This window comes from Drosophila pseudoobscura, chromosome 4 (assembly GCF_009870125.1).
Source record: "Drosophila pseudoobscura strain MV-25-SWS-2005 chromosome 4, UCI_Dpse_MV25, whole genome shotgun sequence".
In the NCBI taxonomy this organism is placed as follows: Eukaryota; Metazoa; Arthropoda; class Insecta; order Diptera; family Drosophilidae; genus Drosophila; species Drosophila pseudoobscura.
In genome coordinates this window covers 9,343,877-9,481,937 of record NC_046681.1, presented here as the reverse complement: position 1 = coordinate 9,481,937, position 138,061 = coordinate 9,343,877, and the positions used below count along the sequence as shown (strand labels likewise).

General features: G+C 42.3%; 5 protein-coding genes across 7 annotated transcripts in view; 3 read left to right on the top strand and 2 right to left on the bottom strand.

The window, feature by feature from the left end:
- LOC6902442 (uncharacterized) overlaps positions 1 to 169 on the top strand; it is a 593-nt gene extending 424 nt beyond the window's left edge. The window contains exon 1 of the mRNA XM_002132951.3: positions 1 to 169. This exon is cut by the window's left edge and continues 424 nt beyond it. Coding sequence (XP_002132987.1) covers positions 1 to 19 — 19 coding nt within the window. The 3' untranslated portion in view covers positions 20 to 169.
- Positions 170 to 3,222: 3,053 nt separating this feature from the next.
- Positions 3,223 to 4,462, top strand: LOC4816269 (putative gustatory receptor 36a). Its single transcript, XM_001355842.3, has 2 exons — positions 3,223 to 4,248; positions 4,310 to 4,462. Exons 1-2 carry the CDS (start codon positions 3,223 to 3,225, stop codon positions 4,460 to 4,462), a joined length of 1,179 nt encoding a protein of 392 aa, XP_001355878.2.
- A 117-nt stretch (positions 4,463 to 4,579) lies between these two features.
- Grl36a (Gustatory receptor-like 36a) lies at positions 4,580 to 5,890 on the top strand. Its single transcript, XM_001355844.3, has 2 exons — positions 4,580 to 5,632; positions 5,696 to 5,890. Exons 1-2 carry the CDS (start codon positions 4,580 to 4,582, stop codon positions 5,888 to 5,890), a joined length of 1,248 nt encoding a protein of 415 aa, XP_001355880.3.
- An 11,053-nt stretch (positions 5,891 to 16,943) lies between these two features.
- On the bottom strand, positions 16,944 to 103,320 carry beat-IIIc (beaten path IIIc). 3 transcript variants are annotated; one of them, XM_015181010.2, is made up of 7 exons: positions 102,663 to 103,320; positions 91,049 to 91,142; positions 24,448 to 24,656; positions 21,261 to 21,396; positions 17,692 to 17,957; positions 17,481 to 17,616; positions 16,944 to 17,417 (listed from the first exon to the last, which is right to left on the bottom strand). In XM_015181010.2, exons 2-7 carry the CDS (start codon positions 91,101 to 91,103, stop codon positions 17,098 to 17,100), a joined length of 1,122 nt encoding a protein of 373 aa, XP_015036496.2. In that variant the 5' UTR covers positions 91,104 to 91,142; positions 102,663 to 103,320; the 3' UTR covers positions 16,944 to 17,097. The 3 variants fall into 3 exon arrangements, with proteins under 3 accessions (XP_015036496.2, XP_015036495.2, XP_015036497.2); XM_015181009.2 differs by having other exon boundaries at positions 16,944 to 17,616; XM_015181011.2 differs by having other exon boundaries at positions 16,944 to 17,616; positions 102,667 to 103,320.
- A 31,918-nt stretch (positions 103,321 to 135,238) lies between these two features.
- On the bottom strand, positions 135,239 to 136,239 carry LOC4816360 (protein phosphatase inhibitor 2-like). The gene has a single exon (XM_001355847.3). The coding sequence runs from the start codon at positions 136,121 to 136,123 to the stop codon at positions 135,335 to 135,337; it is 789 nt and encodes a 262-aa protein (XP_001355883.2). The 5' UTR covers positions 136,124 to 136,239; the 3' UTR covers positions 135,239 to 135,334.
- Between the last annotated feature and the right edge of the window lie 1,822 nt (positions 136,240 to 138,061).

Genomic DNA, 138,061 nt, shown 5'->3' with positions numbered 1-138,061 from the left:
TATCTTTCACTGCTTCTAAATTCAACAGTATCTTTGACAAACATAGGTCTTTTCTACAGTCTATTTAGTGCTTTTGGTGGAGGCATAAATAGATTTATTAAACTCTTTTTTTGGACAAATGACTGGAAGAAAATAATTAACAATATAATAAAATGTTCCCAACTGCAGAGTAATTATTTTTTTGGGCCTTACATCCAGGAAGGACTCTCATTCAATCAAGGGCTATTCGAAATTCAAAAATAATAAAGAAAATGTGCGTGTGAGCAAGTCGCAGTCTTTGACACATGGCCAAAAAGGCCTTTGTTAATATGGAATGTGTAATATTCATTACAAAATAAGTCCCTAAATATAGTCTTACTCCACTTTAAGGTAGAGAGGATGTTGTGCCATCTCTAGACAGGGCCACACTTCGTTGGGAAGGGGAAACTCCCTGCCTGCCACATGGAAATCATTCAAAAACCATAAAGACTCTTGTCCCCCCTACGAAAAACCCTCACATTATCAACACTTGTGCGCATTATGCAAAAATCTATTGCGGAAACATTTGGCCATTGAATGACTTATGGGAGAGGACCCTAAGGCCTGCAGCAGGGCGGGGGGGAAGGCTGTACAGCCGGCTGTAAGGTTGTTGTAATATGTTTCAAATTAATTTTATATGTACGAGTATGTCCCAGGGCAACGCTTTAACAGAAACGGGAAAGCACTTGGCTCGTAAATTGGTAATGTTCGTAGGCCCGGTTTTATGGGTGGGGGCCCAGTCTGTTTACCATAATTACCTGTTTATAATTAATTAAAATGCAATAAGCGTACGCTTGATAAAAGTGCCACGCACATGCTTACGCTGCAGCCTCCCCCCCGCTCCCACCCACCCACTGGCGAGCGTGTCAGCAGTTTTTTAGCCAGCACTGTGCTCGCTAAATGAAATTAAATTGATAAACTAAATTACAATCGCATAGATAAAGCGTAATAAAGCGCCACCGGAATGAATCCATAAATTATGCAATGGCCCAGAAGCCCTTTTTCCTTGCCCTTTTTCCTTGAAAACGTGAAAATGCATTGCATTAATGGAATAACAACAGAGACTACCGGGAGGTCTGTTGGTTTTGTACCCTGTAGTATATTTTCTGAACCTTTAAACATGGTCTTTCCTTTGGTTTTGGTGGTTTTAAGATCGGGTAAGGGCGCTATTCCTGTTCGTATTTAGGGAACTGGAAGGTCTGCTTTTCAATGCCTGTAGATCGTAGGAGTATCGTAATACTCCAGATGGTGGCATAAACAGATGATATGTGCCCTCTCTGGCGTTGTTTTTATACCCTGTATTATATTTTCCGATCCCATAAAGTTTGAACAAGGTCTTTTCTTTGAGACACGATTTTTTCAGGGGTTTTTTGACAGCAAGTCCAAGATCATGTATGGGCGCTACTCCTAATCGTATTTAGGGAACTGTAAGGTCAGCTTTTCAATGACTGTAGGTCGTAGGAGTATCGTAATACTCCAGATGGTGGCATAAACAGATGATATGTGCCCTGTCTGGCGTTGTTTTTATACCCTATATTATATTTTCCGACCCCATAAACTTTAACCATAGTCTTTTTTCTTTGGTTCACAATTTTTTCAGGGGGTTTTTTGGCAGTGACTCCAAGATCATTTGTGGGTGCTACTCCTAATCGTATTTAGGGAACTGGAAGGTCTGCTTTTTAATGCCTGTAGATCGTAGGAATATCCTACTGCTCAAGATCGGGGCATAGACAGATGATATGTGCCCTCTCTGGCGTTGTTTTTATACCCTATATTATATTTTCCGAACCCATAAATATTAAACATAGTCTTTTTTCTTTGGTTCACGATTTTTTCAGGGGGTTTTTTGGCAGTAACTCCAAGATCATGTATGGGCGCTACTCTTATTCATATTTATGCATCTGGAAGGTCTGCTTTTCAATGGCTGTAGATCGTAGGAATGATATGTGCCCTGTCTATAGTTTTTGTCACTGAAAGTCTTCCACGTTTCGATTGGAAAAGTAAAACCGCTTCGAACAAAGAACTAAACTTTTACTGAATATCGAAGTTGACTTTCGTGAGCTGTCACTCTCCCTCGTGGAGCCACGCTCATTGACCGTGAATACCTAACTGAAATGCACTGCTCCCTCCCCCCCTCAATCGATGATTCATTGTCCGTGTCTCTCTGTGTCTGTTCGTGTGTGGAAAGTTCCTTCGTGTGGAGTTTAATTGCGGCGACATTTTGATTTATGACGACAAAAGCGAAAGCTGAATGACGCATCCACCGATTGGGGAGGTGTTTGCCTTGGGGCAATACATTTCAGTAATGGATTTCACAAAATTGATTACTAATTGGCATTGGCAATTGAATTTCAATTTATTCCAGCGATGTTTCCGAGGTGTTATGGTGGATGCCACAAGCGAAAGTTGAAGGACGTCTCGAAGGGAAAGTTCTGCTGGTGGCTTTGTTACTGGAGGCGTTCAAGCGTGCTTTTGGGAAAGTTGTTATCGCTTCACTTGAACTTGAAAGGAAGCCTGGAAGCCTGTTGTAGAGCTACAGTAAATCTATTTAGAGACAAAACAAAGCGTAGATATTGTGGACTGTAGATTGAATGCTTCAAGAGTTCCCAATTAATGTGAAGGAACGAAGCTGAAAGCTGCCGAATCTTTCTCTCTTTTCATCGAAGAGCAGCAGTCCGAACAGAGGTACAGCGCTGTTAATGCCCCAAGTTAACAGTCTGTTAAAGCTTCCGGCTACCACTCGCCGTTAACAGGCTGTTACCGATCGGTGTAACGGCCCGCTGTTACGACTGCTGAGAGCGCTCGGGGCAGCAGTCCCCACTCGACTCTTGGCACGACTCTTGGCACGACTCTTGGCACGACTCTTCCCCCGAAATTCCAAGCAATATACCATATAGAATCTATATATAATTAACTGCCAAGGCCTATAAGTAGAACTCTGGTTTGAGAAGTAGATTCAGTAAAAAAGGGTGGAGTTTGAGCTATCAAAACCCGTCCAATACTCCTCTTCACTCAATCGAAACCACCCAGAAGGTCAGCCTCTACCAAACCCCTTCAGTTCAGGGCTTTATTAACTGCCCAGATACTGCCCCAAATCCCTATCTAATCGAAAATCGTGGTTTGGGCGGCGCATTAGGATAATGATTATGGCCTTCCGTGCGCTCGGAGGCCGAGCCGCTTGGCGTTGGCTTTCAGTTCGACAAAATGGTCGATTGGGCCGGTCTCGTCCTGAAATGCTCGTACTACTATGGCCATGTGATAGGCCTGACCAATTTCGAGTTCGACTGGGCAACGGGTCGGGTGTACACCAGCCAAAGGAGCACCGTGTATGCGATGTGCATGGGCGTAATATATCCAGTGCTACTGGTTTGCCGCTGGGTAGGCCGGGCCAGGATTAATTTGATGTTCGAGAAGGCCAACATGTTGCACGAGTACGTGATGGTGCTCGTGGGAGGCCTGAGGATCGTGGCCGGGCTGTCAACGCTGATCGGTCGATGGCAGAAGCGACGTCGCGTGATGGGGCTAACCCGCTCCGTTTTTCGCCTATTCCGGGAACGGCCTGAGGTGCTGCTGATGTGCCGACGCGGAATTCTGGTCAAGGTCTTCATTGGAGTCGTCACCGACAGCCTCCACGTGTTGTTCAGCGTGGACACCATGGGCAGTCACATGGACACCGGCCTGCTGATCGGCCAGTTTCTGATGTACTCCCTGACGAGCATTGTCAACTTGGCCGTGGCCCAGCACAGCCTCACCATGCTCTTCCTGCGGGCCCGCTACCAGCTGCTCAACCGGGAGCTCCGCCAGGTGATCGACGAGTCGTCTGGCCTCAGCCACAGGCCGCCGCGCCGGGGGGTCTTCATCTGCCGGTGCTGCTGCCTGGCCGACAGGCTGGACGCCATAGCCAGCCAGCAGGGGAAGCTCCAGGCGATGGTCGTGCAAATCGGCCAGGTATTCGCCATTCAGGGCCTGCTGGTCTACTCGGGCTACTACCTCTCCACGGTGGCCGTGGGCTATCTCACGTACAGCATCTTCAAGAATGGCCCCGAGGCTCTGGGCATTACCCCTATGGGACTAGTTCTGATTGCCGTTTGGTGCTGTTTCTACTACACGGATGCCATGCTCAATCTTTTCGTGATGCTGAACATCCTGGAGGAGCACAAGGCGACGGCCAGGCTGTTGGAGGAGCGAACCCTGTTCGCCTCGGGTCTGGATGTTCGCCTGGAACAAGCCGTGGGTATCTTTCTATTGGTTCCAGTTCCAGTGATTCTATTGGCCATTGATTCTCCTCTAGTTCGAGAGCCTGCAGCTGCAGTTGATACGGAACCCCCTGGAGCTGAATATCATGCAGATCTTTCCCGTCACCCGCGGCTCCACGACTGCCATGTTCGGATCCGTGCTGACCCACTGTATATTTCTAATTCAATACGATATGGAGCACTTTTAATGGCCTTGGGTCGTTCAGTAAAGTGCTCCCAATAATGACAGCCATTAATCCTTCTGCTATCCCCTTCCCAACCCCCAACCCCCAACGCTGGCCAGGCTTCGGTTAGTCCTTCAGAGAATGCCTGGAGAGGGGCACAACTGGCGCACACCGCTCCTCCGATGGACTGTCCTGGGCATCGGCTGGAGTCTGTACCTCTTCTGCCGTGGCTGTGTGATTGGCCAGATGAAGTACGATCCCCGGCAGCGACGGCTGATCATTCGGGCGCGCGGCATCCTGACCAAACGCCTGGCACTGGTCATCAAGCTCTTCGTGCTCCTTTCGGACTACTTTGGCCTCATCTATATCTTGCTGGCGGTCTTCCCCCTTCTGGGGGACACCGAGGACAGCAGGCGGAAGGGCAGGCAGATCTTCCAGAGCCTGGTGACGCTGGTGGGCATGGCCCTGGCCTACTGGAACATCGGTCGCCTGCTGTACTGGCTGAGCAGCCTCGGCCACAATCGATCCATTGTCCGGGTGGTCAACGAGGTCATCCGGCTGCACGGCCTCATCGATCGCCGCTTCGGGCCGCTGCTCCTGGCCGACCTGCACATCCTGATCGTGTTCGTGGCGGAGCTCCACATGACCGTCCTGCACCTGTTCAACTGCCTCCGCTTCCAGATGATCCTGTTCCTGTACAACATCGTGCTGCTGGAGGTGTTCTTCGGCGCCTACATGGCCTACCAGCTGCTGCTGCTCTCCTGGCTGTCCAGCTTCAGTCGCTTCCTGCAGGGCTACCATCGCGGCGAGCGCTCGAGGCTGCGGCGCCTGTTCGGCCTCTACGCGCGGGTCAGCAACGGCCACCAGGCGATTATGGAGCTCTGGCTGCCGGTGGCCAGTATGCTCTTCTCCAGCATCGTGGTCATGGTCGTCGACTGCGCCAGCATCATCCACTGCATTCTGTTCAAGCACAGCCTGGACATGAGGCAAAAGTGGCACGAGGTCCTCAACCACTTGGGCGGCTGTCTGGCTCCGCTGCTGCGGATGCTCCTCATCGGCCTGTGCAACGATCGTCTCACACGGCTGGAGCATCTTCTAAGTCTCCAGCTGCTGGGCATCGATCTGGGCCTAGAAGATCACCAAAAGAAGGACCCTGAACAGGAGAGGAGCTCTGCCAGGCAGTGGAGGCATTTGGTAAGGCCAAAGCCTTGAACTTTGACCCACTCTTTGCATCTGTTTTGGTTTTTTCGTTGGCAGCAAATCTGCTTCGAGCTGCAGACACGCGCCCAGCCCATCAGAAACCACATCATGAGCGTCCACCAGACCTGCGGCGGCCCCTTCGTCCTGGAGTTCTTCTTCTGCACTTTGGTCAACTCCTTCAGCTGTGTCCAGTATGTCCTTAGCATGGGCACGCAGTCCGAGAAGTTTCAGGGCTTTTTTTATTCCCGTTAAGGATTTTTTGAGATTTTTTTCCTGCTGGAAAGCCAAGGATTTCGTTCAAAAAATGCTAGAATCCAGTGGATCTGCCTATAAAAAGCTTTATAATTGTCTTTAGGGATTAAAAAAAATATATTTATGAAAAAAGCCCAATAAAAATCATATAAAAACCCACCAAAAATCAATTTCCAAGTCAATAAATTTTCTAAAACAATTTTTCGTACTGGAAACCCAAGGATTTCGTTAAAAAAAATTCTAGAATCCAGTGGATCTGCCTGTAAAAATCTTAAAATTCGTTTTTAGGGATTTGAAAAAATATATTCCAAACTTAAAACCCAATAAAAATCAAATAAAAACACACCAAAATTGTATTTCCAAGTCAATAAATTTTCTAAAATAATTTTTAGTACTGGAAACCCAAGGATTTCGTTTAAAAAATGCTAGAATCCAGCGGATCCTCTACTGAAAATTTAAAAATTCGTCTTTTTAGGGATTAAAAAGAATATTCCAAAAATAAAACCCAATAAAAATCATATAAAAATCCACCAAAATTGTATTTCCAAGTCAATAAATTTTCTAAAATTAAAATTGCTAAATTAAAAATCAAAAAATCAAATGAAATTTGTATTGCGTCAAATATGTCTTTTTTATGGCCTGAAATTGGTTTTTAATTTAAAATTGATTTATTTTTCGATTGGACGCTGGACAAAACCGAGAAAATGACAGTTGAAATATATTTAATTTTCGGGGAATTATTAAATGCCGGAGAAAGTTTTCCATTTCGCAGGACCCTTTTGTCGAATTTTGTTTGTTTTTTGGATGCAGGGCACATAAATTTCAATTAACATAAATTTAATGCCGGCCAACAAAAGTTGGCCAACAAAAGTCGAGGTCCACACACACACACACGCGCACACACGCACACATACATACATCTGCAGACTGGCGGATTGGCAGCATTTTCAATTATTGTCTAGTGCAGAAAAGTTTTGCCCTCCTCCCCCCCTCGCCACTCCGAGTGCACTTGACTCCGAGGGGGGGGGGGGGGCTGGACTGGAGACGACTTTAAGCCGCATATAGCAAATGGTCGGAGGCAAAGCAAATTGCTGAAAGGCGCTTATGCAAAGCGATCAAAATGCGGGCCGAAACTGCAAAAAGAACGAATGAAATGGAAGGGGAATGGGGGGAACGGGGGGGCACGTTGGATTGGCAGTGAAATCCCAACCCCAAGGCCATAAAACCAATTTGAAATTGTTATTTTAAGCGAAAGTAAATCGCCAAGAAAGGGTTGACTCTGGACAAGGCAAGGGGGGTGGGAGGGCAAAGGGGTAGGGGGGGTCGTAAAAAATCAAATATCGGTTGTGCTTGGTTGTATCCACCATTTGTGGCAAGATAAGGTGGGGTCGCATTGTTTAGATATATGAAAATTGCCACAACACATTCCACATGCCACATGCCACACTCCCACTCCCCCACCCTGCCCTTTGCTAGACCATAAAATTTCCAGGTAACAAAATGTATTTTCTGATGAAATCAGCAAAAACCAGGGGGGGGGGTAGCCCTAGTCCGAGTTGGAAATCTTTAAGAGCTCATAAAATTGGCCAACATAAGGGGAAAGGGAAGGAGATTTCGTTGGAGGATTTAACCCAAATATAAGTGGGGAAACCAGTGCCAAGGGTGGAGGGATACTGGCCGTAGGAGACTGAAAAAAAAACTGGTTTGAGAGCGGCTTGATAGTGGCACGAAGTCTGTGGGCCTCTCCACCTTATTTCCACTGCAATTTTCGTATAATGAGGGGATGTGTTGACACTATCACGAAATGTGCTGACATCCCCCCCCCCCCCCACCCTTCTCCCCGAAAAAACACGTAACTGCAATGACATGAAATCATTTCCATTTTCCATTTGGCATTTCCACGCCCAAAATGCCGCCATTTTTTGGGCCCGTAATTCCGCAAATGTTGTCCAGAATCTATATAATTTACGGCTCCCTTCGAATGTGCCAGAAATTGCAGACAGAACCCCAAAAAATAAGCCAAAAAGAGAGACTTCTCTGGGTGGCAGCAATTTTTTATTTATTTTTATGAGTAATTCTGTTACTTGCCACGCATTTTTATGGCACTACGAGAATTATGATTGCGGCCATTGGACTTGCTTCTATGTTTATTTATGCCGGGTCCAAGGGGTCCAAGGGGTCCAAGGGGTCCACGGGGTCCACGGGGTCCACGGGTGTCCTGCCATCTCCAGGGGGCTCTGGGAAAGGAACGGGTGGGGACTGCAGGGAAAAGGGGGCCTCGATAAGGGATAAACCCTGAAGGATAAACATCGGCAAACCCAGAGGTATTTTCCATATGAATTTTCATTGATTTTGGTGTAGATTTTGGGCTCCCCGCCGCCGCCCGATCCGCACCTGGACATGCGTAAAAAAGAAGCCAAAGAGAAGCAACCAAAATAAACAAAAGGCAATGCAATTACGTGACAGTGGCAAGGACAATGGCATCCATGGCCATAGAAGAATAGAAGGAGCAGTGCGGCAGTGGCAGTGGCAGTGGCAGTGTGAGAGCTCCGTCTGTTGAAGTGGCACGTAATCTAGCAATGGGGCGTGGCCAATGGACAGTGGCAGACACTTTTATTGCAAATCATTTCAAATGCTGCAAATGATAACAACAAAACAAAACGGCCAAGAGCAAGCAGACATGACATGCCCCATGACCCCCATGACCCCCCATCTCATCGCACTTTCTGTTGTCTGTTGCATGGAAATCGATTCAAGGTGCAATCATGATGTCTATCCGTCTGTCTGTTTTTGATAATTCAAGCGAATCAGGTAATGGATAAACAATGTGGACAGCCAGGGAAGAGATTGGGGCAAAGAATATTCACTTAGGAAGATGGGGCAGGGACACAACTCAAGGTTGGGGCACTTCGAGTCCATATTTGGGTTTGATTTGGAATTTTTGGTTAACTTAGGGAAGGTTTTTCAAAGGTTCTACCTTTCAAGAGGATTTTGACTAAGAGAAAGAACAGGGCCAGGACATTTCACTCCATAAAAGCACTAGAAGAAAGATAGAATATAGCAGAAATGATGGAAAGATCTTAAGAGCCAATAGAGGCCGCTGCTCCGAACCCATTTGTGACTCATTTGAAGGCACCAAAGGCCTACTTTCCGAGCAGCAGACTCCTTGAGCTCCACGCTGACGAATCTTGAGCTCGTGCACTACAATCCATGAATAATTCCATTAACTTAATGCTCAAATAAACCTTCGAAATGTACCCTTTTTGCTGCTCTACAGAACCCCGTCCATAATGGCACACTCATTCCGATTGAACGAGCTCAATTAAACTTTTGGGCATATCGGCATATCACCCCGCCCCGCCCTGCCCCGCCCTGCCCCTTCACCACTTGAGCAACTTTCCGCCCCAGGCACGAGGGCTGGGGCTGAGGGGGGCATCAAAAAGTTTACCTGTGCCGCAAATTGATGCCTTCTTATCTGTGCGAAATCAAACATGAAACTTTTAAGCCTCACACAATTGAGCTTAATATGCTGAAAGTATCTAGCAGATACAGATACGAGGCACCCATACGCGGGGCTTAAGAGAGATCCCTGTGGCTGGACTCTTGTTTTCATTAGATGACAAATCTGATTTATGTGGCATTTGATAGCTGGCCTTGCCCCGCGCAGGTGGCAGCTCATTTGTGGCCATTTGTTGGCCGGCAAATAAATCTGTGGAGTCATCTCTGGTCATCCCTCGGTGTATCCCAGGCACTTATAATTTGTTTGGCTTTGTCCTCGGTATTTATCAAATGTCCTTATTTCGTTGGCAGCTTATTAGTGGAGTCCAGCAGCAGGTCCTCCTCCTCCCTAGGTCCCTCCTCGTTCTATCCCCCACCTTGGGTGCCGACTTAGGGATAAGTCTGCAGATATTTTGTGTTTATTTTTGCTGTTGTTGTTCTTTTTTCTGTGTGTTTTTGGGGATTGCTGTGAGATGTTCGTACTTTGCCAGGGGATAAGAAGGCACGGAATGAAGGGAAATTGCTGGGACTAAGGAGATTCCTTGTGATCCCAAAGATTTCCCTGATTGGGTTCAGGAAATATACACAAATAATTTATATTTTTAGCAGTATTTTGTAGAGAAAGTGCTCATCCTATTTATTTAAATATATTTCAAAAATAAGTTTAAGGCCAAGCCCCTGGCTCACTCGCCACCCCAAAACTTTTAATTTAATAGAGAGATATTTAAATGAATTTAATATTAATATTTAAAATATTTAGACGGAATATAGTTCCTACAAAATTAATATATTATGTAAATTTATTTATTTTTTTTGGGTATTCAGAAAAAATCAAATCAAATTATTATTAATTTCACTATTTTTGTATTTTAAAACGGATTATTTAATTTTGTTATAAGTGTGTTTCCCTTACTATGTAATTTTTCTCCCGGTGTACGCGCAGATATTGGTCTTAATCAACGAAGTTCTTCTCTGATATATTCCACTAGTGATTTGAGGAGAAAACCCCTCATTAATGGTTTCTCTAGAAACCTTTTTCTTGGGCTTTTAGAAGGAAGATACGCCGAAATAGCCTCGGAGCCACCTGGCCGTCGGATAGTCTTGGCGCTAGATCGCGGTACACTCCATGTAGGTCGAAGCTACCCAGAAACTACCCCCTGGGTGGCAGGGGCCCAAGGGAATATTTTCGGAATTTAATTTTCTGGATAACATTGACCGCACACCGCACACCGCACGACGACTTCGAAGCTACGACAAAACCGCGACAAAACCGCACCGAAACCGCAAACGAAACGCGCGAAAATAAGTTCTAATAAGAGCATAAATTGTAGGCAAATTAATTTAAGGTGAACCACTCAAAAAAATAAACAAAACAGAGTCAGATCAGCACTATTGCAAATGCCTCACCCTGCCGTGAACTTCGCTTGGAACGAGAGAACTCTCTCCTTTTTGATTCTCTTCTTCACTGCCTCCCGCTACTCTGAGGAATGGGAGTGGGAGAGGGACAAAACTTGACGAATTTTCAAGCACGCACACACACACACACAGACACACACGTTGCTGGAACTCAGGTGATCGAATGAAAAAAAGCCAGACAAATTAAATATAAAACCTTTTAGGTTTTCACACATGAAAAAAAAACAAATTATGCAAAAAATAATATATGTATTTATCTACAAATATATCAAATATATAGCGATATTTCACCAATTGCCGCACTTTTCCTTCGTCGAGCTGCATTTTTGCCGCCATTTTCACAATTTCTGTGCCCCTGCCACATTTTCTTGAATTAAAACAACTTTTTATGCACATTTATGTCCGATCACTACACCACTACACTGCACATCACTTCACACACCTGCGTGACATTTTTCCCGATGGAATTTTCACCATTTTCCGCATTTTCACGGATAAAAACGCGGAGCCGACTTCCCAACGCGCGCTTTGACCGGCTGAAAAAATGAAAGTGAGAGCGGTGCAAATGCGTTCATTCTATGCTCTCCTTCTCATCTTCCCATTTGCTCTCTCTCCCGCGCTACTTTCGCCTATGCCTACCTCAACTTCTTGTATTTGGCCTCTGCCACTGCAAAGAGAGATCAACTAATTTATTTGAATTGAGTAATTTCCCCATGCGCTGCACTGTAAGTCACTCACCAGTCTCTCCATCTCACTCTCACTCCCGCACTCTTTGCAGTAACAGTGGAAGAAGAGTTCTGATTTTGCTTTCTCGTCAAAATTGGTGCCAAGGCGCTCTCCGTGATGCTGAGACCCGAAAAAGAGTTAGCAGACCACCTAATTTCATCATGGCCGCTCATAAATCCTCTCAGCAAACGTGCGCTCTTAACTCTTCGCCCCCGCTTTAGGTCGTTGCTCTGACAACACGTGAAGTAAGAAGAGAGGATTAAGTGGAATGGGAATAGTCTTGAATGCTTAAAATATCATGCACGCACTCCCCACCTCCCCATACCACCCCCACAGAGCATAGACAATGAAAATTATACGGTAGAGACAACAACAACCACAAACGCACTCACATTGCAAAAGCAAAGACGCTCTTTTCTTTTCTCTCAGCTTCGAGTCATTGCACTGCTCAAAAATGAGCAGAGAGGAAATGCCATGGAATGCCATTGCCGGCTTGAGATTCTCTCAGCGATATTACAGGGCATTGTTAGTTATTAGTCCGCCCCCCACCCGCGCTGCTAGTCTTTAAATTAATTTACCTTTTCAATGCGCTGCCCATCTCCCCCCACCACCCGTCTAGAGCATAAGCTAAAGCAACTCCACACACAAATACACTTTGCAAAAGCAAAAAAGAGAGCGTTAATGCTCTCACCTATTACGGTTCGTTCACCTACAAACGACCGAATGCTCTGTCAAATTTGAGTGGGAGAGTGAGCAAATAGGCAGAAGAGCAGGAGATCAAAGAACAAACGCATTTGCACCGCTCTCACTTTCATTTTTTCAACCGGCCCAAGCGCGCGTTCGGATGTCAGCTCCGCGTTTTTACCCGTGAAAATGCGGAAAATGGTGAAAAGTCTATCTGGAAAATTGTGGTGCATGTGTGTGAAGTGATGAGCAGTGTAGTGGTGCAGTAAAAAATGTGTTTTATGCAAGAATAAAGGCCTGGGCGCAATAAGAGGCAAAATGGCGGCAAAAGTGCAGCTCGACGAAGGAAAAGTGCGAAAATTTGTGATATATTGATATATATTCAATATATATGCAGTTTAACATATTTTTTTTGCATAATTTCTTTTTTTTCATGTGTGAAAACTTAAAAGGTGTTATTTTTCCGTCGTCTCCCGTTTTTTTCGTTTCGTTTTCGCAAAAGTAGCTGAAAAAAGCGTGGGAGAGAGAGCAAATAGGAATAGAAGGAGAGCATAGAATGAACTCATTTGCGCCGCTCTCACTTTCATTTTTTCAACCGGCCAAAGCGCGCGCTTGGAAGTCGGCTCCGCGTTTCTATCCGTGAAAATGCGGAAAATGGTGAAAAATCCATCGGTAAAAATGTCACGCAGGTGTGTGCAGTGTAGTGGTGCAGTGATCAGACATAAATGTGGAAAAAAAAGTGTGAAATAAAGGCCGGGGGGCGCAACAAGAGGCAGAATGGCGACAAAAGTGCAGCTCAACGAAGGAAAATTGCGGCAATTTTTTGATACGTGATATATTTGTCGGGAAACAAATTTGCTTAAATTGTTTTTTTTTTGCATGTGTAAAAATTAAAAATGTGTTACAGTTCCGTTTTCTCTGTTTTTTCGTTTCGTTTTTCGTTTTCGCAAAAGTAGCTGAAGAGAGAGTGCGTGGGAGAGCAATTAGGAACAGAAGCAGGAGATCAAAGAATGAACGTATTTGCGCTGCTCTCTCTTTCATTTTTGCCGTCGGTCAAAGCGCGCGTTCGGAAGTCAGCTCCGCGTTTCTACCTGTGAAAATGCAGAAAATGGTGAAAAATCCAATGGACAAAATGTGGTGCATGTGTGTGAAGCGAAAAAAGTGTTTAAGTGGAAAAAAATGTGTTTGGCCCAGGGCAGAGGCGCAGAAAGAGGCAATAAGAGGCAAACTGGCGGCATAAATGCAGCTCGAGGAACGAAAAAAAGCGGCAATTGATGATATATCTACATATATCTATTTGATATATATGTAAGTAAACATATTTTTGTTGCATAATTTCTTTTTTCAGGTGTAAACACCTAAAAGGTGTTATATTTCATTTGTCGTCCTTTTTTTGCATTTGATCACGAGAGTTTCAGCAATGTGTGTGTCTGTGTGTATGCGTGCTTGAAAATTCGTCAAGTTTTGTCGCTCTCCCACTCCCATTCCCCTGAGTAGCGGGAGGCAGTGAAGAAGAGAATCGAAAAGGAGAGAGTGCTCTCGTTCCAAGTGAAGTTGTGAGCTCTCAGCGCAGACGCACTCTCACCAAATGCAGTGGAAAGAGAGGATCAAAGTACGAAATCTTTTTCTATGCCAATGAAGTCATCAATGCATTGCCCATCTCCCCCCACCCCTCCCTGAGCATAAGCTCAAGCTTTAACACACACTCAATCAAAGATAAAACTTTTAAAAGAAAAAGCAAAAGCAAAGGCGCTGTTAAGTTTTTACCGCCGCTTCAGTTCAGTGCAGTGGGAAGAGTGTGGAAGGGGCGGCGGCTCGGGGGAAATTGCATTTAAAAGTGTATCAATAGGCAGTCATTCCATCCTTTTCGAACCGCGGCAGTAATTCCTGCAGATCAGAGCCAATTCGCGCCGCAAAAAAAATGATTGCCGATACAGGACCAGGGCGGGATCTGAATATTATTGTAGCCAGAATGGAGAAATCAATTTGCAGTGGATATGGAACGCCATCCAAGCGCAAAATCATTCTCTACCTCTCTCCCTCTCTCCCTACCGAGTGAGTTTCGGGTGTAAATGTGGGGTAGCGGCAGTAACTCCGACTCCCTCCCCCCACTCCTCTCCACTTTTTTTTTTTTTACTGCTAAACGTTTTGGCCTCGTCGAAGGTTGTTGTCACGTTCGTTGGAAACATTTTCACGTATTTGAAATATTTTCTTAAAATTACCCAATTTTCTTTGTGTTGCATCCAGCCAGAGAATAAAAAATAAAATAAAATAAACACAGAAATACAGAGAGAATGTATCGGACAGGTTAACTTCCTGGCTTTCTCATATAATTGAAGCTGGTTTAATGCGGGGAGGCAACAGCAATTTCCTACGGTGGAGATTTATGTGGGAGATTTTCGGGACAGCCACCGAAAATTGCTGGAAAAGACAAACTTAAAGAAGAGTTTCAAAAATACGACTAAAGAATATACATACATAAGGGAATAAACAGGCAGAATAATTTCCAACAAATATTAATATGTATATATTTTTAGTAGTATTTTTTTAATTCTTATAAAATTACCCATAATTAAAAACACCATTTAATAGTTTGATTTTGAAACAAGTATGTTTTATTAATGAATTTCCACGATTCTCCCTCACAATTCGTTCGTTCGTTCTGGGGGCGGGGCGTGGCGGGGCGGGGCTTGGAGGCTTAGAGATATTTACAGAGCTATAGAGACGTCGTGGACGTCCACCGACCACCGACTGATCCACCGACTGATCCACCGACTGATCCACTCGCTGGCAGCTAAATTCAGTTGAAATTACTTTATGGCATTTGATTCGAGTTGAGTTTTTTTTTGTTTTGTTTTGTTTTGTTTTTGTAAATAATTCGTATTCGTATCTGTTTTATGCAGCGTGTCCTTAGGTTTTGAATTGTTTACTGATTCACATAGATTTTATCGTATAGATTCGAATGCATTATTTTGGGTTTTCGTTAATTCATTTTCATTATTTTCTTTTCGTTTTTTTTTATACATCTAAAAGTTGTTGTTATTTAAATACACAAATAATTTACACTTACAATTAGCACACATTTATATTTTTGTTTTTCTTCATTTCATTTTAATCTTTATGCCATTTATAGTTTGTTTTAAATGGTATTTTTTTTTGCTGTAGTTTTTAGTAATTTTTTTTTTATTTAAATTGCAGTTAATGGCTTCGATATTAAATAAGACTTAAAAAACAGTTACAGTTGACAACAATGCAGATTTATATATGTGTATTCGTATTCGTATGTGTGTGTGTGTGTGTGTGTGTGTGAGTACATATATTTGTAAATCTATGGCTAGGGGGCACTGCAATTGCCATTTAAATCCATATTTAAATTTAATGTGAAATTTATTGTTAATTTCTCGTTTTGTCGTTTATTCATTTTTTTTATTAAAATTGGCTGCCATTGACATCTTAATTCTAATTTAGTTAGCTCATAATCATATTTACACACACAATTGATGCAAGGGGGGTGGGAAGGGGCAGGGGGGGGGAAACATTTCTATTTACATACGGAAAATCATTTGATTTTGGTTTTTTGCTTTTCGCTTGATTTGATTTTCGAATCACAATCATTTTGTTTGCTATTGTTTCGATTGGTTAGTTTTGCTCTGCTCTTTGACCTGTGACCTCTTGCCTAAAATTTGGCTAACTAAATTGTTTACACTTTCTCTGTTTTGGATGGTATTGGAGCTCGGAATGTTACTAGTTTTATACAGTGGACACACACTCACACACTTAAATACATACGGTAGACACTCACACTCACACACTCACACACTCACATGGCGTTTATAGGGAGGAGGAAAATGTGGAAGCTTTCCATTCGGTTTAATACCCATTAAGACTTTGGCAATTCATATAAATGTACGATATGTTTTTGTTTAGTTTTAAGACCTTTTTCCAACAGTCACCAAGTTTTAATTTCTAAATTTGATTAGTTTTCTTTCCCTCTCTTTTCTTTTCCTTTAATTAATATTTGTTTAAAATTAAGTGATTTTTTTTGGTTTGATTTTTTCTTACATTAAAAATTTGTTTCTTTTTTTTAATTTAATTACAGGTTTCTGTTATTCCAAACCAAAAGAAGAAATATATATGGGTATGTGTATATATTTCTAGTGGCTGTACAGTGCGTTACAAAACTATAGATCAGCCTATGGTTTTGTTACGCACTGTACGCCAAACTTTGTTTTCGCTAACATATTCTTACATATATTTTGCTATATATATATTTTGTATTAAACTCGTAATTTGCCGTGACCAACTTTGGTTGGAGGATTGGATTCATTTGCTCATTATAATTATCCTTTTTCATTTTCCTTTCTATGATATTTGTATATGTATTTGTTGTGGATTTCGTTTATCTACTGTTTCGTTTTTTTTTTCTTTCGGCTTTTCTGTGTGTGAGTGAGCTTAAAAGTTAAATAACATACAATACAGTTATATAAATATACATATATATTTGTATATATATATATATTAAACATTTACTATTTACAATGGGTTTTTTGTTTTTGTTTTGTTTTTTCGATTTTGGGGGCTTAACAGTTTCCGCCACACGACATACAATTAATTTTTAAGTAATTTTAATTTTAAATTTATGTGCTAGATATTTTCTGTTTCACTTTTTACAAATTAAATTCATGAAAGCTTTTTTTTTCTTGTTTGTTAACGGCATAAATAAATAAGCTGCTTTTCGGGTTTCTTTGTTTTCTTTTTTCTCTGTTTTCTTTTTTTGATTTTTTGTTGTGTTTTTTTTGTTTTCTATGCAAAGCGAAGACGGAAAAATCGGTGAAAACGTTGAACGGTAGGGGGGGAGGGGGAGGGGGCGCCCCTTAATGCAGCTACCGTGCAGTCACCGTTAGTCCTCGATGCTGCCGCCGCGTCGCAGAGCTTTGGCACGCGCTCTTCCCCTCGAAATCCGCCAGCAACTCACTCGCCAAAAGCTCCGAAAGCTCCACGCCACTCACTCGCTCATTCAAGTTTTTCTCAAGCTTTCGCTGTTTCTTTCGCTCTTTCTCATCTTCTTGATGATCTTTATTTTTGGACTGGCTTTTCTGAGGGACAGAGATGCCACCGCCAGCCAGGGCTGCCACCGCGGCCAGGGCCACTAGCAGCAGGGCACTGGGCGCACGGGCCAACAGAAGCGAATCCGATTTGCTGGCTGCATTTGTTTGAATGAAAAGCGATAAGATTTTGGTAACAAATAATTCCCGGTATGACATACCTTGGACGGGATCGGCGCGTGAGTTGCTGGCGTAGACGGTCTCGCGCGACTCGAGGACGGGCGCCTTCTGCGGGCGATCGCCCTCGACCGACTCCTCGTTACTCCGCCAATACAAGGTCGACAGCGAGGCCACGCACTGCAAATGGGACTCGGGTTAGACTGGACTCTCTCTCTATCTCTATCGCTAGAGGTGGGGGGCTTCAGGACTCACCTTCAACTTCATGTCGCCGTTGCGGAAATGCTTCTGCTCCACCCGAAACTGGAGGCCCAGCACAGAGGTCTCCAGACCCTCGCGTCCGGACACGATGGAGTCGTATTTGCGCAGCTTCTGCGGCTCGACGGCCTCGCCGTTGACGAACCACGACAGATCCACGGCGGGCTTCGAGCGTCCGGCCGTGCAGTTGATGCGCACCCAGTCGCCAGTCTGGTAGCGGGGCCGGCCACCACTTATCTTCGGTGGTCCCTGGTCCGGCAGAGCTGCAACGGAAACAACAACATCAGTTTGGGGGGCAGAGAGGAGGAGCTGGTAACGAAGTTGGGCGAAAGCTAAATTTCATTTACAGCCGCAGACCTTTGGCGGGGGCGGGGGCCTGGGTTTTAGAATTTCGTAATAAACCTAAGCCGGGTCCGACCACCGAGCACGGAGCAGCGGAGGAACAACAAAGTCAGCGAAGCGCAGCCGGAAATTCAATAAAAGTTCCAGCCGCTGATGCACTGACGGATGTCTGATAAAATTGCCAACAAAAAATACATCAAAATACCAGAAAAAAAAGAGCGCAGGAAATGTGTCAAGAGGAATTTTCAATACTCTAACTAAAGGGTAGCGAAAAGTGCTCGAAACAGAGTAAATTTTGAATATTCCACTCATCCGAAAGTGATGATTTGTGCCAAGGATTGGTTAGAACCTCTTCTAAATGGGTTTTCCCGGGCCAGCCTCATCAACCAGTTGGTGTACCCATCAGCAAGGATCTGTTGCGGGTTCCTGCGGGATCCATCCGCGCCAAACTGGACTCTGCCAACGGAAACGGAAATGGTTTTGCTTTGCTGTGTTTGTTTTTGTTTGCCAAAGGGCTCCGAAAAGGAGAAAAAAAAAACCATCTGGGAGCTGGGCGGCATATGCGTTGGTTTCGTTGTTGAGGCTTTTAAAAACTTTGATTGAAAGCCAAACAGAAGCAGAGGCCGGGACCGCAGCACCAACAAAAGGAAGGGAAAACAAAAGCACAGCAAAGGCAAAGACATGGGAAGGGCGAGGGATAACAATAAAGGGAGACAGCCATAGAGACAGAGACAGAGACAGAGGGGAGAGACACGCCCACGCAAAAGTTTTATAATTGAACAAACGAAATGTCAACGCCAGTTCAAAGTGCTCCACACTCCACAATCCACAATCCACCATCCACACTCCACAATCCACGTGTATTAGTAGGCTTGGGGGGGGGGCTGCCACGGCCATCCTCACACTTTAAAGCTGCTTCCGAGATACTATTTGTTGTTGTTTTGTGGATTGCGCGGCGTCGTCTTTGGCAATATTTTTGGCATTGCCCTGCAGGAGATCTGCTGGAGACAGGGCCATGGCCAGGGACAGGGCTTCCAAAATCGAGTTAAACCGTTAAGCTTTGGCAAGTTTTGCCTTGGGGGGTGGCGTCGGGGTCCACTAAGCTTGTTCGGCATTAGAAGCTGGGAATCAAATGAAGCCTGTCAAATGCAGTTCAAATGCTTTTTGACTAAGCAAACACAATTTCGATTGAATAAAGCTGATTGGGTCCAGGTCGGCGAAAGTAAATTAACGCTTAGCCAAGGGTAAACTAAAATGAAGGCAAGAAGGCTTCTAGCTTTGGAAGGAATAAACTAGATTTGTCGTGATAGTTTAAGACGGATCGAAGGCTTAATATAGTGGAAAAATATGGCATAATGCAACTGAAGGATATTAATCCTACCCTTAAAGGAAAGAGCCCCGAGAGGCGAATACTGTTTTCGCTTGGATTTAAATACTTTTGCCATTTTCTGGGCACCGAGAGTGGCAGTGTTTTCAATTAATTTAATTTAATGTTTGAAATTAATTATTTGCATATTTAAAATGATATATTTTAAAATTGAATTTAAGTATTTTTATATTTAAAACTAAATATTTAAATCCAAATATTTTCATATTTAAAATTATATATATATTTTCATAATTAAAATTAAATTTTTGCATATTCAAAATGAAATATTTGCATGTTTTAAATAAAATATTTCCATATTTTCAATTAAATATTTTTACATTGCATTTAGATATTTGTATATTTAAAACGATTTAAATCCAATTATATTCATATTTAAAATGGAATATATTTTCCAAATTAAATTTTAATATTTGCATATTTAAATAAAAATATTATCAAATTTAAAATTAAATTTTATCATATTTAAAATGAAATATTTTCATATTAAATTTTAAATATTTTCATAAATAATTGCAAATTTAAAATTAAACATTTTCTTATTACAAATGAAATATTTTCGTGGTTAAAGGTAAATATTTGTATATTTAAAATACAAAATTTAAAGCAAAATATTTTCATATTTAAAATTAAATATTCGCTTGTTTATAATGAAATATTTTCATATTTGAATTAAATATTTATACATATATTTAAAATGAAATATTTTCATACTCCAAAATAAAATATTTCCATGTTTAAAATGAAACATTTTCATATTTAAAACTAAATATTGGCATATTTAAATTGAAATATTTATATGCTTAAAATTGAATGTTAGAATTTATTATTAATTCAATTTTATAAATATTTTGTATTCAATTTGTAGGATATTTGTTAAATTTCAATTTGAAAATATTTAAATTTAGATATTTGCATATTTTTAAATTACATACATACTTTTATATATAAAATTAGATATTTTTATATTTTAAATTAAATATTTTGATATATAAAATAAAATATTTTCATATTCAAATTAAATAAATCTCCTACAAATTTAAGATAATAAATTAATTTTTAAGTTTCTTTTTTTTTAGATATTTAACCTCATTTACAAGGTGCATTAAAAAGTGTTTATGTTTTTAATTTTATTATGAAATCAAAGTAAATTCTATTGCTCTCTCGATGTAAATGTATAGGGGCTCAATTTGTATTCCTGGTGATTAGGAACAGATTATTCCTGCTGCTCAGAGATCTGTCTATATAGCTGTGAAAAATGCTTGGGCATGGCTAATGGCCATAATGGCAAATAACTCTCAATTAACTCCATCTAGTATTCTTCAGTAGGTATTATAGCGAGGCCCCTGAAGACTGGGGGATCCCTCAGGCGAAATAGTAAAAAGAGCATTTCGTTGGTAGCAGGAAAACCAGGAAAACTTTAATGAAATTGTAGAGAGAAAGTGAGAGAGAGAGGGAGAGAGAGAGGGGGAAAGCGCTGTCCTGTTGTTATCCACTTTTCATGTGGCAACACCTTCCACATCAAAGTCCTCGTCGCCGCGTGGCCTGACATTCAATCAAGAGGAGCTTAAACACTTCATTCCACCCGCTCTCCCGCTCTCCCGCCCACCCTTGGCTCCGTCCTGTGGCTTTAAAGCGGGGCAACACCATTCCGGTGACAAGTTTCAAGAGTAAAAGTCAAAGTCAGACGCAGGGCCCGCCCCCCCGCCGCGGGGCGGCAGCCAGCAGTCAACGCCAAATGGCCGCAATTTCTAATTAGAGTTATAAGTTTTCGCCTTTCAGAAGGTCCTTTATAAAGGGGGGGCTGGGGTGTGGGGGTGGGGGGATATATACTTACACACAACAACCATATCGCCGTGTTCGGTGACCGTTTGGAAGGATGGCGCCTCACCGGAGACCTCGCAACGGAAGCGTCCCGCCGACTGTAGATTGACGTCGCGCAGCGTAACAATCGCGTCGCTCGAGTTGTGCAACTGCAATTAAAAATGGCAGAGAGACAGAGACAAAGATAGGGAGAGAGAGAAAGAGAGAGAGAAAGAGAGAGAAGAGAATGAATAAAATTGCTGAATGATGGCGGCGAGCGAGATGGAAGATGGTTAAAATTAATGTTACGAAAAGTTGTTGCAGGGCCCAACCCCCCACCCCCCTTTGGTTGTCATTGGCAGTTGTGGCAGGGGGGGGGGGGGGGTGGGGCAGGGGGCGACATGCAGCCACTTTGGACGTTAATGTAACGTAATTGCTTTTGAAAACTGCCGCAGTTTCCGCATGTTTTTCCAGCCGTTTCTTTTACTTTGTGGCGCCTTTTGCCTCGCCTGGTGGTACCCTGCAACAGGCAGGGGGGGGCCCTGTTGAAGGTTTAACCCTTGTCCTGAACAGAGGCCCATTTTTGCCCCGAATAAGATTTCCTTTTTCTAGAAATTCTTCTTTTTTTCCGACTGCGGGGTATCTTTAAGTCGTAGTTTGGTCCCCCAGCCCCAGTTGTTTGGAGGAGCCCTCACACCCTCCCCCCTCGCCCCCCCCAGAGAGGGTCCGTGTTGAATGTCTGACCAAAAAAGGGTTAGGCAAATATTTCACTTGAACTTTAAGCCATTAAATCCCGGCTCTATGTCGGTGTGGGATCAGTTTCTTGCTCGTCCGTCCCTCTCCCCTCTCCCCCCACCACCCCCCTCCCCCCCGCTACCCTTTCCCTTTGGCCTGCTATCTGGCGGAGCAGAAAACTGCACTTTGTTATCTTTTATTGCGCATTCCTTTGGCCCACCGCCCCTGCCCCCCGTGCCTGCCGCCGTGCCTTGGTGTTGTTTTAACCTAATTTATAGTTTACCACACGGACAGCAGCGAGCCAGGGCCCAGGTAGACCCCACGTCTAAGCAGCAGCAACAAAGCAAACAGCAACAAACTATTCCCCAACTGCAATAAAACAAAACCGAAACCGAAACCGCAGAAGAAGCAGAAGCAGGTCCTCCTCCTCGGCCCCCCTTCTCCGTCTACGCCTCTGTCTCCGCCCCCTTCCGAAGTCACTCAAATCGATTATGCTAAAACAATATCCAGTAAAATGGAGCTGCCCCCCTCCCCCACTCCCCCCACACACACATACATCCGCATCAATTGGTTATCGCCAACTGGCATCTTCTGCGGGGCTCTGCCCCTCCCCTGCCCCAGCCCCAACATCAAAAAGTTTACCGCTAAGCAGCGAAAAGAACAAAAGAGGGACAGTGGGCTGAAGGCAGGGATTAAGTGGGCAAAATGTGCTCCAAGGGGGGACGGGGGGAAGCTGTGGAATATCTTACGACTTTAGGGATTAAAAACTAGAATAGAATCTTAAGGGAAGCCGACTTTTAGTTTGAAAATTTTAGGAATTTGTTTTAAGAAATTATGAAAAATATTTCCAAAATCAAACGAGGGGAAATATTGAGCTCTAAGAGCCTTTTTGGGTCTCTTATGGGCCTCTCTATAGTCTCTTCTAGTCTCCAATAGCCTCCTGTGCCCTCTTAAGCCCTCTCATAGCCCCCAATAGCCTCCTGTGCCCTCTTTTAGCCTCCAATAGCCTCTAAAACCCTCGTAAACCCTTCCATCCCCTTCCATTCCCCGCCTGATCCCAAAGAATCCCTTCAGCTATGATTCTTTGTGCCCCGGATTGCCGTTTTGCCCCACTGTGCCGCAACGGAAATCGTTTTGCGGTAATGCGGTATGGTGTTGCTTTTTGCTATAACGCGCTTTATGGACACACTCGGCCACGCCCACAACCGCCACAGAAACGCAGAAAAGCGCAACTTGAAATATTTATTGCACTTAAAGGAGGGAGGGAGAACGCTATAGAGAGAGAGAGGCACTCACGGACGGATGGACGGACGGATTCATGGGAAAACAGATTTCACTTTTTCGGTAGCCGATTAGTGGGCCAGAGAGAGAAAGAGAGAGGGAGAGAGAGTGGCATGGGGCATGGCATGTCGAATGTTGCCCATCAACCAGGGTCCGATTGTCTGCTCACGTGCTTATCTGCCAATGCCCCACCAGCCCCCCGCCAGCACCCCTGCCATGCCGGAATCGGAATGGGAATCGGAGATGGAGGCGGAGGTGGAGGTGGAGCGTCTAGTGCATTGTTACGTGCCAAAGTTTTAGTGGCAAAAATAATGGAGCGACGCCATTCTAAGTGCTCTACAGCCATCCTTTACAGGCACCCCGCTTCGCTCCTCTCCGCTCCGCTTCGGTTCGGTTCCGACGGACTATTAAACAGTTCGATCTATGCACACGGCATGCCCATTGGATGTATCTACTTGGAGAACTCTTGAAGAAGCTCCAAGGACAAAGAAAAACCCAAGAGCCATAAAGTAGGAAACTTTTGCAAGCCAAAAACGGGCTAAAATCTGTGATAATACCTTAGTTTTCGGTTTTAACTTTACGATTTTGAAGTAATTTAAAGTAAAATGTATCTTAAGGAACAACTTTTTTGGAACCTTTTGTATTTTCGATGATATATACAAGATATATGCTTCAGATCTGATCAAAATCAGTTCAGCGGATCCCTAGATCTGCGTTGGACAGGCTTTTGGTCTTCACACGACATGTAATTTGTTTTTTTTTTCCATTCAAGAGCTTTTTCCCTTTGAAGCACTCGCTTCCAGCATTAATTTGGTGCATCATGCACACGACATGTATGTTGTTTTAGACAAAATCGAGCTCTTGGCCGCCCGAATGTAATGGGGAAAATTCTAATAAATTATATATTTATGTATAGCCCTTTCCAATCATCTTAAGCAGGTCTTGTGGCCAGTCTGTGGCCCCAACTAATTTTTAGAGGGCCACCCGTTGGAGTCTAGTAGTTCTTTTGTGCCACCGTCTGGCCTCAAAGGTAGCGCAGTGCATTGTCTGTGCACCCCATTCACAGTAGCGATAAACGCGCACAAAAGAAGAGGAGCACAAAGGAGGAGGACATGCCCCCAGTGCCCCCACTGCCCCACCGCAAAAAGTATGCGGCGTTGTTCTGTAATGTTTAGGCAGGGACAGGGACTGTGGACTGTACTCACATCGACTTTAACACCTGGCAGGAGGAAGGTCTGTGCCGGCGGCATATCCCTCGGCACATAGCGATAGAACTCGTTGCCGTCCTTATACCATTTCACCGAGTACAGGGCCTCGCCGTCCAGATCGTAGAGGCATTCCAGCTGCGCCGCGGAGCCCTTAATCACGTAATTCGGTATCCGGACCTCGACCAGTCGCAGGCCCGTAATGAAATCTGCAATGCGTAAAGAAATATTTTTATTTTTTTTTAACAGATGATTTAAATCATTAATTGTGGGGGGGGGGGGATGATTGATTTATGCGGCTGGAGATTTTAATTAATTACAAAAGTTTTTATTTTTTATTTTTACCCCCGCCCCCTCGCCCCTTGTGTCAACCCCTGAGTGATGGGCTTGGGTCAGGCCTTTAATGTATATTTTATATAATTTATAAAAACATCAAACTCGTTTTTTTCCCCCTTTTAATTTGCAAAAGTGCTGCACTGCGAGAAACCTTTAGTTTTGCCCGTTTTTTGGGGTAGATTGTGGGGGGAATATTTCGGGCAGTGTATCGGCGATATATATGGCATTTATTTGATATACGATTAATAAGTCATTGAGCGATGACAGCGATGGAGTGCCTGACGGCGAGTCCTCAACTTTTGCCATCTCCCTCTACATCTATCTGCCTCTCCCTCTATCTGTATCTCTATCGTTCTCCCTCTTTGAGGGTGTCCCCTTTTGAGGCCTCGTCTCGACTCTTGTAACATTTTATGGCAAAACTTGTTTATTGTCAATATTGACAATGATACAAGCCCTCAAAGGGAGACAGGGGGGGGGCTCCACCGCCCCCACCCTCACTCCTTGTGCGTCGTGTCCTACATTATTACAGGGCCTGCGGCTGTCACTCTAGAATGACTGCTCACATGGTAGCCCCCGCCCCGCCCCCTAACCAATCGTTGCACATTACAAGTGTAATAAAATGTGAAAGGATATTATTGTACACACACACACAGAGACAGCAAGGAAGAGCGTATGTGTGTGGGGGAATATTTCAATCTCTCTAATATCCTGCTGTCTCCCTCTCTCTCTCTCTCTCTCTTTGCTGCATGACTTGCAATTGTTGAAGCCACTGGAGCCTCTTGAGTGCCATGTCATGTCCAAGGCGTAGACAGGACATTTTTCGGTCTGAAGCGATGATTTAAGGTATTTTTGATGTCTGCAAAGACATTCCGCATGCTGTTCGATTCAATTATGAAATGGCAAACGGCCAGAGATGGAAAATAACCAATGAAGCAGAAGGCAGGAAGGAAACATTCGTTTATGATTCATTTTGGAGTGAATCATGTGTCATCCAGCCCCTTCAAGAGGGCCCATAAACACGGCCTGCACTGAAAAAGAGTAAAAGAGTGCTTTAAGAGGGCACTTGCAGCAAGTACCTGGCCACAACTTGCCACAAAGTTGCACCAGGCCACGGACAGAGCGACAGACATTAATGAGACTGCATGGATGAAGTTTTCTTTTCTTTTTTTTTTGGGTTGGGGGTAAGAAAAGGAAAAACAAACGGAAAAACTTTCATTTTATTTGGTCTTGAAGTGAATTTAGGTTGCACACTCATTAATTCTGCTCAAGAGTCGAACAATTGCGAGGAGTAACGGCCCGAAAGGTGGTGGAGAAGGGCGAAGGAATGGGCCATACTCTAACCGATCCAGGGAGGAGAGTAACGGCCCAAAAGGTGCTGGAGAAGAGCGAAAGAAAGGCCATACCCTCACCGATCCAGAGAGGAGAGTAACGGCCCAAAAGGTGGTGGAGAAGAGCGAAAGAAAGGCCGATCTAGGGAGGAATGTAACGGCCCAAAAGGTGGTGGAGAAGGCGAAATAAGGGACCTACACCCACCGATCCAGGGAGCGGAGTAACGGCCCAAAAGGTGCGGGAGAAGAGCGAAAGAAAGGCCGATCTAGGGAGGAATGTAATGGCCCAAAAGGTGCTTGAGAAGAGCGAAAGAAGGTCTTCGTTTCTATGGATCAACTAGTTTCTCCTACCCAAAGATAAAGCTCATATCTACAGCATATGTTGGAGGTTGTAGCCCGGTTTACCTTCTTCAAGGGCATGCCAAAGGCAGAAGAGCAAAAAGCAGAGCCAGCGCCAGAGCCAGCACCAGCATCACCGCCAGGCTCCAGTGCCAGGAGAAACTTTCTCTTTGGGTAATTTAAGTAACTTTGTCATTCGGTGGGGTGCCTCGACACACTCGCACACAGGGGGGGGGGCACAGGGGGGAGCACAGGGGGGCCCCAGTGCAGGGTGTCAACGGGGCAGACAATGGCCGTGTGGCGGTGTGGAGTTGAAGGTCGTTCGGGTTTGAGTGGAATTAATATGCTCGGGCTGCGACCTCTGCCAAGTGAAAAATCAATTTCCCTTTTTCCCACTGCCTTCTGGCTTGAACTTTTTTCCTCAAGGAATGAGGGGGATGGGGGGAGTGATGGGGGGGCGGCGCACAAAAGTTTCCTTTCATACTTCATTTGGGGTTAAGTGATTAAATTTGCAAGGGAACTAAAGAGCGGAGCCCCGCAGTGGAATCCCAAAAAGAATCAACTTTTGCCCATATGACACGCCCCCTCCCCCCCCCCCCCCCCCCCCGCCAAGCATAATTGCTGGCAAATGGAAACTTTTTCTTGTGTGGCAAATGATTTGGAGACAGTGCGTGTCATTTGTGTATGATTTTGAGCGAGAGAGGACCCTTTTCAGGGGGGATTATCATCTCTCAAGGATCACAGAGCCATAGAGCCACAGTTGTACAGGGAGGACTATCACCTCTAAAGCCAAGGACCTACTCTTCGGCGTAAGACAATTTTCAGGGTGGCTTCCAGGCTCTCTTTCGAAAGAAAGCGCCTTGTCTCAGGACTCCTTTTAAGGAGCGTTTAAGCACTTATTTAAGGAATATAAAACTAGGAAATGGCCTTTGCTTTTCCCCCAAAAACCCGCTGCCAAAACACCTTCCAAAATTCCATTCTTTTCCTTTGATCCTCCGCTTGCTGGCACAATTTCAGTGCCCCCCCCCCCCTCTCCCTCACCGCTCTCCCCTCTCCCCTCTCGGCCTGTCGACAGGCGACAAATCATGTTCGATTCCGTTGGGCCTTTGGGCGTTTTTCGAAAATCGTTGGACCGTCTCATCTGTTGCTGTAGTGGCGCCCCCAGGCGGCGTTTGTTTAAGCTGTCATCGGAATGGGGGGAGGGGGAGGGGGCAGGGGGCAGGGGGCAGGGGCTTCACTGTATCGTTCCACTATTGACGGTCCATCTTTAATCTTTGGCAAAAAGTTAGCCTCGTTAGAGACTTTTTTTTTTCCTTTTCTTCTTCTCCAGGACCTGCCTTCCCCCCCCCCCCCCCCTGCATTCCTCTACCATTTCTTCCTGTTTTTTTTTTGTTCTTTTCTTTTTGGGGTCCTCGGGGCCGGTTCTGGCTTAATATCCGTTGCCAGCGCCATTGTTGTGGAGGTTCTTGGTTTATTAGTAGTTCGTGCCAGGACACAGGGCCAGCCACGAGTCCTGGCAGTCGTGGCAGTCCTGCCATGAATGGACCAACAGGAAGAAGAAGCTGTTTGCCTATGTAAATGTCTGCACATGAGCCAGGACACTCCTCCTCCACGTCCTGCTAGCCAGGACAAACAATGCCTGTGTGGCAGTGCGTGTGTGCCCCCCTCGTGCCCCCTGCTGTGGCCACTGCCCGAGGTAGCAATATTTGCTTTCTTTGCTCTCATCATTTGCATATAATGGCTCTGTAAAAGTTCATAAGGACCAAGACCAAGGCCGAGATGCGATGCCTGCAATTCGATTGTGGAATTTAATAAAACCCACCGCCTCGTTGCATCCAAAGGGCTCCCAAGGGGCTCCCAGGGGGCTCCCAGGGGCCTGAAGGGGCAACGCATTTTTCCATCCTAATATGGACAAGTATTTATTAGCTGGAGATCAGCCTTTTGGCCAGGGCTATGCAGCGAAGGGATGCCTCTAGATGGGGATGCCCCGAGAGATCCAGAGGAGGATCTTCCTCCCTTGAGCCAAGGACCCCCCCAAAATGCAGGCCTTTCAAACTGGAATCGAAAGCTGGCAAATACTGAAGGGAGGATGCCAGAGAATCTTGGCTGCTCAGAGATACCCTTCCTCTCTCTCTCTCCCTCTCTCTTCCTTCCTTTCTGCCATCTATCTCTCGCTTGGCCTGGCTTTAATGTGCCTGGGGGCCAAGGGATGGCCGCTGGGCGTGGCAAGCGCAACAATTACTTCAGACCTCCCCGGGGCCGCATCAAAACTGAAAAAAAGCAGCGGAAAATTGTATGGAAAATGAAAAGAAAACAAGGCGAAATGATGATTAGAGGAGGGAGGGGGTGGGGGAAGGGCCTGCCCTGGACCGTTGGGCCTCGGTTCAAATGGAGGTTAAACTGGACCCCTGCCCCTCTCCCCCCACCCCCCTTTCCGGCATAAATATTAAATTGCTGAGACAATAAGATAAGACCATTGCCGGGCCTTGATTAGGGCCAGGGAAAAAATACAAGAAAAAGGGGCGTGCATATCTATAATTGAGGGGGACGAAGGGCAGCGAGGGGATGATAAATGGGAGCGGGGGAGGGGGAGGGAGAGGGGGAGGGAGAGGATTAGCCCCAATTACTTTTGGGTGGGGCTTAGTTTTTGTTTCAAATGGAAGTCGGGGATTTTTCGGGGGGATTATTTGACCTGTTTTACGGTTTTGAGCTAAAGGATCTGCTTAGGATCGTTGAAATATATTTCCCAAGAGGCTATAGACACCTAGGGATATGCGTGCTTCTATGGATGTCCTATTAATCCTTTGGGAGGATGGCATTGGATATTGGAAGCTCTTCAAAAAACCCCCCAAGAAGTGTTTTTTTTTCTATGTAATTCCTTCAATGGGACTTCCCCTTAACACCTTGGTGCCTCTCCATCTTTCAATTATTTGACATTTTTTTAGAAGTTCTTCAAAAAACCCCAAGAAATGTTTTTTATTTTATTTCTTCCATAGAAATTATTTCTTCTATTAATCCTTTTAATTATTTGGCATTTTTTTGGGTACACGATTTTTTCGGGGGTGTCTTTGGATTTTTTAGAAGTTCTTCTAAAAACCCCAATAAATGTTTCTTAATTGGTATTTCTTCGAAGGATCTCCTCTATCCCTCCTATGTCCCTCTTCAATCTTTCAATCATTTAGCCATTTTCTTGAATGGCCATACATTTTTTTGGTATACGTTTTTTTCGGGGGTGCTCATTGGATCTCGGAAGTTCTTCAAAAAACCCCACGAAATGTTTCCTCTTTGGTATTCCTTCTTGGGATCTTCCTTTGTCTCTTGTAACCTTTCGAACCTGTGGCCCTTCGCTTCCTCTTTGTATCACTCATTATCCGCAAAGTTCTGTAATCCGTATAATCCTTATCGGTCTTATGTCTTATGGCCCCATCCCATAACCGTTTTCTCCTCTCCAATACCTCCTTATCTGCGTGCATGGCCTTTTGCCCATCATCATTGCTGTTCTCCTCCATGAATTTCAATAAACCTTTCCCTATGCCGGCCATCTATCGTGTGTATCTTCGCCTTTGTCCATATTTATTGATAGACCATGATTTACGCTCATTATTTGCTTTACTGCGCACACAGATACACACAGAAGAGGGAGCTCTTTGGGGATTGTGTTGGTGTTGAGCAATCTTCGCCGCACATCAACAACAAACCCGCCAACATCCCAGCAAGAAGCAAAAGGAGGAGCAGCAACAGCCGCTTGGAGGAGCAGGAGGAGGAGGGGCACAAACACAAGTACTGCCAGGTCTGTCCAGGGTATGCTGGAGTGCAGGGTAAGGCTGAGGATCTGGAGTCTGCGATGCCTGGCCTTTTGTGGGACATGCCCTGGGCCTGTCGCCATTTGAGTAACGCCATTATATTCATTAGCATCACACGCTTTCACACCCTCCCACTAGCACCCCCCCTCCCCTGCCACACTGCCACCCCTGCCACCCTGCCCCCCCTGCCACCCTGCCACCCTGCCCCTTGGACAGGCACTCGCCTAGTATATCTGTCGTCCTTCCACGCAGGCAGGCTCAAGCACAAAATTGTTGCCATTGTTATGCATTGCACATTCTACACGGCATCTCTCTCTCTCTCTCTATCTCTCTCACTCCCTCTCTCTCTTTGCATGTGTGTGTGTGTCTGCTTGCCTCTTCCTTGGGCTGTGTTTATTTTGGTGCTCCTTTCTCTCCCACAGCTCGACGGCTTCTACTTTTTCCTTCTTTTGCTAGAGTTTTGTTTGCCCTTTGTAACTGGATACCCTGTAATTGTGGTGGGAAAAAGGTGGGTTCTATTCGGGTCTAAATATGTACAGGGTGCTCCAGAGAACAGGCTTTAAAATAGCCTTTCAGAACTGCCTTTAGAGCCATTAAAAGCCTATATTTTCATGGTTAAAAGCCTTTAAGGTAAACCCCGAAAAACTAGGCTGTGGGAAAATTCTCCTACTAGGTCTGTCTTTCCCCTTTTTTACCAAAAATAAATTATTATAAATTATTATTATTATTATTCTAAATTATTATTATTATTATTTTAAATTATTATTATTATTATTCTAAATTATTATTATTATTATTGTTCTAAATTATTATTATTATTATAAACTACTATTATTGTTATTCTAAATTATTATTATTATTATTCTAAATTATTATTATTATTATAAATTATTATTAGTATTATAAATTATTATTTTTATTATAAATTATTTTTATTAAAATCAATTATTATTGTTATTATTTTGTTATTTTTTATAAATTATTATTAATATTATTTTGTTTTTTTTTTTATAAATTAGTATTATTATTATAAATGATTATTATGATTATAAATTATATTTTTATTATAAATTATTATTATTTTGTTTTTTTTTTTTATAAATTATTATTAATATTATTTTGTTTTTTTTTTATAAATTATTATTAATATTATTTTGTTTTTTTTTTATAAATTATTATTATTATAAATGATTATTATGATTATAAATTATTATTTTTATTATAAATTATTTTTATTAAAATCAATTATTATTGTTATTATTTTGTTATTTTTTATAAATTATTATTAATATTATTTTTTTTTTATAAATTAGTATTATTATTATAAATGATTATTATGATTATAAATTATTATTTTTTTTTTTTTATAAATTATTATTAATATTATTTTGTTTTTTTTTTTAATAAATTATTATGAATATTATTTTGTTTTTTTTTTTTATAAATTATTTTTATTATTATAAATGATTATTATGATTATAAATTATTATTCTTATTATAAATTATTATTAATTTTATAGATTATTATTATTGCCATATCTGCACCCATTTCAGGGCAAGTCTCATCGCTTTCAAGGCCTCCCACTGGCCCCTGGATGCCCCCCATTTTGTATCTATTAAACTCCACACCTAGAGGGTATCACCCTAGTCGTCCAACACCCCCTGTGGGGCTTCGTTCTGGTATTATATGTATGTATTTTATTTTTTTCGCTGGCTCGTGTAGTATTTTCGCTGACTGGCGTCGGTAATTTGCTCCTTATTGAGATGTTTGTTTATTTACCGAGCAATTTGTATTCATTGTGGGGCTCTCCCCCCCCGCACATGTATCCCGTTAAGTTTACGATGTGCTCCCGTATTTGGGGGGACTGGGAGTAAAGTTATAGTTTCCGCAACTCATTTCGTTGCTGTGGTTTGCTTTCGAATTGATTTTTATGCCGCCATCAGTTGGTCATCTTCTCGACTTTCTCTCCCCTCCCCTCCCCCTCTCTCTTTTGGCCAGTTTAATTGTTTTCTCTGGAGAGCTTGGGGCTCGGGTCCCTGGCCATTAGCCGCCTGAGTTAATTTATTTGCAATTAGTAAAATTTTCCTGTGTGCTTAGGGTCAAAGGCTGCTTAGATATGGGATTTTCAGGGCTAAAGATTTGGGGTTTTCCAGCTTGAATTTGTTTATACAGTTTCCCCTGTCTTTATGTTTATGAAACGCACTGTCTAATTTAAAGTTATTTGCAAATGTGCCCCTGGAGGGGGTGGCGGGGGGACCCCTTTAGGCGGCCAAAAAGTTTCCGCTTCAAATTGTCGAAAAATTTTGTGACTAGAGCCATGTAATAATCCCAGGCACCTCCCCCCCTCCCCCCGAAAACTTTTGCTGCACTTGAACTTTAGTCTGAGAGATGGAGGGGGGGGGGAGACAGAGAGGGGGAGAGTGTGAGTGCATGCACACGTCGCCTGTGGCATGCACTGGCTCTGGCGCTGTAACATTTTGCTAATGGAGCTTAAAATTTATGTAAGCTATTGTCGAGCTTCCTACACCCCTTCCCCCTTCCCCCCTCTCGCCTGTCATGCATTCATGACTGTTGTGGAAAAAAAAAGAAGAAACGTATTGCATATTTTTGTGCATGGAAGCTGAAAATTAAAAGCGCTTACGTTGGCACACCAGTAGAAGGGGTGGAGAGAGGGAGAGGGAGCGAAGAAAGGAAAAGGCGTAACGACAAACGGTAGTCCCCCCCCTGCTCCCCACCCTCGAAGCAAATGAAGCTGTCGCTCACATGCCTCCCTCCCTCTCTGTCGCTCTCTTGATCTACCGCTCTCTGGGGCTGCCGTTATAATTTTCAGTCAAGTCAAGCAAAAGAGAGCAGTGCAAGCGGTGCAAGCGGTGCAAGCGGTGCAAGCGGTGCAAGCGGGGCAAGCGGTGCAAGCGGTGCAAGCGGTGCAAGCGGGGCAAGCGGTGCAAGCGGTGCAAGCGGTGCAAGCGGGGCAAGCGATGCAAGCGGTGCAAGCGGGGCAAGCGATGCAAGCAGTGCAGGCAGTGCCAGCAGCGGAGAGCAGAGAGCGCCCAGAGCCAGAGGGCATTGGGAAGATGTTTTCCAGATACGAATGGACCTGAGCCAAATCTATACCCAATTTTCGATGGAAAGGGTATATCTCCTTGTTTCCTTGGTTTTCCTGCTGTCTTGGCAGCTGTTGGCTGCTGATGAGGCACACGATAATGTCGCTGATTTGCCACATGAATACAAATACAACAAAGGCAAAGAGGGGGGAGGGGGAGGGGACATCCATCCGTAGAGCAGGAATAATTTAGTGCTTTGTAGAATAAATGTTTCAGTTAAATTCGTTCGCAGAGGGAATCAGCAGCCCAGAACCAAGCAAATTGTTGAATTTTTCATTTTCTTTCTCTCTCTCTCTCTCTCTACACACACATGGCAACTCTGGTTATCTCTCCATCGCTGGGTCTGGGTCTGCCTTTGGGACTGGGAACTGGGAACTGGCTTCTTGGGTTGTAATTACTCTCCGGATCTCGCTTAAGCCATTTGTTTGACTTGAAATTTATCTGGATATTTGACTCTCTCTTTGGCCCTCTCTTTCTCTTCCTCTTTCCTCTCTATTTGGCCCTATCTTTCCCTTTTTGGCCCAAAACTTGTATCTTCTTTCCGTTTGGAATACAATTAAGGGCAAAAAGCAAAAGGCAATTATTAATCAATGGAACGACCTAATCTGGCAGCTGGCAATCGATGGAGCAAAACAAAGAGAAAGTTATTTTGTAGGAAAATAAAAAATATATAAAGGAAACTAAAGGGGAAGAATGAGGGCTGTGGAGGTGAAAGAGCGGGCGGTAGATTTGGCCCCAAAAAAAAGACACCAAAATCGAAGGCCAGCGAGTCACTGAATGGCTCTTGAATTAAGACTTTTGTGAGAGTGAAATAAAGTTATTTTTTGGAAGATTTTGCAGACAGGACTTGAGGCGCCCTTCAACAGGGATTGAGAGTCGATCTCCATGCGGTTTTCGAGGCCGTAGATTCATGGGTAATTTATGGAAACTAGGATTACCCATAGGGGCTACAATGGGACTGATAAGGGGCTATCCCACCGCACACCTTTAAGAGAGGAGATCCCAGGATTAACAGGGAATATTTTAGAAGATTTTTCAAGTATTTTTTAGGGCAATGCATTGACGCCTTTCAGGCCCCCTTTTTGGCTTAAAATCCCACAATAAATGGCTTAAAAATTCCCCTCCGAATGGATAATTCTCTTGTAATTCATTTAAATACTTGTTTGCCTGCTTCTGTTGCCAGTTTTCGGTTTATTTTGATTCGATGGAAATCGAAATCGAAACAATTGCAAAGCAATCAGAATTGTTGATTCAAGTTGATGCGATTAAGAATCCTGTAATCGGAGAGTGGAGCCGCATTTTGCGGTGCCTTAAAAAGGCCTTGAGATAGTCATCAGTACACACACACAGAGAAGGGGGGTGGGGGAGAGAGAGAGAGGGGGGGGGGGGAGAAGGAAGTGCGTCTTGTCGCTGGCTGCTTATTGAGGCTTAGATCCGATTTGCCAAAAGACAAGCCGCCCATGAAATTGTTTGTTTATTGAAAAATGATTGTGTGGGGCGAGGGGGAGGGGGAGGGGGGGAGGGGTGGGGTGACAGTAGCGAGAACTCAAGACAAGAGCCGCAGGAAAAACGGGCTCTCGAGGTCGACTTTTTTGATGCCCTTTCAATGGGTGGAAAGATTTGGGAGGCAGCTTTGAGGGGAAATGTGGCAGATGGAAATCTTTAGGTCTTTGCGGAAGCTTCGAAAAGTTCCCAAAAAATCCTCATACCCTCTGGAAAGGGTGTGGCCACAGCCTCTACGAAGACGGGTGGCTGGCAAGCGATGCGATTAAGCGATAACCCGAAAGGCGAACCTTAAGCCGCCAAATGGTCTGTGAATGTTGGAAAGCTGCCCCGGCCATGGACGAGGCTCCAGCCATGGGCCCCAGCCCCCTCCCTGCCACTGGGATGTCCTCTGTCCTTCTGCCTGCCCCCCTCCATCCTCCTCTCTGCCGTGGCTTGCCATCCTCCACTCTGTGGGCTTTTGTCGGCTTTTGGGGAGCCATTATCATTTTTGAAATCAATCTGTTTACAAGAAATAAACGAATATTTGAATGTTTTTTTCTCCCATCTCCATCGCCCTTTCCTCTTTTGGCTCTCTCTCTCTCTCTCTCTTTCTTTGCTTTGTGGCTGTTTAAAAAATCGCTTGTTGATTTTTGCATTTCAGCCGCAGCCTCCTCTCCCCCTGCCCCTTCCTTCCCCTTGCCCCATCCCTTCGTAAAAGCCACAAAAAGATAGCGCTTGGAAAACAAATTTTTGATGGAAAAAAAGGCCTCTCTTTCAAGGGTATGCAAGCCACTAGCTTGTTCTACTTCAAAGATAAATAGATACAGTATCTGAAGCTTAAAGATATAGTATTTATCGTGGGATCTTGCAGGGTAACAGCTTCCTGCCTTCCTTCCCTTGTTCCCCCTTTTATCTGCAGCACTTCACACTTTTTGTATCCAACTCCCCTCCTCCCCTTTTGTTTGGGGCGTGGCAGGCGGGCAGGGAGGACAGAGGACTTTGTTGCCGCCTGTTTGTGTGCATTGATTGAGTGCATTGAGTTGTTGAAGTTTGTAGCCAACAACAGTGCCTCCCCCCAGCCCCCCCACTACCCTTACCCCCTCCCTAGACAGACCCCCAATAGCCGCCAACATAAACAACAGTTGGCCAGAAAAAAGTTTTCTGCCTTTTTGCGGTTTTGTGATATGGCCAACAAAAGCAAAGGGAATCGAGGGGGGGGGGGGGACAACAGATGGCAGGGAGGGGGCCTTGATGTTTAATATGTGATGCGGTGGGGGGCAATAGATAGAGGCGGGCGGGGAGGGGGGAAAGAGAGTGCCTGTTGAGCAGCTGTGGAAACTGCATTGAAGGGTTGTTTGAGGAGTTTTCCTAGGGAAAGAAAAAGGGCCTTGGACCTCGATTATTCTGGAAGAAGGGTCTGTCCCTTGAAGGCTCCTTTTCCTTGCCTTAAAGGCTCCTTCTTCTACTCCTTGAAGGCTCCTCCTCCTTCCCCTTCTTCCTTCTATTTGTAGCCCTTACAAATATTCAATCCACCCTCGCTTTCGTTGGAAAATGTTTCCCCCCGTGAAAGTGTTGAATTTTGTAATTTTTTTCAAGTTAATTGAAGTTTTTCGGCCACCAACCGCTGGCTCTGGCCAACACACCCGAATCGTAAAACACAAAGGTCACGCCCACCTTCCCTGGGGGAAGCCCCACCCCTCCCCTCCCCACCCCCCCTCAAAATCGACCACAATTTGCATCAAAAGTTGAAAGTTGACGCACCTCTTGATGACCCACAAAGGGGGGGGGGGGGGAAGTGCCTCTTCAGGAGTCTACGATTACCGCAACCCCCGCCCCTTGCCCCTGGCCTCCTTGAACACCTTCTGACTAATTGTATTAGATAAATTGTGAAGCCCTATCGTGTGGCCCTCCGTCCTCCGTCCTGTCAACGGGAAAGTGCAGAGGCATTGGGGGGGGGAGGGGCAAGGGGGGGGCGCGATGACATTGCTCCCTTGAGGTGTGTTTTCGTCGTGTGCATTCGGGCTTTTCGAGGGTATTGCGGGGTAGATTGGGCCTCCCCCCCCCGCCCTTGGGGATCCCTCATTTTCTTGGTCTCGTCTTGGGTTTTGTGTTGCCTTTGTCTTTGGTCTCCCACCCACCCCCTCGCTCCACCCACCGCTGCGGGCTTTATTCAATTTCAAGTTTCATTTTACTGCCGTCTCTTTTCCGCCTCTCCTTTCTCTCTCTCTCTTTGGTTCCGTTCTGGGTTTGTCTTTTTTCGTTTTATATTTAACTTCTCGGTTTACCTTTTTGTTTTTTTTCTTTCTTATTTAATTAATTTTACTTTCTGTCTTTCGGTCTCTCTGTCTGTGTGCCTTTGTGTGTGTGTGTGTGAGGGGGCGGGGGGGAGTGAAATATAGCAGTGGGCGTAGGCCTGGCTGGTCTGGACTTGGCCTGAAATCCCCTTTGGCCTATGTCAGGGAATTGTCCGCTGCGGGTCACAAAAAAAATACAGAAAAATATACAGAAAAATATATAAATTTAAGACCTGGCTTCCACGCACTTATTTTCCCTCTCTACCACCTTTTTCCCTTCTCTTCCTCCCCTATCTCCCTCTTCTTTTCTCCCACCTGTTTTGCTTCTGTTTCTCTTCATCTCTCTCTCTCTTTCTCCCACCTGTTTTAGTTTTCTTTCTCCTCCATCTTCCTCTCCTCTTTCCCACCTGTTTTGATACTGTTTCTCCCCCCTCTCCCTCTTATTTTTCCCTGCTCTTTCTCCCCCCTCTCAGGCCCCTTCCTTGTCACCTTTTTCGCTTTCGTTTCTATGGAATTTCCTGTACATTTATTTGCCATAGTTCACATTTATAATTTCTCTCAGTATTTGCACCCCCCGCACACTCCCCCCGCACCCCCCACACACCCACACGAGATACAATTTTAATTATGAAATAATATTGTCATAAAATTTGCATGCCATTTATGTTTTTTTTTGTTCGTTGTTGTTTTTTCCTCCTCCCCCACCTCCCCCCGCCCGCACTTTTTTCCCGTTATCATTTATCATTAATTGACATTAGTTCGCAGGGCTTTGGGGGGTCGTGGGGGGCGGGGGGGATGGGTCTTAATTTCATCTAACATTTTATATAACTGAGCAAAAATCTCATAAATTATGCAAATTTTTAATGAGGAGCCCCGTTGCTCTTCTGCCGTGGGCGGGTGGCGGGGGGCGGGGGCGAATCTTTTCTCTGCCAATTAGAGAGTGTCTCAAGGCTTCCTTCCGGCTGTCGCAGATGTGCGTGGGTGGGGCTGCCATTTGGGCCACAATTAAAACATAAAAGTCACTCATACGTCATGTAAGCCGGCTTCCTCATCAGCTCTCTTCCCACCCTCTCTCCCCCTCGCCGTGTGTGTGCGTGTGTTGATTGTATGCCTGCTTCCTATGGCTGTGTGTTTTGTGAGCATTTATGGCATTTGTGCACAGCGTGAACGATGTTGATATGCCGCCCCTTTCCCCTCCTTTCCGATGCGGTCACACGCAGAACAGAAATTGTTGCCTACTTTTGCGGGCGCCACAATTCACCGTGGAAAGAGGTGCAGGGAATGCCTCGGAGACGGCGAAGAAGGCAGAAGAACGGAGATTCGTGAACGAAGCATGGCTTGCCGTTCATGGAAAATAATTGTTGGGAAAGGCAGATCGCAATAAAAAGAGGAGGCAGAAAAGGGAGCAAATAAATGAAGGAAATAAATGAGAGTGTTAAAATATACACAAATTAATTTATGATAATAAAAATAAATACTATATAAAAAATATAATATAAATAAAAATGTAAATAAATAATATAATATATATAAATAAATTAATATATATAAATACATATATAAATATTTGTATATATAAAATAAATATAATATATATAAAAATAACTCAATATATATGTATATAAAATTAATTTAATATATATAAATACAATAAAAGAATTATAGAATTTTGTCGTTTTGTTTCTTTCAAAATCTCTTAAAATTCAACACAGAAATTTTAAAGCACAAAAAAAAGAGATTTCTGAAATTTAATAGAAAAATCTATTATATTTATTACAAAATTACTGCCAAAAAACAAATATTTACCGGGCTATTAATAATTAAAAATAATATGTAAATATTTATATGTAAATTATTAAATTAAATATTATCTGATTATTCTCTATTTATTAAAAAATTACTGCCAGTAGTCTCTTTTTTTTGTGTAATTAATAAATATATTTCTCTATTAAGTCTATTATATTTATTACAAAATTGCAGTAATCGTTTATTAATTCGTTATTATATATTCCTGAGATTTCTAGGAGTAAATTTTGTAATAAATATATTACAATTTTTAATTCAGAGATTAATTAATTTATATGCATATATTTTTATATACATCTGAGATTTCTGGGAATAAATTTGTAATAAATATAACAGATTTCATAAAGAGATTAATTTCCTTTATATATATTTATATAAATTTCTGAGATTTTTGGGAGTATAATTGTAATAAATATAATAAATTTAATAGAGAGCATAATTATTTATGTATGTATATATTTCTCAAATTTCTGGGAGTAAATTTGAAATAAATATATTACAAATTTAATTGACAGAATAATTCATTTATATATATTTTAATATATTCCTGATAATTCTGGTAATACCTTTTTAATAAATATAATACATTTACTGGAGAGATTAATTCATTTAAGTGTATATATTTACACATTATATTTGTATCATTTAATAGTTCGGCAAATATTTGTTAAAAACCTATATATTTGTTTCATTCTTCGCCGTTCATATTTTAATAATAATAATTGCCAATGATTTTTGTAAAAATTAAATAAGCCCCCCCCCCCTAATTATTCGCCTCATTATTAATTCTTATCGGCTAAAAATATAAATATTCCCTTGGGCTAAATATTGTGTATATTTTTAGAAAATTAAATTGCGTCTGTTTTGGCAAATTAATGCGAATTAATTTAAATAATGTGTGTATGCATACCCCTCCCCGCCACCCCCCCGCCCTTCACCAACCGAAATTCAAGCAATTTCAATTATCCATTCGCGTTTCGCTGTGTATTTTTAATGCATAATTTACACTCCACTCCCACGGTGCCTGTCCAACATTACGATATTTTATTTATACGCTTCGTTTCTTTCTTTCTTTCTCTTTTTTTCTGTGTGTGTGTGTGTGTGTGTGTTTTGTGCTCTTGTTTTTTTGTTTGTTTGTTTGTAATAGCAGCACACGCATGGCCCAGTCCTAGCCCCACTCTAACGCTCGTTGGATACCCTTTGAGGGGGGCTTTACGTTCCACAAAATATTGAAATAAATTTGAAAAAAACTTTCGGCTTTCCAGGGTATCTAGTGCTTCGTTGTTTGGGGACTTTTCTTGGCCTGTTTTGTTTCCCAGGGCTGTGTTATTCGGGTAGCAACATTTTCTTTCACTTCCGCTATGCGACGACACTTTTGCCACTTGCCTCCCCCCCCCCGTCCCCCTCTACCTTGGGGCTCCCCTGCGTCTCTCTGTGTGTGTGTGTTTTACTATGTAAATGTGTGAAATTGCTACGCGCCGTATGAAAATTCCCACATGAGGCGCCACACGAGACCTGACTCCAGCTCCAGCTCTGGCCCAGGCTGGGGCTTGACTCGACTCTTTGTTTGCTTTTTGTTATTATTATTTCTTTTCTTTCTCTTTTCTTTCTCTTTTTGTGCCTTCAACTTTTACCCTCAACGGCTGCCTGCAACGTTAAGTACTTTTTTTTTAAAGGAGCTGGAATTTTTCATACTCCCACGATCCGTGCTATATTTATCATTGAAGATGTATCAGCCAAAGACGTATCTGAGTGAATGCCAAAATTATACCGACTGTAAAGGGATTTTCGATGGCTTCGCCCCAGCTTCGTCCCCGCCCTCCCTTTGTTCTCCTTCTCTCCTTCTTTGCTTTATGATTATTATTGTTTGCCCTGTCTTGGGGGGCTAAATATGCTGTAACTATAAAAATGGTTGCCAGTGTGTTGCTGAATTATGGCCAAAGCAAACTTTTAGCAGGCAGTGTAGCGCTGCCGCTGCTGCATCGAAATGCGTTTAAGTCGACTGCGCTTTGGCCCGGGGCTTCGTTTTAGCTCTCTGCCTCGTTGCCCCCGCCCCGCCCCTCCTGATCCTGTTTGCTTCTGCAAAGTCTAAGCGGTTTAGGTTGCAACTGCCACTGGAAGGAATTTAAATGAAAGCCGAGGAGGACTCCTCGCCACGAGTCAAAGTTCAACAGTCGTCGTCGTCGTCAGCGTCTGTCTGTGGGGGTGGGGGTGGGGGTGGGTGCGGGTGCTGGGTTACGGCAAACCAGAGACCAAAAGAGACACTGCCACAATGGCAGTCCCTCAAGGAAGTCCTCCGGCACAAAAGGGGCTCCCACATGCCACGCCCACATGCTCTCTATACACCAAACAGAGGGCGACAGTGTCTCAAATACTTTTATAACAATTCTCTGCCCCAAAAGAGGGGTGCAGGGGGGGTGCAGGGGGGGGGGGGGGGTGGCGGAGCACCTCATCAAGTGTCTAAAAAGAGAAGCAAAACTGTGGAGCAAAACGCTGCGGGGCGGCATGGAAATGTTCAAGTGTGTAAAATGTTGAAATTGCATAATATTTTTCCACAAAACACACGCACACACACACACGCACACACACGCATAGCAACGGAAGGATAGACAAGGATCTTGCCTTATTGTCGCCCAATGCTTATCGGGTTAAAGCCAAGCCAGAGCCGCCTCCCGAAGCCGACTAATTGATACCCCGGGAATCGGGAAATTTTCAAAAGAAATTTAAATATTTTCTCTAGCTTTGAAATAAATAAAATATGAATAACATAATATTAAACGATAAATTTAAATGCACAAAAATATATTATTATATATTATAAATATTATTGCAGAAGCTGGCTACTTGATACCCTGGGAAATGGGAAATTTTGCAAGAGATATTGAATTATTTTTCAATTATTATTAAATATTTTTTATAGCTTTAAAATAATTTGAAAAAAAAAATTAATAAAATTATATTAAACGATTCTTTTATATACGAAAAAAATTAGGAATATTATGGCCAAAGCTCACTAATTGATACCCTGGGAAATGTGATATTTTTGTAAGAGATATTGAATTATTTTTTAGTAATTAATAAATATTTTTTTCTAGCTTCAAAATGAGTATAACAAAAATGTATATAATTATATTAAACAATTAATTTATATACACAAAAAATATGAATTTTATTGCCAAATCCTGGGATATAGGAAATTTTTAAGACAAGTTAAATTATTTTTGAGTTTTAATTTTTTTTTTTAATTATTAAGTAGTTTTATTAGCTTCAACAATGAATTTATAATCAATGAAAATTAATAACATTTTATTAAACATCGGATTTATATTCAAACAAAATTTGGTATTAATTGATTCCTGGGACATGAGACATTTTTAAGAGAAATTAAAATATTATTTTTAATTTTAAATTTTTTAAACGGTAAATTTATATACACAAAAAATAGGAATTTTTTTGCCAAAGTTTATAAGAGTAATTGAATTATTTTTTAGTTTTCATTTTTTAAGCTTGATTTTCTTCAATTAATTTTTTTTTAATTTTTTAAAAGTTGAAATATATTTTCTCTGAAAATCTCTACTTTATTTCTTAAGATTTCTAGGCCTTCCCTTAGAACAATCTGTCGCATGTTCTTCCAACCCATATACCCCTCTGGTAACCATCTGAAAAGCAATGGGTAGTTCCAAGAAGGAAGCCAAAACAAGTTCCCAGCTTCAAGTACCGCTGCGAGCTGTGCGACATAATCAGACGACACCGAAACCGTCAAAAGAGGAGGCTGGCGAGTGCAGAGTGCAGGGCGCGGTGCGGGGGGGGAATGGCACAATGATGGTTGCGGGTGGGTGGCAGGGGCAGGGTCTGGGGCAGGGGCTGGGGCAGGGGCTGGGGCATCTGCTGAGTCTGAAGAGCGAAATTGCAGTAAAAAAGGCAACTCAAGTGCGCCAGCCCTTAAATGAGGAAAGTTTAATGCTTTCATAAGCACAACAAATCCTAAAACAAACCTCTCCCCTGGACCGCCCGGACCCCCGTCCACCCCCAGGCACTCGTCGCGGGCTGTGGCTCCTTCCAGGCTCCCCCGAACGCTGCGTGGCGCCTTTTCCTAGACCCGGGCCTTGGCATATCTTGGCGTTTTATGAGCGTGCTCTCTATCCCTTCTACCACTCTCCACCTTTCTCTTCCTCCTTCTCTCTTTCTCTATGGTTTTTTCTGCTCTGTTCTGCTGCGGCTGCTGCAGGTAGCATAAAAATCAAGAGTTTGTTGTCTTTGGCTGCGGGGCAATAATTTTTCCTCCATTTTTGCATTTCTTGCCTCCCGTTCATCCTTTTTGCAATGAAAGTGCACAAGTTTTTCGCTTAATGGGTCATTTGTCTTTTTTTATAGGGTTTACGGATGGCCTGGGGGGCAGGAGAGGTGCTGAAGGGGGGGCTGGCTGTGGTGGGAGGGGAGGTCTGCATATGGGGGGTCTATTGTGCGTTATGGAATTGTTTCATATTCATATTCGTACCTTTTTGTAGCCTACTTTTGGGCCCTATAGGAAATTCCCAGAAATATATTTTCGGGTCATACGTTCTTTGTATCTACAGATATTTCGAGGTGAATTAAAAGCAATTTTGAGGGTCTTATAATTTGTGAGAGATAAACCAAGAAGGAGTAAACTTTATTGGAGTAGAATTTTGGAGCAGAGTCGTGTAAATACAATCCAATTTCTCTAATTTGTGCGGAAGTACAACAAAGTTTTCAATTTCTTTTAATTTATAACGAATTTCCTTATGGCGAATATTTTTTGCGATTTTGTTTCGCCTTCGATGTCCCATCTACCTATAACAAAAATAAATAAATAAAATAAAGAAAATATATTTTTCTGCCCTCAATGTCCTTGAAGTTTTTTTTTTTAGAACGAAAACTAAAAAATTATTTTAGGGCAAAACAAAATTAAAAACAATTTTTTTGTTTTTTAATTTTTAGTTTTTTTTTTTTATTAATTTATTTAATTTTTAGATTTATATTTTAAACTTATTATTTTATTTTTTTTTTTTATTTATTTTCGTTTTTATTTATTTACGTTTCTTATTTATTTATTTACGTTCTTTGTTTATTTATTTACCTTTTTTTTATTTATTTACGTTTTTTATTTATTTATATACTTTTTTTATTTAAATTTTTACTTATTTTTATTTATTTATTTACGTTTTTTATTTATTTATTTACTTTTTTTATTTATTTACGTTTTTTATTTATTTATATATTTTTTTTATTTATTAATTTACTTTTCTTTTACTTATTTATTTACTTTTTTTTATTAATTTATTTACTTTTTTTTATTAATTTATTTATTTTTTTGTTTATATTTTGTTTATTTTTTTGTATTTATTTATTTAATTTAATTTTCTACACTAATTTTCCGTACAACGAATTATTTTTGGGGTCCCTTGGGTTTTTCTGAATAGAAGTTCCAATGTATATTTTCTTTTAAGTTGGGCCAAAAATCCACTTAAAAATAGAAGAAAATTGTGGCTAATAGGCCCCGCCTTCTATGGCTGAAAATTCTACTTTTATGTTAAAATGATTTTAATCTATTTATTTATTTTCCATATAATATTTGCCTAATCTTTTTCCACTTAAAGCCTTTTTTCTGTATAAATTTATAAATCACTTTTATTTGGCAGCCACGATAAATCCTTTGCGGTCCCAAAAAATGTATCCCCAAGCGCTTTTTAAACCAAATCAATTAGATGCCCCTCCCCTCGCCCCACCCACCGCGAACACCGCGCCCGCTGGCCGCAAACAATTCGGCCACGCTTAATGGCCAAAACAGCATGGCTTGGGGAGGGGGTGGGGGGAGGGGGCAAGCCACAATTAAATGCACGCAAATTGTGTGTACACATAAAAAAAAAGTGCTGCGCTTTGCAGCATGCCACGAGATGGATTCATGGATGGTCTGAGTCTCAAGCAAAAATTAAAGCCAGCTTAACGAGCTTTGCTCCACCTTTTTTTCGTTTCCTTGGGGCAGAATTGATGCAGCAGCAGAGCGAAAGACGAATGAAGAGAGAGCCATTAAAATGCAGCAGGAAAAAAGGAAGAGCAGACAGAAGTGGAAATAATCATAATTTCTGCTAATAAATTTTATATATTACCAGAAAAAAAAAAGGAACCACACGGACAACATCCCTACAAATACAGATACAGATCCATTCAGAAACTGCCGAATGCCATCGCTTATGTGGCCGTAAAACTTGAAGAGTTTTCCTCGTATGAGAAGAGCCCCCCCCCCCAGCCCTCCAGCCCCCGCAGCCCGCCTGTGGGTCAGAGTAAAGGAAAACTTATACATTTTTCCTTTGGTCTGTGGCACAAAATTAACTTCCATCGGGACCCAAAACGAGAAACGCAGGAAAAACCCATTAAGGAACAAATAAAGTAGAAAATAAGGAAAAATGCGGACATAAGCACAAAATGATGGCAGGGTTTATGCGTGGTTGGGAAATTCGGTAGAAGATTGAGGAGGAAATGTTTTCGACCTTGGGGAATTATTTTAAAATAAGGAGAAATATTTGTAAGGAAGGGAAGTATGGGAAGTAGTCTATTATTGGGGAATGTTTAAGGTCGAAGGGGGTCCCGACCGAGGTAAGCTGCTGCATGACGCGCTAGACCTAAAGTTTCTTGAATTTCCTTCAATTTAATTCATTTTTCCTCTCCAAAATCCCCTAAATATGCTCCAGCCACGCATAAACATCCCTCTAGCCGTTGATGTATTGGTATCTAAGCTTCACTGTGTGTGTGTGTGTGTGTCTGTGTGTGTGTGTGTGTGTGTGTGCGTGTACTTTGGTGCACGCCAAAATGCAAAATGTTACGTTTCATAAATTCCGTTGCTTTAATTAGAAAAATTTTCGACTTTGGCTGCTGCTGTTGCACAGAGATCTACCCCCCACCTCCCCTCCCAGACTGACTGACTTCCCTCGGGGCATGCCACAGTAATGGCGGGTGGGGAGCTGCCTCCTTCGGCACTTGGCTGGGCATTCACTCTAACGGCGTGTAATTAGTGTGGCTCTATTAAAAGGCACCGCCTGTGCAGCAGCAGGAGGCAACGCCAGGGGAACAGGGAACAGGAGGGGGGTGGGGGGTGTGGGTGGCACGTTTTTGCTACTTTCATGGAAATTAGTATTTTAATGTATGCTAAATGCGCCCATTATCCTGTCGTGTCCTGTGCCTGGCTCTCGACTTGACTCCACAATTGCCCAGACATTAAATCGGAACAGAAACCCAAGCAGAGTCCGATAGAGTGGAGTAAATCCTTTATCCCCAATCCCTCTTTATAAATAATTTTCAATTAGCAGCCACTATCTCAATGGATTGTCTGTGGCTCCTTGGAGCAAATTCCACCACAAATGTCAATGGTGTGGGCGTGGCCGGGGCACTAATCGACCAGGCCATTGTTTTAAGGGCAATTGTCGATTGATTAGGCCGCAATATGTCAAGAGAGCGACCGTGCTCGGGGCAGCCCACCAAATGCAAATGGTGCATGTGGCATGCGGCATGCGGCATGCGGCACGTGGCCTGTGGACTGTGGACTGCGGATTGGCGGATTATCCATTCAGCCAAAACCCGAAACCGAGCTACCCCCCGCCGCAGGACCCCCGCCCCCCCTGCAAATTTATCGGAATAATCATGAATATGTGGGGGTCGTACGAAAACCCCGAAATCCGCAAACATTTCGGGCACTCCACGCCAGAAGCAATTCATCAAAAACTTTTGAGAGAAAGCCAAAAATATTTCTATGAGAAAATCTGCCCGGCAGCGCGAAAGCGATTACAAATTCAAAACGAATTCGAATCGGAATGGGGATTTCTTGGAATCGGAATTGGAAATCTGTATATCAGGAATTTATTCTTTATCGGTTAAACCTTTTTTTTAGGTATTAAAATCTTTGGGAATACAATTTTAGATAAATACAAATATTCCATCTTCGGTCTGCGTATTTCGGGGATTTTTTTTTTAATTTAAAAATGTTTATCTACTAAATTAATTAATTTATTTTTGGACTATTAAAAGGATTTTATTTTTCAATTTAAAAATTGGCATGTATTTGAAATTTGTGTATTTATTCTTTGGTATTTATTAGATTTTTTTTATTTAAAATTTTTTTTTTGTTTTTTAATTTTTTTTAATCTATAAATATTTATATTTTAAATCCTTTTCTTTTTTTCTGGATATTTAATAGATTTTTGTTGTTTATTTAAAAACATATATATTTTCCATTTCAAAATTTGTTTCTAGCTATTCAAAGGACTTTTTTAAAATATGAACAAATATTTATATTTTTAATTCTTTTATTTTTTTTAGATTTTTAGATTTATCTTTTTGGATTTAAAAATGTTTATATTTTATTTATTTATTTAGCTATTCTATAGTTTTTTTTTTTTGGATATTTAAAAATATTTAAATTTTAAATTCCTAAATTTATTTTCTGTAAAAAGATTTTTTGTATATATTTATAAATATTCATACCTAAAATCCTTTTTTTCTGGCTACTCAAAAGATTTTTCTTTTTAAATTTACAAATGTTGAGATTGTAAATTCTTGTATTTATTTTCTTCAGATTTTTTTTTTATATTTTAAATTCTTCTATTTATTTTCTGGCTATTCAATTGATTTTTTTATATACATTTTCAAAAATATTTACACCTTAAATTCTTTTTATTTATTTTCTGGAAATACAAATATTTCACATTTTAAATTCCTGCAGCTGCAACTGTTTGCTGCATGCCACTATTTTTATTTATTTTATTTTTTTGCCCAGCAATTCAGCAAAATCCTTAGAAAAAAAAAGAATAAAATAATGAACAAAGAAAAACATTTTGCGAATCTCTGGCAATTCTCAATTGAATGTCATTCCGAATAGCTCTGCCCTTCGTACGCATTCCATGCCCCCCTGCACCCCTCCCTGGCGTTTTCCCAGGGAAAATGTCACAAAAGGAATTTCCATGGAGCATTTTTCTCCCTCTTGCCAATTTATGACAAGTTGCAACCAACAAGGTGGAGGGGGAGGGGCAGGGGGAGGAGGGAGGGAGTCTGAATGGGAATTGAAGTGGGAATCGCCGTCTCCCAGATGCTCAAAGATGCCCAGCCAGCGATAAGCCCAAGAGCGGGCGAGAGAGAGAGAGAGGGAAAGCATAGAGGAAAAGCATGGAGGAAAAGCATGGAGGAAAAGCGTAGAGGTTACGCTAAATGAAATATTTATGGAAATTGCCAAAGGAGCAGAAACTGGAACAGAAGGAGCCACATCGAGATATCCATCCAGTGGCATGTGCAACTCTATTTATGTGCATGCCACACAGACGCTGCAGATGCCACACAAAAAACAATTTTATTTACGAGCCAAAAAGTGCCAAACAAAATTATGGACACTTGGCAGCGAGGACTGCACTGGCCCAACGAGGCAATTGGCCAATAGCTGTCAATATTTAAATGGCAAAAAGAGGGTGGGGAGGGGGCAGGGGGAGGGGGGAGGGCCCTGCAAGCCTGATTTGGAGGCAGTCGCTGTCGCTGTGGCTGTCTCTGCCTCTGGCTCTGGCTCTGCCTCTGTCGCTGCCTCTGGCCCTGCCTCTGGATCTGGCTCTGCCTCTGCCCCTGCCTCCGCCCCTGCCCCTCCTTCATGCTTCGTTTCACTGCCTCGCTGTCTGCTGCAGATAAGACGGCGAGCAGGCGAGCAGGCGCTGCAGTCTGTCGTTCTTTAAGTGGCAAAAAACTCTCTTCACTCGGATCATTTCCAGCTACTTCATTCATTAGGGAAGCCCACCAGTTTGGGGGTCTTTTGGGGGGCCAACTTTGTCTGCATTTCTTGAAGGAAATCAATTTTAATTGATTTATGGCTTAAAGTGTTTTTCTTTTTGGCTTCAAGAGTCAAGTGCTAACCCGGAACCGGCCGCCGTCTGTGGTTCCCCTTGATTGACAGGCGTCTTCTGAGGGGGGGTGGGGAAGGGGGCCGGGCCGGGCCGCGGTCACTTGCCCCTCGTGACAGCTGGCCTTCTACCGTGGATTAGTGGCGCATAAAGTTGCAGCTTAATTGCACTTGAGTATGGCGGAGAAGAGGGGTCAAAGGTCTACAAAGCAGAGAGGGAGAGAGTGGGAGAGAGTGGAGAGGGTTTAAGGGGTGCATTGTAGATCATTTTGGAGTTCTATTTGGATTCTGGGGATATTTCCCTTGGCAAAAAGGAAGGAAAACCCTTTTTCTCCCTGCTCAGAGAGAGAGAGAGAGAGGCAGGGGGAGAGCGGGGAGCGTTGCATGTTAACTTTGTTGACAACCCAAATTAACACTCATAAAAGTTGGGTCTGGCAAGGCCTGCGGGCTGCCACCAAAGCTCCCAAAGAACAACAAGAAATTCTCTGAATTTATTTGTCTTTTTTTTCTGGGGGCAACGAAGGAGACTCTGTGGGGCTCTGCGTGCAGTTTTTGCACTTTCCATCCGACATTCCATCCAACATTGCAATTTCGTCTAATTGACGCATTTCGTGGCCTGACAAGGCAGTGTGTGCCACATGAGGCAACTTGATTTGGCAAAAAGCTGTTGGGTGGCGGGATGCGGGGGGTTAGCGGGTCTCGGCTGGTTAGCGGTCATGCTGGCAGCTGTAATTGAAAATGTCTTACGCTTGTCGAACCACAAGACACACAGAGACACACACAGAGACACACACACACACATGCGGCAAAAGATACACAGATACAGGCCACACACGTACTCGTCCTCCACTCATCCTTTTTTGGGGCACTTTTCGGGCAAATCGGTGTAAGAAAGAAGGGGTATCTTTGGGGCCACGACTATGCGTATACCCTGGGTGTTGGGAGGTCTAGAAGGCGGGGCCAAAGGTCGGTAAGGTCTCCACCTGAAGGGGAGATACTTCTGTTTCCACTTTCTGGGGTGAGATTCTGCTTTCTAGGGAGAGTTTCCTGCTCAAAGAAGTGGCTTCTAGGCAGGAGAGCAGCCTAAAGGTCTCAAAGTCTTCAAATTGCAAGTGCTTCGAGGACTCCATAGAGCCCAAAAGGTCTTCCAGAAGGTCTTTCCAAGTTATAAACTGTTTTCGGACATCAAATACTCTTTGAATCGTTAATAAACAACGATTTGGGCCAAGTTTCTCTGAGATATATTGAAAAATGAGCAAATAATCAACCCAAAAGCAATGATTAAGAGTCAAAACTCTCGGGGAACACCTATTACCCCCATGAAGGGTATCCAAAGACCCAAAAGATGAACCGAGGAGAAGAAAAATCGCTGGCAAAAGCGAAAATGAGCGTAAAGCTTTGAAATGACAGGCCAGAGACAGCGACAGACAGCAGAACGAGAATGAGAACGAGAACGAGAACCGGGAACCGGGCAACCAAAGCCGTAGCCGGAGCCGGAGCCGGAGTCGAAGCCGTAGCTAGGAGCCGTAGCCGCACACGCCAGTCGCAGGGCTGCCAACTTGTTTATCTGGTGACTGCACACCAGTATACCCCTCCCCCCCCCACCACCCCCTCCCCGCCCGAAAACGGACCCCGTCCGTCGCATTGTAATTGCCCCACAGAAAGAAACAATCTCACCCAGGTCAGAGCCGCCCAGTGGCACAGCAGATCCCCCAAAGGAGGAGCTTTGGCAACTTCATTTGCACTGCCACAGTCTCCCCCCCCCCCCCCCTCTCACCCCTCTACCCCTGCCCCCACCCTCGGTCACGTCATTTTGATGTCTGCAACAGTTTCTTTCGTTTCTTTTCCGTGCCTCCCGTTTGGGTTGCATCCATCTGCCAGTTATACGAGGAGTAGATGAGGTCAACTAGTTGACACTTTTTGCGCTCCGCCTGCCTGGTGGCATGTTTTGTGGCAATTTCCTGAATTAGTCCGCCTGGAGGCAGCCGCCTGACAGACACCAAACTACGGACTCCGGACTCCACACTCCGTGCAAATATGCGGAAGAACCAAATTGATTTCTATCTTAATAAAGCCGCAAAACGGCGACGGAGAGGGAGAGGGTGAGGGGGGGGGGGGGGGGGGGGGGGCTAAAACTATACATTTTGTGTTGGAATTTCTGTGCGAAATTAGTTTGATGACCTCTCCATTGATCAGGCTTGAATTCCCTGGAAAAAGAATCTCTTGACGAATCAGCGAGAAAGTTTTCTTCGAGTATTTGAGGCACCCTGTATTACAAGTGGGTTGCATGGGGCCTTTAGCAGGGCCTAGAGGGTGGAGGAGGCACTAGAAAGGGGTTCTATGGAGGTTGCTTCGTAGAAAGAGGGTTTCCCTCTAACACTAGGCTTCGACTCTGCTCCACAATGCTGCTAAGTCGGTCCCCAGAAGCCAGCAATGATATACACCCTTTTTTGGGTGAGGCGGTGCTTTTCGGTCCTCAAAATCCACCCATAATATGTCTAGTCTTTGGTGAGGCGCTCAAAAGACTTACCTTTCGGTCCCCAGAGTCCAAAAACAATAGATACAAAAAGTGTTTGGTGAGGAGCCCTCAAGGCTTGCTATTCAGTCCCCAAAATTCAACAACAGGCGCTCAAAAGGCCTACTTTTTGGTCCCCAGAAACCAAAAACAATAGAGTCACAAAGTCCTTGAGGGTTTCCTTGGTAAAAGGCAGCAGGCAGAGCTCTGGCATCCATATATCCCTTCAGATCTTTACGTCTAGAATGAGTATAGAATTTTATGGATTTTCCTAAGAGGTAGGCCCTCGCCTGCTCGATATAACCATGCTTTGGCTGTTCCACAATGCTGAGTCGGTCCCCAGAGACCAGAAATCTTTGGTGAGGCGCTCAAAACACTTACTTTTCGGTCCCCTGAAGCCAGCAACGATATAGACAGTCGTTTGGTGAGTTCTTTGGCAAAAGGCAAGAGCAATAGTTCTGGTTTCTCATATATCTAGGAGTTTTGGTGGCAATACACCCATGGATCAACCCTTTGCTGCCTCGAAAATGTCTCCCTTGCTCTTAAGACTCTTCCCAGGTCGTGGTGGACTCTTACGAGTGGCTCTGGCGTTTGTTTCCATTGAATTTCATAATTTATTATTAATTGGCCTTGGGGCTGTGGCTATTCATTGGGGAATTACATGACGGATAGAAACGAAAGCCAATTCGATGAACATTTCAATTATCAGGGAACACGAAACAAGGCGAAAACCAGGCAAAACAAGGCCAAAAACATATTGAACAAATCACAAAAACAAAAGCAAATAAAAATCGAAAATTGCACATAAAATTCGATGCAATTTAATGATGGCCCAATATGAAACGCCCCCCGGGAATGGATAGAAAAATGGCCATAGAATGAACACAAAAGGGGTGGAAGGGTGGGTGGAAGGGTGGGGTGAGGGGGCGGGGGTGTGGGAGAGGGTTTTAGATTGGAATTATTGTTGCGTGTGAAAATGAAACAATGAAATGACCACAAAACATGTTTCGGGCTGGAATAGAGAGAATGAAAGGGGAACGAAGTGGAATGGGAACTGGAAATAGGATTGACATTTACGCTAAATTCGAACTGTGGCCACCGCAGGCGGACAGACAGGCGGGGAGGGGGTTGGCAGGGGGTTGGCAGGGGGTGGCAGGGGATCAAAATGCATTGGTCGATGGCTGGGTGGGGGTTCGGTCGAGGGACAGGACTCGATTGAGGCCAAAACAAACACTGCATTATAGTGTGTAATCGTTTTTCGATTTAATGGCCACAGGAAAGGGAATGGAATGGCTGGGGAATTGACAGGAGACAAAGGGAGGGCAGGAAAAGGAACAGGGGAAGGAGCAGGCGATGAGGCAGGGCCGGGAGCAGGGACTGGGGCTGAGGCAGGGCCAGGAGGAGGAGCAGGAGAAGGGCCAGAGGCAGGAGCAGGGCCAGGGGCAAGAGCAGGGGCTGGAGGAGGGCCAGGGGAAGGAGCAGAGGTAGGAGCAGGGCCAGGAGCAGGGCCAGGAGCAGGGCCAGGGGCTGAAGCAGGGCCAGCTGCTGCCTCCATCCTTCGCCAAGGCGGGAAGTCCGCTTGGTAGAAATTTCTGTGGCAAAAACAACCGAAAACTGAAGGAAATACCCTACAAAAATGGATACAGAGGCTATTCCAGGGTAAGACTCCGAATATCTACTCCGAAATATACCCCAAATATTCCCTTATAAAAGCCTGATCCACACGAATGTATCTCAATATCTTTTAGGCCAAAAAATCATTGAAAAAGATGCTGCAAATTCCCTGTAGCTTGGGCCATGCCTCCTCCATTGCTGGGACTCCCTTCGGATAACCTTTTGTCAGGGGCAGCGTGAGCCACGTGCCACCTCAGTGGACAGCCGGCAGCGCGCAAACGCTCTTCGGGGGATTCCCAATTCGTGCGTGTCTGTTGCGGGGTCAGTGGTCAGAGGGGGGGGGGGCGAGGGGTAAGCCAAATAAAAAGTGCAATTAAAGCGTATTGACCATGAGGAATTTATAATTGAAATGGGAGAGGGGAGAGGCCGAAGGGAGAGCGCCCACAAATCCGGGCGGAAGGTCGGCAATTAAGGAGCGACCTCGACGGAGGATGTGGGTGCACCGCTTGTGTCATCTTTATCGAGGGGTCACTGAAGTTCAAAAACCTACCCTTCCCCCCGCGCGTCCACCCCTGACTTATGAGCCTTGACCCCGGCAGCCGCTTGACCCCGGCTGAGCCTTTAATGCGCTTGGAACAGATGTTTTATATTCGATTTCTATTCCTCTTTGGTCAAGGGTGAAAATTGAGAGCAAGACTGACTTTTTTGGGCCCAAAATGGGGGAGGGTTGGGATGGATGGCAGGGCGATGGTTAGATAGATCTAATGGAGTCCTTAAAACCAGGAATAACTCCCGGCATATCAGGGAGCATCGGATCAGAGTATAAGAAAGGTTTCAGGAATCATTTGGAAGTTTTTTTGAACCTTTTCAGGAAACCTTTTGAGAGTCTCTCCAGCAAGTCTTTGGTTAGCCTTTAGGAATGGTTTTTTCTGCCAAACTTAAACGAAAACCAAGTATTTTTGCCTCTGCCGAAAATAAACCCTTAAGAACACTTAAATACAGCCACTAAAATCCCTGAGATATCCCTAAACATAATTGCTCAATCCAGAGAGCAGGCAGACAGCATTTTCCAGCTGGGCAGCAGACACCTGGAGGAAGCGCCCAGGACACAGGTAGAGAAGGGCAATCGAATATCAATAGTCGGTCCGTCGGTCCTCACAGCAGGCGGGGCATCGACAGACAGACACACGGCTGCCCCCGAGGACTCGTGCTGATTAATTCATTTAAGCCTTAATGAGGCAGACAGCTCCTGGACAGGTTCATGGCCAGGCCAGGACAGGACAGGCCAGGACAAGTGCCAGCTGACTTTATCCGACGACATATGCTCCGAATGGCCACCGAATTTTGTAATGCTCGACTAAATTGTTATTTTATGTGGCATCATCATAATAAGCGCATTAACCAACGAGAGAGAGAGAGAGGGAGAGAGGGAGAGAGGGAGAGAGATCTATTCCCCGAGCAGTCATATGGAAAACTACGCACGTCTCTAGGCCAGGGCTAAAACGAAAGGGAGGGGGGTTGGAGGGGGGGAAGGGGAGCCAAGTTTCGGTTTTGGGCTGTCATTGAGACGATGCCTCTGGGATATTGAACCTTTCTCATTCACAAAAAGGGGGTTAGGAGGGGCGAGGGGGGGCGTCGGGACTTCATGGGGAAGCGTGCCGAGACTTTGCAGGCTCAAAGGTGCAGACGTGGGCCCCACAGATACAGGGCATCAAAAATTATAAACATTTTCAGAGACAGAGACAGAGAGAGAGAGAGAGGGAGAGAGGGGGGATTTATAGCCCCTGCCAGAGGGGAGCTACGTGCTGCGGTCACGCATCAAGGACTCCAGGACTTCCGGACTCGAGGCCAGTTTACATTTAATAAACTCTCTTTGGGGGGGGGACTCGAGGGGGGTTGTAACCCCCCTTAACCCCTCTGCCCCTCATCAGCAGCGGAGCCACTCAGGGACACCTCGCTGTAGGGACAGCTGTCATTATCGAATAGCCGCGTAGGATATCAAATAGCAAGGCACAGGGCAAGGGGCGGGGGCGAGGGACAGGGGCAGGGGCGGGGGCAGGGACAGGGCAGGCCCAGCTTAACCCTTAGACAGTGCCTCGTGCCGCCTGCGACTACGACTGTCATCGGGGGATGGAGTGGTGAGGAGGGGGGAGGATGGAGTGGAGGGTGGAGTGTTTGCACATTTGTCGGTATTTGCCAGATATTTGTGTAGCTCCCCCCTCCCCCGTCGCCCCTCCCCGTACCAGAGAAAAGTGCAATTTGATATTATTTGGCAAACCATTTCAGACGAGAGAGCATTGCATTTGTATCTGTGTATCTGTGCATCTGTATCTGTGCATCTGTATCTTCTGGTTGACATCTGGTGCCTGGGCTGTGGCTTTGTCACTGTTTGCATTGTTCTCTGCTTCCCAAAATATGATTAAATATTTCGTAATGAGACTCCGGAATAACCCACAGCATTAGACAGAGACAGAGAGAGACAGAGAGAGAGAGAGAGGGAGAGAGAGAGAGAGCAGAGCAGAGCTAATTGAAACTGTCAAGTTTTGCTCCGCAGTGGCTGTGCCTCAAGTCAGTTTCAGGTGCCTCAAAACTTATCCAAAAATGTCAAGTCATACGAGTACGAGTATGTGGCCTGTCTGTCTGTGTGTGTGTGTGTGTGTGTGCGTATCTGGTAGATAAATATTTCCTGGAAAAAGTCAGCTCTGAGGTGGGTTCATTAGAGAGACGTGTGGCTGAAGCTGAAGCATTTTTGAGGTCGGCTTCCAGCCAAAAGTTACCAAAATACAAGTTTTCCCCCCGAAACGATTTTGCACTTTTGGTTTTGCGGAGAAGTTTGACACTTTACCAGGGCCGACCCCCCCCGACCCACGAGCCCCCGAGCCCCCGAGCCCCCGACCCATCGAATTTGCACCCATAATCGTTGGGAAAGTTACTTCAACGGAAGGTAAATAAAAATAGAAGCGTATCTGTGGTCGTTGAGCAGAAATTGTGGTGGATGGGCGGAGGCAAAGAAGGGAACATCGCCGAAGAGCAGGCCGTTACTCTTTCGATGAGCGTGGACCGAGAGCGTGGCCCGAGAGCAAAAGAGAGTCTTCGGCTCAGCCGAGTGTCGTGCGTGATAGTGTTGGTGTCTGTGAGAGCGTAAGGGAAGGAAGATCAAGCGGGAATTGTTGAGAGTGAGAGAGCGAAAGGGAGCTACAAGAAGCTCCGGTACAGAAGAAAAGAGACGGCGACGATTCCAGTGCTGTGGTGGAGGAACCAGGCGACCTCCTTGAGTCCACAAGCAAAAGGAATGCAGGCGATGGGAGAGACCTACCTTTATGGAGGCCGATTATAAGGCCAAGGAAGACGGCTATGCCTCGGAGGATGAATACAAGAAAGAAATACAAGAAGAAACCCCAGAAGAAGGAGATGTCGAGCTAGAAGAAGCACCGAATACGATCCAGAACGGGCACCAATCGAAGGAGGACGACAACTGATGCCAAGAAGGAAGGATTCCAAGGAATCGCGCACAATAGCCCAACGATCGGCCCACAAAATGTGCGTATAACCCAAAACAGAACCACAGCTAAAGCGAATCTATACCCAAAAGCCACCTTCGACCTTCAAGGAGGAAGGACTGGGAAATTTTTGGTATTAAAATTTGTGCTAAATAAAAACCTGGGGCAAATCACCTGAAATGTCATCTGGCGGGGGCCGGGGATTCCCAAAGGGCCTCCAGAGCACAGTTCAATTTCGAAAGGGACCAGACCTAAACCAAGCCTTCAGAGCCACCCCGCCCACACGTGGAGATGGGTCTAGGGATGGGGCTGGGGCTGGGTCTAGGGCTGGGTCTGTGGCTCATCTCCAATTTCGGTGGGGGGGGGGGGGGGAAAGATTTCTGGTTGAAATGCTTAAATTGTTTTTCGTATAAATTTCAAATTAACAAGCCCTCGCTCGACTCGGGAAGTTAACTGATTTATTTCGGATTTGTGACGGCAACAAGGAGGCGGCTGTCGGGACATATGAAACCCTTTTTCAGCCAGGATTCGTTCGGTTTTGATTTTATTTTGCGACCCTTTTTTTTTTTGTTAGGGGGTCCTTCGCCTCATAGGATCAAAGGATTACGCAAAGTTTGGTGATGCGGAAAATGAGTTTGATGTTGATATAAACATGTTGATGATGTTTTAATGTAAATAAACCTGATGCAGGACGTAGATCCAGGACCTCAACGCCCCGCCCCATTGATGGCCCCATCGTGTAATGATGTGTAATCTGTGGTTCAGAAATAAATAGGGACTGAACTGGACTGAAATCTGCCCAAAAAACATTTGTTTGAATAATTTAGAAATTTATTTCTAGTTCTGGTCTGAGGAGAGACTTCAATTTTTAATGCCAGGTCTTGGGCGGTTTGTCAATTAAGTTCAATTGAAATTAATTTCATTACGGGCAGAATAGAGAGCCACTTGGGCCGCCAGTTGGGGCAGAGACGAGGCCCAGGGCGGGGCAGAGAGGAGGCCCAAAGCGGGGCAGAGAGGAGACCCAAGGCGGGGCAGAGAGGAGGCCCAAAGCGGGGCAGAGAGGAGACCCAAGGCGGGCCAGAGAGGAGACCCAAAGCGGGCCAGAGGGGAGACCCAAATCGGAACAAAACTAAAGGCAATCGTCAGAGCAAATCAATAGGTATTTGTCTGGCTAGGGGGGGACCCTCCCCGGGTCTCAACTACAGACCAAAAGCCAAATCTCATTTGCACTTTCTGTTTCATTGGAAATGCATTTGGGTGGGGCGGGGGGCGGCGGCGGGGGGTATGTAAATAATTCATGGCTACCGGCCACCACAGGCCTGGGCCGCCACATACATAAGCATATGTCTTGGTACAGTGAAGACTCTGCCTGGCTGCCACCCTGTCCATCAACCACTATCCATCGATTACGACGGGGCCTCCACTGTAGCCGGTTTATGTTTTGCCCGGTTTGCCCGGGGTTTTCTTCACTCAATGCTCGTTGTATTCTCTGCGGCATCGATTGACATAGTTCCACTTCTAATGGATTTTTTCACGCCACCGTCAGCGACAGTACAGTGGGGCACACAGCAGGGCACAGGGGGCGCAGGGGGCACAGGGCACACTGTACAAAGAAGTTGAGTGTTTTCCTTGTTTACCTTATTCCGGTGGGGGGTGCAGTGGGCGGTGGGCGGTGGTCGGTGGGCGGAAAAGTTGTGCAGCGACTTACCTGAAAAGACAAAGAAAATGAAGGAGAACAAAAAAATGTTGATTAAAGTTACAGTTCAGAAATTACATTCAAACTTTAAGCTAAAGTAGGGGTATTTTTTTTCTATATATATTTTAGATATGGCAAGAATATATCTAGAGAATTCTGCAGGGTTTCTGTGAGCAAAGGAAGGGTCTTATAGACACCTGGAATCAGAGGTATTAGATCGGGAAATAGCCTTGAGGCTTGCTTCAATAATTTTCTAAGATTTTTTGAGGCTTTGTTTTAGATTTTTATATTTCCAAGAAATTGAAAGATTCCGTATATATTTAAGATAAATAATTTATATATTTACATTTTATTTTATATTTAAATTTTTTTTAAATTTTAATAATAATAAATAAATATAAATAAATAATACAACAAATTTAAATTTTATATGTGTATTATATATTATATATAGATTTTATTTTATTTTAAATTATTTTTAAAATTTCTATTATATTTGTATTCAATTTTATATTTATATTATATTTAAAATGTATATAAATTTAAATTAGAATATTTAATTTAATTTTTTTTTGTTTTTTTAATTTATATTATATTAAATATTTATACTATATGTTACATATATTTCAGATTCTATTCTATTTTATTTTATATTTGTATTATATTCTATATTTATATTATAATTTATAATTTATATTAAATATTTGTATCATATTTTTTAAAATTATATTATACTGCATATTTATTTGTTATATATATTTTATTTTATATTTATGTTATTTTTTATATTGATATTCAATTTAAATTTATATTATTTTTTATATTTATATTATTTTTTATATCGATATTTTTTGTATATTTAAATTATATTATATAATTATTATTATATTATATTTTATATTTTTCGAATTTCCTCCGATTTTTTTTTTATTTTTATAATTTTTTTTGTTTGTTTTTGTTTTTTTGTTTGTTTTTTTGTCGTCATTGAAGCGCTTAAGCATTTCCTGCAATGAACATAAATTTTCCTCCAAAACCAAAATTGACGGAGATTATCAGAAGAGCAAGACCTACCTCCTCCCCTCACTCCAAGCACCCCTTCTCTCCCCCTCCCCCTCCCCCGTCACCCTCTCACTATTTGCGTCTTCAAATGATGTATGAAAATGAACACAAAACTTTGATATATTTACGAGCTGCTTGAAAAACGAACAACACACACAAGAAACTGATTTGAATTGGGAAAACTTTTATCAGCAACGATTTTCCTTGGTATTTGAATAATAATTTCCAATTAAAAACGAAACAGAACTTTCCATATGACGAGAGAGCATTCGAAGAGCATTCGGTACCTAGGAATATACGAGGGGGTATAGTAGTATTGGAATTATGTGCTTTATGTGGCGTATGGAAATCTTTATCGCGGCTGTAATCTGTCTGGGGGCGGACGGGGTCGCTGCCGCCGCGACTTGAGTTCTGTTCTCCGTGAAGTGCAGCCAAGTGGAGTGCACTCTCCGGCTCTATCTATCCATCTATGTGTGTGTGGCTTCCCCTAGTTCTTGCTGTTTTTTTGTTATTAAAACTGACAGTTTTATTTGTCAGCAGCACGCCCGCCCCGAGTCTGAAGAGCTGCGAGTGCGCTCTCCTTGGCCCCTCCTTATGGCACTTTTTTGTATATTTTATTCCGTACATCCCATCGTGCTCTTTCGACTTCGTTTTCTTTCTGCTTTTGACACATGTCATCTGTTTGCTTCGCCCCTGAAGGGGCAGGGGGGGGTGTGTGTGTTTAAGACAATTGATTTTTTGTTGTCTGCTCTCCACTCCACACAAATCTATAAAAATAAACTCCGTTTTTGTCTGTCCGGGGAAAAGGGGGAAAATGCAGTGCGGGCCAGAACTGGTGGTTGTTGGTGGAGGGGTGGGGGGAGGGGGCCGGGAAAAGTGTTGAAAATTGAATGAAAGTGTCTTTCGGGTCTCGATTTTGACATTGGCATTCGCTCCGGGCGATCAATCTTTGAGCAAGACGAAGTTTTGAATATTTCTGGCTCAAAATTACTCTTTGAAGAAAGTTGTGATATTTATTTCTCAGAATTCAGGAGTCCAAAAACTAACCTCCCTGTCGTGAACCCTAAGAAAAATCCCATCTAATCCAGCCCCAAAAATCACCCAAAAATAACAAATTAAAATTAGTTTCACCCACCGAAAAAAAAAGAACAACAAACAGGATCATTAGATATGCCTTTTTACTGCCCCCAAATTCCATTATTAATTAATTAATTAATTCATGAAAACACCAACGAATTAATTAAGAATCAAGCGAGCAGAAAATCGGGGTGCCAAAGGGAGCCCAATAGAGAGAGAGAGAGAGAGAGAAAGAAAGAGACGGGCGAAAGAATATCGTATTTTCATAAATTTGATTGCCGCGCCACCGAATTAGTGTCAAACCTATTCCAACAAATGAGCAGCCACATTTAAGGTACATATAGAATACAGGAAGGAGTGTACTCGACTAGATGATACCCAAGACTTGGATGGATGTATATTTGGGAGGGCAACAAATGGAAAACTAATGAAACTTCAATAAAACGTCAGGAAAGAAATTCGAAAATCAATAAATGTAAAATATAACAAAATATAAATGTAAAAAAATAAAAATAATAAAAAATATAAATATAAAAAAATCTAATAAAATATAAAATTAAGTACATAAATTTAGAAGGCAGACAAAATTGGAAAACTAATGAAACTTCAATAGAACGTCAGGAAATAAATCGAAATAAACAAATATTTATATAATAAAATATAAATATAAAAAAAATATATGTATATATAATATATAAAATTAAAAAATAAAATAAAATAATATATAAAATATAAAAAAAGATAAAAATTAATCAAATATAAAAATAAAGTATAAATACAAGTATAAAAAATAAACATAATTAAGTTAAACTAAAAAAAACAAATTTAAACATACAAAATAAATATATTAAAATATAAATATAAATACAAGAAATATAAAATATATCAAAATATAAATACAAAAAAATATAAATTGAAATAATATGATTATAAAAAATATACATTGTAAAATATTTTAAATATAATAATACATAAAATATAAAAATAAATTCAAATATGAATATAAACATAAACAAAAAAAGGGAAAAAAATGTAAATATTAAAAATAAATATATTCAAATATAAATATAAACATAATAATATATAAATACAAAAAATATAAATACAAAAAAATATAAGTACAAAAAAAAATATAAAAATAAAATTAAATAATATAGAAATATAATACAAATAATCCAGATACAGTTTTGGAGAATGTTCAAAGAAAAAGTTAAATTTAAAACAAAAATTTACAAGAAAGAAGATCGAAAATCATAGCTATAACTGTACTACCGTGGGAACCATATTGCCTGGCCTCTAAGCCCCTAAGCACAGGGTATGGTGGCACGATTGTATCTGGCTGCTGGTCGGCGTCTTGTTTTTCGCACTTTTCCAAAAAGGAGAACAAATGGGCGCTCTAATATTTGTTGTCATTTGTCTATTTATGATAATTAAGGCTTGACATTTTTATGTTATTAATTCGTTTGACACAAAAGTCAAAGATTCCCCCCCCCCACAACTCCCCCCTGGAGCCCCACCGCCCACGCGCTTCTAATTTTGTCAACGTTCAACGGATGTCGTCGACCACAAAAAGTTAATAGGCCCAAGGCATGACCCCAAAAAAGAAAAAAAGAAAAAGAACAAAAATCGAAATGAGAACAAAAGAACAACAAATAAAATCAAATGAAACGAAACGAAACGGTAAGGTGAGAAAAGTGCCGTTCTAGGAGGGTCCCCCGCCCCACCACCCTCCTAATAGTTTTGGCCCTGGCCCCCGCCAGGCATTAACCGTTGATCGGTGGCGAGAGAGAGAGAGAGAGCAGAGCAGAGCATTTAAAAAAAGTGCAGCAACCAGCCCCGAGGGCGTCTGAGTTTTCTCATAAAAGCTGATAGTAAAAGTGACACTGGAGGGGGGGGACTGGGGGACTGGCGGAGGGTCGAGTGGTGTGTGTGGAGCAGTGGAGGGGGGGGAGTGCCGCTCTGATTCATGCACTTGGAGCGGGCATATATTCTCTCGGAGTGAGAGCAAATCCCTTCCCGACAGCTTGGACTTTAATTAAGAGAATGGAAGAGGGAGCCGATCCCCAAATAAAAGCAGGGATTCCAAGTGCTTTTTGCTTGAGTGAAAGTGTGAAAGTAGAAAACAGAAGTACTTATGCGGGCCAGGAGGAGTTTCTCTTTAATTAGAGGAGTTCAAAAGGATGTAAAGGATGGGAAATTAAAGGTGAAGCCAGGACTTTGATTGATGATCCCTGGCGACAAATTAGGATTATTATCCCAATTGCTGGATAATCAATTAGCAAGAAAAGAGAGCACAGAATGATTCCCTTCTTTGAGAGAACAGATTTTTCTCGTATTTTTTTGGTATTTTGTTTAAATTAGGCATAAAAGTGGAGTGGAGTGCAGCATTTTTTCTTTCTTTTAGTTCGGAGTGGACTTAATCATTAAAATTCACTTTGCGCCTGCTTTAAAATCAGAGATTTTTCGGGTGCCAAGGGGGGGGGGAGAGAGGAAGTAGCGCTGTTGAGCATATGCTTGCCGCTCTTGAAGAATTATGTGGCGCAAAACTAACGCAAGGAAATTTATGCGTTGTGAAAAGTTTTCTTTTTTTTTGTCGGCACGGCACGGCGCGGCACCCACTGGCCATCCACTCAATGGAGTTGGGCCGCTGCCCAGAAAGGAAGGAAGGAAGGAGGTTTTGCAGAGCTATGGTTGCGGGGGGAGGGGGGTGCGGACAAAGAGGCCTCACTCTCTCTCTCTCGTTCTGGCAAAATGAGGCGCAACGAAGCGTATGACAAACAGATTTTTCTCAAACACAAATCTGTTCGCTGAAAAGAAAAGGCAAAGGCAAGCCAAGAAAAAGTGTAGGAATTTCCATAAAATTAGAATAACAGCAGGCGGGGGCGGGGCGGGGGCAGGGGCAGCGGCGGCGAACAGTAGCCAGCGACAGAGCGGGGGCAGAGCAGCGGCCGAGCAGCGGCCGAGCAGCGGCAGAGCGGCAGCAGCAGTGATTCTTTACGGCGGACGGACAGGCGGCAGGCAGGCCCGAAATTTATGAGCAGCACCCGAAAAGAAAATATGCAAAGAAGAGAAAACAAGCGTGCCAGAGAGGGAGAGAGGGAGGGAGAGAGAGAGAGATGCTGGGAGTAGAAGATTTTCATACCCTGGAAGATCTGTTTCTAGATGGAAATCTATCCGAGGTGGCAGGGCCGCTCTTTGAAGAGGATCTAACAGGCTGCCAGCGCTTGTCATCATGAAGCTAAGCAAATTGCTTGGCAGCATGTTGTTAGAAGCTACATGTGCCTGGGAGACCTCACAGAGGCCTTGAAAAATTTAAATAAAATCGCATAAAAGCGGGACTAAGCAAACATCGAATATTTAATTGTAATATATATTGTTATATATTTTTCTAATTTAATTTCTTTGAATGGTGGAAAAAATTACCGAAAAACCATTAAACCCTCTGGCTGCCAGCGCTTGTCAACATGAAGCTAAGCAAATTGCTTGGCAGCATGTTGCTGGAAGCTACATGTGCCTGAAAAATGTTCTGATTAATGACCGAAATGACCGAAAAACCATTAAACCCTCTACCAAAAGGGTATCAGCAAGTGCAGAGGCTAAGCCAGTGACAGGGCCAGCAATGGCGAAAGAAGTCGACAGCACACACACACACACACACACACAGAGAGACAGACTCGCGTACAGTCACAAATAAAAGAATGAGCACAGCGCCAAAAAGAGACAAGAAAATTGTGTAAAAAAATAATTGAAGCTGAAGCAGCGACAGATTTTTACACACGCACGTGGGCTATGGGTACAGGGGGGTGTGGGGGGCTAGAGAGGGGGAAAGTAAAATATTAGGGCAAAAGGCAAAACCCTTTTTTGTCAATCCCCCCGCCACGCCGCAGTAGTTTGGCCCTTGCTGGAATTTCCACATTTTTTTTCAATTTGTTCGCCAAGGCAGAACTTTTTTTCGACGGAAGGAAGGAAGGAACTTACGGTAAGTAATTTATCTTGACTCACTGTCTGTGTGTGTGTGTGTGTGTGTGAGAGGAGCAGAATTTAATTTTATTTTAATTCATTTGATTTTTTGCATCTTTCTCTTTTTTCGATGGCGATTTCCAGGCCAGATTCAGACTTCAGTTTATGGGTTTTTTTTTTGCACAACGATGGGAGATATTGGGATACACTAACTTTTGGCAGGGACTATGGGCAACTTTTCCACAATTATCACAAAAGAGACACAAACCCGTATTATATTTAGACGGAATCATTTGATGCCCCAATTAGCGCACAAATCAATGAAATTCGGGAATCCGTTGCCTAGGGATGCGTTCGCCAGCAACACAACAAATATCCACAGAAGGGCATTCAGGCTTTTGCTACGCTCTGGACAGTTTTCTCCCTCCCCCCCCCCCCCCCCCCCCCCCCACAAACTGCAGTCCTTTTTGGTGCATTGGCCATTTGTGAGTCGATTTTTTGCGGTGCACAAGGGGTATCCCCCTTTTGTGGGGGCTCTGGTAACAGATTCATGATTTCTATTAAAGGGCTTTCCCAGAGCTCTCTATGCCTTTGGCGTTGTCTTTGGCTTTTCGCAGGGTATTCCTGGTCTGGTATCCCTCCACTTCACTCTCTCCTCCTTTTTCATTCATTGGTTTTTGCGGTGTGTGGTATTGTTGCCTTTTTAACTTTTCAGTCATTTCTATTTGTTTTCCTCCTTTTTTGTGTATATTTTTAGAATTTTATGTGGTTTATTTTTTAGCTATTGTTTTATTTTTTTTTGAATTTTATGTGGTTTATTTTTTAGCTGTTGGTTTTTTTTTGTTTTTAGAATTTTATGTGGTTTATTTTTTTACTATTGTTTTTTTTTTTTAGAATTTTGTGTGGTTTTGTTTTTAGCTATTGGTTTTTTTTTGTTTTCAGAATTTTATGTGGTTTATTTTTTAGCTATTGTTTTTTTTTTGTTTTTAGAATTTTGTGTGATTTAATTTTTAGCTTTATTTTTTGTGGTTAATTTTTTAGTTTTTGCTCTTTTTTAATAATAATTTTGTTTGGTTTATTTTTAGCTTTTGTTTTTTTCCTAGAATTTGTTGGGGTTTTATATTTTAGTTTTTGTTTTATTAGTATTTTTTGGGTTTTATTTTTCTAGTCTCTTATTTTTTTCAAGACTATTTTGGGGCTTATTGTTTTTTTTTTTTTAGATTTCATTGTTTTTTTTTTTTAGCTTTTTTTATACTATTTTGGGTAATTTTTTTTTAGAGTTTTGTTTTCTAGATTTTTTTGATTGGGTTTTTCTTTAATCTCTTTTTTTAGGTTGGGGTTTTTGTTGGGGTTTATTTTGGCCTAAATATTTTTTCCTTTTTCTAGATTTTATTGGGGTTTTATTTTTTAGTTGTTTTTTTTTTCTAGATTTTTGTTAGCATTCTTTTTCTTCTTTTTTTTAGAATTTTTCCAGCTTTGTTTTCCTCTATTTTTTTATATTTTTTTTTTGGTTTTATTGCTACGTATGTGGTATTTCTTTTTTCGCCTGATATTTGCTGTGGTGCAACTATTTTCCCTCTCTGGGTTTTCACTCTCCGACTTTTTTGTACGGAATTGGAATTACAAATTTTTTTTATTACTTTGCGGGTTATACTTTTTTTTCCCCCAGACCGCTCTACGTTCTGCCACGACATGTGTGTGTGTGTGTGTGTGTGTGTGTGTGTGTGTGTGTGTGTGAGTGAGTGTTTTTTTCATAAATCTCCAAATTGAGATTTATGTTAGTTTTGCATATTTTAGCCCCATGTCCAAAAGCGGTTAGCCCCGGCCACAAAGGGAAGGACATTCCGCACTCTCGGGTACTGGTCGGGCTTTAAAAGTTTTCCCCACCCCCAGGGGTGGCAGAGGCAGAGCCAGAACGAGAGCCCAGTGCAAAGTGAAGTGGAATGGGATTAATAAATTAGTTTGCGGTCGAATTGTCGCTTTGGCTCTTAACTTTTTGATTGCTGTTGGCGGTTGGCCTGACAGATGGCCAGCAATTAGCCGCTAAAGATTGAAAAGTTTCCCCCCCGAAAAGGTATCAAGGGCCAGGGCATAAACCAATCTAGTAATTAGCAGCTCTACTGCCAGGCGGAGAGCCTCCTATCTGTGGCCGGAACAATAAGCCAATAAGCAATACTCCACAGTCTCCCGCAGTCATCATCCCCTGAGCAATTCGCATTGCATTGCAGGACCCCCCCAACAACCACAGAGTCAGGGCCCTCCCCGAACCGCAATAACCAAATAGCCCTGGCCGGGGCTATCTAAGCCAGCCAGCAAGGGGTCTCCCAGGGTCCTGATCCTTCGCCTTCGTCGGTCGTCGGTCGTCGCTCGTTGAGTTGCAAATTTTAATCCCAGAGTAAAGCTTAAACAAATTTTGTGCTCTCCCAGCCGACATATGGGCATAATTGAAGCTGAAATGGGTTGCAGGGGGGGGGGGGGGGGAATGGGGGCTTCTATTGTATTTGCATTAGTGTAAATGCAAAGTGTTATAAGCCCCCCCCCCCCTGCCCCTGGACTGCGATGAGCTGAAGATGAAGGTCGCTGGTCCCAGGCACGAGCCCAGGCTTACTTCTGGGAGTTTTATGTAATGATGTGCCCAAATCCCACAGCACGCAGAGGCAAACTATAAGCCTGGCAGGACGAAGAGGAGCCACCAGAGCGAGTAAAAACAAAAGGGGATTGGCAGGCATCGAATGGGGGAATACTCTAACTGGAAGAGGGGAAAAAATCCCCAAAAAGAAAGCTTTCCCTTAGACATAGATGGATTTCCCTTCTTTTTGTGAAACCCATCAATAGAGTGGCTTAGACCTTCTGCGAGTAGAGAAAACGTTTAGGTAAAACCCAAAAATGGATTGATAATATCCCACAAATGATTAACTTGTCGGAAGGTTTTTTGTCCAGCAACCCCTGAGGGGGGGCGGAGGGCACACGCACACACACGAATACGAGTATGCTAATAGTTTTTCGAGCTTCCAACAGATTTGTCAATGCCTGTCGGTCCCCCCCTGAGGGATTTCTCATCAAATTAGATGCAAATGGCATCGTTGATTGGTGGCCAGGACTGACAGGCCCCGACAATCCATAATGAGATTGCATTTTTCTCTCAAAAAGGGTTCCCTCTACGAGTCCCCCCTGATTTATGGAACTGTGTCAATGTCAAGTGGCAGCAGCAGCCCTCGAAGGCCCATAAATATTGTATCACATGGCGTCATAAAGAAATAATGATAAATAACCAAATCAGTAGCACCCGAAAGAGCACTCGAGTGCCCCTCGAATGACTTCATTTCATTGCAGTGCAGTGCGTCACAAGATATTCATAAACAAGGAGACAAGTCTCCGAGTTGGATATATATCTTCCACAGCCCCTCCCCTCCCGACGCCCCTCGTCGTCGCATCTTTTATCCGCAACGAGACGATGATAATAAATCTTTTGGCAAAAGGCGAAAAGGCAAATCGTACAGATTATTAGGCTTCTGCTTTGCGACAAAACATCTGGCATTATTTGGAGGATTTTATGGGCCTTACGGGGGGGTTGAGGGTGGGGCGATTGGGGGGGAAATATGTTTATGCGATGAGCCAAGTTGAGCTGAGGGGCTCGCTCAGTGGGTTAAACATTTGCATAAATATTGAAGACATTTGGAATTCGTAAGTCATCAATTGGTTGGCCAAAATATTGAGGGGGAAGAGGAGACTGGGGAGGGATAGACCCCACAAGAGATGTGTCCCAGAAATAGAGCCTTTTGCTTCTGATGAATATTTCCTCCTTCTCTCCCCCTCTCCCTCCTTTGTTAGACACTCTCTTGCCCCGTCTCTCCCTTCAACAGCCTCCATTCTGTGGCACTTGGCAAAATGATTTATGGCCAGCTGGCAAAGAGGGCTACTCGAAAAAGTATGCAACATACGGAATACGAAATAACCAGCAAACAAATTTACAAGTGGGTGAGAAGGCAAGGCCGTGGCGAGGGGGGGGAGGAATAGGAAGAACTCTCCACGGCAAGTCACTTAAAAATGCCTGAGAAAAAGGTGAAACACAGTAGACACAAGGACGGGGGGGGGATACGGGCAGGACATGCCCGAAATGTAGTTTTAAGTGCAACGAAAAGAGCAGAGGCACAGCACCAGCAACAACTGCCTTAGAGGGGGAGGGAGAGAGGGGGAAGGGGAGAGAGGGAGAGACAGGGAGAGAGTGAGCAGGAGAAACAATAGAGTTTCGGTCTGGATATAGGGATAGAAAGGGAATATGTGAAGCAGCAGGAAGAGCAGGAACAGTAGGAGGAGGAACAGCAGGAACAGGAACAGTAGGAACAGTTGGAGTAGGAACAGATGCAGTAGAAACACTAACAGAAGGAGGATCAGCAGTAGAAAGAACAGGAACAGCGCCAAAAGGAGGATCAGTAGCAATAGGAACAGCAACAGCGGGAACAGTAGGAGTAGTAGGAACAGCCGCTTCAAGAACTAGAGCAGCGGGAACAGTAGGAACAGTAGAATCGGCAGCAACAGGAACAGTAGGAGTGGGAACAGAGGCAGTGGGAACACTAGGAGTGCTTGGAGGAGGAACAGCGGCCACAGGAACAGTCACAGAAGGAAGATCAGCAGCAGTAGGAACAGTAAGAGCAGGAACAGTGGGAACAGTAGGACCATCAAGGACCATTAAACAGAAGTTGCGCCTCTAAGGCCAAGGCCTGATGACAGAACCCGCTCTACTGCAAAACTATGGCCTATGGATAAAAGGTAGGAATGCAATCTATAAAGCGAAACCAGGAGTCTTAGCCACAGCAGCAGCAATTCTTCAGGCATGCCCGGACAGTGCCCTATACGACAGTTGCCTCTTGACGCCCACAGAAAAGGACTTGCCCGCAGATCGGGTCTGACAAAACCTCTATAAATACACCCCGAGTAGGGTCCTTGTTCGGAAATCGCCAGCAACAACTGAAGTTTGCCCCCAAATGAGTAAAAGTGCAACGAAAAAGAAAAACAAACAAAGAAAAGAGCAACACCGCAAACAGAAAGAGCCAAAGGGAGGGAGAGGGAAAGAGAGAGCGAGAGAAAGAGCAACAGCAAGTGGCAGCTGCCACAGCAACCAAAAATAAAATAAAGTACAAAAAAAAGCGTAAAAAAAGGGAAGAAAATGATGTACAAAATTTCAGGCGCTCGAAGGCGGCCCAAAACTAAAAGGCTCCAAGCCATGTGTGTGTGTGTGTGTGAGAGAGAGGAAGAAAGCAGGTGTGTGTGTGTGTGTGTGTGTGTGTGTGTGTGGGAGAAGCATAATGGGAGCATCTGTGTGTGTGTGTGTGGAGTGCCATAAGCAAACACTTTGAAGTGCATTTAAAGTGCGGCAGCAACAGCAGCAGCACCTACTTCAGCAGCCCCTCAGGTCCCGCCTCCAGTCCCCCTCCAGTCCCCCTCCAGTACCCCTCCTGTACCCCTCCAGTCCCCCTCCAGACCGCCTCCAGTACCCCTTTTCAATATTTCCCCCCGCGAGCTGTTAAGCTCAGACACCCACTTGAGGCAGCAGCAACATCCGCCCCCCCACCCCTCCATCCGGCAACCCCTTGAGCTGCCATTGTCAGCCTCCTGCTGCTGTTGCCCCCCCCCACACGGCGGTTGTTGCCAATAATATTTACACTAAAAAATGTGCAACGCCACGCCACCCAAAAAGTGCAACAGTTTGCTGCTCTTGACAGAGCCCCACCAAAGGAGGGGGGAGGAGTGGGTGGGGTATGAAGCCCGGACCGGAACCGGATCCAAGGCTGCCAAGTTTTTTTTTTTTTTGTGCCACCCAGCCCCAGCAACAGTTTGCAACAATTTTTGCCTAAATATTTTCAGCTAAAAGATTTCCGGTAAAAGCTGTTCCCAGCTATCTCCGTCTCTGTCCCCCCCCCCCCCCCCCGTCCTATGGCCATCTCTTTCCATGGAGGAGGCTCTTTCCTGCCGCTGTTGGGGCACTGGAGCCTAGCACATTCGTATAGTTGGCTAATTTTGAGGCCCTAATTTGTGTCATCCTGTTTGGAAAAGTTCTACTATTATCCTGCTCCCTCCCCCTCTCTGCCCTTTGGGATTGTGGCAAGTTGAGTGGATTTCTGGCTAAGCTCGGGGTTTGTCTCATGTGGTGGCCTGGTCATTGGATCATTTTGTATCGTGTGTGTGAGGGTCTCTGGCAGCCCGTTAAGGAACACAGTAATTATCCAGCCTAATGAGAAACTTTGGCCACAATGCCAACTCTTGAGCAGGCAAATTAAGTAACCGGATAGGGTTTTATTAGGTGAAGACTTTCCCAGCCAACACACACATTTTCTTGTGGATTATATAGATCCCAAGGAGAGGAATCATAGGAGGAGAAGGAGGAGGCCTCCTAGGATGGTAGTCATCGGTAGAGAATTTAATAAGCGACTTAATATTATTTAAGGTTTATAAGGTTTTAATATTTAGAGTCGTGTTTACTTAATTATATTTACACATATATTTTATTTATTTATTTTATTTGATTTTTCTTTATTTTTAAAAAATATGTTTATAGCATGTAATATTTTTAAAATTTTAAGAAAAAACATTTTATAGTATATTTTTTAATTTTTTTTTAAATATATGCATTTATATGTATATATTTTTAATATTTGTATTTCTATTTTTTTTTTTTAATTTTTTATTTATATATTTTCAAATATTTGTTTTTATACGTTTTTATATTTTTATTTTTTTTTAAATATTTTATTTTATAAAATATATTTTCTGAATCTGTTTTTAAATATACTTTGATTTTATTTTTAATATATTTTGTTTTATTTATTTTTAGTTTATATTTCTTTGTTATTTTTTTAAATATATTTATTTTTTTTAAGATATTTATATATACATATATATATAAATTTTATTTAAATAAATTCTTTTTTATTTTTTTTTTTTGTAAAAATTTTTGTGTGAAAAGTATTTTTGTTTTTTTAAATATGTGTATGTTTTATTTCATTTATTTTTCTAAATATTTTTAGTTTATATTGAAAAAAAAAAATGATCTCATATATTAAAAATATTATACTAAAAAAAAAAAATATTTTTTCTACAAATTCAATATTTTATATTTATTATTAAGTTTTTTATTATTAAATTAGATTAAATTTTGAATGAATTTATGTTTTAATCAAAGTTAGTTCTATTTAATTTCCCAATTTTTGTATATAAAATCCAAATTTTTAGTTTAAATATGGGTTTTCTCCGAGTGTACAAATTCCCTCGAAAGCAACTACTTTTTCCGCTCTGTTCTCTGCCAGAACTTCAACTCCATCGATATCTTCAATGGCCATCAATGTTATCAAAAATATGACTTTCTCCGAACGAGGCACAAAAATGCCAGCTCACTCGACTTGCCCCACCGCAATGTCACGTCAGATGTCACCCACCTATGCCCTGGAAGTATATCCACCATTTATTTTGATAGATTTCTCGGATATGACTCGCTTCGATTTGGAGAAAGAATGCAGCATAATTTCCCTCCCCTCCCCTCCCCGCCCCGTAAAAGATTTCTTCACACGCCATTCGTTTTCAATAAGAAGCCGCCTGGAAATTAGCCGAAAAAAAACAGTTACTACCAATCGTACAGGCACACTCGCGTGCACACATGTGCAGATATCTCGAGGGAGGCGAAAGAGTCATGCTGACTCTCCAGAATCCATAGAGAAGCAGGTCCCAAGTCCTGGGACCAACAAAAAGTTTGCGTAATGCGAGGCGTAAATTGTTCGCAGTCAGCTATGAATACAACCCCCCACCCCCCGAAGCCCCTCCTCCCACCCCCCGCTAACGAATTGAACTACCAGACAACTCCACCTTTTTCGCGTTCGGATTTCAGAGCAGCAGCCTCAACAGATTGCGGCAACTTTGTGACGTTGCGGAAAGGCAACAGAAAAATAAAAAAAATAAAAAAAATCACAGGCAAAAATGCCCCTAGAATAAGGGAAAAGCGAAAGAAAAACGGGGGGTATTTTCCCATATACATTTACTCGCATGTAATATCCTTTTTCCAGGTGTCTGTGTGCGCTATAAAAATGACTTTGTTTGCCCGTCTCCTTCGTGGCTCAATTTTATTGAGCCCGTAACAGTGGCTGGCAAAAGTTTGCCGCCCAAGAATCTCAGTTTCTCGCTGACTCCAAGTGGAAATAAAAGATTTCTCTCTTGATTTGTATTGAGCTAGTTTTCACCAAACAACTTTTAGCTCTTCCATATTATATTTTTTCCCTTCTTTATTACACACACACGTAGAGGGTGGGGGAGGGGGGGGGGGGTGTATAGGTGTGTGCGTGTGTAAAGCAAAATCGTAAAAAGTGATTTTGTGACGATTCAGCGAATTTTTCGGTACAGTCGCACATTTGTTTTCCTGTTTCCCGCTGTGGTGGGGGAAGGGGGGGCTAGTAGTGCCATTGCGGAAAGAGTTGGCCATTTCGCCGGTCTGTGGGGGGATACCCGAAGGGGGATATCAATGCGGAAAATGCATAAAATACAAGCAATTTGTGCAGCTTTTAAACCTGCACTTTATCAGGGGAGATGCACCTGTTTAAGGGAGTAATAGATCCACCAATTTACCAAAGCGGAAAAGGGTGGCAAATATATTCAAAGAGAGAGTAAGAGCTTGCCACGCCAGCAGCCCATCCATTGTGGGGCCCACAAGTCGGTGCCAAGAAGGCAAAAACAATCGGGGAACCCAGAAATGAAGTTCTTCTGGGGAAAAGGAAACCCTGCCTGAAAGATAGAGCCTTTCAACAGATCAGAAGCGCTTTATAGAACTCCTTTGGACGATTTCCGTATCAAAAGTGAAGCCTCTATCCTCAAAGACCTAACCTTTACTCCAAAACCAAACAGATTAACCCTTAACTAAACTCTAATTAAGTGTGTGTTTATCTGCCAGGCAGACCTTTCAACTAATTTCATTAAATATTCAGTTTGAATACGGCTTGAGCGTATTTCCCATACAACATCAACTATTTCTGGCTCTCTCTCTGTCTCCCCCTGACCTTGTCCTCCACCCCCCTGTGTGGGCAGCCGCCACAGGAGGCTAATTAGCCGCCATGCGGGGGTTAAGTAAACCCCCGACTGATGCCATTCCACCCACAACCGACTCGATTGCCTTTGTTTGCCCTCTCCCCCCCCCGTCGTTTTTTGCCTTGGCCAACGGCACATATGTTTTTAATTATAACTTGGGTACGGCCTGCTTCTCCTCCCCCCCGATCGACGCTCTCCAGACGGCAGAACTCTCCCTGTTTATGCCCCAGGCTTTGTTCCACATTTGTTCTCTCTTTCGCTCCTTTTTTTTTGCCATAATTTGGCTTGCAAATTTATGATGCGTTAGATTTACAGCAAACGAGACATTTTATAGCAGATCATCAATCAATTTGTCAGCTTTTCTGGGAAAGTTTTTCCCCTTCCTCCGAGGGGCGGGGCCACGCCCTTCATAATTAAACATTTGGCACGTTGCAGCTACGCCATAAACTTATTTATAGCAGCGCCCGAATGCGCTATAAAATATCATTTTATAGCAGCGCAAACCGCAGAATGCAACGAGGCAGAGGATGGTGGATGGTTGGGGGGGGGAGGGGCAGCTCTGAGGCGCCTCCGTCAGCAGAAAAAACGAAAATGTCAAAAGCAGCAGCTGATGAGGGCTGCCCCCATCCCCCCTGCTGATTGAGGGGGTGTGTGGGGGGGTGTGTGTGTTGCAGTTGCCATGCGTTGGCAAACTTTTGCCACATTAATTTCCGCCACGACAAAAAAATCCACTCTTCGAAGGTCTTGGACGACGTTGCGTTTTTTAGGGACACTTTTTGGGGGACAAATTTGAAGACTTCGTGGGTTTGGGGGGTAAGAAATTAGTGCTTTGAGGATTCAAGGGCCCCGTAAGAGTCCAAGAACTTACTTATTTTCCGGTCCCAAGAATCCAGCAACAAAATACAGAGCAGAAACACGCACTAGTCGGTCTCAAGATGCTTCGAGGGACCAAAAACAAAGTACATGGTCTTGGGTTTTACTCATTTATCGATCCCAAGAATCAAGCAACAAAATACACTAGATGAAGCGCCTAAGTCGGTCCCAAGATGCTTCGCTGCTTCCAGGGTCCCGCCAGAGTCAAAAAATGTACTTAACTTTCGGTCCCAAGACTCTAGCAACAAAATACACTAGTCGACGCCCACTAGTCGGTCCCAAGATGCTTCGAGGGACCCGTAAGAGACCCGTAAGAGACCAAAAACCAAGTACACGGTCTTGGGTCTTACTTAGTTTTCGATCCCAAGAAACCAGAAGCAAAATACGCCGACTAGTCGGTCCCAAGAAAGCAAAAATATTGGCTATTTGTGCGTGGATTGGGCATAACCCCACTTTTCCCTTTCCTCTCAAATTGAATCAAATTTTTGCCCCGAAGCTCTCGAAAAATAGCTCAACCTTTGGCCGAAAAACCGTCGGTGGAACAGGCAACGTGGCCACATGGGTCTCTCGCAGAGTTGCCTTTTTTCGCAACGTCTATCTTCATCTTCATTTCTGCTTGTGTTTCCACTGTTGACTGAGTCTGTCAATGCTGCTGTTCTTGCCCCATATTGCTGCATGTTGCTGCCGTTCCTTTTGCATGCTTGCCACTGTGACAAAAGGCAAATAAACCGGAATGGCTTCTGCTGCTGCTTGTGGCTGGTTCTTGCCGCAAAATGAAGACAAATGGCCGCACGCTGAAAGCTGTGTGTACCGACTGTAATTAGACAAACATTTGCCCAGGCCCCCCACCCCCCACTACCCCCCTACCACCCCGTCTGAGGTCGTGGCGGAGACGGAGGCCAATTGCTAATTGCTTCAATCAACAAAAGTTTTAAAATTTGCTGTGACTTCCCGTCTGCCACCTACTCTACCCTACCCCACCGCCCCCCCTCCCCACCAAGGCGATACATTTGAAACTTTCGAACATGCCACGCCCCCCGTACCACGCATGCTTGTAGGGGCAGAGCCGGGAGTGTGGAGGGTAGACAGGGCTGGCCTGGGGTCTGGAAGGGCCTTAAGGATATAGGCTATGATCCTGGGGAAGGTGGGAACTGAGGCTAGCTATTGTTTTGGGGGCTGTATGGGAGTGGAACCCGTTTGTTCCAAGGAAAACCTTCGACCACCCAAAAAAAAGAAAATTCCTGCTACAAACCTTCGACTTCCATCTTGGAGTAATCCTAGGACTATACCACATATCTTTCTCCATAAGAATCTCTAAGTACAGTCCCAGAAACGTACATTCTCCCTGTACTACATGGAATGCCATTCCTGCCCCTTGCTTTAGCGATTCCCAGGGTATCTCTGGAGCTCTACAGCTCTGCCCCCTTGGCTGCTTGTTCTCCACTGATCATTTTTGTCGCCTTCCGCGTTAATGACATCGGGTCTCCATCCCCCCATCCCCACACACACGACAGGCGACGAGGCGCGGCTGTTTCTAATTGTTTTAGCACTCTCTCTCTCTCTCTCTCTTTCTCTCTCTCTCCAAAGGCTGGAGTGGGGGGGCAGCGGGGGCAGCTATTGTTAATGGATATTTTTCCGCGTCTGCGGCTTACACTGTCTGGCAAGTTCAATTTTTCGGTAAAGTGTTAATTACAGGCGACAAATTTTGAAAGATTCCTTCAGTTGACAAATCGCTTGTAGGGTGGGTGGAGGAGACTGCGGTCTGGCCACAGGAACCCCAGCAACGGCTGCCACTTGACAAATGTGGGGCAGGAGGCAGGAGAACGATGAAAACGTTTTGTCTGCTCCTTGGGGCTGGACATTTTAATTGTTGCAAGTGCCACACAGGCACAATGTCTGCGGTGTCGATTGTTAATGCCACTCGGTTTTTGGGAGCATAAATCTCGAGCTTCTCGGACACGTGGCAGGCTGCTCGGGAGGCAGTACCAAAATCCATCACAGAATCCCAGCATTGGTCGCTCTTTCGATGCTAAATTGCTGCCTTTCTGGGCTCCTTTAACTACTTTCTGCTGTCGATGACTGTACTTCTTGTGTCTCCTTGCCCTGGCAGGTGTTGCAGCTGGCCTTTCCCACGAGCACTCGCATATTTTGCTGCATTTTTTGACTCTACCCGCAGTGGCAATTCCCTGAAGCCGTCTCTAGTCCTGTAGTTCATCGGCGAATGCCTGATTATTCACTCCACTCCACTCTCCACCCTCCACCACTCTTGGCAAATCGTCGTCACGTTGCCGGCACTGCGATAATTGCGTCTAATAACTTTTGATGGCTGTAATTAATCCCCAGAAGAGGGCTCCATCGTGGGTGCCACTGAATTATCGTCAACGGATGTCGGCCACGCTGGCGAATGGCCATCATCTCGGGCGGCTTCTGTCAGCCATGAAATTGCCACGTCTTTGGCATTAAGTGGCACATTGAATAGTCCAAATTAATACTCATGGCTCGATGGCTGTTATCCGCTCTGTCGTTTTGCCCTGTAGTTTGGGTTTCTCTTTGTCTTTAGTGTTGGTTAACAACACTGCGTTGGGGGGATTAAGGCCAGGCCATAATTGGGAGGGGGGGGGGGGGGACAATTTATGGGCGGGTACGATGATATTTCGGAGGCATATCTCATAAATCTATGATTTACAAATATCTAAAAAATATTCTTATTTATTTATTTTTATTTATTTATTATTATTATTATTATTATTTTTATTTATTATATTTATTATTATTTATTTTAATAAAAGTAACTTTTCTTTAAAAAAATGAATTAATTACCCTATTTAACGCAGCTTTAAGAAACATAATTTTTCTAAATTTCTTTACTTTTTTAATCATTAAATAACCAATGTTTTTGCATATTAATTTTTTTTTAAATTCTTTAAAAATGAAAAATTATAATTAAAATGTTAATGCCAGAATGGGTGCGTCTAACCTATTGACGAGGAGTGTATAAAACATAAATACATAGAAATATAATAAATATTGTTATCGAACATCGATAGGTATCGATAAATTCAGTTTCTATCAGGGATTTCTTTATTTCCTTCGCCCCAAGGCGCTCTCCGCCTACCAATGCTAGGGCGTGACCCCAAAACAATAAGGAGTGAGGGGGGGAACATAAAGCCTGCCAACTGTGCCATAAATTAAAACTAAATGCCATCCGCTGCTGCTGTCAGTGGCAGAAGCTGGAGACGACTGCAGTCGCGCTCTTAAGATTAACACACGCATCCACCACGCCCACAGCGAGGCAGGTTAACGCCCACCTACACGCACACACATAGAGAGAGAGATGTCAGGCATTGGCCGGAATGATTTACGGCCTCGAAAAGGGGGCAAAAATTGCGCATACGCCGCTTTGGCCTGGCCCGGCCGAAGGTATTTGTTTGGACCGTTTTTTTTTTGTTTTTCGTGTGTTGTGGCTCATAAATTGTACGCAGGAAAAGTATTTCAAATATAAGCAAGGAAAAAGCAACAAAAAAGAGGGAAGGGGGGGAGAGAGAAGAACATTGTTGTTGAAGGAAAACTTTCGAGAGTGAGAGACAGATCCTAGAGCCCACCCCACACACCCCACTGTACGCTTTGGGTGGTCGTCCACCCCCCCTCAGCCCCCCCTCTATCCCGCTTTCCTTTGGTGGCGACACTTGCCAGACATTTGGTCATTTGTTGGCACAGCTTGTTGCACGCGGCAGCAAATTGTGAAAAACTCGCGGACACAGAGAGAGAGAGAGAGAAAAAAAGTTGTGCGCCACATCATCTTGTTAGCATTTTGTCAGCCAAGTTGTCACATTCGCTGCAGAGCGAGAGGGAGAGGGAGAGAGCGAGAGAGACAGGGAGAGCGAGCGATCTGACAGGCCTCGTCTGGCTGTGGCCCTGCAACAAGTTGACACCAACCAAAGGGGGGCGATAGGGTGCGAGGGGGGGAGGGGTGTTCTTTCCTTTATACACTTTCACCCCTATCCCGCATGCACTTTACGCCTCACTTGACTTACATTCGGGGCAACGACAGAGACGACGATGACGCCTCCGCTTTGGTCGCCTCTTAGGCTCCCCCCCCCACCCCTCCTCTCGTCCCCTATCTGCAGCTACTCCTCCAGCTGGTGGCGCGCAAAATCTTTAATTGTCGCGCAATTTTCCAGTTACTGCATTTGCCGCCTCGGCCCTCAGGTCCCTCTCCCTTGCACACCCCCCTTCAGCCGCGCTGCTACAAAATTGCCAAGAAATTCATGCATTCATTCATTTGTGGGCCACAGTGGGGCAAATGTCAGGGAAATGTGGAAGGAAATTGGTATATAATCCCCCAAGAATTAAATTAAAAAATATTAATTATTTACAACAATTTTGTGGTTAATTCAGGGGCAATATTAATTATTATTATTATTCATTTATTAATTATATGAATTATAATATGTTAATATATTATATACTAAAATAATTTCTTATTTTTATGGATCAGAAATTAATTTATAAATTATTATTATTATGATTTTTTTTTCAATAATAATTAATATATTATATAAATATAATATTAATATATAATATAATAAATATATAATATAATAATAATAATTATTGTAATATTCATATAATTTTAATGAAACTATTAAATATTATAAAATAAATTCATTAATAATAATAATAATTCATTAATTAATTTCTGATCAAAAATTTATTAATAATAATAATAATTCATTAATTAATTTCTGATCAAAAAAAAGGAAAGAAATTATTTTTTATTTCCCCGGAATTAATAATAATGAATTAATTAATTTTTGACCAAAAAAAAAGAAGGAAATTATTTTTTATTTCCCCGGAATTAACCAAAAATTTGTTGTAAATACTTGTTGGGCCTGAAGTTTATTTTTTATGGCCCCCGAGGAAAACATTTTATGGGTTCTTCTTCTTGGGAATATTTAATCACTGTTGCCCCATTTTATGTGCTGCCTGTGGCACGTGGAATGTGGCCAACATATTTTCGAATTAAAATCTTTTGCGGCAGAGACTTAAAATTAATTGGAATTCAAATTCTTGGGTTAAAATATGAGTGGGTTGGTCGGAAAAAACGAAGATATATTTTTTTTAATTGTGTGCTTGGCATAAATTCTGCAGCCACTGTGCAATGGCATGACCATTCATTCATTCATTCATTCATTCATTCATGCATTCTCATTCTCGATTCCCATCTCTCGATTCCCAGTGGCACTCCAGCTCCAGCTGCAGCTCCATCCTTCTGCTTCCTCCATTCCATCTCTTGATTCCCATTCTTCTTGTGCCGCTTTTGTGGATGCCAGCAGCTTCTGCTCGTTGCATTCATTTGGGGCGCCACTTTCGCATGCAAGTGATATGCCCTGACCTCTCTCCCTGTCACCCAGCCACACCCACAGCGCCTTAACGGTGGCAGAGTAACTACCAATTAGGTGGGACCTCTACCCCACTCTCTCTGTCTCTCCCTCTCTCTCTTTTGGTCTCTCTTGCAGGCGGGGGAGCAATTTCAATTAAGAGAATTAATTGCGTGTGCGGCAGTCAGTTTGAAGTGTCTCCATGAGCAGGAGAAAGAGTGAGGGAGAGGTGGAGACCCGGAGAGAGAGAGAACTGGTGAAAGAATGGGAATTTTTCGTTAGAGAGGGGGTGTCAAGGAAGGGTTAGAGGGAGAAGAGGGGTAGCCAAGGAGGGTTAGAGGGTGAAGAGGGGTAGCCAAGGAGGGTTAGAGGGAGAAGAGGGGTAGCCAAGGAGGGTTAGAGGGGAGAGGAGGGTCTTCCAAAGAGCAATGAAGTGAGAAAAGGTATCAAAAGAGCGACAGAGACGGGGCGGGGTATCAAAGGAGAAAGCAGCGAAAGAGTGAAAGGAGAGTGTGGGGGGGGGGGGTGGGGCTAGGAGCTGGGGGTGGGTGTGCCTGCAACTTTGTATGCCACCCGTATATTGTCAATGACGGAAATTGCAGGAAGCTTCCGATTTATATCGTTTCTGCTTGACAGGCGCCAGCAGCAGAAAAGAACTTTATCCGCCCCATCCCCCCAACCCCAGGCACCACCCACAATGACCACCCACTATCAGCACCCCTCCCTCCACCCCCCCGTAGAAGTGCAGTTGCCACACCGCTTCCGTGGCTTTCAACGCCATGACGAAACCGGAACCAATGCCACGGGAATTCCAATTAGGAAAATGCATGGGTGGAAAAGATCAAACGATCCTCAGGCGCGGGAGGAAAAACTATAACATAAACATTAGCAAATACCCAGACACAAAAGAAAACCAGCCAAGGGGTCGTGAGGGGGGGTGGGGCGGGGGGAAAGCTATAAAATTTAGTCAATCGATAAACGGAGTCACAAGTTTTTCATCATCTAAACCGAAAGGCAAGAAAAAAAAACCAATTCCTAAAAAGCCTTCAACCATAAAAAATACATTTTACGATCCTCAAGAAAACTGCACTTGAAAAGAGAGGGAGAGAGGGAGAGATAGTAGTAGGGGAAAGAGAGGGAGAGGGAGATGGAGAGCGTGTGTCAGGGCTGATGGAAAGTGTCACTTAAAAGCCGCTCAATATTTGATAGCCGTAAGACTGAATGGAGATTAAGCCACCTTCGCACAGTACAGCAAAAGCCATGACTGTAAGTCGGTGGATGTGTGGGAGCTACATGCGAAGAGCTTCTATAAAGGCGAAACGCACTGTACCTGCACTGCTTATTCCAAACGATCTTCTGGCTACAACGTGAACGCATTATAAAAATGTTTTACGATTCTCTGGAACCCCCGAAACGAGAGGAGAAAATATAATTCAAGACGAAGGCAGAGCGAGGGCAAATCGAAGGCAGAGCGAAGGCAGAGCGAAGACAGAGTGAAGACAGAGCGAAGGCAGAGTGAAGACAGAGTGAAGACAGAGCGAAGGCAGAGCGAAGGCAGAGCCAAGGCAGAGCGAAGGCAGAGCCGAGGCAAAGCGAAGGCAGAGCGAAGGCAGAGCGAAGGCAGGGCGAGGGCAAAGCGAAGGAAGAGCGAAGGAAGAGCCAAGGCAGAGCGAAGGCAGAGAGAAGGCAAAGCGAAGGCAGAGCGAAGGCAGAGCGAAGGCAAAGCGAGGGCAAAGCGAGGGCAAAGCGAGGGCAAAGCGAAGGCAGAGCGAAGGCAGAGCGAAGGCAGAGCGAAGGCAGAGCGAAGGCAGAGCAAAGGCAGAGCGAAGGCAGAGCGAAGGCAAAGCCCAGGCAGAGCGAAGGCAGAGCGAAGGCAGAGCGAAGGCAGAGCCAAGGCAGAGCGAAGGCAGAGTGAGAGCAAAGCGAAGGCAGAGCAAAGGCAGAGCGAAGGCAGAGCGAAGGCAGAGCGAAGGCAGAGCGAAGGCAGAGCCAAGGCAGAGCGAAGGCAGAGCCAATGCACAGCGAAGGCAGAGCCGAGCAGAGCCGAGGCAAAGCGAAGGCAGAGCCCAGGCAGAGCCGAGCCGAGCGAGTTTTATTATGTCGTGGAGCGTACGTAAGATAAGGTCAGAACGCGATGTGGAGCACAGCACCCGCACGAGGGGTGGGGGGGAGGGGGGACCAGTGGATTGACCGCTTTGCATGTCGCGCGCTGCATTAAACGAAACGAAACAAAAGCCGATGACAGAAGAAACATACAAGAGAACGAAGTGGTGGAGGAGTGCAGGGAGGGGGGGGCTGTACAGGGAGGCGACGTCTGGACATGAGCGCGAACACGAATAGCTGACGGCGGCAGCTTAATGGATATGGATATGGATATGGCTATGGCTATGTGTTGTATACCCCCGCATGTGCTATATGGATCGGATATTCTGTTGCCTTGAGCCCGCAAATAAGGAGAGGGGAGCAACAGTCCAAATGGAGTCTGGCCTCCAACCAAGGCATGGAAGATGCTGAGGGGTTCCCATAACTAAGTCCCATAACTAAGTCATAAAAGATGCTTTGGAAGATGGCATTTCTTAGAGATGGTAGCGGAATCACTAAAGGAATTCGATGTATCCATTAAAATACATGAAAATCCAGTGCTAGAAGCGAATCTTTAGCTAAATTTTCCCTATAAAATCGGTAAAAATCTATTAATGAAAAATGTGCCTTAAGGGAAGTTTTGGGAAGCGATTATGGGACTCTTTTCAATCTATAGCCCATTCTTTAAACAATTTTCTCCACTCTAAAGGTCTCTTGTACCTCCCTGTTCCGAATCCGAACACTCCTTCTCTTAGAAGAGTATCTCTTAAGTTGCCAACCCCCCTCAATCCTCAAACACTTCCTCCATCTTTTCGCTCACGCTTTCTGTTATGTATTTTCCAATTTCATTATCAAGTTTAATGCCTGGAACATCGGTTTACTTAGCCCATGGCCAGACGAAAATAAAAACACACATTGGAAAAGGGTCTGGCGGTGACCTTTGAGTAGATACTGCAACCCCACCCCTCCCCCACCCCCCCGCGGCGCTGGACTCTTCCTTAACCCGCATGGTGTCGTTAGGGTGATTCAATTGAATGTTTTTTTGCGGCTGGACAACTGGCGCGTCGCCTCTCATCAGCGGCCACGTCATCGTCCTGCCCCCGAGGAGGGGTGCGACGGCCTGCCACATGCAACGGCAACAACAGAAGCCAACAGAAGTACAACAGTAATTTCCTCCACAGTAGCAGAATTGAGCTGTTTGTTTGTTGTTTTTGTCGAGCCGCAGCTGGCGCCCAAGAAGGAGGCGCAGGAGGCGGGGGCGGGGGCGGGGAGGTCGTTGTCGTTGTCATCGATATTGGTTATGATATTTTTAAATGGAAACACGAAAGATGAAACGTGGCAAAGTTGAAAGAAATTCCACGAAAAAATAGAGGGGAAAAAAGCCTCGAATAAAAAAAGATGTGCGAATATTTAATTAATGGAATAATGGAACAGCAATTATTTACGAATCAAGAACACCATCTTCCCTTGCTGAAAACAAAAGAAGAAAGCGGAAATTTCTGCCCGAACTCACAAGCAGAAACGAGTGCACTCATGAATGCACTCGGGATTATAACACAATGAATGGGCAGCAGACGTTTGCTCTACTCCTAAATGCAAACACTCATGAGTGCATTCACACACGAGATGTTGAATGAATGAAACAAATCCAAAGCCGAAATGAGCCTTGAAATATATTCCCATAAATCCATCTATCGCTTACGAATCTCACAAATTTGTTTAATTAGTTTTCATGAATGCAAATTATTTTTGAAAAAATACAAAATACAGAAAATTATGATAAATATTCCTATTTTTCTGTTATTTTGTGAGTACTTTTTGTGGTCGTAAAAACAGCTTTACAAGCCCTCGAAATGTCGAAAAACCTCTGTCTGCTCTGGTACTAAACCCATACCTTCCTGTATGCCCTACACACCCCCCAGTCCCCTCTGCTACCACCAGTCCACTCCATTGATGCTAACCGAAAGTGCCCAACAATTCGTTGGCCAACAACTTTTAACAACAGCAGCAGCCAAAGGCAGCCACCAAAAGGGAGCACAAAAGCGAAAGGTCGAAGCGGCGGATACCCTGGAAGAGCAACCAGGTCTTAGGGCGGAAAGCTGAAGGTTCCGTTAGGATTCGGTAGAATAGATTTTCCTATATAATGTGCGTTTATAAGAAAATTCGTTAAACGAAAGTCCACAAAAATTTCGTTGATTTAATTCTAATTTTTTGATAGATTTTTTTCCCTGCCAGCTTCATGGTGTTAAAGATTTTAGATTATATATTTTATAGATTATATTTTTAAAGATTATATAGATTATATATATTTTTTACTGTTTAGTTTTTGTTTTTTAGATTTATGCTGTTTTAAGGGCTTTTCCATTGCGATTTTCAAAAGGAAAATAGTTTTTTTCCGATAAATTTATACATTTTCTATAAGATTGGTTAATTTTTATAGACGCGTTTGTAAAGCATGATTTTATAGTAATTTTTTTTTAACGAAAAATTGACAAAAAAATTGAGTTTTTTATTTTACTACTGTTTTAAAAGCTTTTCCACTGCGATTTTCACAAAGAAAATAATTTTAATCGATAAATTATACAATTTTCTATGAGATTGGCTAATTTTTTAAGCCTGACTTTTATAAATTTTGTACCGTTTTTACCGCGATTTTCTAAAGAAACAATATTTTAACCGCTCAATTAATACATTTTTCTCCAGGACTGGCTAATTTTTAAAGGCATGACTTTATTGCAATTTTTTTAACATTTTGTAAACGAAAAATTGACTTAAATTGTTTGTTTTTTAGTTTAGTGCTGTTTTAAGAGCTTTTCTTTTTCGATTATCTAAAAGAGAATAATTTTAAGCAATAAATTAATCAATATTCGGCTAGGTTTTATAAACGTGACTTTATTGAATTATTATTTTTTTTTAATTTAAGCGAAAGTATTTTTTTTTGTATTTTAGTGATGTTTTAAGAGCTTTTTAATTATGATTTAAAAAAAAACAAAAAATGTTAGTCCATAAATTAAAACATTTTTTATAAGATAAACTAATTTTTATGAGCATGATTTAATTGAAATTTTGTTTAACAATTTTAAAGGGAAACGAAACTAATTTGAACGAAACAATTTTTGTTCTTTGCTTTTTCATTAAGATTTTCAACAAAACAAAAAATTTTAGCCCATATATCAATCAATTTTCTAGAAGCTAGACTAATTTTTATAAGCATGACTTTATTCCATTAATTTTTAACAATTTTTTAAACGAAAAATGGTTTAAAATTTGTTGTACAAAAAGTGCACTGCCGAAACTGGCATACCTTCTTCAAAGGGTATATAACAATTACAACAGGAATAGCAACAACAAAGCCTTCACACACACCAACACACGTGCACCTCTCACACACACACACACACACCAACACACCAACACAAAAGGAGCGATAACAACGATAACATTTTAGCACATAAATTACAAATTCATGAAAAATTTTATGCTCGTGTTGTGCACTCTTTCGTCGTTTTTCTTTTTTGCCCCCCTTTTTTGTGGGTTCCTTTTGGGCCCATTGTTGGTGTTGTTGCAGTATTTTGTTGTAGGTTTTTTTTTTTGTTTTTTTTTTTGGGTTGTAGAAGTTTTCTGTTTTTGGCGGTAAACGCATTGCATGTGGCCGTCGCTGTTGCCGCTGTTGCTGCCATTTACGTTGCTGTTGTGCGATGGCAGCAGCAACATGCGGCACAAACAGAGTGGGGTGGGGGTGGGGGAGGGAGAGACAGATATCGCACACACACCTGGAATATGGGATTGAGGTTCACCCCGAGTTGTCCGCAAAAGGTGGCGGCAAAGGTGCAGTGCGGTCAATGCGTTATTTGCAATTCATTGCAGCAATGGGAATCCAAATGGGGGCATTCAGGAGAAGGAGGTGGCAGGCCCCCAACCATATGGCGCGAGGGGGTGGGAGAGGGGGAGGGGCACGGTGCTGGTTCCTGGTCTGCATTCAGCTTTATGGCTTAATTTTTGCGTTGCTGCCGCTCTGTGTTTCTGTTTCTGTTGCCACACATTTTGCAAGCAATTTAAATGCTAATCAATTTGCCACACGTTCCATGGAGCGTGAAACGTGGAACTGTGCCCCACATGGGGGCCCCAACCATCCCCCACCGCCCCCTACCATCACACACAATTAAAACAAACAAAGTCGCCAAAGATTATGGAACAAAAAAGGGATTTTCGACGGCCGCCAAGCAGAAGCCAAATGAAATAATAATCACAAAGAAGGCAAATAAATAGACACTAGCGGGGGGGATAGACCCAGAAGATACCTCGGAATAAAAGAAGATCAGAAAGTAGCATTCCATTGAGGATTTTTTTCTGGTTTTTGCACCGAGGGAGGGCCCCTTACCGCGGCTCTAACGTTGGCTTGGATCTCAAAAGTACCCTTTTCATTCTAATTTTTCTTTATCAAAGTTTAGGATACATTTCCTGCCCCTCAAACATCACACCGCCGTGCGGCTCCTGCGCTAAAATGGAATTTATATATACAAAAAAAATGGAACAAAAATTCCGTGCATAGAAGATTTGGTTTTGTTTTGATTATTCGTTGGCATAGCTCGTCGACTGGTGTTTGCTTGTTCTGGGCCAGGCCAGAAAAGGAGGGGAGGGGGCCCAGACCAGACCAGAACCAGACCCGGAGCCGGCAGCAGAGGAATAGTTATGAACGATGTGATGTGCAGGTTGCATAAAGCAACACGTTGAATTTGAATAAAATGTGAGGCAAGTGAGTGAAATATTTACAGAGGGGGAGCCACAGATGAATAGGAGAGCCAGATAGCGGGCTTCAGGGGGGGAGAGAGGGGAAAATATGTGGCACAAAGTTTGATTTATGAGTTCGATTTGTAGATATTCCGATGTAAACAGAAACCCAAAGCAGAATTTTCACAGAAAAATGTGGCAGGAGTAAAAAAGATGAGTAAAAATATGCAAATTTTGTGTAAAAGTTTTTTGCTTTAAATTTTATTAAATCTAGAGACTGATTCGGACTTGATTTAGAGCTAAAAATAAATTTTATTGGTTACCAAAATTGAATGAAAATTTTGAAAAAACCACAAAAACTTGTAGAAGAATTCTCCGGGTATTTTTCTTGATGATCTTGCCTAAAAAAGGAGTTCCGTCGTCAAAAAAAACTTGAAATTTCTTTAGAGGAAAATTCGAGCAGAAAAAAATGCCACTGAAAACCGAAGACTTCAAGTGAAAAATTGAGCCAACTTGGAAAACTTTTCCACTGATTGTTAAAAACATTGTCCGTCTCCGTGAGCAAGTTTTCCGTGCACCGCCCAAAAAAAACCCCCCACTTTAATAAAGATAATAAAAAAAAGAAGAGGAAGAAAAGACCAGAAGCAGCAGATGGTAAAGAACAGGCGGGGGGAAAAAAAACCGAGCCAAGATGAAATTGCATTATGTCGATTTTGTGGATTTTCCTATGCAAAGAGAAAAATGTAGGAAAAGCCGGGAGGGAAAAAAAATCCGTTGGTTGAGACCCGGCTGCAAGTGGCTTAAAAAAGAGTGCCTCAAGATGTGGCAACATTGGTTACGGACAGAAGTTACTTTGCATCTTTTAAGGGACAAAAAAAAAACATGGAAAAATGCAGAATAAAAGGATAAAGATAAAGATTTTCATTGGTTTCGTCTGCAGGCAGGTACTAGGATATTTCTTAGCCATTTCTCATAAAAATCATTCATTCATTTGCGAGAAGCTAAAGTGTGCTCAGGGTACGGGGGACGGAGGGGGAAAGAAAGCCACGAAATGAGCTACGATTGGGGCCTAAGGGAAACAGTGTTGCATAAAGTGGAAAGAGTGTTGGCAATGGCTTCAAAAATGTGCCCAGAATCCACTGCTATCTTGGTTCTAATAAAAACACAGACCACTGATTAGATTGATGTTAAACAAAGGCCTTAAATGGCTCTTTCCTAAATCTAATTTTTCAATTTTTAATTAAGGTTTTTTTTGAACATTTATTTACTGTATTTTTTAATGGTTTTATTGAAATATTGAGCTTTAAAAGAGCGCTATTAAAATGTCAAATAATTCTTTTTGATGTTGATGAATTGTGTGGAAAGATTAGAGGGTTTTATTAGAACAAAATGTGGAATACAATCAGGGGAAATGCCTAAAGACAAGGGAGATTGGGAGCACAGTATTCAGGCTGCCATTGAAGCTCCTAATCTTTGCTCGTTTGGGGTCACCCTTTCCTCGTTTTATGTGGCATCTTCCAGTTTATCCCCCTGGTGTTTATCGGCTTAAGTAATTTCTGATGTGCGGCCTCACATTATCTGCCGTCTGCTGGGACAATTAAAAACAATTTTGCAGCCACAAAAGAGTTGGCAATAAATTTAATTGGGCGTCACCAGGAACGCCCATTGACTGGGGCGGAGAGAGAGGGAGAGGGTGAGTATTTTCGCACCTAGTGACAAGGTGTCTAGGGGTGGCCATTGTGGCTGTGCGACGAGGGGTGCCAGCAATTTATGCGGCTGTCAGTTGCAGGGGCAACTTGGATTTTTATTGGCACCCGGCACGCAGCCAGCCCCAAACGCTTAGCTGCCTCTCAAGTAATTGCATCGAGCACATAAATCAATTGAATTGCATTTTCATGCGACAAGTTTGGCCAACCCTCGACGCTCGCTGCCGCTGCCCTTGCCTGCAATTGAAGTGAAAGCCAAAAGTAGTTTTTTTTTTTTTTTTTGCCCCCTTCCAGCTGTCTCTCATCTTTTAAGCCCCCCAGTTGCCAGCCAAAAACCCCTTCAAGCGTAGCATAATCAATTGAAATTGCATGCAATGCGTCACTTGCACGCCCAGGACGGCCCCCACCCTCCACTCACAGGGTGCCCCAGCACGTAAAAAGATTATCGGAAACTTCGTTTATGGCTTATCAAATTACATAAATGATTAATGTTTCTCTATGTTTGTGGCCTTCGTTCTTTCCATCTTCCATCTTCCATCTCGTCTTCTTTGTCCTCTTCGACTGCTCGGAAAATGTCAGCAACAGTTTTCATTTCCGTTTTTCCACACTCTTCAAATGGTTTCTGTGCTGCGGTTGTTGGGGTTTGCCTTAAGTTGTTGTTCAGCATTTTATTGGAAAAGTTTTCTGGATCGCAAACGCTTAGCTGATTTGTGGTTTTTGTTTTTGAATTTTTTTTTTTTTGGAAATCTAACAGATTCCACAGGGAAATGATATGTGGGTAACCAGAAAATTGGTCTGACATTTAAGTTTGTTACAATCTTTATTTTTTGGGGTTTTTTTTGGATACGTTCCAAATGGAGTCCACACATGTTCCACACATAAATTATGGGGTTTGTTTTTAATTGAGGAAAATTAGTTAGTTTGAGTGGAAAATCGGTTAAGAAATTGGGTTCCACTTGGGTTCCACAGTTAAAAACCCATTACCTACTTAGAAAATTGGTTTTATATTTGAAAATTGCACAATATTTGTTGTTGGTTGTTATTGTACACGTTCCACATGGATTCCACACAAGTTCCACACAAATATGATTGGTTTCGCATTTAGCAAGATTAGTTATTTTGGGTGGAAAATGGATACTGAAAATGGGTTCCACTTGGGTTCCATACTCAAAAAACATATTACATACCCAGAAAATTGGCTAGTAGTTTAAGATTGATGCAAATTTGGATGTTTCAGACGTTTCAAATGGAGTCCACATATGTTCCACACAGAATTCTTGGGTTTAATTTTAAATTTAAGAAAATTAGTTCGTTTTTGTTGAATATGGTTTGCAATTAGGATCCACTTGGGTTCCACTTTAAAAAATATCCATATATTGTTTGAAATTGGCTTTTTCGAAGGCAAACTAGTGTTTATAACTTTGATCCCCTTGGAGTCCACACAGATTCCACACTGGATAATCGCCAAAAACATAATTCACCCTCAAAATCGCAGTCAATAAGCTCCCACCGTTTCCCACATTTATCGCCCCACACGCCGGCAGTAAATTAGTGTTTTATTTGTCTTTTCCCATAAACAAAAGTTCACAGTTGCATCAGCAAATGTTTTCATCTTGCACACACACACATCACTACTCGTCGTCCGCGCACGCACTCGGAGAGTATAACTCATCAGGGCACAAATTACAAAGACAAACGATGAGTGACAACCGCAAGGCTTTTTTGGAAGCGAAACGGAACGAAACGGTGGGAGGAAGGGAGGCGCAGGGAGGCTACAGCCTGGCCACCACTTAGCACCCACAATCCACAGCACCCCACGGGTGGGGTGGGGGAGGGTGGGGAGGTACAGGGCGGTGTACAGGGCGGTGTTTTTGTTAATTAAACAAATGCCGCAGTGACATGTGCACATCACGAGATGTGATGACTTTGCCGGGGCTTGGGTTCGGGTCGGGGTCGGGTTTGGGTTTGGGGGTGGCTCTGATGGGTTTGGGCCTGTGGTTTAGTGCATCTGCATTCGGTAGGGATGCGACTCACACACAGAGACAGAGACAGAGAATTCCGCTTGACAATAGCGCACACAAATAACGGGGAAAACGACGACAGCTCCAGCGACGACGACGACGACGACGATGGCTCCGCATGCAATTTAATTTATTTCAATTGCAACAGAATTATTACGACAGACGACAAAGTGCCGTCGCAGAGCAATTTGCCCAGCTTCCCTGGCTATCCTCAATAAATTTTCCCTACCCCCTACCCCCTACCCCCTTTCTCTCTCTTTTTTTTGTTTTTTAGGGAATTGTTAATAAACAAATTCATGCGCGAAAGAAAGTAAAAGCAGTAAGCGTCAGTTTCAATAAAACAGACGCGTGGCATCCCGCGTGGCACATTCCAGGGTGGATAATGACCGCAGAGGGGCGGGAGAGGGGCTGGAGAGGGGCGACAGCACTCTTAGAGGGTGGTCCGCAACGAAGGCAGAGGAGACTGGGGGTTAGGGCCCCCAAAACTATGAGGCACAGGGGGCAAAAACCAAAGATATTTCCTCTGAAAACTAGGGAATGGATCCCCCCACCAAACCAAGTTCCCAGGTCGCATTGGACTATTGTGCATCCCAAAAAGAAGCACTGTACCCCTTTTGCACTGTATTCCCCCCCCGGCCCCCCTTGCGCCACGCTCTCCTCTGCCCCTGCACCATGGGTGGCATAAAAGCATTCAATTTCGCTTGCTGCCTGGTGGCTTGGCCAGTTTCAAGTGTAAATTAATTTATGAGGCACGCCATGAGCCCGGCGCCTGGCTGCGGTCAGTGTTGCCTCCCCGCCTGGCAAATGTCAGGCAGAGTGTGAAATTTCATATTTGAATATTCGCCAAAAACGTTGACAAATGAAGTCTGCATAATTGGTTAGCATTTGGTTAGATACAGAGAGACACACAGAAATAAACTGCGACTGGCACTCACCTATCAATGAGCCGATGATGAACAGAGCGGCCAGCAAATTGTGTTGGCCGAACATTTTGATTGCCGTTGGTTGCCGTCCTTCTCCAATGGTTATCTGGAAAGGAAGAAGGAAAAAACAACAATTGGTAAATGAAATGTTGGTAGAATGGGGATGGCACGCCTCTGAGTCAGAAGTAATTTGTTTGCTTGTTTGGTTGAGCATAACAGAGACATTTCCAGGGTCTGCTTTTTGGAGAGGTGTGGCAACAAGTGTGGGAGGAGGGGGTAGAGCCACCTGTGATCTGTTACCTGTTACCCATCACCGATTCGTTGTCATCATTCAAATGTCGTTTTGTGGGTGCGGGGAAGCCCCCGGCTTGGGTTCCACAAACTGCTGTTTGACATGCCACCTGACGCTAATCAAAACTACACATGAGCATGCATTTTGGTCCCCCACCGCCCCTCACCCCCTGTAATCGTTCCTTCCCCCCTGGGCCGCAATTAAGCTTGAATTGAAAGTTTTGTTTTTGTGTCTGTGCCAACGAAAATGTTCATTAGTCCCCCCCACCCCCAAGGCCCCCCTGCCCTTCAACCAATCGTTCAATGATTGTCATCGTAGGTGTGACTAATTGTTGGTCATTTATCTTCTTTGCTTTCTGTTTTTTTTCCGTTCTGCTCTTTGGGCGGTGGCGGAGGTTTCCATGGAAATCATGAATAATTTACGTTCTAAATGGCAGGACTGGGTATAGGCCTTATGTGTCTCTAATTGATGGATAATTGAAGGTCTGGGCACAGAGTTGATCAATTGACTGAAGATGAGCAGCAGATGATGAATGGAAACAGGGATTGGGGGGGAGGGGGACAAGAGCGAATGGGGTCGAAGGAGGAAACTTTATAGGAATTTTCGGGGCAGCGACCAGCATGCAGCTGATATCCGATTACCATTTGGAGCAATTCGGGCCCCAACAGCACCCCTCAAACTTTTGTTCCAGCCATATTTCTACATCACATGTGAATGTGGGCCAATGGAATGCTTTGATTGACAAAAGAAAAGACACAGAGCCATGCACCTCCGCCTCCGCCTCCTCCTCCTCCGCCTCCTCCTCCTCCGCCTCCTCACCCTCCGCCTCCTCCTCGCCTCCTCCTCCTCCTCCTCCGCCTCCTCCTCCGCCTCCTCCTCCTCCGCCTCCTGGTGGAAGAAGCGCCTCCCCCCCGGAATGATTGTCAAAAAGTGTTTGCATGCTATCTGCCGATCTGACAGATGTAAAACTTCAACTCCCACACTATGCCAACCCCTACCCCCCGCCCCCCCCTAATGTGACTGGATATGTATCCGTAATTTCCGACCGTGTGTGCTTGTCTTTGTATCAACAAGGACTCACTGCCATAGGCAACAGCCATTGCCTGCTCTCCTGCCGCCTATCCGGCTATACGCCTGCCCCCCAGCCCACATTGTTGTTGTCCTGCTTTCCCCCCCACGACAGGTGCACGGAGTCCTAACATCGTCACACACGTCTCATTTTCCTGTATTTTCGTTTCGTTGCCTCGTTTTCTCGTTTTCTCTTCTTTTTTTTTCGTTGGCAGCAAACTAATTTCAAAGCAAATGCGATACAGTCACAAGTGACTGAGACGACGACGACGACGACTCCCCAGCCTGTTGTTGGGTTTCCTTTTGGGAGGGGGGGGCTGGTCTCGTGTGTCAGCCTGTCAGCGATACCCTCTCACTGAGGGCGAGAGTCCTAAATAACTTGAGCCAGGTGAGAAAAATACTCGTATATGTGGGGGGGGGATTGAGGTCAGAGGGAGACTTTAATCAAACCAATTAGAGGGGAGACTTAAAGGGTATTCGAACCAAGGAGAGCCCAGGATCTCCCTTTGAAGGGCACTCCCCAATTCGTTGTATCCCCGGATACAGCCACGATCCTTGGCCTGGCTCGCATGTTTTGGCAGCTTCATTTGCATAATTCCGTCGTTAAGTGGCGGAAAAGTGTAATCGAATGAATGACTCACACCAGCTCTGGGGAATGCCCTGCCCCCCTTCCCCCCCCTGGACTGCAATTAGAAGTAAAATTTATTGAAAAATGAATTGAAATTTTCAGCACAATGAGAAAATCATATGACACTCGTGCTGTCCTTCGGTTTTGGGGTCTCTTTTTTTTTTTTGACAAATGGACAAAAGACAAAAGGGCAGCCCCACAAGTGCCATTGGGGGCGGACAGGACAGGCTTTCAAATAATGGAAATTCAAAGAACTTGTACTTTTTTGGTCATGTGGTCGCTCTGTCTCTCTCTGTCTCTCCCTCTTTGGAAATGTGTGAAAATCCTGGGGAAAATGAAATGTTGCCAAGGACAAAAGCATATCCCCCTGCCCCTCCACAGCCCCTGACCAGCGTATGGCTATGGAAAATTGAAAAGTTATCAATTACAGCTCCCTTTTGAGTGATTGACTTTCCCCCCCACCCTCGACCACCCCCCACCCACCTCTCTGCTGAATGATGAACGTCTAGCATATGCCAAAAAAAAGAAGAAAAAGAAATAAAAGAAAGAAATGTTTTGTTCTTTGTGGCTCGACCCCTCCTCCTCCCCCCCTCCTCCAGCATTTCCCGTGCTTCTTCCCAGCTCAGGTTACAATTTCATGGCCCGCAGCGTATTGAGGTAATTGAATTTTGGTTTTTGGCCAGGCAGCTGCCCGATGGGGGCACGTGGGGGGGGCAGCATAAAAATGTTCAAATTACAAGTGCGAAAATTCGCAAAATTATTCAGCAGGTAACATAAATCACCCGAAAGTCTCCAGTTGTGGAGGGAGAGAGAGAAAGTGATGGTGCCAGGGATATCAGGATCAGGGTCGTAGTTCGATGGATAGCAAGTTTGCTTTAAAATAGTTGAAGGAACGCATGAACGATAAAAACTCCTGATTTTATTCAGAAATTACATTCTTTGGCCGCCAGAAATCTACATTTGTGCAGGGGAATTTTTATCTTTTAAGAAAAAAGTAAAAGTCTAATGAGAGGCACATGGATGGCTTTTTTCTGCATTCAGATATTTAATAAAATATTTTTAAATATTAATTAATATTTTTTAATATTTTTAAATAGTTTAATAATAATTATTCAGAGCAGGAAAATTTTATTTATCTAACTTTATTTATTTTATACTTTTTATTCACCACGAATCTATGAAATTTTAAAATTTTTATGACTTATAAATAATAAATTAATTTTAAAAAATATAGAAATAAAATACTAACAATACAAGTACATTTTAAATCATTTTAAAATATTTTCAGAAGATATTTTTCCACAGCAGGAGAATTATATTATCACTTTATTCAATTTATTTCATGCTTTTTATGCTCTACGATTTTCTAAATTTACAATTTAACATAATTAATTTAATTTAATTAAAAAAAAAAACCAAAATCAGGAAAAGTACGTTTTTATTTAATATAATTTATTTCATGCTTTTTATCCTCTAAAAATTTACGAAATTTTAAAAGTTTAAATAAAAAAAATAAAAAAAAAATTAAAAAAAAAATTCGAAATCAGGAATATTATATTCTTATGTAATTTAAATGTTTTTATCCTTAACAAACCTACAAAATATTAAAAGTTAAAAAATTTAATTAAAATCCACTTAAAAATCCAATTCGAAAGCAGGACAATTATATTATTATTTACTTTAATTTATTTCATGCTTTTTATACTCCACGAATCTAGGAAATTTAAAAGTTAAATAATTTAACTAAAATTAAAAAAATTAAAAAAAAATTTTTTAAAGCAGGAAAATTATATTATTATTCAGTTTAATTTCATTTGATGCTTTTTATGACTTACAAATCTACGAAATTTCAAAAGTTAAAATAATTAAATTAAACAAAAATTCAAGTAAATTCAAAATACATTGAATATTTACTCAGACCATCTCGTAATGCAATTTCTTTGCTGAATCATAGAATATGTAGATTTTTTCTTAAAATTTTCCACCCATAAATATGTTTTTAGTGTCAATTGTAATTCAATAGCCCTAACTCTGTTTCTATTGCCCACCAAATCAAACTAAAACAATCAAAAATAATGCACTCCCCCTCGCATGAAAAGCCCCTGCCCCTGCCCCTTCCCAAATGATGATGATGATGGCCACCGAATATTCATGAATATTAACCCAATGGCCGCACTAATTCGATTCGAGCACACAGAAGCACTTGACTTGATTGAAGGCAGATCAAGTTGCCGCAAATAAAAATGTTGAAAAATAACCAAAACTAAAATGATGATGATGGGAATTAATTAATAACTCGAATTGGATAAATAACACACAAAAAAAATGTATACATATATATAGCCGAGCACTGCCTGGAAATTCCAATGCAATGAGAAATTCTTTTTTTATAGAATTTATTGGATGGTGGATGGGGGGGATCTGGGGACAGCGGATCTCGCCCACTTGTGGCGTTGCCAAATCGATTTCAAAACTCCATAAACAAATCGGAGGCGGGCCTCTATACACCATTTGAGAAATCTCAAGCCATCCAATAAACCGAAAACAAGAACAAGAACGAGGAAAATTTATAAACAACAAAAAAACGAAGCATTTTGTTCGCTTTAATTTGTTTATTTTGTGCTAAAGAGCAACACGCATCGAGTGCCATAAAAAATCAACAGGCAGCAGGCAGCAGGCCCCGAAAAAACAATGGAGAGATGGGGTGGGGGGGGTTGGGGGGGAGTCCGAGGGAAACTTACAAAATTTATAAACTGTGCAAACTCTGGCCGAGGGCAGCAATACGAGTGCGATTAAGAGTGAAAGCAGCACCCAGCAAAGAACGCCATAAAAAAAGGCAAAGAGATGGCAGGGAGAGGGCAGAGAGAGGGGGAATACAATATTTATGCAAACGTCAATTGGCCTGCAATTGAATTGAGCCATGAGGCATGGGGCACGTACTTCTGTTTCTGCACCCTATAGATGGGGGTACGTTAGCTGCGCTGCTGGGCAGAGGACTTGTCTCTGGGCGCGATATATCTTCGGGTAAAGCCTTTGTATCGGCACGAAACAAAATTCCTATGAAAGGCCATAGAATGCTCATTTTAAACCAGCAATTTTTAAGGATAATGCCGCAGCAAGTTCCGGAGGAAAATTAGGAAAATGTGAGGGATTTAATAGCAAAAATTGCACAGATTTTTGGGGTATATTTCGTACCCGAAGTATGGGGATGTGATCTAGTTATCCCACGGCCTACAATGTACGGAACCTCTGTTGAACAGTGTAATCTTTCAATAGAGCCCCGCTCTCTAGAATCCCAGAAAAAATCTGGGATTCAACAGCTTCAGTTTTCCGAGTGATTTGCCCAAAATTTCCTTTAGTTTCGAAGCAATTTAAAGTAGAACCTCAACCAATTCCCATCGCTGCCCAGCGTAGAGCAGCCCAAGGATATATTGAAGGTATGCCAGGCTGCCTGTCCACCATTCTTTGATCAGAACTCATCAAGGGCAGTATCTGAAGGACCTTTCATTCAACTAATTTCATATTCCTACTCATTCAATTATTCAAAGCTCTGGCATGGAGAGCATTTGTCATTCGTTCGTATCCATCATCTATGAATTTTCATTTGTATTTTTTATTAGGAACCCATACACTTTTCCCCCCCTTACCGTCGCTTGTTTCACGTTCTATCCCACCCAAATTGATACACAAGTCAGACGACGTGACGTATGAGTGATGATGCGTGTGCCACATCTCTGCCTCGTCCCCATCCCCGGCCAGGGCCCTGTGTAAACATTCGATTCCGATGGTGGCCCGGCAGCATATGATTGCCATATTCGATATAGCGCCAGTAGCTCTATAAGGCCAAAAAGAGTTTGATGGAAAATTAGGTTGCAGCGACGCCGGCGCCAATTCCGTTTGAGAGAGAGAGCTGCTCGGGCTTGTTTATGCCACTTGAGGATGTTTGAGGCACCGCCACCGGCCACCCTCCCAATGTGCAACATTTGATTGACTGATTGACTGAGTGACTGAGCTGAGCGAACGAGTGAATGATGATTGTCTGCTGCACATGTGCCCATGCCCCTGCCCCTGCCCAGGCCTCTGTATCTCTATTGATTTGCATCTATTGGATTGCCCATTTCCATAATTTATTTGATTGATATGCCATATACCCCGCCATCGATATATATATTTATGTTTATCCACTCGTGTGTATTGCGCCTTTTTTATAAATTATTTGCCATGGCTTCTCGGCATTTATTTGCCGCTAATTTGACTGTCAATCAATCGCGAGCTGCCCCAGAAAAGTACATGCCTACAGTACATACAATCAGTATATATCCACCCTTCATTTGTGTTTTTTTTTCGCCCTGATTTTTGGCTATAAATTCCTATATTTGCACTTGTATCACTTTGTTCAAAAAAAAATACCATCAATATTCACGTTTTTTGTGCATACAAAATGTATTTTAAATTTCAAGTTCCGTTGGATAAATATTATTATTGTGCATTTGAAATGTTTCAATGGCAGCAAAAGTGTGAACAATTGTGCCCCAGAGTGGTTTTCAATTACTTATTTGGGATGGCAACTTTTTTTTCTATCGGCACAGATCTATAGGCTTTCGATTACATATTGAAGATGTTAATTTTTTTCAGGGATTTTTTTAGGAATTCTTTTCGATATTTGAAACTTTTCTGCTGTTGGCAAAAATTAGCCAGCCATTGAATATTTAACATTTTGCTGGTCATTGGCGTTGGGAAAATATTTAAATTAAACTCTTAACATCTATCAAAATCAATAAGATCAAAAAATCAAAAAATCAAAAATCACAAATATATTTTATAAATTTATCAAATTTCCGTAGTGCTAAAATATTCTTTTGATTTTCCTTAACACAAATAACTGCCAGCCATTCAAAATATATATATATATATATATAAATATGCCATTTAAATATATTTTCATTAAGTCAATTTCAATCAAACTTTGTCCATGAATTTTTCATAGAAATTTTTGAATTTTTCAACAATAAAAAGCTGCACAAAATCTCCTTGGAGAGCAGAGAGGCTCAAATTAATTGCCACAGAGAGCCGGGAGCAGGCAGGTTGCTTGAGAGGCGACAAAGGTTTTATTTAACTTGGCCCAAACCAAAGCCAATTGGGAAAACACACACAAAAAAAGGAGACAAGAACAAAGGGATACCCAGTACTCAGTGGCAGGGCTTCAGGGGATATATGGATATGAGAAATTGTCTTCAAAAAATGCACCTCATTATCGATGGAAATATTATTGAATATCTAATAATTTGGAACACTTTTGCTGCCAAAATATATATATTCAATGGAATGAAAGCGGTATAGAAATGAAATATTACTGTGTAAAATATTTGTATCCATCCTCAGCGTCATCATCATTTATTCATGACAATTTTTGCTTCTTGCAGATGCAGCATCGGAAATGAAATCGAGTCCCAAGCTCTCAGGTTAAGTTTTCAAACAAATGAAAAACCTCCTCTCATCGATAATGCACACAAAAAATGGGCCAGAAGCAGGGCCAGAACCAGGGCCAGAACCAGGGCCAGAACCAGAACCAGTTACCAGGAAATATGAAACAATTTCCAAACCGTAAGTGAATGAGGAATTTATATTTTTTGGCAAAGAATAGCCACAAAAATAATGGCTGGGTTGGGGCAGTCCTAAATAATGAAAATATTCTACAACTTTGCATAGAGAAAGGGGTCAAAGGTTGAGGCTGGAGCTGTGTCAATGAGTAAACCACAAAATGTCAGTGACAGATACCTCTGGGCGATTCCTTTTCTTTTTTTGTGGGGGCGAAAGACTCGTTTTTCCCATTTCGGACAAATAAAATCAATCAATTTTTGGTCTGGCAAGTGGCAGGCAGCAGTCTAAGTGCTGGGGCGACACAGAAATCTATTTGCTAAGGTGTTGACTCAAAAAAAGGAAGTGTTTTTCGGGGAAGAAGGGAGAAGGAATGTGGATGGAATGTAGACTTTAACGATACCCTTTAGGGGGAGGTTAGAAACTAGATTAGGGTCCAGCTTTCTTTAGAGAAATTGAAAAGGAATTCACTTCCCCCAGAGCATGAAAAACTCCCTCTTCCCAGACCCAGATCCAGACGAGACCGAAACTCCTTAATAAGTCATCGACAGAGCAGAGACCCACTTTCCAGCTCGATTCTGTAATTAATAGAATCAACTGGAGATGAGAAACCCTTGGCAATGCTCAAGTGCTGAATGATTTAGCAGCAACTCTGCCCCCCACCCCCCGCCCTCCCCCCGAGTTGAATTTTCATTAACCAAAAAAAAAAAGGAGAAGAAGAAGGAAAACCGCAATGGGAAAACAGACAATTTCCAGCGGTTCCGGGTGGCGGTGGGGGGGGGGACATGTAATGCCATGAAAATAAAAATCAATCAACACGTTCGCTTAATAGACCCAAGCAGCCCTCCCCTGCACGCCCCCTTCCCCCCTTTCCACTCATCAGATGTAAATGTGTATCTGCAAGATACATCTTCGAGTGGCTCCAAGTATACATTTGTATCTGAGTATCGACTCAAGTATTGCACAAAGACAAATTGCTTTTGTCTCTAATTTTAACACGACTTGACGCGGTCTTCTTCTCATTTCGGTTTCATTTTCATTTTGGTTATTGTTGCTTTTGTTGCCTTTAATTTGTTTTCTTTTTTTTTTTTGCCGTGGGAGTGAAAAAATATTCACACGGTTAAGGATTTTTTTTTGTCTTTTCTTTTGTTGTTTTTTTTGGAATTGATTGGCGCACGTTTTGCGCGTGGCTAAGCAAAAAAAGAAAAACAAAAAAAAGACCTAACAGAATAAAGAAAAAGTTAACCAAAGTTTGCCCAAGAAAAAAAGTACAAAAAGTACCAAAATTTTATGACCCGTCTGTCGAAAGGGCCACAAAGAAATGCATTCCCAAATTTTCACATTTACATTTTTTGTGTTTGTTTTTCACTGACTCTGAAAGAGTCTGGTCTGGTCTGGTTTATCCTTCTTTAAATGGATACTCTTTTAAGGAGGGGTACTAGGATTTTTGGCAGAGGCTTTTTTTTGTGAAGAGGAGGAACTAATTTGTGGCTCTTGAAGAATTTTTTCGACTGTACTTAATGGACTTTCCATGGGACAAAAATTGGGTTGTAGGGCCTGAAAGAGTAGATTATTTTCTCATAGATAGATTTTTTAAAATACGCCCAAAATGTTTTATAAAAATTCAAAAACTGCCATTTGGCGACTCTCTTCACTTTACAAATTATTACTCAGCTTAGGCGACACCTATAACCAAAACAATTAATAGATTAAAATGAGAATAAGACCACCTTTTACCGAATTTTTTGTTCATGTCGATAGAGTGGATATATCTGAAGATATAACGACCCAAAGTTGATCTTTCTGCACCTTGGGCATATTTTTAAAATATTTTTTGCCATGGTATGGTCATATTTTTAAAAGTTAATTCTTTATTGGCATTAATTTGGAATAAAATAAGTACAAAATGACAGCCGCTCTGCTTTCAAAACAGACTTCTGTCAGCTCCTAAAGATACTTGTTTCTTTGAACTCATAACCATACAAATATTTGACTACTAAACACATTACACCCCTCAAAATCGTATGACTATTGCATATTCCTCCCTAAAATATTTGTATATATATTAAACACTCGACCCGCTAGAGTATCACCATCTTCGACTGTATCTTATCTTTCGGTTTTGCTGGTTCACTTTGGTTCAATCTTTATTGAATGACTGTGTGCGGCGTCTCCGAATGGCTGTTGCTTGTTCCTGTTGTTGTTTCTGTTGGGTGCTGCCTGGAACACCACTTTGTGGGTGCTTAAAACAGCTGACAGGCCCCACTGACAGATTGATGAATGTTGATGCTCCCCCTGCTCCCCATCTCAACGCAGCCTCTCTCTCTCTCTCCCTCTCCCTTTCTCTGACTGCCAGCTGCCTGTTGTGTTTTTTTTTTTCTCACATATTGTGAATCTTTTCCACACTTTTAATGAAAATATTTTTTCGGGAGTGAAAACGTGCTATTTTCATTTGACTTTGCGGCCTGTCTGTAGATTTATGGCTGTCTTGGCTGTCTGGCAAGGGCTGGGGGTTGGGGGCTAGCCAGGTTAATTTTTATTGGAGGCTAATAGGGCACACGGCTCTCAGGCCCACTCGCGGAGTGCCGTGCCTCATTGGGATCAATTTGGTTTTGGTTTTTCTTTTTCTTTTGGTTTGGTTCCATTTCCATTTACAGCAGACAAGTCAAGGGCTTTTCATTTTACAAATTTGGATTTGTTTTTTGTGGGCAAAAAGGTCAAGCTGTCTTAGGAGAGCTTTCCTGTACAGCTGTAAGTACAGCAGAAGAACCGACAGTTATCAGCAGAGTACTACACACGTAAGGGGATTAAGAATGGCTTTTCAGGTGTGAATGGAGTGGGATTAGATGGCAACTATTGAGGGGAAGCTGCCATGAAGATGAGGGGAAACTCCCCTAAAGATGAGGTGTAAGGAGAGCGGGGACATCTTTTCTTTTATTTATTTAGCAAGCGAATATTACTGTGAGATTTCTTAGTAACATTTTTCACATTTATTTTATTTATTTATTTTCTAGCGCTGAATAGAGCATGACAAAAATATATTAATAAATAAATAAATAAAATAAACCTTAAAAATGTTACTACGAAATTTCACAGAAATATTATATTATATATAATATAAAATATAAAATTATTATATATTATTATTATAAAATATTATAAAAAAATATTTATAATATTTCGAACATTTCCAATCAAATATTTGTGGCCAAAAATTAAAGAAAACCTTTTTTCTTTGTGGGGCAAAAACTAAGCCAAATAGTCAATCATTTTATACACCAAAATCTCTTCTTAAGCCATAATTAATCTGTAGAAAAAATAGCAAAAATCTACTATGAAAACTGATTAACAAAGCTTTCCATTTGGGTGGAAAATCTTGAACTAGGTTCCACCGTAAAATCAATGGAGAATTTCCAATTAATGCCCAGCTTTTCAAACACTTTCATATTTCCCTATGATCAATATTGATACTTCTCTCAGTTTATTCACCCCTTAAACCACACAGAAAATAACTCATTTGTGTCTCAAATATTTAAACACATTTTCCATGGCAAAATCAAACCAAAATCTAATCTATACCCAGATATAGTAGAGCACCCTTTAAATCTGTGCCGTTCTCTTGGAGCTTAAACCATTTTGACAGTTTGTCAGTGTATGCAAATCCTTGGGCAAATCCCCGATTCTCCAGCCAAGGATTCGACAAATTGGAGACCCGCAAATAACAAACAAAATTCTGGGAAAAATCTCGCGAAAAAAGGGAAAACAAAACGCATTTTCTGACCCAAAAAAAAAAAGGGACATACCTCCCCCGGAGAGCCGGACCCGGCAGCACTTATTGCGGGTGTTTTTCGTGTTTATTTGAATGCAAATGTTAGTTATTTTTTCAGGACGGCCGGTCGGGTTTTTTACGCACTTTTTTCGCCCCAACCCAAGCAGCATTTCGACCTTAAAGGTCCAGCAATGTTGCGTATTATTTTATAATTTAATTTGGCTTGATTTCGGTGTTTGTTTTATGGTAATTAACAGGTTGACACACTTACTTACAGAATGTTTGTTCGCTTCCCTCTCTGCTTTTGCCCTTTTCTCCACGGGCCTCACGTTTTTCACGTTTTTTTTTTCTTTCTTTTTAGTTGTTTGATTAGGGGGCCGCCTTTCGGATGGCTGGATGGTCTAACGTTAGATAAATGAGCGATTTAAATGCTAATTAATTGTTAGACAACACACTGGCACACGCACACACACACACGCGGGCGGGTGGACACGCACACAGATAGAGAGAGCGGGCACAGGGGCACAGTGGCAGAGGCAGGGGCACAGAGATGTATCTCGTTTCTTTCCTTGTTTTAATCTCCGCTTTTTGTTCCGTTATCGTCACCGATCTGTGGCAGCGATTGAGGCATTTTTTGTATTTTGAAAATTTTTCGAAAAACCGTCAAGCGGTCACACTAGCACGCACACACACACACACACTTTTGTACACTTTCGCATCACTCACGCGAGCTGGCGATGGCGCTGTTCACGCACGAACTGTAAATCTCAGAAGAGAGCCTTTCGTCGGGGGGGTGGGGGGTTGGTTGTATGCCACACAACACGAACTGACGAAGAAGTACCGTTATGCCAAGCGTCCGTGCCTGTCGAACCGCGCGCGTCAATGACTGAATTCGGTGTGGCAGCAGGCGGGTTGAACGTCGGCGAACATCGGCGGCAAGGCCGTTTCGCCCCTCCCCTCCCCCCCTCCACCACGTCACACCGAATTTTGCATGCAACATGCTGCAGCATAAATAAACCGAAGCCCACACGAAGCCCCGAACCGAAGGCGATTTACAAAAACAACAAAAGGCCGACGGCAAACGAAGCAAGCATCGCCGCAGACGAAGGCTAACAGCAGCATTAACAGCGGCCGCACGAAATGTGCGTGTCTGTTAACAGTGGCGCCAGCTAGCGGTTAGCCGCTGGTACCTGCATCTTATACGCTGTTAATGGAGTTCCAACAGCCGCTGTTCGATGCTGCCGGTTCGAAGAGGGGCAATGTTCGATGGTCGCTGCTCGAAGCAGACCAAGTTCGATGCAACTTCCCCTGGAAAACGACGAAGAAATGCTTGATGTGGGATGTCGGCTGTGGGCTGTGGGCTGTGGGTGTGTGTTTCGGTGATATGTGGGTGTAGGTCAGGGCGATTCGGCAGCTAAGTGGACATGATTGATCTTGCTCGGGCAGTACCTCTATGGAAGAACGAAGGACAAAACAATTTGGTGGAAGTTCTATCTAAAAAGTGGGAATGTTTTTGGGCGAGAGGGAAGGTTGAATGAAGACAGACCTTCGTCTTCCTTTTTTGGTACGGCTAATTTAGGGCTTAAGGGTGAAAAGTACACACAAATAAATGTAGCCTCAATAACATACTTTTTGTAGATTCTATACCCAAAGAATTTGTGTACTTCTGGGTGAGGAATGAGCTCAATCAGTAGTATATTTTACAGGATTACACAGATCAACACCTAATATATTAGTAAATATTATCTTCGTTAAAGGGAAATACATTTTTCCGCAATAAGATGGAGATATTCGGAGTCAAGGAAGACTTGTATTTTCTAAACAGCGAAGTATTTGTCTCTAGAGGTTATTCCGTAAGGTAAATTCGAACCCGAAAGACCATAAATGTTTTATAATTATATGAAATATGTCTCTTAAGTGATAAAAAAATATATATTTTACTTGTGCAGTGTCTCAATAATATCGTAAATAATATCTCCCTTAGGGGAACATTAATTTTTCCGCAATAATATATACATATTTGGAGTCAAGGACTATAATACTACTATAATACTGGCCTATTTTCTAAACAGCGAAGTATTCGCCTCTAAAGATGCCCCTTAAAGTAATGTCGAGCCTGAAAGACAATTATAAGAAAAATGTATCCTAAGAGTTAAAAAATATATATTACTGGTATAATGCTCCAATATTATCGTAAATAATATCTCCTTTAAAGGGAGTTTCATTTTCCATCAATAATAGATGTTTGGAGATCGAAGTCCAACCTTTCAGACCATTAATGTTCCTTAATTAGAAGAAATATGTATCTAAAGATATGAAAAAGATATAATACTATTAAAATGCCTCAATAATATCGTAAATAATATCTCCTTTAGGGGGAAATTAATTTTTCCGCAAGAATAGATATTTGGAGCTCAAAGTGTTCGTCTATAGAGGTTTTCCTCAAAGTAAAGTCCAACCTGAAAGACCCTTAATGTTCTAAAATTATAAGAAATATGTCTCTTAAGTATAAAAAAGATATACTACTGATATAATGGCTAAAACTTTCTGAAGACCCTTCCGCACGATTGAGATGAGATGGCAGCAATTCCCAAGTGAGAAACACACACCTAATAAAGATTATGTACGTAACCCTCAGCCCCTCCCCCCTCCCCCCCTTTTCAGCCAATTGTGAATATAGTTCCATAGTTTATGATGCCATTCAAGGCCTTTCCCGGCACCCCCACACACAAGCTAATGTAATTTCCATCTTGCAGCCGAGAAAATCCCGAAGGAAAATCTACTCAAACCACAAGAACAGGGCCCACATCCCGTATCTACTTATAATGTAAATAGCGGCACGCCCATAAAACAATTTGCCCGACTTACGAATAACCCAACATTGTCCGTCCGAGCCCGAAAAGAAGCGGCAGCAACAAATTTAACACTTAATTGTATTAACAGGCCCAGGGTCCAGTGACGCCAGAGAGCACTGAGAGGGCTGGAGAGGGCTGGAGAGGGTGAGGGGTACGTGCGGGGTAGGTAGAGGCAAGCCAAAAACCAAATCCGGACGCGTGTCCAGTCCTGTGTTGTTTGCTTAAACAGTTTAGGGCCCGAGACAGAGGCACAAACAGAAAACACACAAAGGGCCAGAAAACCAGAAAGGAGCCAGGCGGAGGCCAAGACAGAGATTGGAAAGGCTCTGGGGTAGTGGCGGCGGCGGGGGGTCAAGGCTTTGATTGATGATTTTATGACATTGTTTACTCGAGTGATGATGAGACGAGGAGTCAGTCGGAGGTCCGCCGATAACCGGCGACTGGCCGGCCATCCTTTGTGTCCTTTTCTGTTGGACTGGTGTCGACTGAGAGGCTGAGAGGCTCTTGTAATAATTTTTATGACCGGGCCATGGCTTTCCCCAGAATGCTATCAATCTTTTGCTTATTAGGGATAATATTACAATTACTTGTAAGTGAGATAAGCCCCAGGCGGAGGGATCTTGGATGGTATAGGGATAGGGATAGGGACTGGCATTTTGTTTGTGTTGGGATAAGTGTTCAAGTGGCTGTCCGCCTCTCGCTTTGATCTCCGAGCTGTGTGTAAACAGATATCGGTTCAAGTGAAAAGTCAAATGATTGACAAGCAAGGGCCTGGCATCTCCCCCCTAAGAACTCTCTTTGGAGCCGCTTTCTCCGCCGCCCAAAAGAGTCCTTCTGCCTTCTACCTAGGCGATTCCTGTTCAACCTGTTTCAATTTAGTCATAAACCTCCAGGCCCGCAGTTTCGGCTTCAGTTTCGGTTTCGGGTTAGTCAGGAAGCCAGCTGGTTCCATGGTCACCACACCGCATGTCCTTTGTCCTGCCTGCTGCCGGTTTGATGATAAATTAGACAAAGGCACAAGAAAGGGAGCGATTGGAGGGCAGGCCAGGCACTGGGCCAGCATTTGCGGCTCTTTAGTTGCCCTCACCGGCATTTACCTTTCCTTCGTCCTCCTTTCGTGTTGCCTTTCTTTCTGTGCTCCTTCTTGTTTTTTTTATTGCTTTATTATATTGTTGCCGTCGAGCAGGTCCTGTCCTGCTCTCTGCTCGTGCGAGTCTGCCTGAAGGCAACGGACTCGATGAGTGGTTACATCACCAGTTAATGGCTCGGTAATTGCTTGGGGAATTTGTCAGTAGTTTGCTTTGGATCTCTGGATGCAGTATTTGATGTCACAGATGTGATGTGTTCAAGGATTGCACTCAATAGGGTTGCAGATTAAACAGGGGACTAAGAAAGGAATCAATATGGTATGGGTACACGCATTTCCTCTGAAAGAAAGTCCCCGAAAACTAGCGGCAAATGTCCTTGATCGAATGTCCTAATAATACTACTAAAATCTAATCCTAAAAATTTCCAGCCTTGAACTTTTTATAAAACTTTTTTTTTTGCATTTTATAATTTCCAAATATCCTTAAAAACACTAAATCAAATGCCATATGCTACGGCAGATGGCAATAAAAATCGTTAATGATATAAATAAACTAAAAATAAAATATTCGATAAGAGATACAGGAAACTTTTCCATTCAGAGAGGAATAGAGCAGTCGATGGACTAGAAATGAGCCATAAATTTCACCAGAGATGACTATAAATTCGATATAGAATTATAATATATTTCCCCAACCAAAAAAAAAAGAAATAAGCGTAGAAGTTAGAACCAAAATAGTTACAAGAAGGAAATTAAACAGATGTCCCGAGATACATTTCGATGAGAGTCCAAAGAAGTAACCTGAAACCCCGACTTTCCACCTACAGGTGCAAGGATGGAGAATGAAACAAAAGGACATTTGAGGCCGCAGCTGATCGCGTTTGACACGTGGCAGGACACCCCCATTGGCTTCTCATTTCTCATCATATGTTCCAATAAAATTAAAACACGTCTCTCTTTGCGGCAGGAGTCCTTCCAGTCCTTTCGGTCCTTTCAGTCCTTTCGGTCCTTTGCTATTTGTACACATGTCAGGCTGTCAATTTTTATCTATTTCTGCTGGAAGGTGCCTATCGCCTCATATGCACCCTTTCTACCTGACACACCGTCCCTCCCCCTCCCCCCTCCCCCCCCACGGAATGGAGGATTATCGGAGGGCGTCTTGTTGATTTATGGCCAGGATACGAAACGGTACCGAAATGCGAGTGAAAATGTGATTGAAAACTGATAAGCAACAGAACGTAGGATTTGCGCTTTGGGGGGGTGGTGTGAGGGAGGAGGGTCAGTGGGCGGAAGGAAGGAGGGATTACTGTCAGCTGGTGAAAGTGTTGAGTGCACGTCCATCAAAATGGGGGTCTGCGACTGACATGTTTTGCCGTGAGTGTACCCCGAACTAAGGGACCCCAGAAGCAGCTGCAGTTGCAACAGCAATTGAGCTGCCGTCTCCCGTCCCCTGCTGATGCCTTAATTTACCACTAATTTGTGCTTATCTTACCCTCCCCCCTCACAAGTTTGTGCCACATGCCACGCCTGAATGGGAGGGGAGGAGGTGGAGGAGGAGGAGGCTACTGCGTCGCTGTTGCGGAAGCCTGGGAAATCCCTCAAAGCATGCAAATCGCTTTAGCAACGCCTGTTTATGGGAAATTGTTGCTCGAGTAAGCAATCTGGGATCTTGGAAGCAGACCAAAAGCCGGCCAGACCCGAGACCCAAGACCCAAGACCCGAGACCGGAGACCGGAGACCTGACCGTCACTCAAGCATTTATCAAGCATTAAACTGCTGTGTGCTGCGGAGGCTTTTGTGTTCCAGGAACTAAACGATTTTATGGCTTACTTTGTGGCACCTTTTGTGGTCAAAGATCTAAATCGAAATGCTATATCTTATGACTGTCATGGATATAATTTATTAAAGGAAAGCAATGCTGTTCAGCAACTGGGGAACGTACCAGGCTTTAAAGAATTACCCACCTTTTTGGTGGGGAAAATCAGAAAGGAATGCAATTGCCAATAAAATGTGGCAAATTCTTTACTTTTCAATTAAAATGTGAGATATTATTCGAAACCAGAGCTGAATTTGCGGATATTTACAAAGAAATTAAAGCTTTCCTTTTATGCCTATTTTTTCTCATTAAATAAATAATAATACATAAAGTAGATAAATGATAATCAATAAAGTAAATAAATAATAATAAATAAAATAAATAAATGATAAAAATAAAATAAATACAAAAAATAAAAAAAATAATATTAAATATAGTAAATAAATATTTTGGAATATCAAAAAATATTATATTTATTAAATAAAAAAATATAAATTGCAATCTGAAAATAATTTCACAATATTTATTGAAAAAAAAAACAAGATATTTGTAATTTGTTTTATAAATAAACTCAAAATAATAATTAAATATAATACAAAAATTATATATGCATATTTTATTTGTATTAAAAAATGATAATAATTAAATTTATAAATAATAATAATAATGATAAAAAAAATTATCCTTTTTTTTATTAAGTATTAAATTACTGTACAGTTAATTTCACTACGTTTGTATTTGTGTAATTTAAATATGAGTATTTTTTTTCTCTCCGTGAAAAAAGTACAATTTTCCAAGCCATAAAATATACTAAAAATTGATTAATTAATTGAAATGAGACTCCCACTAGAATATCTCTCTCTTGCTTCAAATAGTTTCATATTTCGTATTTGTTTGCTTAACAATTTAAAGTGTTGCTGTTTTGTTTGCTCTTAAATGACGTTTCCATTATCAACGAATGCCCAAAATACGATTTAAGCCAAATCAAAGAAATCAAAATGAGTTCCACTTGAAGCAAAAGGCAAACACTCGACCGAATGTCACTGTGCTCGTACTTTTACTCGTACGTGTACGAGTGTGTGTGTGTGTGTGTGTGTATGCTTGAGTGTATTTGTTTAGTTTTATGTGTAAGCCTTTTAATCAACTTTATTAATATTAATAGGCAGTATGAAGAGGCGGCCGCAGGGGCCACAATGCCAAAACATTCGTCAACAATTATACAATTCCACTCGAGGCGGAAAAGTGGAGATCCGGAGGCAGAGCAACGGAGAACTCTTAATGGTAATTCACTTAAATAATCATTAGTCAAACAATTTCATGGGCCAAAAACACAAAACCCTTTCCCGTACCCTTTCCCATCGAGTCCTTCAGGTGGGGCCCCCGACCGCAAAAAGTAAAAATAATGTATTCTGGTTCTTATTTATAGCTCGATCCTGGGCCTGGACCTGAGCCTGAGGTTTTCTTGGGCAGGGATTGCGATGGCTCTCAGGGGTTGCTGTGTTGAAGGGGCATCTCCAATTGAAATTCAAGTGCTCACTTCATTTCCACTTAATTTCTGACGCTGCGACGCGTTGACTCAATAAAAATAACAACAACAGACCCCGTCGGAGTGCTGGTAACCCGGAATCCTTTTCCTCCCTCTGCTTTTCGTTGTGATTGGATTTATTTGAAACCAAATTAAGGTTCTTGGAAGTCCAGAAGGGGAACCATGTTCATTAAAAATAAAAAAAGAAGAGACCTAGAGATGGACATACCAGATGAAAGGAGAACAGATCATTATATTAGCGGAAAATACTTTGGGATAAGGGATTGCCATTAAGGGCTTGAAGATAGGCGGTGGATAAATCCACAGAAAGACTTTTTCCTCCTGTAAAAAGCTATATACCAGATGGATATGTCCCCAAACTGAAGCCTATGGCTCTTAACCAATGAGCCTTGGTTTAAAACTCCTTTCCAGATGCCCAAGAGAGGGTTCTGGTACACAGATTAAGATTACAATGGACATCCGGTCTAGAAACCTTTCCATCGCTAGATTTTCAATGATATTGTCCCCTTTTAAGTACGCTTATGCTTGCCTTGGGTCTTGTAAGGTCTCTTTATAAGGTGCAGCCCGAACACCAGACACCAGCAATCATTCACAGACACCCCACCGCAATTATTCAATTATTTTGAAAAGTCATAACATAACCAAAACCCATAACGAACCGAAACGAGCCTGACAAAAGCTCTTTTGTCATCATTATCCTTAACTATCGGTTCGGACAGGACAGGACAGGACAGGACTGGAGACCCCCACACAATCCTGTCAGACGGATGGCAAAAAACACTTTTCCTTTCCCTTTGTGTGTGTGTGTGTGTGTGCTGCTCAAGGACACACACACATTTGGTCCTCTGACTAACCACAGAGACACGCCCACAGCTGCCCTCGAACCCTGGCTCACGTGTGCCCCTCTTTGTGGCAGGCGGCAGGCGGCACGCGACAGACCAAATGACTCAGCAATTGAAAAGTTCAACAAACCTTGGAAATGACCATAAACTATATCGAAAAATTAGAGAAAGAGAACGAGTACGAATGAATAGAGGAAGGAGAGGAATCGAAACAGCAGTGGGAAACATGCATTGGGAATTGACATTTATGACCCGGCATAAAAACCATATTTGTGCAGAGCCAGAACCTGGCCATGTGTGGGCCCAAGTTGGCCTGGACTGGCCTGGACTGGACGGACTGGCCGGACTGGCTTGATTCCCGGTCACGCGTCCCGTCTGTCGGCTTTGTCGGCAGAGGGCGATTGCTCCCAAAAAGCAGCAGGGCCTGCCTTCGATGAAAGTGAAAAATATGCCCATGTTGCATGTGAGAAGGCCAGGCGGTGTGGCATACAGACTGATTGATACCCCAGCATTTGGAAGGGCTTACATTTTTGGGCAGAAAAGAGTTCAAAGTGCCTCTAAGATAGTGTTCGATAGTAGGTGTCTGAAGTCTTATAATATACAAATGGAATGTAGAAGGCTAAGTACTACGATAAGGAATCCCCATAATGATTCGGATTCATAGCTGGCAATGTTGGAAGAGAATATTATGGCTACTTTAAAGCGTTTCTTATGGGGCTTCTATGCCACACTACATTATTTTTAAGACCCCAAATCTATCAGCAATAATAATAAATAATAAATAATAAATAAATAAATAAATAATAATAATAAAAGTGCCATGTTGTTGCCTAGAGTAATTAAAAATCTTAGATAATGAGCTAAAAAATATAGTTTTAAATATCAAGGCTATATCTTGAAAATTTTAGATGAAAAATAGTATTAAAAACCCATAAACTGCTTTGGAAATAATGTTAAATATTATATTTTTTAGGAGAGGAATAGATATGAATGGATATTGTATATAATATTATTTATTATTATTATTCATTATTATTATTTAGTATTATTTAACATTATTTTCTATTATTATTTGTTATTGTTGTTTTTACTGATTATTATTATTTAATCATTTTATTTGTATTATTTGTTGCCATTATTATTTATTATTATCATTATTTTTTATTTTTATTTATTATTATTATTTAATCATTTAATTTGTATTATTTGTTCTTGTTATTATTTATTATTATCATTATTTTTTTTATTTTTATTTATTATTATTATTTAATACTTATTTTTGTATAATTTGTTGCCATTATTATTTATTATTATCATAATTTTTGTATTTTGATTTATTATTATTATTTAATCATTTTATTTGTATTATTTGTTGCCATTTTTTATTTATTATTATCATTATTTTTTTATTTTGATTTATTATTATTATTTAATCTTGTTATTTGTATTATTTATTAGTTTTATTATTTGTTATTATTATTATTTAATATTATTATTTTTATTAAACATTTGAGTTTAAAAGGTCCAGTAATATTCCCTCCCTCCATCTATTACATACACCCCGCCCCATAGTTCAGCATAGCCTCCAGCTCTGGACTTCTAGGGTATCACAAAAATGCAACACAATTCATATTTAAGCAGGCGCATAAAAAGGAAAAGGAAAAGAGAAAAAGAGAACGAAAAAAACCAACTGCGAATTGTTTGTGTGGGTGTGAGTGTGGGTGTGGGTGTGAGTGTGGGTGTGGGTGTGAGTGTGGGTGTGTATACGGCGTAGACAGGGTGTGTTCCGTCCCCTATTCGCCGCCTCTTGTTCAGTGGCTCTCCCCTCTCGCTGCACCCCCCCCTGTTGCCATGGCATTGCAGACTTAATTAATTTCAGCACGCAAAAAGTTGCAACTGCCAGTCAAAAGTTATTCATAATAATCCAAATGATTCATCACAATAAAATGTACAAATTGAACCGTAATCTTTTTCGTTTTTTGTCTGAGGTTAAGTGCAGGGAAACAAAGTCGAGAGAATTTCGCTTGGAATGCGGGAAAACCGAAACCAATGAAAAGGGGGAAATAAAACATAATTATAAGGAAAGTCTTGCATTAGTTGGGGCGGCAAATTAATGATAATTACAATTAATTATTGTACGAAAATATAAAGTCATTCCCCAGGCACATCCAGTAATCTTTATAATTGAGATATTTGATCAAGAGGGAGGTCTATGAGACCCAGAGAGCTCTGTAATTGGTGTAACTCATGGCATGGGTTCTTTTCGTACAGCTTAAACTAGAGATGTCTCTGTATTCAGGGGCTGTGTCCACTCAAGATGGACTTTCAACCATCTGCAATGTTTAACGAGCATTGCTCTCCGCCTTTCAACTACTTTTCCTAATCTCTAGCTCTCTTTCTCTCTCTCTGTGGCTCTCTGGCTCTGCCATTAGAAGACACATGCTTACAGTGCCCGACAATTGTCATTGAACATCATCTTAAAACTGGAAACTATCTGGCAAGTGCATTCAAATCTCTGGCACACCATCAGCTGCAATCGAATTGATGCCACAACCCATAAACGACAGCCAAAAGTGTGGTTGAGTTCCCTTTCTCTCCCTTTGTGGAAGGAGAGGACTTTCGATTTCAGCCAGACAGCTGTCTTGGTGTCTGGTGTGGAACCCTTTCCCCTACCCTTTCCCCTGCCCTTTTCCCTACCCTTTCCCCTACCTTTTCCTCTACCCTTTCCCCCACCCTTTCCCCTACCCTTTCCCCTGGCCATGTGTGTATCGCTGCCCCCTTTTCGAGACCATTCAAATCCTTTGTTGTCACATTTGGCACGCGTCTTGGCCACGCATCATCAGGTGCACAAATGTATTCCGACTCGGCTTGCCAATTGTTGTTGTTGATGATTGGTTTTTATAGTTGTTGTCGTCGTCACACGAACACCTCTCAGAGTAGGGCATGGAGGCACTGAGCCAGAGCCAGAGACACAGAGTCGCGCTGTGGAGAAGGGTACAGCCACAGACAGGCGAGGGGGGGACACTCACAGAGGGAGAGACACAGACAAAGAGTGCCACACAGAGTGGAGTGGAGTGGTGGGGAGTGGAGGGGGGGGGTGAAGGTGTAGCAGAAACGACATGCACAAGCTGCTTTGCATAAGAACCAGTTCCAGTTGTGGATTTAAAATGTATCTCTCTTTTTTTTCCAGTATCTTTCTTTGGGAGGGTTTCGTTTTTTTTCGTTAAAATTGATTGGGGGATTTAATTTCAGTGGCAGCTGCCGCCGCTACCGAAACGAAGCCCCAACTGCTGGACGGGACGTTAAATGTTGAACACCTTTTCGAGGCGCCGAATGGTCAGCCCCTCTCGAGGGGCTAAATTACTGTGAAACCTCATCCTCCATCTCCTCCACCTCCCGGCAGTCTTTCCATAATTTTGCACATGTTTTGCAATATAAAAAATGATCGATTGAGTGTTGGGATATCATTTTACTTGGGTGTACACTGTGCCTACTACAGGGGATTGTTACAACTTGTTTCTCTCGCTTTTATCACTCAGTTGTGGCTTAAATAGAGTGTTTTAGTCGTATCATATCTGTAAGAGAGAGTTTTTCCACTCCTCAAGGATTAATCTCTGCAGCAGAAGGGGATTTCCCGCCTCAAGGCAGTACATTTTTCAACCCAGAAATCATGGTTTTCTTTTTATTAATTTTCATTATTTATTTAACAGGAAAACTATTTAAATTTTTTTATTTCTTACACCCAATTTTGTTTTATGGAAACACAATGATTTTTCAGGAAATGTTTTATCGCTGCAAGATAGCTTTTCTCTTGGAATTTCCCACGAATTTCTGTGGAACTTGGGGAAATATTGTAGTATTTTTCATCAACTTTGTTTAACACTGAAATATGAATAAATTTTGCTCAATCGACAGCCGTTTGACAGCTCATCCGAATGAACAATTGCCCTAAGCTTCTAGCGAAAAAATTCTTTCTAAAATATACATTTTTTAGTGGCTGTTTTTTGCTCAATATTAACTATATTTCATCACAAATTAATCACTTATAACCAATTAAAATGGGCACTTTTTTAAAGGGTTTTTTTTGCTTATTAAAAATATTTATGATAAAATGTTTTAGACTGGAAAACAAATTAGATAAATCGCTGGGGAAGCAAAACGACTTTAAGATGCTCTTTGAATATTGAAATTATTTTCCGAATAATTAAAAAATGAAGGAATTATTTGCCTAAAAGCATTTCTTTGACAGGTCCCTGCAGGTCTTAAGAGACAAAAGAACATTACAAATAAATACTCTAAAATTTCCACATACCCTCCAAGGCTCCACGGATGTCAGAAACAACAAATAATTTGCATATATTAAGCAAAAATTAAAACTTATACAAAAATATACATACATATATTTTCAATTGAGGCAAGTTAATTAAAGGCATTTTAATTTTTGTTATTCTTTTGGTTCTGACAATTTCCGAAATTAATTAATCAGTTGTTTTTCAATTAATTACAAAAAAAAAGCCAGCCCCTGGGGGAAGGGGGCAGCACCTGTGTAGGAGGGGGTTTTCCGGATCGGTGGCAAAAGTTTTGCAACATTAACGAACCATTAACAAGTTGAGGCCCATAATAAATTTGTATTATGGCCAATTAAAAGCGAATAAAATCGGCAACAAGGCGGCATAAAAAACGAGCACAAATGCCCAACAAATTTCGATTAGTCGAGCGGGGCGAGAAGAGACTTTTGTGTGTGTTTGTCATGCGGCTGGCCACGCCTCCAGCCACCACTCTCTCCCTCTCCTCTGGGCACACTCATCAACTTCACTTACACATTTGCGCCGCAAAATGTTGCCAGTGCCGCCGCTGCCGTTGCCCTTGCCGCTGCAGCACGTTGCATTGATTTATTGTGGCTGAATTAGAAGTCAGCAGATAACGAGCCACGAGCGGCACCACAGGAAAGGGCCACAGAGTTTCGAGTGGGGTGTGGAGGCTGTGGACGCGGACCAGAGTACCATCAGAGCAGAGCCCAGGCAATGCCATTGTTCTAGCTGTGAAATAGGCGGCTGTCTGGAAGCTGCTCGATAGCCCTGTGGCACAGTGGAATGGAGAAGCGGAATTTGGATGGGAAAAATGGACAAAATAGCAGGAGTACTTAGGGGTTTGCCTAGATTGAGTGGCTACCAGAAACTGGCTTTAGAAACTAATAACCAAAGGAATTTGTACTCCCTCTTTGCTTAAAATCAATGGGGATTGATGGAAGACTGGGTAGGACTATAATAAATATATAATTGCTATTTAAAAAAGACTCAAAGCTAAGGAAATGGTGGAATTATTACCCTAAGTACTCCCCACTTGCACCTGATATTTTTTTTAAATTTCGAGGAGTTATTCTAGGCACTTCTTGTGGGCTATATTCCCAAAGCCATATAGGAAGATGAATCAGGAATAGATTCCATGGGTTCTTACCAAAGACTAAGCTGTATTCGGATAGAAAAATTTTCCAGGAACAGATTCCAATACAATTTTTGTGTTACGGGCTTAAGGCTTCCGATACTGAAACTTTAGTTCTCCTTTTGGGCTATCCTTGTTTCGCAACGACCGACTTTTACGCTTCGCCAAAGACTGTAAAGGATTTGCTCATCGAAAAGCCAAGTCTTTTGTGCGCCTCGCTGTTGTTGTTGCATTCTGGGACCGACTTAGCTGCCCTAGGCATTGGCGCGGCCTCTGTCTACGAGGCGTCACGAAACAACCCGCTATAAAACAGTTTTTAGATCCCTCAAGCAACATTTTGGCATTGTTTAGTCTAAATTTCAGATCGTTTACATAAATATATACCTATAAATATTGATTTCTTTTAGATTTTCAAATATTATACCACTTCTTTTTAGTTCCACATCGTCTTAAGCCCTCTCTCTCTCTCTCCCTCTCTCTATCATATGATAGTAAACTATTTTGTATCCACTGTGCTTGGCCTGGCCACGCCTCGACCCGGACCCAGACCCAGACACGGACCCGACTCTGCAGAAGCCGACTCTGTGGGCCTCGTTGGCCAGAAGCAACTTAATACGCACGCGTAATCGTATATTTATTTAAATTTATTGCCGCCAGCTAGAAAATTTAGCTACCGTAGAACACACACACACACTCTCGCTCTATCCCCCTCCCCCCCCCTGGATCTCCAGTGCGGCGGACAATGGAGGGGCATCGAGATCTGGGGCCCCCAAAGTGAATTTCCTTTTGTTGCGTCTACGTGCAGCATAAGAAATATTCAATTAATCACACTTTATGGTTTAGTTCAACATTTGTTGCAATTTTTCTTGCTTTGCTCTTGACGCTTTATTACAATTGTTGTTGGCAAGTACTACTCGAAGTATGCCCTGACCTACAGGAGGGGTATAATGCTTAGGAGGAGATGAGGGAATCTCCATAACGTCTACGATAGTCTTGGGTATATATGAAGGATCTTTTATTTCTCTATATACCTAATCCTATCCTCGAAGTTGGTTGGATTCCTTGATCTGCGAGGGTATCAAAAACTTCGGCCCTGGCAAGAAACAAGGCTTCCTTGTTGCTCTTCATCGTGTTTCGCCATGTTTCCAACTTGTAAGCAATTAAATTTGTGCGTATATGAGTGGAGAGAGTGGAGAGAGAGAGAGAGAAAGAGTGTGCGAGAGAGTGTGGGGGCATGACTTTCAGCTTTGCTTAATTAATTGCACTCAGAGCAAAGCTCCAGCTAGTTGGAGTCGCCCTCCCTCCATCCTTCGGGGAGGGGAGGGGGTTTTTTCTATCCCTGTCTCATCCTCATGTCCAGTCTCGTATTTATTCTGCTCGGCTTCAAGACATTAAGCATTTGCGAGAAATGCGATTAGAGTGTTGTGGATTGCGTGTGGATTGCATGTGTATGGCATTTTGATTGGCAATGAAAGTTGCAGTTGCAGTTGCAAGTTCTCCCCCTCTTGGCCATTGAATGGAGTGCAACAGCTTGGGGTGGGGGGGCTTACGGAAATTAAAGGAAACTCAAGCAAGTTTTATCAACTGCCAAATCCATAAAGTTACGAGTATAACTGGTCGTAAGTGGTCTACAAAGATATTGAAGCTAATTAAAAGCAATGGTTTTGATTTCGGAAAGTCTCTTAAAAGTAGGAGAAAATGAAAGTATAACCCGAATTATGCTGTCGATAGATCCAAGTGCTAAACAGATAAACCTATAGAAAAGGTGATGCTCCAAGCTTAGATCTTATTAATCTATATAAATCCTTGAGGAATACCATGCTTTGAGGAACTTCTTCTGAAACTTAAATGAGGGATTCATCAAGGAAAAATACGTCAACGTTTTATACACCTTTTTACAGAAAATTAAAGGCAGTCGGAAAGTGGCTGAAAATAGTTTGAATATTTTTAAAAAAGGCAGTCTATGGATGAATTAATTTGTAATAATTCCACAATGGAAAATATGGTTATATTATAAATATTTATATTTATTTATTATATTTATCTATTATATTAATGTATTATATATATTGATTATATTCATATATTATATTTATTTATGATACTTATTTATTATATTTATTTAATATAGTCATTTATTGTATCTATTTATTATATTTATCTATTATTTATATTATTTTATATTTATTTGTTATATTTATCTATTATATTTATTTTCTATATTTATATATTATATTTATTTATTATATATTTTTTTTTTATTTATCTATTATATTTATTTATTATATGTATTTATTAATATTTATGCCACTATTTTTGTTACTCCTACAGAAATATAGAGAGAGATATATATATTTCCTACAAATAAAATACATATTATTTTATTTTTAAGATAATTCTTTTAAATTTCCGTCACCATTGACAGACATTACACAAAGCAAAACTTGAACTATTCAACAAAATAAATCTAGAAATCTAAACCAAATCTGAGACTGATAAACGGGCATAATGGAACCCAATTTGATCGAAATCAATCCCATGTGGCAGGCCTGGTTGGGCCGCTCTGTGAAGGTGACCCTGCAGGATGGCACCATTCTGGTGGGCCTCCTTCGGGCCGCCAAGCTGCCTGTCAACGTGCAGCTAAAGAACTGCTTGCAGCATGCCGCAGGAAGCTCCATGTACCTGGGAAGCGTTACAGTGGCCATGGAGAATGTCCTGGCTATTGATGAGACCTAAAGGAGTTGGAACAGTGATCGAATAAAGGCACGACTAAGTAATAAACGAATATTTTAGCCCTTTTTTCTCTCAGTGCTGCCTCTTAGACATCTCGGTGTCTTGGCTATCATAGATCCTATACAAATACAGGAAATTCGCGAGTTAATGGGGGTGCGAGTTAATTGAATGGTGATTATTGCCCCAAGAGCTCCGTTCCTATTGCCTTGTAAAACTGTCGCGTGAATCACGCTAACGTGCTAATTTCCCTCCCAGCTAATTTTCGCCAGCTGCACAGAGAGAGAGAGAGAGCCCCCTATCATGTCCCCCCTTTAAATGATTTGCAAAATTTTCATGCGATTTGCTTAATATTTCTATATGGTTTTCTTTTTTTTCTTCGCGGGTGCTGCCAGACCGCGCCTAATTAGGCCCCGTTAATGGCGAGGGGCTGGCCCAACCGTCGCGCCGATTCGCCGACTCGCCTGCAAGTCACGAAACGCCTATTTAGGCTCAGTTATCCCTCCATTACGCCTCCCCGGCACCGACACCTCCGCCCCATACTCAGCCCTGCTTCTGGGGCCTGAGTTGGCAGTTCTTTCTTTCGCTCTTTTTGTGCCTCATAATGTTGGATTTGCATGAAATTTGATATCACACGAAAACGAAAAAGTAAACACAAAAAATTGAGCAATTTAAGTGGAGGAAGTGTGTTAAGGCGGAAATTATTGGGGGGAGATCTGGTTGGTTGCAGGGAAATTTTTATAAAGAAATACCTATAGAAAAGCTACTGTGGGCTATTGGGGAATTTTCCCTGTGTTTTCTGGGGAAAAAGAGAGTTCTTTTTGGTGGATACTCTGTCTTTTGTGTGCTTAAATGATTTGGTATATATTTTATAAGAGGTTTGGAAGGTAATTCATACTTTTCTGGTAGTTTTAGTACAAACTTCTCTCGAATCCACTCAGCTCTCATCAGTCTCTCATCTCTAGGCATTACTTTGGTCTTATTTTTGGAGGAAGCCGTTGGCTCTCTACCTCTAAACTCTGATGGCCCATGAGCCCCCATTGAAGCAGAAATAAATATAGTAGAAGGGTTGTCGCCTGGGAAGAACTGATCGAAATATTGGGTTATATTCAGGCAGTCTCCGTTTTTCACTTACTTTTGAGTTTTTCGTTATATTATATTATTATTTAAATAATTACAATTATTTAAAAGGCTATGACTATGGGTTACTCTGTTATTTGTGTGGGTAAACCCCTGAAATGATATTATATATACTTAATGACTGGTTTGGAAGGTAATTCCTTTGTTTTCAGTAGAGCGAAAGATCTGTTAAAGGATATGTCCCCATTGCAATGAATATCTCTCTTCGAAACAATACAATTTAGATCACTGTTGGAGTGCTTCGTAGACGAACAACTGATTCATTAGCAATATAGGAATGCTACAATAAAGGGGTATAAAAACTCCTTTGGATGTTGAGTAGAAAAAAAGGTGCCTCCATTCAGGACTGGGTCCGCAGCAAGACCACTTTCTTCTTTCTTTAATTTCTTTGTCGGAGTTCCCATGAACTTCACCGCCTTTAAAGCCCCACAGCCGTGACCTCCTCCAAAACATGTGTTCTTTGGAAGGACGACAAAAAGACCTTTTAACCTACATATGGTTCTCCGCTTACAAGACCTATATTTAAACACACATATGTATCTCTCGTTTTTTTTTTATTAATTACGGTTTTTAATGCACTTTTAATGTCCTGGAAATGTGAAATAATTCAGGCGCTTATCAACACTGATAATGATTAATTTTTGCTGCTTCTGCGGCTTCTTCCCCCTGCTCTCTCGCCGCCTGTTGTTGTAGATTTGTCAATTTTAATTGGAAATTAAGGGCGAAATTTCATCAAAGAACAAATAAAAAAAAAATGACAAATGAAAGGGTTTCTCCTTTCTCTCGCGGCAGTTTCCCCACTTGTTGTTGGAATATGGAAATATAATTTTGTAATTGTAATTGCCATGCATATTTAAAATGGAGGTCAACGCCGGGAAATTGATTCGAAGAGATTAATGATTGAGGCCCCGGGAGAAAGGTGGAAAGAGTGTCCATTCTGTTTGCTTTATCGTGTTATATGGCCAATAAATGCTGAAATCCGTTTATCAAATATGCATTCCAAAGTAATTGTATGCCATTTAATAATAGTTGAGCCCTCATTGATTTAGTTGCAAATCATCAAAAGCCATGAAAAGTGTTCTAGAATTTATGGAAATACTTTTCCCCAGATCTCTAATAACGAATTAACGAATAAAATACCAGCTCTATGGAGTGTTGTGTAAATATTTAACAAACATTTTTTGCTACCCCTTGATGGATGAGGCCGCCCCCAAAACGGTCGCCTATCGTTGTCAGTTTTTTCCCCCCTTTGTTGATTGACATTTAACCAATTTCGTGCTGCATATTGATATGTTTATTGACAATTTGTGGCAGTACTTGTACGTAGAACGGTCCATCAGATACGCTTCTGAGAGGGTATATGGAATAGGACTTGGAGGGAGAGAAGCCTCAAGGAACTGGGAAGTATAAAGGTAGTTATTAGCTTAGAAGGTAGGAAGCTGATCTATCAGAATCCATAAAGTATTAATTTTCGTAGATCTGTGTGGATTTTTTGAAGTAGGGGTTTATTGGCCAAGACTCAAAGAACCCTCAAAGAAGCCTCAAAGAAGCATCCAGAATCCCTAATGTATTATTTTTCATAGATCTATATGGAATTCAGAAGTAGGGATATATTTGATATGACTTGAAGGAAGAAAAGCCTCAAAGAACCCTCAAAGAACCCTCAAAGAAGCCTCAAAGAAGCATCCAGAATCCCTAATGTATTATTTTTTATAGATCTATATGGAATTCAGAAGTATGATAGAGACCTTTAGACGATCATGTATACCTTTACCTTGTGCCTTCCTAAGACTTTACTCCAGCCTCATTTAACACTCCTCGTTTACCCCAAAGATCTCCAACCAGAGGAGGTATCTTTCAGGGTACTTGATTCTGCGACCTGGCTCCATCATTCTCTGTGTTTTCTGTTGATTTGCGGGTGCTACCATTTCGGTTGCGGCCATGTCGGAGATGGAGACGGAGGCCGAGGCCGAGGCGGGTTGAATAAATCAAATTACCAAGAGGGGGTGGGGGGAGGGGAGGGAATGAATGAATGCCAACATTGGATCGGACTTTTAATTGCGCAACAAACATTTACAATTGTTGCCTGTCTTAACTTACCCACGGCCCATGGGGTAGGGGGCGATAAGGAGGGGGGGTGGGGGTAGCCGGGGAGTCTGGCAAAAAGATACGAAAAAGCCAAATGGCCAGACGCCGCATAAATTGCCATGAAGTGCAAAAGTTAAGGCTCATTAATCATAAATGTTAAGGCCTTCCCCTGGCCACGGCTTCTGGTACGTTTTCCAGCTTTTCTGTGTGGGTGGGCGGGGTGGGCGGGTCGGCGGGTCGGGTCGGGTGGGTGGTATCTCTCAATGGGGGAGCAACAGAGGCGGCTGGTTAAGCAGGCTGAAAAGCAACTGTAAATTGTACGGCATTAATAGATGCTCCCAATCCCAGACCCCCCCCCACCCCCTTTAGAGTGTCTCCTCATATGGCAGAGTTTTCCTTTCGGAAAATGGCTCAGCATTATTCAAGGATTAACGGTGCAGAGACGGAACGGAAATGGAGAGCGAAAGTAGCTCCGAAATAAATGTAAATAAATAAAATAATGGATGGGCAGGCCCGAACGAAAGGTTAAGCGTTAAGAATTTTATTTGCTGACAGATGAGTGTAAAAAATATCCACAAAGAAAATGAAGGGTTTGAAAGAAAGCCTTTCATGAATATTACAAAAATGTCATGCTATTTTTTTGGTTAATATTTCAAAACTCCAAAATTAAAGCCACTCAAGCCGAACGGGGCCCAGCAGGACACTCGGCCATTCAGGCAGGGCAGGACTCATCCCATCCCTCTGGCCTCTGCTCTGCTCTCCACTCAGCCACACTTTTTACATGGCTTATTTAGCATAATTACAGTCCATTACCTGGTCACGCTGTCTCCTCCACACCGCTCCTCGTGAGGGCTAGGCAAATTGCCCGACGGCCAGAGGTGCCATATGTTGTCAACTGGAAGTGGCACCCCCGTACGTACTTGGTGTACTTTTTACGGCGAGCAAAATGTAAATTTAATGAGAGTGCAACGGGAAATATTTAGCAAACATCAAAGTGCAGGAGGGGCCAAGGCCGGCAGCAGCTGCCACAAACAGCCCCCAGGGAAACACGGAAAAAGATTATGAGAAAAAGGTAATGGTATGGCAAGGAATCAAAATCAAAAACATTCAGAGGCCCACACTGTGCCGCCCCCCGAAAAGTTAATTGAATCCTTTTCCAATTTGTTTAAGGTCAACTGCGGTGTGTGGGTCAATTAAAGAGTCAAATGTCCACATCACTGGCCATTGTCCGTGTCTGGATTGGACAGTGGTCGTTGGGCAGGGGAGCGGCACAGAAAGTTGGTCTAGCATTTGACATTGGTTACGCTTTTTAGCCAGTTTAATTAAAATGCAAGTAGGCAATTTATATACACTTTGTGTGGGGATGAAAGAGAAAGGCGGCAGGGGGGGGCGCACTGGGAAAACAATGGGACTGGGGAGGGAGGGAGCGGCGGTTGCCATTAGGCCAGGCCTTTTTGATTTATGTTTTTACACGCTTAAATGAACTGTGGTTCCCAGCTCTGACCAATCCCCCCAGCCAGTCCATTCGCTGGCCCCTGGCCTGCCATTGAAAAGTTTTGCACATGAATGAGTAAAACTCGCACAAAGCGAAACAGAAAGAGAGAGTAAAAGAGGCAGGGACAGAGAAGGATTGGAAGTAGGTTGCAAAAATATATATATATAAAATGAAAGCGGAAAGCGCATTAAAAATCGAAAGATTGAAACGATTGAAGCCATTCGTTTGGCATTCAATTTGACCAATTGGTTTGGCGGCTATTGGCCTGCCTTTAGTGGGTTTTAAGAGACCCAACAGAACGGAAGATCATTCATTAAATCGCACGATTCTGATCTTCGCCATTTTAGGGCCGTTACACCTTCAAGACCATAGAGACTAAAACATCTAAAGGTCCCCTTTGGAACTCAATTCAGAGACTTTTTCCAAGGCATATCCATTGCTTTCCTTTCAATAATGCAATTGAGACATTAGCCAAGGCGACTGATGCCACATATTTGAAATTCCTTGGCCAAAAATCACCCAAAAAAAATACAAGATAAATGCTCGTTTATTTATGCTCCATTTTAATGTTTTATTTTGGTTTTTGTTCTAGTCCTTTTCTTTCTCTAAAAATCCCCACAGCACGCAATACATTTCACAACTGCTGCATGACCTCTACGCTGGTCTGACACCCACTCTTCCTCTATTTGCCATAGAAATCGAATAGAAATCGATGGTTGGGTGGCTGGTTGGAAGCTGAACGCAGCGAAACGAGCCAAAATGCATTGTCAAACTATCAAATTCTTAAATTGCAACTGACAATCAAGTCACGTGCTGTACACTGAGCCAAAGCACGGAAAAAAGAACCAATGGAAACGTGAGAGGACACCCACTTTCCCCCCCCCCCCCCCCCCCCCCCCCCCCACCACCACACTCTGGATAGTGCTTCTTTCAGATAGAAAGCGGAGATAGAATAGAAGTTTAAGAGGGACTGACTTCCAAAAGTATGCTTGGATCTAGACACCATAATTACCAATTACCCAAAAGAGTTTTGGTGACCCAAACATTCTTCTCCATAGTAGGTGACCCCGATCTGCATTTACTTTCTCCGAAGCCCCGACTGAAAGCGAAATGTATTTATTTAATCAACGCTGTTGACTTTGCAGCATTCAAAATAGGGTTGCTTGACCAACACAGAGCACTGGAGAATGGCGATGCCACTTTCATTTTGCGGTTGAATAAAGTTTCCAATTTGCACTGAGATATTTAAACTCTAATTAAAATGCAGAGGCAGCCCCAGCCGCAGTCGCAGAAGGCGAAAGGTGGCCAGCAGACCTGCTGCTAGCTGCTGCACTCATTCTTATTTAGATAAACAACTTTAACTCAATTTGCAGCTGCCGCCAGGGGTTTTCCACTGCTGATGAAGCTGCCCCGAAAAAATATTTACACAGGTCTAATTGAATTTTCAATTAAGTCGCGCTGCAAATGCCAGCCAGGCGGCCAGCCAGTCAGCCATTCGGCCAGGCCTTGGAGTGGGAAAAGCAAGAAATTAAAAACCTAGCGAATACCGAAGCTAGCCAAATGAGGCATACAACAAATATTAAGCACACGCCGTGTGCAACCGCAGAGTACGAAACGAATCCTAAAAAGATAGAGTAGAAGCGGGAGCGAAAGAAATCCATTAGCCAAAGTGTGCAAATATAAAAGAGACGACTCCGAATACCTTTTTGAGCCTAGGCAAGGCGCAAATGAAACCCAACGACATACAAATAAACAAGTTACACACCCGAAAAAGTCAGCAAAATACACAAAAAAAAAAACATATACAAAATGGGGGGGCGGCGTAGGGGGGGTAGAAAAATGAAAACCCGGCGGTGCAAAATGCGCCATCAACAGTCAGATTTGCATGTTGCTGATAGAAGGGAAGTACGGATACTGGTGTGGAGTGTGAAAGGCAGGAAGTCGAGTGGAGTGGCGTGGCGTGGAGTGGAGCACTGAGGCTGCCCAGCTGTTCACATATTGTAGCCATATAAAGGCAAACTATGTGCCATGTGAAAGCATCAACAGTGTTGGCCAACCATCAACAGGGCTGGGTAACCATCAATAGTGCTGGGTAACCATCAGTAGTGTTGGCTAACCATCAACAGTGTTGGGTAACCATCAGCAGTTCTGGCTGACCATCAGCACTTCTGGGTAAACATCAACAGTGTTGGCTAACCATCAGTGGTGTTGGCTAATCATCAGCAGTGCTGGGTAACCATCAGTAGTGCTGGGTAACCATCAGCAGTGCTGGCTGACCTTCAACAGTGTTGGTAAGCCATAAGCAGTGTTGGCTAACCATCAGCAGTGCTGGGTAACCATAAGTAGTGCTGGCTAACTATCAACAGTGTTGGCTAGCCATAAGCAGTGTTGGCTGACTTTCAACAGTGTTGGTGAGCCATAAGCAGTGTTGGCTAACCATCAGCAGTGCTGGCAAACCACCAACAGTGCTGGCTAGCCAATATTTGAAGCATACCCCATTTCAATGTTGAGTAATTAAATGAAAATAAACTATCACCAAAAAAATTATAATATTAATTTGAAATAATCTGTTTTCGAAGCTATTTATCTGTCCTTTGAGACACTTCCAGTTATTCTCTAGCCTTTCTCTTCATTTTCCCCTTATTTGTAGCTACAAAATCCAGCCCTTAAACCGCTCTGCGGCTCAGCATCTCTGACCCGCACACACACAAGCAGCCATAAAAGTTTACAAGTGCGAAATTGCATTTCATGAAAGTGTCCTTGGCTTTGCTATGAGAACACAATTTTTGTATTTTTTTGCTCCCCCCTTTTTACACAGTATTTGGAGAGTATCAGAGTAGATGTAACGGACATGAAAAAGCGTTTGTCACTCACTGCAAGCGAGAAATGGATGGAAAATATAGCATACAAAAAGGTAACTGAAAAAAGTCTCCCCCATTATGCCCTTGTAAAAGCGAGGTATCTTGTGGTCCATAGACTGCTTTGAGCTAGTGTACTTATATATTTTTTTGCTGCACTTTGCGCTTGTTGTTGTTTGACTTTTGTCGGAGGTTTTTTGCCGCCTTTTCGTCGTTGTAGTCGCCGTCGCCGTTGCCGTTGCCGCCAACGCTTTTTAAATTCACTTATTCAAATTTTCTTTTAGGCGACCACACACACAGACACACACACAGACACACCCACTCACACATGTACTCACATGCATTGTTTGGACATGTCACGTGCATAACGAATTTGTTACCGAAATCTGTTTTTGATTTAGTGAACAGCTTGCACATTTTCTGCCTCTGCCTCTGCCTCTTCTCTGCCTTCTCCTTCTTCAACTTTTGCATTTTTTCGCCTCTCTTTTTTTTCTATAGAGCAGAACTTGAAATAAATTGAATTTGCCAAAAAAAAGTGCTTGTCCAACACTGGTTAACTGGTAATCAAAAGCTTTTTTGCCAAAAAAAAAACTTTTGCCTGCTTCGGTTACGGTCTCGGATTCTGCTGTGACTTCAATCAAATCAGCATTTTTGTGGCCCTGATTAATGTACTTGTGCCGGAGAAATCAATCAATTCTTCAAAAGTTTCTTACTCGTTTGCTTAGATTTTTATTGCTTTCGTTTTCGCTTTCGCTCACTTTAATTATACCCAGTACTGGCGGAGAACGGGGGGTGTAATGTCTTTCTGTAGACGTTTGTAACGGGTAGAGTGGAGTTCGCCTGAGGACGATGGAGGAAATAGGCTTGGACTGGCACTCGTCTGATCTAGGAAGGTGTTCGTCCAGGGAGGGTTTGCTGTCTTTATTGTAGATGGGCATTCCATAAAGGGATATTTCTGTCAATCTATTACACGTTTTTCTCATAGATTTCATATATCAAAATGGTATTACTTCCAACCCTTAAATATTTTATCATATTTTAAGCTTATTGCCAGAAATACCTTGGTATTCCCTATAAATCCTCGTGATATAGGGCTCCCTTTAGGTAGATTTTTAATTATTTAAATCTGTTTAAATATATCTAAATATCTGGAAAATGTTATTTCGATTTACAGATCAAAAAACGAGATAAATTTGGCACTCCTTCTCCCTCGTTTACGGCCGTGTAGAGGGTATCATCTAGTCCAAATGTGGCTTATAATTCCCCCACCGTTTTCTTTCTCTTGTTCGACTGCTTCGGCTCGGCTTTTTCTCTGGCTCAAGTGTAAATGCGGCACGAGTGGACCTAATTAACACGTCCATACATCAATCATCTGGCCAGCGAAGGAAGCAGTGTTCAGTGATGCGGATTATTGTGCGTAAATTACTCAGCTGGTCGGCCATTTTGTAAGGCATGGGGGTAGCTCGTTGGGGTGAGGGGGTCGTAGCACGTGACGTTTGATTCCAGCTTTAAGGTCGTCTCCGGCTTTAAGTTTTGCGCATTTCGCATGCGGGACGGACGGGTTGACGCTCGTCAACGTCATTGTCGTGGTCTGTCATGTTAAGTTTTCTAAAGTTGTTCCCAGGCTAAAATGTCAGTTTGCATTTTGTTGCATTTTGAGGCATCACACGGCACGCAGCGTTGTGGGGGGTTTTCGGTGCGCCCGGAATGGAGGTCAGGGCGCTGTGGCGCTTATAAATGACATGACATCAAAGCGTAACAAGCGGCACTAAATCTAAACGACACACACACACAAGCGAATGGAACCTCACTCTAACAGACGGACAGCTGCAGAGCTGTTAAGTCTCCGCCGGACAGGCAGGATGAGGACCCGCAGCCGGATCCGTACCCCACCCGCTGTGGCGGTTTGGTTTGAGTTTTAGTTTTTTGCTCTTCTGTTTTCTGGCTGAGAGTGCCGAAAATAGTCGGAAATTCAATCAAATTTTTCACTCGTAGGTGAGTGCACAACTGCGGCTTTTCGTAGAATGGCAGAATACCATTTATAGTTTTTTCTTTTCTTTTGTAAGATTTGGCATTAAATTTGTACATTTTTCCCCTCGCATCACAAGTTTAATTTTTCCCCCTTGAAATGTGAAAAATAGTTGTTGGTTGGAAAAATTCTGATAGATGGTCGTTTGTCAGGTAAAAATTGAATTTTTAACGCCATAAAATCAATGAAAATATTTTCTGTGCAATAACCTTTTTGGCAGCTAAAAACAAATAATTTGCATGCATATTTATTCTAGAGTTTCGTGCATAAATTTAATGGCAAAAACAGGCAGGCAAAAACCAGACATAACATACTTTAAATTATTGCCACTCCCTGTGAATGGTCAGGTTTTTGTCTATATAATATGTCTCTCCTTTCTGGCGTTTTTTTTTTGTTTTTTGTTTTCCTGGGTTCGGTGTTCGGTGTTTCGTTGGGATTCCAGAGAAGAGCTGTGCAAACAAATGTTGTCCTGGCGGCCAGGAATTTTTGGTTTGCAAAAATTCTTCCCATACTGGAAGTGTAGTTTACGTATCACAAAAAAAAAAGAAAGGAGAAAGCAAAGAGAGCGAAAAAGTGAAAAACAAATCCAATCTATGGCCTGCTCCGGTCAGTCAGTCAATGGTTTGTGCTGAAGAGAAATTCAAATATTGTAGAATAATGCCAAAATGAAAGTATTTTCATTCAATTTTTTGTTGTTTTTGTTTTTTGTTGTCCAGCTTTGTTGGGCAAACACTCGTACCTATCTATCCCTTTTAGCCCGTATCCAGTTTCAAAGGACTCCTCCGCCTGCCGTTTTTCCATTTTCCAATCGACAATCGACACAACAAAAGCCGAGCGGTTTTTTTCTATATTACACTCGAAGCCAAATCGAAACCAAAGTAAGCAAATCGATGGCAAAAAACTATTCGATTATGGACGTTATGAAAAGTTAAAAGCGTTTACAAACAAGTCGAGGCAATCGACTTTCGAGCAACGTTCAAAAAATGATATTAATTGAATTAACGCTTACATGTGACTGGCAGATTGCCAATCGGTGGGAATGGAATTAGTATTTTGGTGGCCGAAAGACAGAGAATGTATAGATCTCTCGTAAGTCGAAGGCCATGGACTTTTGACAGTGTTACTCATTCATTTTGGAGCTACTTGATGATCCCATCCCTAGAAAACGACGAGGAGCAACGATGATTCCATCCCTAGAAAACGACGAGCACTCAACGATGATTCCATCCCTAGAAAACGGCGAGGAGCAACGATGATCCCATCCCTAGACAACGTCGAGCAGCCAAAGATGATCCCATCCCTAGACAACGACGAGCGCTCAACGATGATCCCTTCCCTAGTAAAGACGGGGAGTTTCCCATCCCTAGAAACCTCCGAACATCTATCAAACACAAAAATGAATAAAGACCCCATACTTATCGGTTAATCGCACCGATGAAACCCCTCGAAATACTCTTCACAGCTTTATACAAATGTCCAACATTGTGTGTGGTTTGACTTTGTTTAATTTAATTTCGGAATTCCGTCAAGTGAAAGTTTTGCCGCTCTCAGATCCGGTTCAAGTTGTGAATTATAACACCATTTTAGATACTTAGATACAACTGCAGATGTGTGTGTGTGTGTGTGTGTGTGTATCTACTGCGGGGCTGCAAAAACTTTAGCAACTTTTCGGAAAAGTTGAGGCCGTGTTAAGCCAAAGTAGTTTAGCCATGGGATTTTTGCACTTCTTGTAGCCAGGAAATGTTTACATATGCGCATAAAGATGCAGCCACACGGAGTGTCCTCCCCCATTCCCCCTACCCAACAGGCAGGCAACAGAAAGGATTCTCGGAAAGACAGTCGGCAGTGGGGCGGGGAAAACTTTGTTTCATTCGTTATAAATTGTGGACACTGCGGCAGAGGAAATATCATTTGCGCTAAGTAGGCAGTCGACAGTGACAGTGCGGGGGGAAGCCCATGAAGGATGTTTGGCTATAAGCACACTTTTACACAGATATGTATACCAGGGTTATTTAACAAACACAAGCAGATAGGTGCTAGCAGCAGCACAGACAACAAAACTTGGTTTTTAAAGGGTAAAAGGTCCCTGTTAAAGAGGGTATAAATTTAGACAGAATTATATGAAATAAATAAAATAAAATATATTCATCAAATAAATATAAAATAAATAGTAAATATAAAATAAAAATAATTATGCACAATTATATAAAATAAATAAAATAAAATATATTTAATAAATAAAAATAAAAGAAATAGTAAATATAAAATAAATTATATTCATCAAATAAATATTAAATATGAAATAAATAAATGTCCTTTAAACTAAATAACGAAAATAATTATGCACAATTATTTAAATTAAATAAAATAAAATATATTCAATAAATAAATATAAAATATATTCAATAAATAAATATAAAATAAATAAATGTCCTGTAAAATAAATCACAAAAATAAATAAATAATTCGATTGTGGGACAGTCACTTTCTAGGCACGAGGCAAAAAATAGAATGTAGCTTTAAATGAGTAGATCATGCCCCAAAATCTTTTTTTTCAATTAAAAAAAAATACGTTTTTGTGTGTTTCCGCACCTTTACAATTTTTATTCAGCATCTGAAGCGGGTGTATCCACAAAAACTAATAGATTACAGAAAAGATTGTACGACTTTTCACAGGATTTTTGATGCGTGTCGATGGAGTAAAAATACCTGAAGATATAGCGACACACAGTGGAAGTTTTCTACAATTTTGTTTGTGTAATGGTTATACTTTTAGACTTTAGTTCTTTATTAGCATTAATTCCCAATAAATAAATTTTAAAAAATAAAAAAAATAATAAATATATAATATATAAATAAATAATAAAGTAAAGGTACTAATCATTAAAAAAGTCCGCAGAATGTCAAATGCACCACACACTTTGATCGATGCAATTGGCGATGAAATGTATAATCTTTATTTAATCAAAGGATAATTTATAAATATATAGAATATATATTGTTACTGTGACAAGCCAAAGGACTTAATTTATTCGATGATTCCTTGTACTTTTGTATGCCAGAGGCCCCTCTTTTAAGTAGTTCTTAAAACATCTCGATATGGTTAAAGCTTATATTAGAAAAACTAAAATATTGTACATCATTTCAGTGCTCACTCATTCATATTCATCGTTTCCAATCAATTTCCCCATAATTTATGCCAAAACATTAAAATATTCATGCGTGCTGCAATTGGAAATAATTTTCCAGAGACAGAGAGAGAGGGAGGCAGAGGCAGGGAGAGGGAGGAAAACTTCCTTCAGCTGCCGTGAATTAACCAAACAAGTCACGCCACTGGGTCCTGTATCCTGAAACGGGGACAGCTGGCTCGCTAATAGATTACCTTATCCGTTAATTGATTACAAATAAACACAAACATGGAACGAGTCTGGACCTTATCCTAGGTGCTACGTGCTCGATTTTGTCCTGCGTGCATTTTCATATTTGTTCAGGCGATAGAGAGTTCAGCTAACCGAAAAAAAAAGGGGTGACCTGTGCGTGACCCTGACCCCAGACCGCAGAACACTGACCCACCCCAAAAGCCGTTGTTTAACCAGGTGCCTTGGACTTGGACGGGTCCGGGGACCCGGACACTCGGGAAAATCAACAAACTTAGAGCTACATAAATCTTTATTAGCTTTTCCCTCCAGGCCCGGGCCGGGGGGGGATGGGGGCACACACGAGCGCTAGACCCCAGACGAGTGGCAATCAATTAAACAATGTCACTAGCTTGCCACACTTGCGACTCTGCATTTACATGACGCGGAAATGATCGATCAGTAAAGAGGATTAACATTATAACAGGCTGTTTTTACTCATCATTCCTCTGTGAATGAATAACTCTCTTCCGAAAACCCATCTTGTTCCACATATTTTACTCACTTCATTTTGTTTTTATAGATCTTGGATAGCTTCACATTCAACGATTGAAAATATGTCCTTGGGTAAGTCATAACAATTCTCTTAAACGGTTCGAAAGTGGCTTAGAAACGTTTCCATTTACTATGATTGATAATAGCATCCATTCTGCGACTTGCATCACTTTTCCCAGGCAAGCGATCCCCAGGCCGCTCAATGGGTTAACGCTGGCCGGGCCAAGGCAATCCATTTGGCTGTCTGGCGGGGGGACGGGGACGAGGCTGTGTCCTGCGCCATCGCTTGGGCATTTTATAATTTATCAAAATGAAAATTGATGCCACACGAAGCAAATGCAACTCAAGTGGCCCAGCACACGCTTAAACCGCTGCTGTCTCCCACGGGGGGGGGGGGGGGGGGGGGGGGGGGGGGGGGGGGGGGGGGGGGGGGGGGGCCTTGCGTGCCGTGGCTGCAACAGGACCTGAAGCTGGTGCTTCATGCCACACGAAATACCATCGCAAATAGCGGAAATTCTTTCGCAAATATTTAGACCAACTTTTTTTAGTGACACGCGTTCGGGTTGAGGTCCGAGCACCAGCTTTAAAGGATTCCTTATGCCTTGCCTTGGTCTTGTTTTTCTTTTTCGTATTCTTGTGCTTTATTACCCTGTGGTTTGTTTCGAGAGGGTATAGATACACCTGCCAGGCTACACTGGCCATCTGTGGGCTCCAGGACCCATTGTAATGGGTATCTTTTGGTTGCTACACTCCTTAGTCCTTGGTCCTGCAGTCCTTATTGTTGTTCTGTTTCGGACAGTCGGCATTTATGCCAGTTAAGTTGTTGGCCAGTTCGTGACTGTTGGCGGCCTTTATTTGCGCTTGCATTTTCATTTGTGCCTGTAAATAGCATTAAAAATAATTTTCCGGCTTAAAAACGCTCCACACGAACAGGAGGAGCAGAGGGGCAGTGGCAGAGAAGCGCTGACAGCCGGACGGGCTTATGCACTTAATGAAATGTACACGGCAATTGTTACGGAGACTGAAAACGGAAGCCTAGCAGGAGACAGACCCGGCCCGGAGCCGGAGATGGATGCCGGCGACCCAGATGGGGACAAAGATGCTGCGGCATTTCACTGCTTGAGGTCGGATTTTGCGTTTGCGTTTGCGTTTACGTTTGCGTTGTCTGGGCCATCAATTGGAGCCAACTTAAATTTCATTTCGCCCATCGTTCAGGTCCTGGCCAAATGGCAACTTCGCATTAAAGGCTTTCCGCCCTGCATTCTTGGGGGGGTTAAGTGGCCGCCATGTTGTTTATCCATTTTAAGTGTTTTTCGGTTTAAATGCACTTAAAAGCCTTGTCAAACGTGGCCAATATGCAATTAATAGCAGCAACAATTTGGATATTCGTTTTTCCATCTTAGCCGTTTGCTGGTGGCCTTTTCTTATCGGTGGCAAGAGGAGAGCAGAAAGAACCGACGAACGATAACAAAAAGATAACGAAAATGTGCGTGTGAGCAGGTCGCAATCGAAATCTTCGTATAGCATTCGATTACGAGCCATTCATTGAATGCTTTGCTCATCCGAAAGTGCTGATCGGCTCTTCGGCTCGGACTTGGATACAAAATTGTTTCTGAAGTCCATTCGCATATTCAATTAAAGATTCTATAAGAGAATGATCGTTGAATAGATGTGGCATTGAATTTTTCGCTCATTCGAAAGTGCTGATTATCGGCAAAGATCCAAATTAAAGCCCGTTTCTGTAGTCTATTCGCATATTCAATTGATGCTTTCAAATGAGGACGTTGTTGAAGCGAACTGACTGTTTCGCTCATCCGAAAGTGCTGATCATCGGCAAGGCCTGTTCCTGAAGTCTTTTGGCATATTCAATTGATTATTCCAAATGCTGACTATGTTTCGCTCATCCAAAAGTGCTGATCATCGGCATTGTTGCTTCCAAAAGACTACTTTGTTCATGAGATCTGCCATTGAATATTTCTTTCCAGAGATGCCAATGTTCATCATTGCATCCATGTATATTCCTACCTTAAAATTGCATAATTAAAGGCCAATACTTGTCGAACTTTGTTGAATCTTTGACCTATGACCTACATAGCTTGTGATAACAAACCCTTTTACAGTATATACAATCTGTGTCTTCATTTCGATTGACTTTGCTGGATATTTATATTACTTTTGTTGCCTTTGAGCAAGGTCAATTTCCTGCACCAACATTTCTCCGCACCCGCACGCACAGAGAAGTGTTCGCAAATAAATCTAATTGAAATCTATTCAATGATAACATTACCCCTATAAATATTCATGACACTTTCCGCTCATCACCCTGGCAATCCTTGGCCAGAACTGTGTTGTTCTTTCATTTGCAAATGAATTGGCCAAAGCTGAATAATAATAAAACCGAAAATGCCTTGAACATTTTGCGGATACATTAAACATTTTGCATAATTATTTCAAATGATTTTCAGGTGTAATATCCCAGGCATTTTCTTAAATGCCGACAATCTGATATTCCAGCCCAGCTCCCTCCCTCCCAATGGCACTGCGAAGTAAATCACAATGAATTTGTTTCAAAACAATCGCCTGGCGATAGGCCGGAAGGAAAACTCAGGCCTGAGTTGGGCCTGCCAAAAGGAATTTTCAATTACAAAACAAAATGCCGAAATAAGTTATTAGCCAAAACTTTGGCCGAGTGCCATCGTTAGGGCCGTGCCTGTATCTGCCAGTATCTGTATCTGGCTAATGGTAATTACAGGCAGGTCAAGGCGTAATTAAATATTCCACCAGCCAAACGAAGTTGGACAGGAAGAGAGTGCCACTGGAGGTCCAATCATATCAGCATCACAACAATTAGCCCGCCCCAAAGGTATGGGCTTAAGCCGCTTATTTGAGGGTGGATTCGGGGCGAAGGACCTTTCCATTGATGGGTTGACAATGTCTTCGGGAGGGGAGCACCTGTCATGGGTTCTTGGCCTCCAAAATGTTCCCTCTTTCATAAATAAAACCCGAACTTACAATAGATTTTATGAGCTGCTGATTAATTTGTGTAAATAACATGAGAATTTTAACAAATCAAGCGAAAAGGCGCAAACATCTTGAACCTCTCTTTATATTGTGCTGCCCGATTGGCTCTTCTTCAGTTCGGCGCTGAGATCGGTCTCGGACGAGGGATCTGGCACACGGACAGGCTTGCCGTGCGAGGCAGTATCGAGAGCCTTGTCGGCCTCGGCGTTGGCTGGACGCTTGATTTCGGCCATCAACTTCTGGTAGCACGGATGGCTGGGATCAAAGCCCGGCTCTGGCTCGATGAAATACCCGCCGTCCTCGGATCCGGCGTCGGCCAACGAGTGCGAAGTGCGAGCCTGGTCGTCTTCCCCCATCATGGTGTCGTACGTGTCCTTCGGGCAAGTCTCGGGCACGCAAGCACTCGTCTCGGACTTGTAGCTGTGCTCCGAGTCGGACATGTCGCCGAACTCCTCGGCAATCAGGCGACGGGCCAGCGGCACCGAGAAGAACTCCCTGTAGTGCAGCTTGCGGCGGCGCTCGAACTCCAGGCGGCGCACCTTCTCCTCCACGGTCTCGGGGAACTCCTCATCGTCCGACGAGTCATCGGAGTCCTGGTCCATGCCAAAGCAGGGCGTCGTCAGCAGCGAGGTGCGGCGCAGCTTCTCTATCAGTTCAGCGGTGTCCAGTTCCTTGGGCAGGTCGCTCTCAAACACGAACGGGGTCTTCGGCTCGTCAATGACCATGTGTCCGTAGGTCTTGCCCTCCGGATGGAAGGTCTCCAGCACATTTAGCTCATCGAACTTGGCCGTCTTCTGGCCCGCTGCCGGCGGCTGGCTGGCGGCCCCGCCGCTGCCGACCTTCAAAATACCCTTCACGTCCTCAGGATTCATTTTTAATATTCTGTGGAGAAATTTTTTCCGTTTGTAAAATAAATTGTGTGTTTCAGATATTCTATAACGTTTCGATGCGAGTCCTATTGTGAGACTGTTTGTTTTTTGTGTTGACTACTGAAAGGTGATTGGAGAAGCCGTGGCTTCCTTTCTTCCCCATTTTGTTTGTTTTACATTTTTCGAGTATTTTCAGAGTTTCGATTAACAGTTCCTCATGGGAATACATTTCATAAATTAGAAACCGATTCCCTTCCCTCCCTTGAATCAGAATCACTTTCAAATTACCCAGTACTCGGCACTCCTTTATTGCAGTTCCCTCAATAATCCTTGCTGTTTGGCTGCAGGATGTCAAGCACTCCGTCTAGTGTGTGCTCTGTACTCCATTCTCGATGCTTCGATACTCGATGAGCTCATCAGACCGACTACCGGCCACAAAGTAAACTCATTTTGACGTGTCCCTGGCTGGGGATGGCACAGTAGATCCAATCGGAGTCGAGTGGAGTCAGAGCAACGCTTCATTATTGATGCTCTGAACCGGAGTTTTTGTTATTGATGTAAACATATTCATCAGAAACATGCTACCTCTGACAGTGGAAAAGAGCGCCAGAGTGGGCCACTGGGAGCTGGGAGCTGCCTGCCGTTGCAGTTGCAGTTGGAGTTCGTTCTGTGGCAGCTGCCACTTCAAAACACTTCACTGCACACAATTTTTTCACCCTCCCCCTCCCCCCTCCCGCCTGCCATTTCCACAAACGTTGCCGCGCCTCACTGGGGCGGGCGGGTGCGGGGTCAGAGTGCATGTATTGCGAATTGATTGCAGCACATTATTTCACAATTTTGTCAGCAAATAAACAAGCCTTTTGCCGCAGACCGTTCAAGCGAGCCACCCCCCTGCCCCCCCTTTGCACTGCTAAAAGCGGTAGATAACTTTTGCAAAATATTTCTATAAATGACCAAAGGATTTTTTCATAAAGACGATACCCAAAAGTGTTTGTTGGTTAGGGAATGAACAATCTTTGTAAAGTTTTTTGGAAGTAGCAAAAGGAAGTTTTGCATGTTTTTTAAATATTTATGAGGGGTTAACTTTTAGTCCCCATTTTTGCAGCAAATTAATAAAGGGAATAATGTCTCCTAGTGCTACAAGAATTACTTATATTCAAACCACTAGTCACAAAATTATTGATTTATTAAATTATTAAATATATATATTTTAAAATACTAAAAATGTTCTTAGACTTTATTGATTTTGTTTTATTATGAATTTATATGTAACTATTTTGTTGTCTTTTTTTAAATTTATTTGTATTAATATTTTTGTATTTTTTATTATTTTATTGTTTATTTTTATTATTTTAGCTTGATTGATTTATTTGATTATCAATTTAAATGTGAATATTTTGGTTTTTGTTTTCATTTATTTATTTGTGTTCATTTATTTTACTTATTTATTATATATTTTTGTTTTGTTTTTATACTTTTTTTAATTTGTTAATTTTTGTTATTTAATTTTTTATTTTATTTCTTTGACTAAAAAGGTTTTTAAGCTTGATTCATTTATTTTAATATGAATTTAAATGTAATTAACTATTTTGGTTTTTTATTTTATTTATTTTTATAAATTTGTTTTACTTTTTTTATAATTTTATTGTTTATTTTGTTGTGTGAATATTATGGGGTTTCTTTTCATTTATTTGTTTGTGTTATTCTTATTATTTTTTATGTTTTGTTTATTTTTATTATATAATTTTTTTTATTTGTATAATTTTTTTTTATCTATTTTTTTATTATTTATATTGTTTTTGTTCTTTTATTTATAATGTTTAATTTTTTATTTTGTTTTTATTCTTTTAAGTTTCTATTTTTATTATTTAATTTTTGTATTATTATTATTTCATAACCTTTTTTTAAGATTTTATTTTATTCAATTATTTTATTTTAAAT

Bases quoted from the DNA above. Each gene is read 5' to 3' on its own strand.
- LOC4816269 (XM_001355842.3), top strand. From the start codon at position 3,223: ATGGTCGATTGGGCCGGTCTCGTCCTGAAATGCTCGTACTACTATGGC. The intron at 4,249-4,309 runs GTGGGTATCTTT...ATTCTCCTCTAG, and splicing joins ATGTTCGCCTGGAACAAGCC to TTCGAGAGCCTGCAGCTGCA.
- Grl36a (XM_001355844.3), top strand. From the start codon at position 4,580: ATGCCTGGAGAGGGGCACAACTGGCGCACACCGCTCCTCCGATGGACT. The intron at 5,633-5,695 runs GTAAGGCCAAAG...TTTCGTTGGCAG, and splicing joins CCAGGCAGTGGAGGCATTTG to CAAATCTGCTTCGAGCTGCA.
- beat-IIIc (XM_015181009.2), bottom strand. From the start codon at position 91,103: ATGTTCGGCCAACACAATTTGCTGGCCGCTCTGTTCATCATCGGCTCA. The intron at 24,657-91,048 runs GTGAGTGCCAGT...TACGCATTGCAG, and splicing joins CATCATCGGCTCATTGATAG to ATTTCATTACGGGCCTGCGA. The intron at 17,958-21,260 runs GTAAGTATATAT...TTTCCGTTGCAG, and splicing joins CGGCGATATGGTTGTTGTGT to CTCTGCCGGACCAGGGACCA.
- LOC4816360 (XM_001355847.3), bottom strand. From the start codon at position 136,123: ATGAATCCTGAGGACGTGAAGGGTATTTTGAAGGTCGGCAGCGGCGGG.